Genomic DNA, 109413 nt, shown 5'->3' with positions numbered 1-109413 from the left:
GTAGTATTAGGGGATTATAAGAAGTAAAAATCTACTTATCCTAAATAGCTTTTAGAAATTCAGGACTACCAGCTTTTTGTTCCTTAAATGTATAAAATAACTCCTCTGTGAGGTACTCCCAGTTATTTCTCAAGTCTTGGACTGAATTGGGTTACAGAATGGCACAGTTATGTAAATTATAGCTCACTGTTTATCTCTTCTCATATACCTTTACTTAGGTTTCAGTACGTGCCAAATAAGAAGAGAGAATTAGTCTAGTATTTCTTCTAATTCTTTGGTCCGTACTTATGTTTTCTATGTTATGCGAGTCTGTGTGAAGAGAGTCCACCAACAGGCTTTGTGTGAGCAACAAGTCTGTTTATTTCACTTGGGTGTAAGTGGGCAGAGTCCGAAAAGAGAGTCAGTGTAAATATTGACACACAGTCCTTTTGCAAGGGTGAGGGCTCGAGTTAAGGCAATGAGTTTGGCTTGCTGAGAGGTAGTGGAGTGGGGCAGAGCGGTAGCCTCAACGATAGATGTGGAAGATACTATAGCATAGCCTGCCTTTGCTGGTGTGTGGCAATTAGGCCTGGTGGAATTGCCATCAATAAACCAAGTGTGATCAGGGTGAGGAACAGGAAAGAAGGAAATATGGGGAAATGGGGTGAATGCCAGGTGGATCAGAGAGATACAGTCATGGGGGTCAGGTGTGGTATCCGGAATAATGTGGGAGGCTGGATAGAAGTCCGGGCCAGGAACATGGTAATTGTGGGAGACTCAACAAAGAGTGAGTACAGCTGAAGAAGTGGGGTGGTGGCGCAGAAAGTATATGCATCAGGTGTGAGGAAGAAAATAGATTTTGAAAGTTATGAGAACTGTAGAGAGTGAGTTGAGCATAGTTTGTGATTTTGAGGGCCTCTAAAAGTATTAGAGCAGTAGCAGCTGCCGCATGCAGACATGAGGGCCGGCCTAAAACAGAAAGGTCAAGTTGTTTGGACTAAAAGGCTACAGGGGGCAGTCCCGGTGCTTCTGTAAGAATTCTGACCACATACTCTAGAGAACATGACTCTCTAGATGAACTTGAACTTGAATACAGGGCTTCTCTTCTCCCATTTCTAGTCAGAGGGCTATCCTCCCAGGAGGGGCAAGATGTCAGTATTTCTCATCCTTCCCCCTACCTGTTTCTCAGGCTAAGCACCAGGCAAGTGTGACCAAGAGGTGGGGACTGTCTTCTACCCTGCTTCAACCCATGGGATAGAAGCTCTCTACATTGCGCACATAGCCACCAAGAATATTGAGGCCCCAATTACACTTGCCCAGGTTGTAAGGTGGTGGTTCCATGCTGGGAGAAGCAAGATAAGAAGACCCAATTACACTGTCCTTCCATTCCAGTGAATGCTCAACTCCTGGAATAGGTGTGTCATGTGGAGAGATTTGTGCCTTTTTTTTTTTTCTTGGGATGGAGTTTCGCTGTTGTTTTCAGGATGGAGTGCAACTCCCAGGTTCAAGTGATTCTCCTGTCTCAGCCTCCTGAGTAGCTGGGAGTACAGGCTTGCACCACTAAGTTTGTATTTGCCCGGCTAAATTTGTATTTTTAGTAGAGATGGGGTTTCTCCATGTTGGTCAGGCTGGTCTCGACCTCCCGACCTCAGGTGATCCACCCGACTTGGCCTCCCAAAGTGCTGGGATTACAGGCATGAGCCACCATGCCTGGCCTATGTGCCTTTTTAAAAATCATCCCAAACTCCACAGCCATGGCTTGGAGATTTTGCCTGAGGGGAGAAGCAGGCCATAACACACCTAGCTCCTACTTTCTTCCCAGGGGACATGACTTTTTTGCAAAAGTGTTTGGAGAAGCTTAAGCCTAAGGGGCTCTCCAACACAAGGGAGGTTGTCATGACAGGCAATCGAAAGGATATTGGTAGACTCACTGGAGATAGAAACTGTAGGCTGGCTAGTTTGACTGAGAGAACCAGGGAAAGAGATAGCTGGAAGGATCCTTCTGGAGTAAGAACAAATCTCACTGACCTTGAGAACTATCCCGTCAAAAGAGCCCAAGGCTGGTTGCGGTGGCTCATGCCTGTAATCCCAGCACTTTGGAAGGCCAAGGTGGGTGGATCACCTGAAGTCAGGAGTTCGAGACCAGCCTGGCCAACATGGCGAAACTATCTCTACTAAAAATACAAAAAGTAGCTGGGTGTGGTGGCATGGGACTGTAATCCCAGCTACTCAGGAGGCTGAGGCACAAGAATAGCTGGAACCCAGGAGGTGGAGGCTGCAGTGAGCTGAGACTGAAAAAAAAAAAAGAGCCCAAATGTAATGGGATTAGTCTTTGGAGCAATTCATTCCTTAGGGTGTTGTTGAAAACAATAGAGCAATCAGCCTGCAATTAGTGGAGCTTAACAGCTGGGTGGAGTTAGGGAAATAAATATTGAAGAGAGTCCTGCCAAAACCACTGTCATCAGAGGGTAACTGGGCATAGCCAAGGCTGAGATCCTGAGAAACAGCATCAGAGGTTTAACACTGCAGGTGGATGTGGGGGTGGGAATGGGGGTGGGGAGAGATTAAACTTCACTAAAATTATCCAGCCAGTCACTAAACAAGTAAACAAGCAAATAAGAACAAAATGCACTAGAGTTGGGTGGGACTGGAAGGAGTTAGTACCCAAAGTTGCTACAATATATTTTCTAAAATATCCATTTTCCAACAAAAAATTTTGAGACATGCAAAAAAAAAGAGAGAAGTATAATCCATTCACCAGAAAAAAAAAAAAAGCAAGTAACAGAAATGACCAGCTGTCAGTTTCTTTTTTGTTTATTGAGATGGGGGGTCTCACTATGTTGCCCAGGCTGGTCTTGAACTCCTGAGCTCCAGTGATCCTCCCTCAGCCTCCCAAAGTGCTTGGATTACAGGTGTGAGCCATTGTGCCTGGCCAAGCTGTCAGTTTTAACAAAGCCTTCAAAGGAAACATTAAGAAAACTATGATTAAAGAAGTAGTTCCACCAGCCTGGGCAACATGGCAAGACCTTGTCTCTACAAATAAATAAATGAAAATTTTAAAAAAATTAGTAGGCCAGGTGTGGTGGCTCACGCCTGTAATCCAAGCACTTTGGGAGGCCGAGGTAGGTGGATCACCTGAGGTCAAGAGTTGTTCATGACCAGCCTTGCCAACATGGTGAAACCCCATCTCAACTAAAAATACAAAAAAATTAGCTGGGCATGTTGGCAGTTGCCTGTAATCCTAGCTACTTTGGGAGGCTGAGGCAGGAGAATCACTTGAATCTGGGAGGCGGAGGTTGCAGTGAGCCAAGATTGCACCACTGCATTCCAGCCTGGGTGACAGAGCGAGACTCTGTCTCAAAAAAAAAAAAAAAAAAAAAAAAAAAAAAAAAAAAAATTAAGTGTGGTGGCATGTGCCTGTAGTCTCAGCTACTCTGGAGGCTGAGGTAGGGGGAGTGCTTGAGCCTGGGAGGTGGAAGCTGCAGTGAGCCATGATCACACTACTGGACTCCAGCTTGGGTGACAGAGCAAGACCCTGTCATTAAAAAAAAAAAAAAGAAAGAAAGAAAGAAAGAAAAGAGAAAGAAAAAAATAAAATGAATAGTTTCAGGTTGCTGAACACATGCAGGTGCTGAGAGGGTGGTGCACCTGAAGAGAGCATAGGGGCTCCCTGCTCCTTCCTCCATACCTTGCCTTATGCATGTCTTCCACCTGGCTGTTCTTAAACTGTATCCTTTTATAATAATAAAAAAAGAAGTAGTAAAGGAAGATATGAGAAAAATGTTGCATTAAATAGAGAATAACAGTAAAGAGATAGAAACTCTAAAGAGACAAATGGAAATTCTGGAGTTGAAAAGTATAACAACAAATTAAATATTAATTCACTAGGGGTTGGGGGTAGGGAGGAGGGGATTCAACAGTATCTTCAAACTGGCAGAATAAAAAAAGTAGTGAATTTGAAGATAGATTAATAGGGTTTATGTAACATGAAGAACAAAAAGAAAATAGAATGAAGAAAAATTTACAGAGTCTTAGAGAAATTTGGGACACCACTAAATTCATCAATACAGAAGTAACGGAAGCATGAAGGAGAGGGGAAAAGGAATGGAGCAGAAAAAAAAATTGAAGATACAATGGCTGAAGTCTTGCCAAATTTATTGAATGTTAACTGACACATATAGAGTGCTCAATGAACTCTAAGTAGGATAAACACAAGTAGACCCACAAACAGAAACATCATAGGAAAAATGCGGAGACTCAGCAACAAAGAATAGCCAAAGAAAACAATGAGTCACTTACAAGGGAACCCCAATAACATTAACAGTTGACTTTTCAGCTGAAACAGTGGCAGCCAGAAGGCAGTGGAATAACAAACATATTCAAAGTGCTCTAAAAAAAAAGAAGCAAAACTAAACCTGACAACCAAGAATCCTATATCCACCAAAGCTTCTTTAAAAAATGATGGTGAAATAAAGATTTCCCAGATTAACAAAAACTAAGACAATTCTTTGCTAGTAGACATGCCTTAAAAAAAGTAAAGGACGTTCTTCAGACTAAAAGAAATGAATCTCAGAAGGTAATCTGAATCTACACAAAGAGCAGTAGTGACTTATTTGGCTCTGGCTGCTGTAACAAAATACAGTAGACTGTGTGGCTTAAACAACATTCATTCATGTCTCACAGTTGTGGAATCTGGGAAGTCCAAGGCCAAGGTGCCAGAAGATTGAGTTCCTGGTGAGAGCCTTCTTCCTGGCTTGCAGATGGCCACTTTCTTGCTGTGTTATCACATGGTGGAGAGAGTGAGTGAGCTCTGGTCATTTTCTCTTCTTTTTTTTTTTTTTTTTTTTTTGAGAAAGACTCTCGCTCTGTTGGCCAGTCTGGAGTGCAGTGGCACAATCTCAGCTAACTGCAACCTCTGCTTCCCAGGCTCAAGCGATTCTCCTGCCTCAGGCTCCTGAGTAGCTGGGATTACAAGCATGTGCCACCATGCCCAGCTAATTTTTGTATTTTTAGTAGAGACGGGGTTTCACCATGTTGGCCAGGCTGATCTCGAACTCCTGACCTCAGGTGATCCGCCCACCTCGGCCTCCCAAAGTGCTGGGATTACAGTGTGAGCCACTGTGCCCCAGCCCTCTTTCTCTTCTTATAAGGACACTAATCCCATCATGGGGGCTCCACCCTCATGACTCCATCTAAACCTACTCACTTCCCAATACAATCACATTGGGAGTTTAGGTTTCAATCTTTTAATCTGAGGGGACAAAAACATTTGGTCCCTAACAACCAGTAAGTGTAATTATGTAATTATTCAAGATAGTATAAATGCATATTTCTTCTGCTTTATTTTTTTAACTGATTTAAACAGCAATGGTATAAAATAATATGTATACACTGTATTTTGGGACCTATAACATAAACAAATATATTTGCCTGGATGGGCGCTGTGGCTTACGCATGTAACCCCAGCACTTTGGGAGGCTGAGGCAGGTGGATCACCTGAGGTCAGGAGTTCATGACTAGCCTAGGCCAACATGGGGAAACCCTGTCTCTACTAAAAATACAAAAATTAGCAGGGTGTGATGGCACATGCCTGTAATCCAAGCTACTCAGGAGGCTGAGGCATGAGAATCGCTTGAACCTGGGAAGCAGAGGTTGCAGTGAGCCAAGATCACACCACTGCACTCCAGCCTGGGGGACAGAGTGAGACTGTGTCTCAAAAAAAAACATTAACAATTTAAAAAAACAAGAAATATATTTGCTAATAACAGCCCAAAGGAGATGGGTGGTAGCATAGCTGTATTGGACTAAGGAAATGACTCCAGATGGTAACTCAAATCCACAGGAACAAATGAAGAGAGCCAGAAATGATAAGTGAGAAGGTTGATATAACAAAAGCTATGAATATATACTTGCTATCTTTCCTTCTTTCAGCTTCTTTAAAAGACATAAAATTATATAATGATTATAACAATGTACAGTTGTATTTGTAACATTTAAAAATGTAATATGTGTAACAGTAATAACACAAAAATGGGGGGCAAGAAATAGAGCTATATCGGAGTAACAGGTCTATATCTCACTGAAATTAAATTAGTTGAAATCTGAAGTTGATAAATTAAGTTGCATATGGTAAGCCTGAGAGCAACCACTAAAGAAATAATTCAAAAAATGTATTAAATAACTATTAAATAAATTAAAGTGCTACTTTGAAAATATTCACTTAGGCCGGGCGCAGTCGCTCACACCTGTAATCCCAGCACTTTGGAAGGCCAAGGCAGGTGGGTCACCTGAGGTCAGGAGTTCGAGATCAGCCTGGGCAACATGGTGAAACCCCGACTCTACTAAAAATACAAAATTAGACGGGCGTGGTGGCACATGCTTGTAATCCCAGCTGCTAGGGAGGCTGCGGCAGGAGAATCGCTTGAACCTGGAGGCGGAGGATGCAGTGAGCAGAGATCGCGCCTTTGCACTCCAGCCTGGACAACAAGAGTAAATCTCCATCTCACCAAAAAAAAAAAAAAAAAAAATTCACTTAATTCAAAAGAAAGCAGTAAATGTAAATTGAGGAACAAAAAGGACATGAGGCATATGGAAAACACAGTAAAATGGCAAATATAAATCCAACTATATTCATATTAATTCAGCGTTATTTATTTTTAATATTATCAATAATAATAAAAACTCGGGCCGGGCGCGGTGGCTCATGCCTGTAATCCCAGAACCTTGGGAGGCCAAGGTGGGCGGATCACGAGGTCAGGAGATCAAGACCATCCTGGCTAACACAGTGAAACTCCGTCTCCACTAAAAAAATACAAAAAATTAGCCGGGCCTGGTGGCGGGCGCCTGTAGTCCCAGCTACTCAGGAGGCTGAGGCAGGAGAATGGCGTGAACCCAGGAGGCAGAGATTGCAGTGAGCCGAGATCGCGCCACTGCACTCCAGCCTGGGAGACAGAGTGAGACTCTGTCTCAAAAAAAAAAATAATAATAATAATAACAAAAACTCACTCAAGGAAAAAAAAAAGACAATCTGAATAGACTTACTACAAGTAAAAAATTGAATAAGTAACCCAAAACCTAACTGCAAAGAAAAGCCCAGGCTACGGATTGCTTCACTGGTCAATTCTACCAAACATTTAAAGAAGAATTTATACCAATTCTTTTCAAACCCTTTCAAAAAATAGGAAGGATATTTCCCAATTCATTCTATGAAGCCAGTATTAACGTGATAGCAAAGCTGAACAATGATATCACAAGAAAAGTACAGAGCAATATCCCTTTTGAATATGGATGTAAAAGTCCTCAGCAAAATACTATCAAATCATATCCCGCAGCATATAAAAAGAATCACAAGCATACCTCATTTTCTTGTGTTTTGCAGACACTGTTTTTTACAAATCGAAGATCTGTGGCAGCCCTGTGTTGAGTAAGTCATTGGTGCCATTTTTCTAACACCATGCACTCGCTTTATGTCTCTGTGTCACTTTTTGGAAATTTTAACAATTTTTCAAGCTTTTTCATTATTATTATATGTGTTGTAGTGATCTGTGATCAGTGATCTTTGATGTTACTATTGGAATTGTTTTGTGGCACCATGAGCTGCACCCATAGAAGACAGCAAACTTAATGGATAAATGTGGTGTGTGTTCTGACTACTCCACTGACTGGCCATTCCCCTATTCCTATCCCTCTCCTTGGACTTCCCTATTCCCTGAGACACAACAATATTGAAATTAGTCCAATTAATAACCCTACGATGGCTTCTAAGTGTTCAAGAGAAAGGAAGTACACACGTCTCCCACTTTAAATCTGTATTAGTCGGTTCTTGCATTGCTACAAAGGAATACCTGAGACTGGGTAATTTATAAAGAAAAGAGGTTAAATGGGCTAATGGTTGTGCAGGCTGTAGAAGCATGGCACCACCATTGCTTGGCTTCTGGGGAGGCCTCAGGAAGCTTTTACTCATGGTGGAAGGCAAAGTGGGAGCAGGCACATCATAAGGCAAAAGCAGGAGCAAGAGAGAGTCGGGGTGGGGGGAAGTGCTACACGCTTAAAGGACCACATCTCGTGTGAACTCATAGCGAAAGCTCACATATCACCAAGGGGATGGCCCAAGCCATTCATGAGGGATCTGCCCGCATGATCCACACACCTCCCACCAGGTCCCACCTCCTAGGCTGGGGATTACATTTCAACATGAGATTTGGACAGGAAGATACATTCAAACTATATCAAAATTGAAAGCTAGAAATGGTTAAGCCTAGTGAAGAAATGTTGAAAGCCAAGATAGGCCAAAAGAAAGCCTCTTGCACCAAACAGCCAGGTTTTGAATGCAAAGGAAAAGTTCTTGAAGGAAATTAAAAGTGCTACTCCAGGGAATACATGAATGATATTAATAAGTGAAACAGTCATATTGCTGACATGGGGAAAGTTTTAGTGATCCATATAGAAGGTCAAACCAGCCACAAAATTCCCTTAAGACAAAGCCTAATCCAGGGAAGCTGAGAGGTGAGGAAGCTGCAGAAGAATAGTCTGAAGCTAGCAGAGGTTGCCTCATGAGGCTTAGGAAGCTGAGTCTATAATACATAGAATTGGTGAGAGCAGCCATCTCTATCTTCTTCCTGATCTTAGGAGGAAGTGATCCAATCTTTCTTCACCATTAGTTATAATATTAGCTGTGGGGTTTTTGTTTTGTTTTGTTTGTTTTTCAATTTTTTGCTGTGGGTTTTTCATGGATGAGCTTTATCAGGTTGAGGAAGTTTCCTTTGATTCCTAGTTTTTATCACGAAGGAGTGTTAGATTTTGTTACACGCTTTTTTAGTGTCTACTGAGATCATCATGTGGCTTTTGTGTTTTATTCTTTTGATATAGAGTGTTACATTAATTGATTCTTGGATATTAATCTAACCCTGCATTCCTAGGTCAAATCACATTTAGTCAGGATGTGACTTATACTTGCACCTTATACATCCTGACTAAATGTGATTTAACCCAGGAATGCAGGGAGGGAGATACTGCACGTTCAGTTCCAGACCACTGGAAGTGCTCTGAATTAAGCTTTGGCTTAAGGGAATTTTGTGGCTGGCTTGATCTTCTGTGTAGACCACTAAAACTTTCCCCCTATCAGCAATATGGCTGTGTCATTTATCATTCATGTATTCCCTGGAGTAGTACTTTTAATTTCCTTCACTGGAAAAATTGCAATAAAGCAAGTATTGCAATAAAGTGAATCACACAATTTTTTTTTGGTTTCCGAATGCATATAAAAGTTACATTTACGGCTGGGTGCGATGGCTCACGCCTGTAATCCCAGCACTTTGGGAGGCCGAGGTGGGTGGATCACGAGGTCAGGGGTTCGAGACCAGCCTGACCAACATGGTGAAACCTCATCTCTACTAAAAATACAAAAATTAGCCAGGCTTGGTGGCACACACCTGTAATCCCAACTACTCAGGAGGCTGAGGCAGGAGAATCGCTTGAACCTGGAAGGCGGAGGTTGCAGTGAGCCAAGATCGCGACACTGCACTCCAGCCTGGGTGAGAGAGCAAGACTCCATCTCAAAAAAAAAAAAAAATTACATTTATGCTATACTGTAGTATACTAAGTGCTCAATAGCATTCTGTCTAAAAAATGTATATACTTAAATCTTAAAATATTGTTTTTGTTTGTTTGTTCTGAGATGAGGTCTTGCTCTGTCACTCAGGCTGGAGTGCAATGGCCCGATCTCGGCTCACTGCAACCTCTGCCTCCTGGGTTCACGCCATTCTCCTGTCTCAGCCTCCCGAGTAGCTGGGACTACAGGCGCATGCTGCCATGCCCGGCTAATTTTTTGTATTTTTAGTAGAGACGGGGTTTCACCGTGTTAGCCAGGATGGTCTCGATCTCCTGACCTCGTGATCCGCCCAGCTCAGCCTCCCAAAGTGCTGGGATTACAGGCCTGAGCCACCGTGCCCGGCAATATTGTTTTTTAGAAAAGCCGCAGTATGCTATGTTTGCACCTGTGAATAGCCACTGCACTCCAGCCAGTGCAACATAGCAATAATTTGTATCTAGGAAAATAAAACAAAAAGGCCGGGCATGGTGGCTCACGCCTGTAATCCCAACACTTTGGGAGGCCGAGGCAGGCGGATCAGCTGAGGTCAGGAGTTCAAGACCAGCCTGGCCAACGTGGTGAAACCCCGTCTCTACTAAAAATACAAAAGTTAGCCGGGCATGGTGGCAGGCGCCTGTAGACCCAGCTCAGGAGGCTGAGGCAGGAGTATTGCTTGAACCTGGGAGGCGGAGGTTGCTGTGAGCCGAGATCACGCCACCGCACTCCAGCCTAGGTGACAGAGCAAGACTCCGTCTCAAAATAAATAAATACATAAACAAATAAGTAAAACAAATAACCTAACATTTAAAAAAAATGTATTACTGGCTGGGCACAGTGGCTCATGCCTGTAATCCCAGCACTTTGGGAGGCCGAGGTGGGTGGATTGCCTCAGCTCAAGAGTTCAAGACCAGTCTGGTCAACATGGTGAAATTCAGTCTCTACTAAAAATACAAAAAAATTAGCTGGGCATGGCGGTGTGCGCCTGTAGTCCCAGCTATATTACTAAATAGCTTTTTTGGTGAGGATATGCCAAGAACCTCAAGTTTGAACCGCTTCTTATCCAAGGCTGCCATCTCAGTTATCTTTGATATGCTACGAAGCACCTGGCATAAGTTAAACAGAATTTATATGTGCCACGCGATATGAAGACGGCATACTAAGCATTTGTCACGTTAAAAATAGCTGTGCTGGCCGGGCGCGGTGGCTCACGCCTGTTATCCCAGCACTTTGGGAGGCCGAGGCGGGTGGATCACGAGGTCAGGAGATAGAGACCATCCTGGCTAACACGATGAAATCCCTTCTCTACTAAAAATACAAAAAAAATTAGCCGGGCGTGGTGGCAGGCGCCTGTAGTCCCAGCTACGCAGGAGGCTGAGGCAGGAGAATGGCGTGAACCCGGCAGGCGAAGCTTGCGGTGAGCCGAGATCGCGCCACTGCACTCCAGCCTGGGCGGCAGAGCGAGACTCCGTCTCAAAAAAAAAAAAAAAAAAAAAAAAAAAAATAGCTGTGCTTGGCCGGGCCGCGGTGGCTCACGCCCGTAATCCCAGCACTTTGGGAGGCCGAGTCCGTCGGATCACGAAGTCAGGAGATCGAGACCATCCTGGCTAACACAGTGAAACCCTGTCTCTACTAAAAACACAAAAAATTAGCCGGGTGTCCTGGCACGCACCTGTAGTCCCAGCTACTCGGGAGGCTGAGGCAGGAGAATCGCTTGAACCCGGGAGGTGGAGGTTGCCACTGCACTCCAGCTTGGGCAACAGAGCGAGACTCCCTCTCAAAAAACAAACAAAAACAAATAAAATAAAATAAAATAAATAAAAGTTTTGCTATGTTGCTCAGGCTGGTCTCTAACTAATGGGCTCAAGCAATCATCCCGCATCAGCATCTATAGTAGCTGGGACTACAAGCCTGCACTACGACACCTGGCTGGCCCTTTTTGAATATCCTATTTAGTGGCATTAAGTACATTCACCTTAGGCAACCATCCATCTCTAGAATTTTTCCATCATGCCAATATGAAATTCTGTACATATTAAATGATAACTTCCCATTCCCTCCTCCCCCACAGAACCTGGTAACCACCTTCCTTCCTTCCTTCCTTCCTTCCTTCCTTCCTTCCTTCCTTCCTTCCTTCCTTCCTCCCTCCCTCCCTCCCTCCCTCCCTCCCTCCCTCCCTTCCTCCCTTCCTTCCTCCCTTCCTCCCTTCCCTTCCTCCCTTCCTTCCTTTTTTGTGTGTGACAGAGTTTTGCTCTTGTTGCCCAGGCTGGAGTGCAATGGCGAGATCTCGGCTCACCACAACCTCCACCTCCTGGGTTCAAGCCATTCTCCTGCCTCAGCCTCCCGAGTAGATGGGATTACAGGCATGAGCCACCACACCTGGCTAATTTTGCATTTTTAGTGGAGACGGGATTTCTCCATGTTGGTCAGGCTGGTCTCGAACTCCCGACCTCAGGTGACCCACCTGCCTCGACCTCCCAAAGTGCTAGGATTACAGGCGTAAGACCCTGTGCCCAGCTATTCTTTCTTTCTTTCTTTATGAAGGTGACTATTTTAGGATCTCACATAAGAGGAATCCACACAATATTTATTCTTTTGTGTCTGGGTTGTTCCATTTAGTATGAGGTTTTCAACGTTCCTCCATGTTGTAGCATGTATCAGAATATCACTCCTTTTTGTGAGTAAATAATATTCCATTGTATGTGTATACCACATTTTGTTTATCCATTCATCAGGTGATGAACATTTGGGTTGTTTCCACATTTTTGCTATTGTGAATAATGCTGCTATGAACACTGGTGTACAAATATCTGTTCACGTTCTTGGTGTCAATTCTTTTGAGTATATTCTGAGAAGTGGAATTGCTGAATCATATGGTAATTCTATGTTTAATTTTTTGAGGAACTGCCAGGCTGTCTTCTACAGTGGCTGTACCACTTTACATATGGTAGTTTTTATGCAGCCAAATTATGTGAATAAATTATTTGCTGTAGGAAATTGGCACTTGTATACTCTAAACCAATACAGAAAGTACATCTCTCTCACTAAAATTGTTTGATGCATCAAAGAGTTGTCTGCTAAACACTTCTAATTACCATGGTGATTAATTACCAGTATCCAGAATCTTAGATATATGTGTGTTGGAGGCGTGGGTCAGAAAAGAGGAGGTTAGGTGGAATCAGCAAGCAGCAAAAATATTTCCAAATCCTGCCAGGCGTGGTGGCTCACACCTGTAATCCCAGCACTTTGGGAGGTTTAGGTGGGTGGATCACTTGAGCTCAGGAGTCTGAGACTGGCCTGGGGAACATGATGAAACCCCATCTCTACAAAAAATAAAAAATTAGCCAGGCATGCTGGCGTGCACCTATAGTCCCAGCTACTTGGGATGCAGAGGTTGCAGTGAGCCACTGGGCAACAGAGTGAGACTCTGTCTCAAAAATAAATAAATTAATTAATTAAACATCCTGCAACTCTATTTCAGTTTGGTTCCTCTGACATTGAAGATCAAAGAGGATGAATAATAAAGATATAGTGAGGAGGAGAGAAAGGTAGAGGAATGTGGTAAGGTTAGGCAGTGGAACTGGACTGGTCTGCTGATTCTTATGTAGTTAGTGTGAAATGAATGTCAGCAAGGCAGTTTTCCTTCTTCCTCCACTTCATCTCAGATTATCTCAGAGTCTGTTTCCTTGCTAAAGGTTGTATAATCTATAAATTATACAACTGACTTAAGACCTTTAAACAAATTGAACTTGCAGGTGAAATACAAATTTACAACGAACTTAAACATTTATCAGAGACAGTAAGAGAGCAGAGATTGAAACACTTTATTATTTTATTCTTCTTTCATTAGACTAGTCGCCTCCTGAAGCCATGGGAAATCACAGTGCTTTGGTATCTGGAGAGAGGCGAATGCAAAGGCATATCTGCAATTTTTATTTCTGGTGGGCCTTTTTGGAAGACAACTTTACGATCTTCCCCATGGCAAAGCCTTTCACTGTGATTCAAAAACAGAGAGTCTTCTAAAGGGCCAGTATGGATCCCACACACTTCTGCTTGCTAAGAGAAAAGAAAATCTTCTGTGTATCACATCAAACATCATTTTCTTGTTAGATTAAGAAGGAAGTTTCATCAGGAGCCATGGCTCATGCCTGTAATCCCAGCAATTTGGGAGGCCAAGACAGGAAGATTGCTTGAGCTCAGGAATTTGAGACCAGCCTGGGCAACAGAGCAAGACCCCATCTATACAAAAAATAAAAAATTAGGTGGGTGTCGTGGCACGCGTCTGTGAGGCTGAGGCAAGAGAATCCCTTGATCCTGGGAAATCAAGGCTGCAGTGAGCTATGATCACACCCCTGCACTTCAGCCTGGGCAACAGAGTGAGACCCCATCCCCTCTCCAAAAATGATGGAAGTTTCCCAATAGTTTTTCTAACTATCCTTGTTGAGAAGGAAGCTCTGCTGAACAGAGGAACATCCCTTTTCTAAAAGCAATGCTTTGTGGGTCAGTGTGATCTGACTACCAGAAAGAGTCATGCAGACTATAAATGTGATATATTTGGAGGCAGATTGTTGAACTTTAGCTTCACTACTTAACGTGACCTTTTCAAGTCATTTACTCCCAGAAGACTCAGCTTTTTCAAATATAAAATGGGAATATTAAAGGATTCTTTGAGTAGCAGATAAAATATATGTGAATGAAAAAGCTTTGCCAACTACAAAGTATCAAAAAGGTTTAAAGTATGATGATGCTGTTATGACTGTTGAATAAATAAATAACAACTGTTTGAAGTTATTAACTTAAATACACATCTACTTTTGATTCTTCAGTATTGCCAAATAGCATTCTGGTCAGTTCTTGGGATGCAGCCCCAACTCTGGTATGCTGTGTTTCATATATATATATATATATATATATATTTCACAGACGGGGCCTCAGTCTGTCACCCAGGCTGGAGTGCAGTGGTGCAATCATAGCTCACTGCAGCCTGGAACTCCTAGGCTCAAGCAATCCTCCTGCCTCAGCCTCCCAAGTAGCTGGGACTACAGCACACACCACAATGCCTGGATAATTTTTTTTTTTAATAGACAGGATCTCGCTATGTTGCTCTGGCTGGTCTTAAACTCCTGGCCTCAAACTATCCCCCTGTCTCAGCCTCCCAACGTGCTAAGATTAGAGGCATAAGCCACTGCACCTAGTCTGTGTGCTATATTTTTTAATGTTGTTAGATGCAGTTTTTAACTCCTAATGGAAAAATGGTGAGGATAAATAAAAGGAAGGAAAGCATAAGTTAGCATTTACTAGCATTTACTCAGTGTGGGCACATTCACTTTACTTAATTCACTTATTTAAGTTTCATTGGTAGGAACACTGTCAACTAAATTGCAAAAGTAAAATAGCTCTGAAAAATGATGCTGAATTATACTCTAAAAGTAAGGTCAAGAATAAGTGTTTTGATGCAATCAAAACAAAGTTTTTCTTTACTGATTTCAACTTATAAAGTTTACAACCTATAATTCTCATAAATGAAAAAGTCAGTACTGTCACCATGCTGAAGCTACTTAGGGCATTGAAAATGACCTTGATATGCCACTAAATTACATGAAATGCAGACTAATATTAAGACTGTAGTAAGTCTGAGTAAACATTTATTTATTTGTTTGAGATGGAGTCTTGCTCTGTTGCCCAGGCTGGAGTGCAGTGGCGTGATCTGGCTTGCTGCAGTGTGTCTCCCGGATTCAAGCGATTCTCCTGCCTCAGCCTCCCAAGTAGCTGGGATTACAGGCATGTGCCATCATGCCCGGCTAATTTTTGTATTTTTAGTAGAGATGGGGTTTCACCATGTTGGCCAGGCTGGTCTTGAACTCCTGAACTCAGGTTATCTGCCCGCCTCCGCCTCCCAAAGTGCTAGGATCACAGGCATGAGCCACCACGCCAGCCAGAAAATGTTTTAAAACAAGCCTGTTGGAATCCCTGCTTTCAATTATTTTGAGCATATACTTAGAAGTGGAATTGCTGAATCATATGGTAATTCTATGTTTAATTTTTTGAAGAATGGTCTCACTATCTTCTACAGTGGCTGCGGCATTTTACCTATAGTAGTTTTCCTGCTGTTATAAAACTACTGACTGGAGCCGGGTACAGTGGTTCATGCCTGTAATCCTAGCACTTTGGGAGGCTGAGGCAGGAGAATCGCTTGGGCCCAGGAGACCAGCCTGGACCACATAGTAGAGATCCCATCTCTACAAAAAATACCAAAACTCTCCGGGCATGGTGGCATGTGCCTGTAGTCCCAGCTGCTCAGGAGGCTGAGGTGGGAGGATCACCTGAGCCCAAGAGGTTGCTGCAGCTGCAGTGAGCCATGATTGCATCATTGCACTCCTGTCTGGGTGACAGAGTGAGATCCTGTCTCTAAATAAATAAATAAAGTAGGCCCGGTGTGGTGGCTAACTCCTGTAATCCTAGAATTTTGGAAGGCCGAGGCAGTAGGATTGCTTGAGCTCAGGAGTTCAAGACCAAACTGGAAGACATAGTGAGACCCCATCTCTACTAAAAATCAAAAAGCTAGCAAGGTGTGGTGATGTGCACCTGTAATCCCAGCTACTTGGGAGACTGAGGCAGGAGGATCAATTGAGCTCAGCAGATGAGGCTGCAGTGAGCTGTGATCACGCCACTGCACTCCAGCCTGGATGACAGAGCGAGACCCTGTCTCCAAAAAGAAAAAAAGGAATAAATAAATAAAACTGCTGACTGAACAGGAGCATTGAATGGGTAAATCATGTGTAAACTAGCCAAAATATTCCCATGCCTCTCTATCTGAATATGCAGTATAATCTAAAAAATATATGCTTTGTAGTGTACCTTTAATATTAATGGCATCTTCTGATGATGAGTTTAACAACTGCAAGATAGCATGATGTAGAGTTTCTGAAATTCTTCGGTATATAATTAGGTTATTTAAACAGATATTACTATTTAACATTTGTTTGCAAGTTTGTGACAGTACATCAAAATAGTTTTTGTATAGTTACACACGTCTATCACAGACATACTAAATTATATATATATATATATATATATATGTAAAATTTATTTATTTATTTAGAGACAGAGTCTAGCTCTGTTGCCCAGGCTAGATTGCAGTGGCGCAATCTTGGCTTACTGCAACCTCTGCCTCTCGGGTTCAAGAGATTCTCATGCCTCAGCCTCCCGAGTAGCTGGGATTACAACTGCCCGCCACCATGCCCAGCTAATTTTCATATTTTTAGTAGAGATGGGGTTCCGCCAGTTGGCTAGGCTGGTCTCGAACTCCTGACCTCAAGTGATCCACCCGCCTCGGTCTCCCAAAGTGCTAGGATTATTGGCACAAGTCACCGCATCCGGCTTAATGTTTTTGTTTTTGTTTTTTTTCCTTATGTGTGCTTATGGGGAAATACCTTCAGATTCACATTCCTGAATATCATGTTTTCTTTCCAAGGCATGACATAACGTCTTGGGATCATCCCTTGCTTTAATGAAAATCGTGGCAAATGAATCTCTTCATACCTGATGATTAGGAAAGCAAGAAGACATCTTGTGAGCCAAATACAATCATTTTAGCATCATTCCAGGCACTGGAGGCAGTTGTGCATTCATGTTTGGTCCCCTGCTGTTGCAGGACAGACGGCTGTGCCATTGAAACTCAGCTAAAAGATAACCATTTAAGTACCCATGTATCAGCAAGATCAAGTCAGGGCCAGGTATCTGTAATTCTAACTGCATGCTGTCCTTTACAATTTGCCCACAATGTCCATTTTAATCTGACTTTTTTTTTTTTTTTTTTTTTTTTTTTTAATGAGATGGAGTGCATTATCATGCCCAGCTGGGGTTTTGCCATGTTGGTCAGGCTGGTCTCGAATTCCTGACCTCAAGTGAACCACCCACCTTGGCCTCTCAAACTGTTGACATTACAGCCGTGAGCCACTGCACCCTGCCCATTTTAACTTGACTTTAAGGGAAAAGGCAAGGCACCTAGATTTGCCTCAGGCCTACCGACTGCCTAAAGGAAATGTCTGGCCAGCCACAAAAAACAGAAACTATATTGGCTTCTGAATTTATGTATGCTCTACACTCAGGTCAGATTTGCTTTCCCTGCACACATATTTCCCTCTGGAACATAAAGCTTTCTGTATAGATGCCAAAGGGGAACACAAAGTTATTGACCGTATCTTTGTGGCTCCCAGGTTGCAAAACAAGCAAACAAAAAACCCCAGAATCCCATAAATCCTTACTTATTAGCAGATTTATAGAGACTCTCATCAGAGCAGTTGTTAGTGAGTTTAGGCAAAGTAGGACAAGTATCTTTCCCTGAAGCCATTCCTGACAGCAATGGATGGAATACTCATCTAAAACTTCACTAACTCACTAGTCTAATTATGATGACAACGCTGCTCTGATGTAACAATGTTTTGCTAACTTCATAGTAACTCTCGGCAGTTACAGTAGCAGTTAAGAGTGTCCAGCTCACAGGTGTGGTGGTGGGTGCCTGTAATCCCAGCTACTCAGGAGGCCAAGGCAGGAGAATCACTTGAACCCAGGAGGCAAAGGTTGCAGTGAGCCGAGACTGCGCCACTGCACTCCAACCTGGGTGACAGAGTGAGACTCTAAATCAAAAAAAAAAAGTGTCCAGCTCAGAGCTATTTTCAGGGCTTTAAAAAAAATCCCCCTTCTGGCCTGGCACAGTGGCTCATGCCTGTAATCCTAGCACTTTGGGAGGATGTGGCAGGAGGATCACTTGAGCCCAGGAATTTGAGACCAGCCTGGGCAACATAGTAAATTCCGGTCTCTACAAAAAATAAAAAAATTTGGCCAAGTGTAGTGGCTCATGCCTGTAATCCCAGCGCTTTGGGAGTCCGAGGCAGGTGGATCACTTGAGGTCAGGAGTTCAAGACCAGCCTGGCCAACATGGTAAAACACCTTCTCTACTAAAAACACAAAAATTAGCCAGGCATGGTGGTGTGCGCCTGTAATCCCAGCTACTTGGGAGGCTGAGGCAGGAGAATTGCTTGAATCCGGGGGCAGAGGTTGCGGCAAACAGAGATGATGCCACTCCACTCCAGCCTGGGTGACAGAGCAAGATTCCATCTCAATAAATAAATAAATAAATAAATAAATAAATAAATAAATAAGCAAGCTGGGCGTGGTCACATGTACTTGTGGTCCCAGCTATTTGAAAGGCTGAGGCAGGAGGATCACTTGAACCCAGGAGATCGAAGCTGCAGTGAGCTGTGATTGCACCACGGCTCTCCAGTCAGGGCAACAAAGCAATACCTTGTCTCCAAAAAACAAGACAAAACAAAACAAAATAAAACAAATTCCTTTTTGAGTAGAACATCATTCTTATAATGAGCAATTAAAAATGAAGATGTTTGTGACACAAATTTGACACATACTAGAAAATACGTTGAACTGAACAATTATTCAGTAATTAAAAAATAATCACTTCAAATTAACATTCTGTATTGGTCCGTGGCTGATTTTCCTCTTTATATATTGCGTATGCCACCTACAGTCAACCGATTTTCAACAAAGGTGCCAAGAACACACACGAGGGAAAAGACAGTCTCTTCAATAAACAGTGCTGGGGAAATTGAACATCCCCATGAAGAAGAATGAGACTAGACCCCTACCTCTCACCATACACAAAAATCAACTCAGAATGGATTAGGATTAAATGTAACTTGAAACTACAAAACTACTAGAAAACATACAGAAATACTCTACAACATTGGGCTGGGCAAGGTTTTTTTTTTTTTTGAGACGGAGGTTCTCACTCTGTCACTCAAGGTTGAGTGCAGTGGCACAATCACGGCTCACTGCAGCCTCAACCTCAATCAATCGTGGGCCCAGGTGATCTTCCCACCCCAGCCTCCCAATAGCTGGGACCACAGGTGTGCACTACCATGCCTGCCTAATTTTAAAAATTTTCTTTTTTTTTGAGACAGAGTCTCACTCTGTCACCAGGCTGGAGTGCAGCGGTGCGATCTCAGCTCACTGCATCTTCCGACTCCCTGGTTCAAGCGATTCTCCTGCCTCAGCCTCCCGAGTAGCTGGGATTACAGGCATGTGCCACAACGCCCAGCTAATTTTTGTATTTTTAGTAGAGACAGCATTTCACCATGTGGGCCAGGATGGTTTTGATCTCCTGACCTCATGATCTGACCGCCTTGGCCTCCCAAAGTGCTGGAATTACAGGCGTGAGCCACCGCGCCCAGCCTAATTTTTAAATTTTTTATAGAGATGGGGTTTTGCCATGTTGCCCAGGCTAGTCTTGAACTCCTATGCTTATGTGATTCACCCACTCAAGCCTCCCAAAGTGCTGGGATTACAGGTGTGAGCCACTTTGCCTGGCCCAAGGATTTTTAAAATAAGACCTCAGCAAAACAGGCCAACAAAAGCAAAAATAAACACATGGGATTACATCAAACTGACAGGCTTTTGCACAGCAAAGGAAACAAGAGTGAAGAGACAACCTACAGAATGGGACAAAACATCTGCAAAATATATATCTGACAAGGGGTTAAAAACCAGACTACATAAAGAACAGTGAAAAATGACCAATCTGATTTAAAACTGGGTAAAATGACTGGGTGTGGTGGCTCATGCCTATAATACCAGCACTTTGGGAGGCTGAGGCAGGAGGATTGCTTGAGCCCAGGAGTTCGAGACCAGTGTGGTGCTAAGCATGATGGATCCTCAGGCAGGAAGATCGCTTGAGCCTGGAAGGTCGAGGCTGCAGTGAACCATGACTGTGCCACTGCACTCCCAGCCCAGGCAACACAGCGAGACACTGTCTTAAAAGGTGAAAGATCTTAGTAGACATTTCTCAAAAGAACACATGCAAAGGTCAAGTAATGAAAAAATGCTCAACATCACTATATACTGCACAACTGATATGTGTCCCATTTATGTTTCACCATCTATTACATGCAGCTCAAGAGTGTAAATCCAATTTGTTTAAACTCAAACCAATCCAGCCTATTTTATCCCCTAAGATTTGTCATATTGCAGAATATTTTAGGTTATGAAAACTGATTTTAATAAAGAAAGGTTACTAGTGAGGATAAATGCTTAAACTACTATAACAGAGAGGTGGATGGTTATTAGTGTAAGTCCTACCCACTGGCAAGTAGAAAAAATATTATTAGGCTAAGCAGGAAGAATTACTGCAAGATATGCTGGTTTGATGAGAGCATAAACTAAAAGAATACATACCTAAGAACAGTTTGCACATCTTGATTTGGATAGCCAGAAAGGTTCAGAGTCATCTTAGATAATTTTTTATTATATTTTTGGAGATGGAGTCTAGCTCTGTGCCCAGTCTGGAGTGCAGTTGCATGATCTTCGTTCACTGCAACCTCCGTCTCCCGGGTTCAAGCAATTCTCCTGCCTCAGGCTCTCAAGTAGCTGGGACCACAGGCACACACTGCCATGCCCAGCTGATTTTTTGTATTTTAGTATAGACGGGGTTTCACCGTGTTGCCCAGGCTGGTCTCGAACTCCTGAGCTCAGGCAATCCGCCTGCCTCGGCCTCCCAGTGTTAGAATTACAGGTATGAGCCACCATGCCGGGCCGATAAATTTTTAAAGAACCTTAAAAACTGCCCTTTCCTCAGCTGCTGCCAAGGTGCTTGGTCATTCCAAGGAAGCTAAGGCCACATTGGGGTGAGAGCCTCACTTCATCCGGCGATTAGCACCTCATCCAGCAGCGCCAGCCCCACACACACCCGTGCCATGGCCTCCCTCTCCGAGCTCGCCTACATCTACTCGGCCCTCATTCTGCATAATGATAAAATCAATGCCCTCATTAAAGCAGCTGGTGTAAATGTTGAACCTTTCTGGCCTGGCGTGTTTGCAAAGGCCCTAGCCAATGTCAGCATCGGGAACCCCATCTGCAATGTAAGGGCTGGTGGACTTGCAGCAGCTGGAGATCCTACCCCCTCCACTGCTGCTGCTTCAGTTGAGAAGAAAGTGGAAGCAAAGAAAGAAGAATCCGAGGAATCTGATGAGGACATGGGCTTTGGTCTTTTTGACTAAACCTCTTTTACAGCATATTCAATAAAAACCTAAACTTTGAAAAAAAGAAATAACCTTAAAAATTGAAGCACTGCTTTCTGTATGGCAGTAGGATGCAACACAAGCCAGAAATCTGAGTGGTTTCCAAATGTTAAAGAAACAACTATTGGCTGGGCGTGGTAGCTCATGCCTGTAATCCCAACACTTTGGGAGGCTGAGGCAGGTGGATCACCTGAGGTCAGGAGTTTGAGACCAGCCTGGCCAACATGGTGAAACCCTGTCTCTACTAAAAATACAAAAAAATTAGCTGGGTGTGGTGGCGTGTGCTTGTAATCCCAGCCACTTGGGAGGCTGAAGCAGGAGAATCGCTTGAACTCGGGAGGCGGAGGTTGCAGTGAGCTGAGATGGTGCCATTGCATTCCAGCCTAGGCAACAAAAGTGAAAACTCCGTCTTAAAAAAAAAGAAAAAGAAAAAAAAAAACAACTATTGCTAAAAAACCAGGAAGGTGTGGGGAAGAAACAATCTTGATGAAGATAAAGTAGCTTCAGGCATCAACGCCCTTTAAAAGGCATAACTTTTGCTAGAAAAATTGGCAATATTTACATTAATATGTGGCATTTAAGTATTCAGAATAATTATCTTTCTTAATGTACTATTTCTAAAATCACCTCCCATAAATTGTCTTAGGGTCAATATCCAATTACCTTTTAAAAATATTTTTCTTGGCTATAGCATTTTTATGAAAAAACATTCAAGATTTAAAAATATAATCACTTGAAGCTCATTAAGGACTGCCAAAAATCTAATTTTATTTTTGCATCCTTTATAAATAAAAAGCAACCGATAACCACTTTCCTCTTAGATCCAACTTCAATGACCACATTCTCAGAACTACCAAAAGACTTCAAGTACACTGTCTGTAAGGAACAGTTTATAATTGCTGAATTTTACATTTTTGCTTAATATACAACATTTCTGCTTAATATATCAAGCATATTTTTGCTTAATATATTTTTGTAAACTATAGTTAACTCTTGGAATGTCTAAACTACCTTATTTTCTTCATTAATAAAAATGAGTAATTTAAAACTTCATGCACATGTAACATTTTACTATTATTATTTTTGAGACAAAGTCTTGCTCTGTCACCCAGGCTGGAGTGCAGTGGCACGATCTCGACTCACTGCAACCTCTGCCTCCTGGGTTCAAGTGATTCTCCTGCCTCGGCCTCCCAAATAGCTGAGATTACAGGCATGCACCACAATGCCCGGCTAATTTTTTGTATTTTTTTTTTTTTTTTTGAGAGGGAGTCTCGCTCTGTCGCCAGGCTGGAGTGCAGTGGCGTGATCTCGGCTCACTGCAACCTCCACCTCCTGGGTTCAAGTGATTCTCCTGCCTCAGCCTCCCTAGTAGTTGGGACTACAGGCATGCGCCACCACGCCCAGCTAATTTTTGTATTTTTAATAGAGACAGGGTTTCACCATGTTGGCCAGGATGGTCTCGATCTCTTGACCTTGTGATCCACCCGCCTCCACCTCCCAAAGTGCTGGGATTACAGGTGTGAGCCACCGCGCCCGGCTAATTTTTTGTATTTTTTGTATTTTTAGTTGAGATGGGGTTTCACCATGTAGACCAGGTTGGTTTTGAACTCCTGACCTCAAATGATCTACCTGTCTCAGCCTCCCAGAGTGCTGGGATTACACACATGAGCCACTGCGCCGGCATATGTAACATTTTAAATACCTGACTTCCTTAACATAAGGTAAGACAGTCTTAGGCAGGCTGCCACTGGGAATGTTTTTTTCTTTTTCTTTTTTAAATTAGAGACAGGGTCTCACTACATTGCCTAGATTGGTCTCAAACTCCTGGGCTCAAGCAATCTTCCTCTCTTGGCCTCCCAAAGTGTTGGGATTGCAGGTGTGCGCCACTAGGCCCAGCTTGAAAAATTTTTTAATGCATGTGGTAATCCACAGGAGATCACATTTAGTATATGACCAAGTTAATTAAGAAGTCAAAAAACACGTTAAATTTAAGCAGAATAAGGCTGGGTTCGGTGGCTCATGCCTGTGATCCCAGCACTTTGGGAGGCAGAGGTGGGCAGATCATTAGGCCAGGAGTTCGAGACCAGCCTGGACAACATGGCGAAAGTCTTTACTAAAAATACAAAAATCAGCTGGGCGTGGTGGTACACACCTGTGATCCCAGCTACTCAGGAGGCTTAGGCACATGATCGCTTGAACCTGGGAGATGGAAGCTGCAGTAAGCTGAGATCCTGCCACTGTACTCCAGCCTGGGTGACAGATCAAGACTCTAACTAAAAAACCCCCCAAAAAACAAATAGTTACTTGGAAAACTTCCGACATTTATTTACTTCTGGACAAACAAATGAGTGGGAAGAATCATCAGTATACACCTCTTAATTGTATTTTTTTTTTTTTTTGAGACAGAGTCTTGCTCTGTCGCCCAGGCTGGAGTACAGTGGTACGATCTCAGCTCACTGCAACCTTTGCCTCCCGGGTTCAGGTGATTCTCCTGCCTCAGCCTCCCGAGTAGCCGGGATTATAGGCATGGAGAACCACACCTGGCTAGTTTTTGTATTTTTAGTAGAGATGAAGTTTCACCATGTTGGCCTGGCTGGTCTCAAACTTCTGACCTCAAGTGATCTGCCCGCCTTGGTCTCCTAAAGTGTTGGGATTACAGGCGTGAGCCACCGTGCCTGGCCAATGTTAGTTTTTATCCTTAAAATTGCCTGAGTTCTTAGAACACAGAAAAAACAAATTTGAATGCATTTCTAACAGCTTAATAATTTATATGTCCCATTATGATTTTAGCGGAATGTTTTAAAGCAAAGCATAATTCACTGCAAAGATAAACCTGAAAAAGCAAACAAACTTACAAATGGTATGTTATGACCTAGACAAAACTGATTATCAACTAGTAATACTCATAATTAGCACATGCAACAGATTGAGAAATTAAATCCTGTGCTATATACTCTTAAGTATTTTGTCAGATATATCTTTAAATGTTCTATCAATTGCATTCCTTTCCACACATATTTTAAACAAGAAAACAATTGTCTTTCCTCCAGATTCTCATGTTTATCAGTGCAAAACGTTGCAATCTCAGTAAAAATGGTTTATTACAATGTTATTTTAGAAAGGCTTAGTCCTCAAACTGTTGAAAATGTACTTAAAAGATGTCCAAATCATGAGAATGATCAACTTCAATGGCTTCCTCTGCCTCCAACTTGGCTTCTGCATGTCCTTCCTGTGACTCATCAAGAGAGGCCAAGGCCTCATTCGTGTCACTTGCAAAAGTTTCTCGTGATGTATCATCATCTTCTTGAAAATTTAGACTTTTAATAGCTTGTTTCATCTTTTTCCCCAACACTTGTGTTCTCCTCTTCCTAGCAGCTTTTTTATTTTCATATTCCTTTTGGTTTTCAATGTAGAAAATGTCCTGTAATAAAGGAACAAAGTTAGTAAACAAGAACTACCACGTTATTAAAGGTTTATTCCATGACTGTCCCTTTAAAATCATTATCTCCATTTCTTACAAAAAATACAAGTATTATTAGGCTCATTATTAAGATGGAGTTCAAGATATTAAGTAAGTACTCATTGCAAGATTGAAACTGATTTAAACCCAGCCTAGTGTTAGGTTTAGGGCCCATGCTTATTCTACCTTAATGTATCATCTCTACAGTTAAAAATTTCCTAAATGAAGGCTGGGCATGGTGACTCATGCCTGTAATCCCAGCACTTTGGGAGGCGGAGGTGGGTGGTTCACTTGAGGTCAGGAGTTGCAGACCAGCCTGGCCAACATGGTGAAACCCTGTCTCTCCTAAAAATACAAAAAGTAGCCGGCTGTGGTGGCACACACCTGTAGTCTCAGCTACTAGGGAGGCTGAGGCAGGAGGATCATTTGAACCCAGGAGACAGAGGTTGCAGTGAGCCGAGACTGTGCCACTGCACTCCAGCCTGGGCAGCAGAGCGAGACTGTGTCTCAAAAAAAAAAAAAAAAAACCCAAAACCAAACCAAAACAAAAAGTCAAAAAGTTTTGGAGCATTTTGGATTTTCAGATTAGGGATTGTCAACCTGTACTAAAACAGAGACGGTTCAAAGGTTTAAAAAAGAAGCTAGTGTAGGCAGGACACACTTCTGGGACCCTATTATCTCCTGGGCAGGGATTCCAAAAAGCTCAAGCCAAGCCAGTCCCTGTTATATTCTTAAAGAATACAAATCCCAATCCCTTCTTGTTTATAAAAAGCACTATGGAAGATGGTGGGATGAAGGAGACTCTCTCCTAAAATTTATGCTAAATAGTTACAAGCAGCACACAGAATTAACAGAGGAAGGTGTAAAGATCTTTGAAATGAAGAGGTAAGGGGAAACTTCAGAATATGAGTGTTTTGATGAAGAGAAATAAGAAAAGTATTTGCTAAAGAGGAGGAACTGAGGAGGGAGAAGGAGGGTACATACGTGAGAAAAGACAAAGGTAAATTCAGAATATAATGAGGCTTGCTACCAGTTATCAAGTGAGTACTTTTACGTACCAGGCATTTTGCTAAGGACTTTACACACACATTAACTCATTTCGTCCTCACAAAAGCCTTATGAGGTAGTTAACTATCCTTGTTTTCAGATGTGGAAAATGAGGCACAAGATTACAGGGCTACCATGTGAAGGTATGAAGTCTGAACTCACATATGATTTCTCTAATATTCTCCTTTTTAAAAGTTTTTGATAGAGATGGGGCCTCGCTGTCACCCAAGCTGGAGTGCAGTGTATAATTATACCTCACTGCAGCCTCGAATTCCTGGACTAAAGCAATCCTCCCGCCTCAGCATCCCAAGTAGCTGCTGATTTCTCCTACATTCTTATTTTTTTTCTTCTTCTTTTTTTTTTGAGACAGAGTCTGGCTCTGTCACCCAGGCTGGAGTGTAGTCGTCTGATCTCGGCTCACTGCAATCTCCATTTCCAGGGTTCAAGCAATTCTCATGCCTTGGCCTCTAGAGTAGCTGGAACTACAGGCGTGAGCTACCACACCTAACTATATTTTGTATTTTTAGTGGAGATGGGGTTTCTCCATGTTGCCCAGGCTGGTCTCCAACTCCTGGCCTCAAGTGACCCACCTGCCTCGGCCTCCCAAAGTGCTGGGATTACAGGGGTAAGCCACCGCGCCCGGCCCAATGTTCTTAAAATCTATTATACTGCCTTCACAAAAGTGTGATGATTTGCAATTTTTTCCAAGAGTTCACTTACCTTTAATTCAAAGAATATGAAGAAGCCACAGTAGAAGCATTTTCATTTTATATGGAAGCATATCCAAGCATCTTGCTAAGAATTCTAAGTAGTATAATGCTTGGTAACACTGAGTAAATTTTACGAAACTGCCCTTTTCTCTCCAAATATGGCAAGCCTTATTAAAAAGAAACTTTGGCCAGGTGTGGTAGCGCATTCTTGTAATCCTAGCATTTCAGGAGGCCGAGGTGGTCAGATCACTTGAGGTCAGGAGTTCGAGACCAGCCTGGCCAATATGGTAAAACTCCATCTCTACTAAAAAAAAAAAAAAAAAAAAAAAAAAAAAATACAAAAATTAGGCTGGGTTTGCTGGCTCTCGCCTGTAATCCCAGCACTTTGAGAGGCTGAGGCGGGCGGATCACGAGGTCAGGAGATCGAGACCATCCTGGCCAACATGGTGAAACCCCATCTCTACTAAAATACAAAAAATTAGCTGGGCATGGTGGTGCGAGCCTATAATCCAAGCTACTTGGGAGGCTGAGGCAGGGGAATCACCTGAACCCGGGAGGCAGAGGTTGCAGTGAGCCGAGAGCGCGCCACTGCACTCCAGCCTGGCGATAGAGCAAGACTCCATCTCAAAAAACAAACAAACAAACAAAAACACAAAAATTAGCCAGGCGTGGTGGCGGGCACCTGTAATCCCAGCTACTTGGGAGGGTGAGGCAGGAGAATTGCTTGAACCCAGGATGAGCCAAGATCTCACCACTGCACTCCAGCCTGGGCAACAGAGCTAGGAGACTCCGTCTCAAAAATTAAAAAAATAAACAATAAACAAAATAAAAACAAACTTCATTCCCATGCGTTATGAATTTAATAGAACAAAGTGGGAAATGGTCCCCAAAATGTTGTTGCAACATGTTGTTAATATCTTTATCACAAATGCAGACAGGTAATTTGAGGGAAAATTTCCCCCCTCCCATCCATATCTATATATACTTAACTCTCCAAGTTAAGGATCTAACTCTAGTGTTTTAGCTGAGCTTTTTTTTTTCTTTGAACAAAGCAAATAAAGTTTTAACTATTGCTTTTTTCCTTCAGAAAACTTTGTATTTTTCAAAACAAAACTTAATTGTGAGGTCATGTACCCAAATGGAATTTTAAAACAGGAAAACAAACTTAGTCAAGTTCTGGCTTCTAAGTTCTACATATGGTGACTGTTAGCAATATAGCAATTAAAAGAATAATTATAACATCATCATTTAGGTGGCATCTGAAATAAATGATCTATAATAAAATTTTATTGGTCAGGCATGGTGGCTCACACCTGTAATCCCAGGACTTTGGGAGGCCCAGGCAGGAGGATTGCTTAAGGCCAGGAGTTTGAGACTAGACTGGGCAATATAAGACCCTGTCTCTACAAAATATTTTAAAAATAAGCTGAGAGTGATGGCATGTGCCCTACAGTCCCAGCTACTAAGGAGGCTGAGGCAAGAGGGTCACTTGAGCCCTGGAGTTTGAGGCTACAGTGAGCTACGATAGTGCCATTGGACTCCTGCCTGAGTGATAGCAGGAGACCTACCTCTTCAAAACAAAACAAAACTGCCAGGTACAGTGGCTCACACCTGTAATCCCAGCACTTTGAGAGGCCGAGGCATGAACATCATTTGAGCCCCAGAGTTCAAGACCAGTCTGAGCAACATAATGTGAGACCTGGGTGACAGAGTGAAACCGTCTCTTTTTAAAAAGAATTTTTTGGCCAGGCGCAGTGGCTCACTCCTGTAATTCCAGCACTTTGGGAGGCCGAGGAGGGTGGATCACCTGAAGTCAGGAGTTTGGGACAAGCCCAGACAACATGGTGAAACCCTGTCTCTACTAAAAATACAAAAATTAGCCGGGTGTGGTGGTATGCCTGTAATCCCAGCTACTCGAGAGGCTGAGGTGAGAGAACTGCTTGAAGCTGGGAGGCGGAGGATGCAGTGAGCCGAGATCGTCCACTGCACTCAGCCTAGGGGACAGAGTGAGACTCTGTCTCAAAAAAACAAACAAACAAAAGAATGTCCTTGTAAGTCAACATTTCCCTATTATTAGATATTCCAAGTGTTTCTATTTTTTGTTATTATAATGCAAAGTTTCTGGTAGTTTGACATAAAAACTTTCTAGTATTAAAATCCTTTCCCTAAATGAGCTGGAATAACTGAATTACAAAGACATAATACAGTGAAAATAACTCCAACATGGTTTTGGAGTCAGAGTGGTCTGTGTGATCTCAGGCATATAATTTTGATTATTCTCCATTTGTAACATTCACGGTGATACAATGTGGTGAAGATTAAGTTATATAATATTAATCTTTGGTCCAGTGGGAGGAAATCAATAAATGTTACAGTATTTCTTTTCTCCTGCCTGAGAATATTATTTGTCCAAGGTTTAGTTACTTAGAAGGTATCTTTTAAGTACATACTTTTTGTCAAGAATTACTTTGGGTGAGAGGAGAGAACATTAGAGTATAATCTTTGCTACCACTCAACAGTTGTGTTCCTAAGGAAACTTACATTGTTACAAATCATGTTACTGAAACAGTTGTTACAATGAAATGAAAAAAGTAGTTACTAGAGATTTTAGATTTACAGTAACATTTCCTATAGGAATGTCAATATAGCAGACTCTATTAAAATGACTGTTAAGAGAACAGCCAGAAAACTTAAGGAAAAAGAACACTGAGCAGATGCAAAATGCAATTACCTGGACCAGCTCAAGGTAAGTTGCTTTATCTGTCATCATTAGCATTACAGTCAGTATGGCTAAAAGACACATTCCTATTACCTTTATCACCATTGTTATCATAAGGAAAATGTGCGGCTACTCAAATACAACAGCTGTGATAGATGTGCACCACCTCTTTCCTATGCAAGAGTTTAGTTCTCAATCTTTAGTCTATGAATAAATGCTAAGTGCAAATCATGTTCTCGGATTAACAAATTAAAAGAAAACAAATTTTAAGTTTTGAAAAATCCATACTGTAGAAGAATGTCCGTAAAAGATATTCCCAGTAACACAAACATGATTTAAAATACTAAAGAGTCTACACCTTCTAGTTTATAATACTGGAGACAGAAGAATGAATGAAAGCCACAAGGAGACAATCACCAAAATATAATAAGGTAACCTAATATTCTGTAAGATAACCACCTGTAACTTTTTTTTTTTTTTTTTAAAGACAGAGTCTTGTTCTGTCACCCAGGCTGGAGTACAGTGGTGTGATCTCGGCTTACTGCGACGTCCACCTCCCAGGTTCAAGCGATTCTCCTACGTCAGCCTCCCGAGTAGCAGGGATTACAGGCGCCCGCCACCATGCCTGGTTAATTTTTGTATTGAGTAGGGTCGGGGTTTCACCATGCTGGCCAGGCTGCTCTTGAACTCCTGAACTCAACTGATCTGCCCACCTCGGCCTCCCAAAATGCTGGAATTACAGACAGGAGCCACCACGCCTGACCTAACCATCTTTAACTCTTCAAAAGGTCTAAATCATGAAGGAAAATGTGGGGTTAAAAAGAATAAAGGAGGGCCAGGCAAGGTGGCTAACACCTGTAATTCCAGCACTTTCGGAGGCCAAGGTGGGAGGACTGCTTGAGCCCAGGAGTTGGAGACCAGCCTGGCCAACATGGAGAAACTCCGTCTCTACAAAAAATACAAAAATTAGCTGGCCATAGTGGTGCATGTCTGTTGTCCCAGCTACTTGGGAGGCTGAGGGTCATCTAAGACCAGGGAGGTCAAGAATGCAGTGAGCTGTGATGATGCACTCCAGCTGGGGCAACAGAGTAAGACTTTGTCTCCGGCCGGGCGTGGTGGCTCATGCCTGAATCCCAGCACTTTGGGAGGCCAAGGCAGGCAGATCACGAGGTCAGGAGATCGAGACCATCCTGGTTAACATGGTGAAACCCCATCTCTACTAAAATACAAAAAATTAGCTGGGCGTGGTGGCGCAAGCCTGTAATCCCAGCTACTCAGGAGGCTGAGGCAGGGGACTTGCTTGAACCCGGGAGGCAGAGGTTGCCGAGATCATGACACTGCACTCCAGCCTGGCGACAGAGCAAGACTCCATCTCAAAAAAAAAAAAAACAGTTTTTAAAAAAAGACTTTGTTTCCAAAAATTAAAAAAAAAAATTTAATTAAAAATATATAATACAGGAGGAGATACAACAAATGGAATATGGAAACCTAGACTGTATTCTGCTTAGGGGGAAAGTATATAAAATATATTCTTGGGACAAATTAGGAAATTGGAATAAGGTCTAGATATTGAATACTATGAAATTGTTTTTATTTCTCTTAGGAGTGATAATGGGTCTTGTGGTTATGTAGGGTATTGTCATTACTGGGAGATACTTTTTTTTTGTATTTTTTTTTTGGTGGGGGATGGCACCAAGCTGAAGTGTTAACTGTACACTCACTCCAGACTCATTGCCTGCCCTTACGCTTGTTCAAATAATTAGAACTAAGCATCTGATGCTTGTTATTTATTTCCACATGGAACAGGAAAAGACTGTATAGGCCAGGCGTGGTGGCTCATGCCTATAATCCCAACACTCTGGGAGGCTGAGGTGGGTGGATCACTAGAGCCCAGAGTTCCAGACCAGCCTGGGCAACATCTCTACAAAAAATACAAAAATTAGCTGGGTGTAATGGCATATGCCTGTACTCCCAGTTACTCTGGAGGCTGAGGTGGGAGGACTACTTGAGCCCAGGAGGCAGAGGCTGCAGTGAACAGAAATTGCGCCACTGCACTCCAGCCTGGGCAATAGAGCCAGGTCCTTAGACCCTGTCTCAAGGGGAAAAAAGAAAGAAAGAAATAGAGAAACAAATAAAAAGTGTATAGGTAAAGAAAGAATGGTTCATGCCTGTAATTGCAGCACTTTGGGAGACTGGGGCAGGAGGATTGCTTGAGCCGAGACGTACAAGACCAGCCTGGGCAACACAGCAAGACCCCGTCTCTACAAAGAATAAAAGGCTGGCTGGGAGCACTGGCTCACGCCTGTAATCCCAGCACTTTGTGGGGGCCGAGACGGGCGGACTGCTTGAGGTCAGGAGTTTGAGACCAGTCTGGCCAATATGGTGAAACCCCGTCTCTACTAAAAATACAAAAATCAGCCAGGCATGGTGGCATGTGCCTGTAATCCCAGCTACTTGGGAGGCTGAGGCACGAGAATCACTTGAACCCGGGAGGCGGAGGTTGCAGTGAGCTGAGATCATGCCACTACACTCCAGCCTGGGTGACAGAGTGAGACTCCGCCTCAAAAATAAATAAATAAATAAAAGGCATAAATGTTACTTAAGATAATAACAAAATCAGTCCACTGAAGGCAGAACAGGTAATGCATATCCATAGAAAATGAAGGTAGAGGGTGAGTAGAAGTCAAATTATGATGGCGCTTAAGAGGTGAGGACATTATCATTACCTTAATTTGTTCCTCGCTGATACTAGGAGTGTTTTTCAAGAGATTCAGAAAAACTCCACCTGGTGTTCTTCTTCGACTACCATTCTACAAAAAGGAACAGAAAAGGTAAACTGCATATACTCTTCCCATAAATGGTCAAGGCATCTTTTAACAGAGACACAATTAAGGGGATAGAAGAAATACCAGATCTGAAGTCCAGTCCTGATTCTGACTCTTACAAAATAGGTAACATGAGTAAATTACCGAAATATGAGTTTCAGTTTCTTCATCTATAAAATGAAGGCCAAAAATATTTGGTCTTTTTTAATTCTGAAATTCCGTGATTTAAAAAATCTATATGGTAACAAAGAGAAATAGGCCACTCAGCTCAAATGACCTAACAAATGACTGGATTTTCTGTTTTAATCTGCCACCTGGCTAAGTCAGTGAATATTCTTTTTTTTTTTTTTTTTTGAGATGGAGTTTCACTCTTTCGCTCAGGCTGGAGTGAAATGGCGCGATCTCGGCTCACTGCAGCCTCTGCCCTCCGGGGTTCAAGCGTTTCTCCTGCCTCAGCCTCCTGAGTAGCTGGGATTATAGGCACTCCCCACCACGCCTGGCGAATTTTTGTATTTTTAGTAGAAACGGGGTTTCGCCATGTTGGCCAGCCTGGTCTCAAACTCCTGACCTCAGGCGATCTGCCCGCCTCAGCCTCACAAAGTGCTAGGATTACAGGTGTGAGCCACCGCACCCACCATGAATATTCTATTAGATGTTAAAACACATCATAAACTCTAAATAATTAAAACAGTATGGTTCCAAAATAAAACTAGAATGATCAGTGAAGCAAAATAGAAAACCTAGAAAAAAAAGCCAAATATATATGGGTATTTAGTCTATGATACAGATACTATCTTAAATTGGAGAAGATAAATGTATTATTCAAGAATTGGCATTTGAGGCTGGGCGCAGTTGCTCACGCCTGTAATCCCAGCACTTTGGACGCCGAGGCGGGTGGATCACCTGAGGTCAGGAATTCAAGACTAGCCTGGTCAACAACATGGTGAAACCCTGTCTCTATCAAAAACACAAAAATTAGCTGGGCATGGTAGCACATATCTGTAATCCCAGCTACTTGGGAGGCTAAGGCAGGAGAATCACTTGAACCCAGGAGGTGGAGGTTGCAGTGAACCGAGACTGTGCCATTGCACTCTAGCCTGGACGACAAGAGCAAACCTCCATTTCATTTTTTTTTTTTTGAGACAAAGTCTCATGCAAACCTCTATTTCAAAAAAAAAAAAAAAAAAGTTGGTGGTTGAGCTACTGGGTAGCCACCATGGAAAATATTATGTTGGATTCACACCTCATGTCTTATACCAAGATATATTCCAAAGGGATCAAATATTTAAATGTATATATATAATAAATCAGATATATATACACACATACAGTGGCTTCTCAATAGTCATGGTAGTTACGTTTTATAAAGTTGCTGCAAACATTGAATTAGCAAATATTGAAACATTCCTTCTGAAAAATACAGGGTTAGGTTCCTGAAAGCCTCTGATAGACAACACTTTTGTCAACAGATCAGTATATAACCTTGTATGTATCTTGGTTTAAAGACACCTTATTGAAAACATATTGTTGATTCATTAACATTGAATTAGTGGCCAACAGCCTATAACTCATGCCTAAACGATGCTTATCTAACCATATTTTCTCTCTAACGCATGTCACAGTCTTCTTGCACTTAGAAACACTAGTTGGCACTACAGCACTACCCTTGGAGGGGCCATTTTAAACAGCAAAATCCCCAGAGGGGCGCAAAAAAAAAAAAAAAAAAGCACAGAATGTGAAAAAGATGGCACTAAAATAGACCTTGAAAAGAACACCTGTTTATAGTATGGAAGCTGAAACAAAGCAATGTTGCCCTGTTTGACCTCAGCTAAGCATGTGCATGTCGGACAACTCAAATTTTTTTAGACACTGCACATCTGTGAATGACTGTGAAACCACCACTAGTATTGATTTGAGGTTATGAATAACTTTTACCAGGTAGGCAAATTTGAAAATATAAAATCTACAAATAATGAGGATCGACTGAGCATGTATGTCATATACACATAGTCATATAAATTATGATATAACTATTCACTGGAATGCTAGCAACTGCAAAAAAGAATGAGGGGGCTCTCTACATACTTGATAAGGTTTCTAAGAGAAATTAAGTTAAAAAAAAAAAGCAAGGTATAGAATAGTATGCATAGTATATGACCATTTGTGTAAAAACAAGTGTGTTAGGGCCGGGTACGGTGGCTCACGCCTGTAATCCCAGCACTTTGGGAGGCCAAAGTGGGCAGATCATGAGGTCAGGAGTTTGAGACCAGCCTAACATGGTGAAACCTTGTTTCTATTAAAAATATAAAAATTAGCTGGGCGTGGTGGTGTGTGCCTGTAATCCCAGCTACTTCGGAGGCTGAGGCAGGAGAATCGCTTGAACCCGGGAGGCAGAGGTTGCAGTAAGCCGAGATCGCACCACTGCACTCTAGCCTGGGTGACAGAGCGAGACTCCATCTCAAAAAAAATAATGGGTGTTGGAGAGGAGTCTGGGTGGCTCAAGGATAGGTGTGGTCCGGGTAGCCTCTCACTACACACTCTTTTACTGATTTTTTATTGTGATAATAAAGACATGACAAAAAAATTTTGTCATCTTCACAATTTTTAAGTGTACAGTTCAGTAGTAAAGTATATTTACACGGTTATAAAACAGATCTCCAAAACTGTTTCATCTTGCAAATCTGAAACTCTGTACACATAAATTTCCCTTAGCCTCCTCCCTTTAGCCCTTGATACTCTTTCTTGTTTTACCATGTGAACTGGTTGCCTATTCAAATAACTGAATTTTTAAAAATAAGGAAATAGGTACATATACACACTTGTGGCCGGGTGCGGTGACTCACGGGTTGGGTGTTGGGTATTATACCCAACACTTTGGGAGGCCGAGACGGGTGGATCACTTGAGGTCAGGAGTTTGAGACCAGCCTGGCCAACATGGTGAAACCCTGTTTCTAATAAAAATACAAAATTAGCTGGACATGGTGGGATATGCCTGTAATCCCAGTTACTCAGAAGGCTGAGGGCAGGAGAATTGTTTGAATCTGGGAGGCAGAGGTTGCAGTGAGCTGAGATGGCAACACTGTACTCCACCCTGGGTGACAGAGCAAGACTGTCTCAAATATATGTTAATTGCAGAAAAAGTAGCAAAAACATGCGGTTAAAAGAAAAAATAGGCGGGGTACAATGGCTCACACCTGTAATCCTAGAGGCAGATGGATTGCTTGAGTGCCCAGGAGTTTGAGACCAGCCTGGGCAACATGGTGAAACCCTGTCTCTACAAAAAATACAAAAATTAGCTGGGCATTGTGGCTTAAGCCTATAGTCCCAGCTACTTGGGAGACTGAAGTGGAAGGACTGCTTGAGCCAGGGAGGTCGAGGCTGCAGTGACCTGCGATTGTGCCACTGTACTCCAGCCTGGATGACAGAGTGAGACCCTGTATCAAAAAGGAAAAAAAAAAAGAAAGAAAGAAAAAGAAAAGAAAAAAACCACCCATGATCCTACTAACCATAGGTAATCACTGTAACATTTTGACACATATAATCTTTTTACTTTTTTCTGACACAGTCTCGCTCTTCACCCAGGCTGAAGTGAGGTGGTGTGATCATGCCTCACTGCAGCTCGACCTTCTGGGCTCAAGGGATCCTCCCACCTCCTTAGCCTCCCAAGTAGCTGGGACTACAAGCATGTGCCACAACATACAGCTAATTTTTGTATTTTTTTGGTAGAGATAAGGTTTCACCATGTCACCCAGGCTGGTCTCAGGATTACACACGTGTGAGCCACCACACCTGGACATCTTTTTACTTTTTTATATGCCACATATATTTGTAACTCCAACCCCAAATGGGATTCTGTCATATAAATTGGCTTGTTTATTTATTTTTGAGACAGAGTCATGTTCTTGTTGCCCAGGATGGAGTGCAGTGGCACAATCTCTGCTCACTGCAACCTCCACCTCCCAGGTTCAAGCAATTCTCCTGCCTCAGCCTCCCGAGCACCTGTGATTACAGGCACATGCCACCACACCCGGCTAATTTTTGTATTTTTAGCAGAGACGGGGTTTCACCATGTTGGACAGGCTGGTCTCGAACGCCTGACCTCAGGTGATATGCCCGTCTCAGCCTCCCAAAATGCTGGGATTACAGGCATGAGGCACTGCGCCTGGCCAATTGGTTTCTAATCTGTCTTTTCATTAAACAATCCATTATACATACCCTTCCATGTTCATGTTAAATAGACTTTTGAGACTTTGAAGCCAATGTGAATTTTTGGATATTGCTCTTCAAACTGGCTAAAAACCTTGGAGTCATCTTTGACTCTTCCTTTTCTTACATCCTCCATCTAATCCACTAGGAAATTCTGTTGGCCGTATCTTCCACATATACCCAGAATCTGACCACTTTTCCTTCACCCCACTGCTACCATGCTGGTCAGACCCATTGGAAAGGCTTTTCCTGCATCTAATCTTATTCCCCAGTTCAGTCTATTCTCAAAACAGCAGCGGAAAGGAAATGCATTTCTTTTTCTTTTTTGAGACCGAGTTTCGCTCTTGTTGCCCAGGCTGGAGTCCAATGGCGCAATCCCGGCTCATGGCAACCTCCACCTCCCGGGTTCAAACGATTCTCCTGCCTCAGCCTCCTGAGTAGCTGGGATTACAGGCATACACCACCATACCTGGCTAATTTTTGTGTATTTTTAATAGAGATGGGGTTTCTCCACATTAGTCAGGCTGGTCTCAACTCCTGACCTCAGGTGATCCGCCCACCTCGGTCTCCCAAAGTGGTGGGATTACAGGTGTGAGCCACCACGCCCGGCCTAGGAAATGCATTTCTTATCTGTTCAAAACCCTCTATGGGCCATTTCATTTAAAGTAAAAGGAAAATTCCTTAAGATGGCAAACAAGTTCCCACTAGACCTGGCCCAATTATCTCTCTGACCTTATATCCTACTCACTCTCTCATGCACTCTGCTCCTGCCACATTGGCCCCTTGTTGAGACAGGAACTAGGTAGAGATTAGGGTGGAGAGAGCAGTCTTGCCAAGTACAGGGTAAGAGCCTATCTTTAAAATTTTGTCCATTATGGATTTTTTGCATTAATTTTGATTTTTGAACTGGTACATTCAAATATTATTTATTTTGATTATTGAGTTTTTAAGGCACTGTCAAATTTTGAACCTAAAGCAAGTAAACTGCTCACTTCATGCTAGTTCTGGCCTTGCTGGGCACCCTTCACTTCTACAATAGCTGTTACTTCTGCTTGGTCTATTCTTCCTGCAGTATTCATTGCTTCACCTCAAGTCTTTGTTCAAATTGCACCTTCTTAATAACATCTACCCAGACCACTCTAGTTTAACTGCAACGTCCTCCTCTCTGCTACTATTCCCTATAGCTCCATCTGATTTCTTTCTTTTCCCATAGGATGTATCACTTTTTTTTTTTTTTCGAGACAGGGTCTCGCTCTGTCACCCAAGCTGGAGCGCAGTGGCACGATTACAGTTCACTGCAGCCTTGACCTCCCAGGTTCAAGTGATCCTCCCACCTCAGCCTCCTAGGTAGTTGGGACTAAACACATGTGCCACCAAGCCTGGCTAATATATGTATACATATTTTTTGTAGAACAGGATTTCACCATGTTGCCCAGGCTGGTCTCGAACTCCTGTACTCAAGCAATCTACCCTCCTTGGCCCCCCAAAGTGCTGGGATTACAGGTGCATCTGGTCAATGTATCACTTTTTAACATACTTGAAGTTATATTTATTGTTTATAGACTGTCTTCCTTTCCCCCAACCACAACATAAGCTCCCTCCTCTAGAACAGTGCCTGGCACGTAGAAAGCACTGAATTCAAGGAAATAATGTATCCAAAGAAAGTAAATTTGGAGGCCGGGCGTGGTGCCTCACGCCTGTAATCCCAGCACTTTGGGAGGCCGAGGCCGGCAGATCACCTGAGGTCAGGAGTTTGAGACCAGCCTGCTCAACATGGAGAAACCCTGTCTCTATTAAAAATACAAAATTAGCCGGGGTGGTGGCGCATGCCTGTAATCCCAGCTACTTGGGAGGCTGAGGCAGGAGAATCGCTTGAACCCGGGAGGCAGAGGTTGTGGTGAGCCAAGATTGCGCCATTGGACTCCAGCCTGGGCAACAAGAGCAAAACTACATCTCAAAACAAACAAACAAACAAACAAACGAAAAGAAAAAAAACAAAAAAAAAAAGAAAGTAAATTTGGGGGCTGGACATAGTGGCTCACACCTGTAATCCCAGTACTTTGGGAGACCGAGGTGGGCAGATTCCTTGAGCTCACAAGTTCAAAACCAGCCTGGGCAACATGGTAAAACTCCATCTCTACTAAAAACACAAAAAATTAGCCAAGCGCGGTGGCACGCACCTGCAATCCCAGCTACTCAGAAGGCTGAGGTGGGGGATGGCTTGAGCCTGGGAGGTGGAGGATACAGTGAGCTGAGATCGCGCCACTGTACTCCAGCCTGGGCAAGAGAGCCAGACTGTGTCTCAAAAAATAAAATAAAATAAGAAAGTAAATTTGAACTTGCATCTTCCCAATATTCAGTAAATCTGCATTAGCTCACTGGAATATAAAGTTTTATCACTACAGTACTAAAATATTGATGAAATCTGTAACTCTGTGTTCAACTGAATGAAAATTGAAGTACTTTAACAATGACACAAATAGGGATGGCAGTGCATTCATGATTATTATAATTTCTTTTGTTGCTAACTTCTGTTTTGACTTCTGTAATTTATGTTCACAGGCTGTTTCCTTAGCCAATGCTATTAATCCTAACTGGGTTTTTTTTCTCCCCATGTCCAAAGCACAATATTGATCTACTCCCTTGTGATGTTATTACAGTATTCAGACTTATCAGTAACAAAAAACAAGGAAGTCATTCAAACCTTCATCCTCACCCTGTGGTGAAAGCTGAATTCAATGAGATATGCCAAACCCTTCTATAACCGCCAGTGCTCGTGATCTGGCCTAGCCAGAGGAGCTCTTTCTGTCATTCTGAAACAGTAAAGAGCTTCTCAAACTTTTCTCCCATTATTGCTCTACCACCCCAGGAACTTTTTAGACTTCCCCCAACTTTCATTCTTATACCCAGGAAATTTTAATACACACAAAAATACTGTATACCTATTTGTACTTTATTGTGTATCTATCTGTGCTTACATAACAAAAGTGTTGACCGGGCACAGTGGCTCAAGCCTGTAATCCCAGCACTTTGGGAGGCCGAGGCAGGCGGATTGCCTGAGCTCAGGAGTTCTCAACCAGCCTAGGCAACATGGTGAAAGCCTGCCTCTACTAAAATACAAAAACTAGCTGGGCGTGGTGGCAGGCTATAGTCCCAGCATACTTGGGAGGCTGAGGCAGGGGAATTGCTTGAACTCGGGAGATGGAGGTTTCAGTGAGCTGAGATCGTGCCACTGCACTCCAGCCTGGGCGACAGAGTGAGATTCCGTCTCAAAAAACAAACAAACAAAAAAAAGGGTGTTTTGTTTTTTTTTTTTGCCCTCTTTTTCAAGAATGCATGAATTAAGTGAACCAAAATGAACACTTCTGTTTACCATTGCTAAAGTGCTGGGCACTGTGGTCAGTATTTCATGTGCACCATCTCCTCTAATCCTTAAAATGTAGGACTAATCTCCATTTTACAGCTGAGGAGACTGAGGCTCCAAGAAGTCAAACAACTTAGCCGAATTTCAATTAGTATGTTGAAAATCTAGAAGTAAAAAAGGGTACCCAAACTCTAAAACCCATATTCTCAAGATCTGAGCTCCTAGGCTCCCCTAGACTTTGTCGTCTTAAAACTTCAACCCTTTGGCCGGGTGCAGTGGCTCACGCCTGTAATCCCAGCACTTTGGGAGGCCGAGCTGGGTGGATTGCCTAAGGTCAGGAGTTTGAGACCAGCCTGGGCAACATGGTGAAACCCCGTCTCTACTAAAAATACAAACGTTAGCCGGGTGTGGTGGTGCATGCCTGTGATCTCAGCTACTTGGGGGGCTGAGGCAGGAGAATTGCTTGAACTCGGGAGGCGGAGGTTGCAGTGAGCCGAGATTGCGCCACTGCACTCCAGTCTGGGCGACAGAGCGAGACTCCTTCTCAAAAAAAAAAAAAAAAAAAAAAATTCAACCCCTACCTTTAACAAATCATGTAAGAAATGTTTTGGTGACTATACGGCAACAGGCTATAATTTATGTTTGTTTGTTTGTTTTTTTGTCAGGGAAGTACTAACTGCAAAAACAACTGTACTAATTTTTTTTTCTTTTTATTCTTTTTTTTTTTGAGACGGAGTTTCGCTCCTGTTGCCCAGGATGGAGTGCAAGGGTGCGATCTCAGCTCACTGAAACCTCTGGTCTCTCAGGTTCAAGTGATTCTCCTGCCTCAGCCTCCTGAGTAGCTGCGATTACAGGTATGTGCCACCACGCTTGGCTAATTTTGTATTTTTAGTAGAGACAGGGTTTCTCCATGTTGGTCAGGCTGGTCTCGAACTCCCGATCTCAGGTGATCGGCCCGCCTCAGCCTCCCAAAGTGCTAGGAATACAGGCTTGAGCCACCGTGCCTGGCAACTAATTTTTTTTTAACAGTCTTCATTGTTGATAATAGTTTAAAAACTTCAAACATACTGTAAGAATGCATGATAAATCACAGATCCAACAAGGGCAAAGTTAAATTTGTAATCAAAAACAAAAACACAGGATAAACAATACAAAAACAAAAACAGTTAAGCAGTCTTACCATTATAAAGAGACCACCATTTTGTTCAACTTCAGCGGTTTCCATCAGAAGTTCAATTGCCTTTTTGTTACCAATAATCCTCACTACTCGGGCTATCAGGTCTTTCTTTGGTTCCTGTAACCTGATGAGAAACAAGTAAAATTATCCTCTTTGTTTGTTGTACAAAGTTGAAGAAATCTACCTTAGTCACCAGCTAGAATAAAAATCTGATTCTAGTAACTTTTGGTTTTCTAAATCTTCAATATTTAATCTTGGAATCACTGACATGTAAATATTCCTAATCTTGGGTCACAGAAGGAGATGGTAACCTCAAGTTTCCATCTAAACTCTCATAATTGGCTTATTTGTCTTATTGGATTATAGCAGATTTCAAAATGCACATGCAGCACGATGAATGCAGGTCTGAATGCAAAAGATGATAAAGGCAGTCCACTATTGTCAAAATAAATAACAGACATATATACTTTCAATTATTACGCCTAAAAGCTAAGGCTCACATAATTCCAGAGATGTCTGGAGCTTTAAAATGGGATAGGACCTTTCCCTCATAGACTCCCTGCCTCAGAACAAAAAATAGAAACAGCTAATATTTACTGATGGCTTATTATGATTATAATAAGCACAATCCTAAGAACCTTACATGCACTATGCCAGCTGATTCTCTCAAGAATGTACAAGATAGGTACTATCGTTTTCATTTTGTCACTGAGAGGTTAGAAACATAGGTAGCCTAAGTAATTCTTCCAGTGTCAAAGCTCACACTCTCAACAGATCAAGAATTCAGCTGGGTGTGGTGGCTCACACCTATAATCCCAGCATTTTGGGAGGCCGAGGTGGGTGGATCACCTGAGGTTGGGAGTTCGAGACCAGTCTGACTAACGTGGAGAAACCCCGTCTTTACAAAAAATACAAAATTAGCTGGGTGTGGTGGCACATGCCTATAATCCCAGCTACTTGGGAGGCTGAGGCAGGAGAATTGCTTGAACCCTGAGGCTGAGGCAGAGGTTGCAGTGAGCCAAGATGGCACCACTGCACTCCAGCCTGGGCAACGAGAGTGAAACTCCGTCTCAAAAAAAAAAAAAAAAAAAAAAAAAAAGAATTCAGACCTGGCACCCTTTGTTTCTTCTCAACAGGAGGCAGTGCATTTTTGTGGAAAGAGAAATAGACTAGGAACACAAGGATCAGGGTTTAACTCCAGGTCTAATATTAATCTGTGAAATGAAGGTTTTGGTTTACAACATCTCTAAGTTTCTTTCCAGCACTCAAATTCCAAACTTCCCCAGTATTTTAAAAATCAAGTACTGGTGTTCAGATAGGCTTGCCTGGAAAGTAAATACTTGTTTTCCTACCACCTGCATTACTCTTGAACCGTATCTGTTTTCAAATTTATGACACTGTTCATTAGTAATTTAGAGCTAATGAAAATGTTAATTCAAAATCTGAACTTGGTAAAAATACATGAATTGTAAATTTACCATACACCAAGCAATTCTACTTCTGGGTATTTACCTGAAAGAAATGAAAATATGGCCAGGTGAGGTGGCTCATGCCTGTAATCCCAACACTTTGGGAGGTCGAAGGGGGTGGATCATCTGAGGTTAGAAGTTTGAGACCAGCCTGGTCAACAAGGTGAAACCCTGTCTCTACTAAAAATACAAAAAAAAAATTATCTGGGCGTGGTGGCGCACGCCTCTAATCCCGGCTACTAGGGAGGCTGAGGCAGGAGATTTGATTGAACCCAGGAGGCGGAGGTTGCAGTGAGCTGAGATCATGCCACTGCACTCCATCCTGGGCAACAGAGTGAGACTCTGTCTAAAACAAAACAAAAGAAAACAAAGATATGAAAATATGTGTTTAAAGATCTGGATGTGAAGGTTCATAACAGCATTATTCATGATAGCCAAAAAGTAGAATATTCAATATGAATATATGCATATATACACACACTATAAAAATGTATTGATTCCTGCTACACCATGGATCAATCTCAAAAACACAACATTGGCTGGGCACAGTGGCTTACGCCTCTAATCCCACCACTTTGGGAGGCTGAGGTGGTCTGGAGTTCGAGACCAGCCTGGCCAACATGGCGAAACCCTGTCTCTACTAAAAAATATAAAAATTAGCTGGGCGTTGTAGCACATGGCTGTAATTCCAGCTACTCACGAGGCTGAGGCATGAGAATTGCTTGAACCCAGGAGGCGGAGGTTGCAGTGAGCTGAGATCGTGACACTGCACTCCAGCCTGGGCAACAGAGTGACACTCTGTCTCAAACAAACAAACAAACAATCAAAAAAACAAACCACACACACAAAAAAACAAAAACAAAAACAAACAAAAACATAACATTAGCTGACAGAAGCAAGGCACGAGATTACATACTACATGACACCATTTATATGAAATATCCAAAAAAGGCAAATTTATAGACAGAAAGTAGATTAGCAGTTATCTGGGAATGAGAACAGGGATTAACTATAAACTGGCATGTGGACATAAGGGATCTTACTGGGTGACAGAAATGTTTCAGAGGTGATGGTTATACAACTTGATATGTTTCCTAAAAAAATTAACACTAGAAATGGGTGAATATTATCTGTAAAATATACCTCAAAGTTAAGAAAAAAGTCACAAATTCTTGAAAACACTAAACAAACAAAAACAACCCATGATTTAAAAATATATGCTTTATTTAAAAAGCTCTATGGCACTAAATGCAACAAGTTGTTTAACAGTTCATAAAAGTCTACAAAATTATTCTATCAGGCTTGTCCAAATTTAAGAAAACACAGTGGGTGCGCAGCTCACGCCTATAATCCCAGCATTTGGGAGGCCAAGGCAGGCAAATCACTTGAGGCCAGGAGATCGAGATCAGTCCGGCCAACATAATGAAACCCTATCTCTACTAAAAATACAAAAAAAAAAAAATTATTTGGGTGTGGTGGCGAATGCCTATAGTCCCAGCTACTCAGGTGGCTCTCTCACGTTCAAGCAATTCTCATGAGGGGACGTTGCAGTGAGCCAGGATACCACCACTGCACTCCAGCCTGGGTGACAGAGCAAGACTGTCTCATAAACAAAAAACCAACAGAAAAATACATTACGAATGTATTCATATAACCAAATTATCCCAGTTCCTTAAAGAAAAATTTTCAAAGACTCAGGTACAGTGGCTCACACCTATAATCCCAGCAATCTGGGAAGTTGAGGCAGGAGGATTGCTTAAGCCCAGGAGTTCAGCTTCAATGAGCTCTGATTGTGCTACTGCACTCCAGCTGAGTGACCAGAGCAAGACCATCTCTTAAAAAAAAAAAAAAATCTGTGGACAGCGCAGTGGTTGATGCATATAATCCCAGCACTTTGGGAGGCCAATGTGGGAGGACTGCTTGTTCCCAGGAGTTTGACACCAGCCTGGGCAACACAGTGAAACTCCTAATTTTTTTTTTTTTCTGAGATGGAGTCTAGTTCTGTCACCCAGGCTGGAGTGCAGTGGCACAATCTCGGCTCACTGCAACCTCCGCCTCCCGGGTTCAAGTGATTCTCCTGCCTCAGCCTCCCGAGTAGCTGGGATTACAGGCGCCCACTACCACGCCCAGCTAATTTTTGTATTTTTAGTAGAGATGGGGTTTCACTGTGTCGGCCAGGCTGGTCTTGAACTCCTGACCTCATGATCCACTCACCTCAGCCTCCCAAAGTGCTGGGATTACAAGCATGAGCCACTCTGTCTGGCCATAATTTTTTTTTTTTAATTGGCCAGGCATAATGGCCTGAGCCTGTAGTCCCAGTTACTCAGGAAGCTGAGGTGGAAGGATCCTTTCAGCCCAAGAGTTCTAGGTTCCAGTGAGGTGTGATTGCAGCACTGCACTCCAGCCTGGGCAAGAGTGAGATCCTTTCTCAAATAAATAAATAAATAAATAGATTAGGCCAGCCCATGGCTCACGCCTGTAATCTCAGCACTTTGAGAGGCAAAGGCGGGTGGATCCCTTGAGCTCTGGAGTTCGAGAGTAGCTTGGACAACATGGCAAGACCCTGTCTCTATTAAAAATACAAAGAATAGCTGGGCGTGGGGGTGCATACCTGTGGTCCCAGCTATTCAGGAGGCTGAGGTAAGAGAATCCCTTGAGCGAGGAGGCGGAGGTTGCAGTGAGTAACTGCACTCCAGCCTGGGTGACAGAGCAAGACCCTGTCTCCAAAAAAAAAAAAAAAAAAAGGAACATATCATTAAAGTATTTGGCATTCATTTTATTTCCTGTAAATAGAAGCCATCTGGTCAAGTACTTATTTGTAATTCAAATGCTCACCTGAATGAAATTTCATCAGCCACTTTCTCTTGAGAATCTTCCGCTGTGATCTCGTATCGACCTTTATAGTTCATTTCTGGTCTGTTCCCTAGCCTGTCTTTGACAGGTCGTTTCCTTTTGAGATGACCTTGCCCATTTTCCTCTTCCTTTGATCCCATTTTTTTGCCACCATGCATATATTCATCTAGTTCCTTGTCTAGATCTTTTGTATGCTCTTGAGATTCCTTCCTAAGTTTCTTGGCAAGCAAATAATTGTAGGTCTCGGATTGTCTGCTTCTGTCAATAGTGCCCTCCATTCCCAAGATACCAAGTTCAGTGGCCACTGCATCTTGATTCTGTTCCTGCAGCACAGCACCCCATATGTTGTTAATCTTCTTTCCTCCAGCAACAGGTGGTTTCTGACTGCTCTGGCCAAACTGAAAAGGCTCTGGTTTGGGAGGAGGGTTAAAACATTTCTGTCGTTTGCGTTTCCAAAGACAGCTATCATCATCTGAATCAGAAAAACTTTCTTCACTTGAATCCACACTTTCAACAGCTCGATAATGTGATACTGGTGCACATGCAGTTGCCGTGTTCTGGAAGGCCCTCATAGCACTGTCGCCACCTAGCACTTTCTGCAAGTGAAAAGAAACACAATCAATTTCACAAAACACATAAACTCCACCTACCTAATTTTTAAAAATTTAGAGATTCAACTTTGCCATTCCAAAATGGAACTGATCTTCAAAGACAAATCTGAGACCAATCAAGTTCCTACTTTTCTAAGTTCCACATGGAATTTGCCAATTTAAAAGCCACAAATTCTTATCTTTACAACTAATGCAGCACTTTGTTCTAAGATCTCCTTCTACTATATTACCAAAGCTCTTGTCACCTTTAAAAGATTTCAAACTTTTCAGTTACTGTCAGAATGTTTTAAAATGACATACATAATAATTGTTACTTTTTTTTTTTGAGACAAAGTTTTGTTCTGTGGCCGAGGCTGGAGTGCAGTGGAGCTATCATGGCTCACCACCTCTCAGGCTCAAGCGATCCTCCTACCTCAGCCTCCTGAGGGACTGGGACTACAGGCAACCTTCACCATACCCAGCTATTTTTTTTTTTTTTTTGCATTTTTTGGTAGAGACGGGGTCTTGCCAAGTTGCCCAGGCTGGGCATGTATTTTTTTTTTTTTTCTTGAGATGGGAGTCTTGCTCTGTCACCCAGGCTGGAGTGCAGTGGCGCGATCTCGGCTCACTGCAAGCTCCGCCTCCCGGGTTCACACCATTCTCCTGCCTCAGCCTCCGGAGTAGCTGGGACTACAGGCGCCCGCCACCACGCCCAGCTAATTTTTTTGTATTTTTAGTAGAGAGGGGGTTTCACCGCGTTAGCCAGGATGGTCTCGATCTCCTGACCTCGTGATCCACCCGCCTCGGCCTCCCAAAGTGCTGGGATTACAGGCGTGAGCCACCGCGCCCAGCCTGGGCAAGATATTTTTAAAACCCCAGAGTCCACGGCATTAAGTTTATTTACCAAGTCATGGGTCAATTTATGTAAAAACAACCTGAGATTGAAAAACAAAATATCTTGGTACTAATTTCCTAAACATTTATATGCAAAAGCAAGTATTTGTCTTTGTTAAACTCCTACTACGCTAGAAATGGAAGTTGGGACTATCTATCTTCCTATCTTCAAATAATAATCAGAGATAACACTTACCAGGCATTACTGCACACTGTATGCTCCACAGAATCCTTGCAATAACCCTATCAGTGGTACATCATGCCAATTCCACAGAGGTAGACAAAAAGCAGTGAGGCTAAATAAACCTGCTGTAGGTCACACATCGGTGGCCCCAGGATCTGAACACAGGCAGCCTGGCACCAACGCCCTCTCAAAGAGGTTGCTACCTACCAAGGCAGTCAAGACAAATTCCCGTTTAGAAAGCAGGGAAGCTGGGCCGGGCGCGGTGGCTCGCGCCTGTAGTCCCAGCACTTTGGGAGGCCGAGGCGGGTGGATCACTTGAGGTCGGAAGTTCAAGACCAGCCTGGCCAACATGGAGAACCCCCGTCTCTACTAAAAATACAAAAATTAGGCCGGGCGAGGTGGCTCACGCCTGTAATCCCAACACTTTGGGAGGCCGAGGCGGGCGGATCACCTGAGGTTGGGAGTTCGAGACCAGCCTGACCAACATGGAGAAATCTCGTCTCAACTAAAAATACAAAATTAGCTGGATGTGGCCGGGCGCCGTGGTTCACACCTGTAATCTCAGCACTTTTGGAGGCCGAGGCAGGCCGATCACTTGAGGTCAGGAGTTCGAGACCAGCCTGGGCAACATGGTGAAACCCCGCGTCTACCAAAAATACAAAAATTAACCGGGCGTGGCAGCGGGCGCATGTAATCCCAGCTACTCGGGAGGCTGAGGCAGGAGAATCGCTTGAACCCGGGAGGCGGAGGTTGCAGTGAGCCGAGATCGCGCCACTGCACTCCAGCCTGGGCAACAGCGTGAGACCACCTCAAAACAACAAACAAAATCAGAGAGGCTAATGCAAAAGCCTAGTGCCATGGTACCGCATGACAAAGCTAGGTTCGGTGGAAACATGGAAAACCAGATCTTTGAGTGAGCGATAAACTTCATTCCTGGGCCTCAGTCTCCCTTCGGCTCAGGGAGAAAATGAGCATCACAGGCTGTTTCAGGCTGATGTCCCTAGATGCTACATATTTGGCAAAATCTGCCCCTTTATGGTTACCTAGCGGCGATGGAGTGGGGAAGCCCCAAGTTTAGAAAAGAAAGAGCGGTAGGCGGAGGTGAGACGTCTAAGAGGCCGCCGCAAGCCGGCCTCCAGGAGGCGCCAGGGCTCGCGCGCCCCGCCTCGCAGGGAGCAGCCAGTTCGGGGTTCGCACGGCCAGCCGCTGCCGCTGCCGCCGTCGCCCCTCGCCCCTCGGCCCCCGCAGCCCGGGCTCCGTGAGCCCGCCTGGGGGACGTCTGCTCGCCCCTTCTGCGGCCACTGACCCGACAGCCTGGGCTCCTCGCTCTGGCCCGGGCTCCTAGCTCCCACCCCTCACCCTCACCGCTGCCTGCGCGCTCCCCGGGGCCCAGGCTCCGCGCGCCCAGCCACGATCACCCACCCTCCTTTCACACTCACTGGCAATTGCAGCGGCCTGTCGCTGGGTGCGACCGTCATGTCGGAATCCGAGTCGGAAAGCTGCCCATCTTCCATATCGCCGACCTCCAACGCCATCTTCCCGCGGTGCGCTGCGCTGCACAGCGGCGGGTCAGGAGAGCACTTCCGGCGGGGCAGCCGGAAGGCCCGGCGGCTCGGCTGCTCGGGCGCCCCCGCGCGGAGGCCAGCCTGTCCCAGCGGCCTGAGGCGTCCCATTGCATTCCAACTACCCCGGGAAAATGAATCCCTTGTTCCCCCAACACTTTTCTTCCAAACTTTATTTTCGTGCAAACATAAATATGTCACGTATCGCGGTCGTCTGGGATTCCTCCCTTGGCCGTACATCCTTCCCCTGTATGCTCTGGACAAGCCTCCCCGCTTCTGTTCTTGCTCCTCCACAATCCACTCTACATATTGCTTCCAGGGAAGCCTTTCAAGCTGTATAGTCCGCCCTCTGTATCCACTCCCCATCCACGGATGCCGAACCTGCGGATGGGAAGGACCCACCGTGCACCCCCACATAATGTAAGGGGCTTGAGCATGGCGGATGTTGGTATCTGTGGGGGTCCTGAAAACAATGACCCGCGGATACCTAGGGAGGATTGTACCTTAGCTCGAATCTTCCAAGTGCATCCCTCCCCAAAACAAGGACTGAGTTCTCAGCATGGTGTTTGAAATGTTTGTTTTCCGGTGTCGTAAAGAAATAGCAACATAAATTTAACTTACTGAATAAGGCCATTTTTACTTTCTGCAGAAAGGGTACACTCGCCAGCAGTTTTGCCAGGAGAGTACACTGAACAAAAGGAGACAGGGTCATTTATAACCTGACGTGTTTACCTTACTGCTGTGGCTGGTTTTTATTGGCTGGACCGGACCTCACATTTTGTATTTGTCCCGATTGGCTAGCAACTTAGAACTTTTTAAAAGAGGCAAAGGTAGAGGAGAACAAAGGAAGGAGGAAGTAACTTGTGGAATGCTGAGAAAGATGAAAACACTTTTAAATAAGGAAGAGGAACAGGCTATGACCTAATGCTTGCTTGGACTAGTAAAAGCATGCCAGGGCAAATATTTAGGCTAAATTGTGGGAGCTAAGAACATAAAGTACATTTTTTTTTATTATGGCTAGCAGATATTTAAGAATGTTAGCACAGATCTTTGAATAAATTTTGCTTTTAAGAGAAGTTACTATTTATTCCTAATTAGACGGGGAGGAAAGTTTTTGAAGAGGAACCTCTGTTTTACTTTGCCACATGGCAAACAAGGTCATGTGGACTGGGCATCTGGTCACTGGTCCTAGTGTGTCCCCCTGCCTAACCGCTGGCGCGCTGAACCTGTTGTTCCTCAGGCCAGGCCTCTGCATTTGCTGTTCACTCGGCCTGAGAGGCCCTTCCCTCAACCCACCCCATTCTTTAAGGGTTATCTTGGAACCCGCCTTTGCGAAAATTATAACAGTGAGAAAATTATGGCAGTGGGAGAGATCTGATCTAGCCAACCCCTATCTTGCTTTTAGCCTTCAAGCTGCCCTTAATTATTCCTGTGCTTGGGCCTGTCAATGTAACTTTGGGAGACATTTAGTTTATAGTTTAAATGATAATAACCCTTCCCCAAAAGCCAACCGCCTTTGTAAAGCTAGTAAGAGACCACCAGGGTAGACGGATAAAGGAGGCTGAATTCTGCTAAGGTGTAGACATAAACCGTTGCCAGTCATTATCCCAGAGGTCACAAGGTATGCAACTTTTCCATTACTCTTCCAGATAATATCACTATTGTAGACCCTAAGATTGGCGTTTTGAGATATCTTTTCAGATATTTTGCATGTCTGACTACCAATGGTTCCACCTGAACCTCTAACCGCTTCTGGGTTCCCACACAGAAGTTGTCGAGCTGCTTGAGGACAATTTCCCATACCCCTATGACTGCATCCCCAACCAATAAGCAGCAAGAACCCATTGCTTAGCCACTCCATCCCTTCCCCAAACTATCTTTGAAAAACACTAGTCCCTGAATTCTCCAAGAGATTGATTTGAGTAATAACTCTGTCTCCCACGTGGCATGGGTGGCCTCCTGTCTATTAAATTCTTTCTTCTTTTTGAGACAAGAGTTTTGCTCTGTCTCCTAGGCTACAGTGCAGTGGCAAAATCTCGGCTCACTGCAGCCTCTGCCTCCTGGGTTCAAGCGAGTCTCATCCCTCAGCCTCCCGAGTAGCTGGGATTACAGGCATGCACCACCAGGCTCGGCTAATTTTTGTATTTTTAGTAGAGACGGGGTTTGACCATGTTGGCCAGGCTGGTCTTGAACTCCTGACCACCCTGACTCCTGATCTACCCTCCTTGGCCTCCCAAAGTGCTGGAACTACAGGCGTGAGCCACAGCACCTGGCTCCTCTGCCACTTTTAATACAGAACTGTTTTAAGGTGTCCTGAGTTTAGCCACTGCATTTTCATTTCTACAGGGCTTTGCAGTTTTCAAAGTGCTTTCATATATGATTCATTTAATTCTGTCTCTTCCTGCTCAACCTCATTACAATTCATCATTTCTGATTTTTCCTGAACTCCTGTTAAGCAGGGCTAACAGGAGTTTTGAAAAAAGGATGTAGAAGAAGGATGCAATCCCTGTTTTCAATGTGAGCAGTTGCTGGTGCCTATATTCCCAGAATTGGCTTATTTATTTTTTGAGACAGGGTCTTGCTCTGTCCCCCAGGCTGGAGTGCAATGGTATGATCTTGGCGCTCTGCAACCTCCATCTCCTGGGTTTAAGCGATTCTCCAGGCTCAGCCTCCCAAGTAGCTGGGACTATAGACGTGTACCACCACATCCAGCTAATTTTTGTATTTTTAGTAGAGATGGGGTTTCACCACGTTGGCCAGGCTGGTCTCGAACTTCTGATCACTCAAGTGATCCTTCCATCTTGGCCTCCCAAAGTTCTGGGATTACAGCTATGAGCCACTGTGCCCAGCCAGCCAGAATTGGTTCAGAAGGATGGGCACACTTCTCTTCTTGACTTGAAGAGAGGGCAGCCAACACTCCTTGATGACACTATGTGTTGCTCCTAATCCTTTGTGCCTCTATGTATTTTAATTTCGTTGAAGTGAATGGAAGAGAAGAGAAGGAAGAATGTGGTTTTGGGATATGTGGACAAATAATCTTGTTGGCTGATAGAAAGTGATGAGAATCAGTTAAAATGTCTGAGAATTAGCCGGGCGCGGTGGCTCATGCCTGTAATCCCAGCACTTTGGGAGGCCAAGGCGGGCGGATCACGAGGTCAGGAGATCGAGACCATCCTGGCCAACGTGGTGAAACCCTGTCTCTACTAAAAATTGAAAAATTAGCCAGGTGTGGTGGTGAGTGCCTGTAGTCCCAGCTACTCAGGAGGCTGAGGCAGGAGAATCACTTGAACCCGGGAGGCGGAGGTTGTGGTGAGCCAAGATTGCACCACTGCACTCCAGCCTGGGGACAGAGTGAGACTCCGTCTCTAAATAAATAAATAAATAAATAAATAAAGTCTGAGAATTAAAATTAGAAAAATTAGCACCATGGTCCTCCGTGTAGATGGAAGACAGCAGCAGGGTTGTTGATAGAGATTACCAATGTCAGATAGGGCATTGCAACTCCTTCGACGGTGTTATTCATTGGTTCATTTGTTCATATACTCATGTAAGTGAGCGTAAACTTGGAACAATGCTAGGAACTGTGGAGCAATGCAAAGATGAGTCAGAGATGGTCCTTGCCCTAACAGGAAAAAACTGTAGCATTTACAAAAGGAAGCATCATTCATGTATGCCTAGTACTAACTGCAGTTTCTGGTAGCTGCTTGATACATGCAGAGTGTTTGTTCAAATCATTTGTACTATAAGGGTGGAAGAGATAAAGCTTATGTTTGAATGCAGAGATGAAAGGGGCCAGGAGTGGTGGCTCAAGCCTGTAATCCCAGCTCTTTGGGAGGCGCAAGGCAGATCCCTTGAGCCGAGGAGGTGCGGACCAGCCTGGGCAACATGGGGGAACCCTGTCTCTACAAAAAATCCTCAAAAATTAGCTGGGTGTGATGGCATGCCTGTAGTCCCAGCTACTTGGGAGGTTGAGGTAGGAGGATCACTAGAGCCTCGGAGGTCGAGGCTTCAGTAAGCCATGATCCTGCCACTGCACTCTAGCGTGGGCAAGCATATTTTAAACTCATGTTCAAATAATGATGATTGAGATATTAGTATTTCCGTTTTACAGGGTAGGCCCAGTTGTTGTGAAATGAGATGGGGCATGCATGAATGGAAAGGATATTGTAGGAAGACAGAAATGGAGAATGAAAGAAATTGATCAAAACTGTCTTTATTCTTTAAGAGTAAGAGCTGGGCGTGGTGGCTCACACCTGTAATCCCAGCACTTTGGGAGGCTGAGGTGGGCGGATCACGAGGTCAGGAATTCGAGACCAGTCTGGCCAACATAGTGAAACCCCTTCTCTACTCAAAATACAAAAAATTGGCCAAGCGTGGTGGTGGGCGCCTGTAATCCCAGCTACGCAGGAGGCTGAGGCAAGGAGAATCGCGTGAACCCGGGAGGCGGAGGTTGCAGTGAGCCGAGATTGCGCCACTGGACTCCAGCCCTGGCAACAGTGCGAGACTACGTCTCAAAAAAAAAAAAAAAATGTAAGAATAGGCCGGACACAGTGGCTCACGCCTGTAATCCCAGCACTTTGGGAGGCAGAGGCGGGCAGATCACGAGGTCAGGAGTTCGAGAGCAGCCTGGCCAACAGGGAGAAACCCCGTCTCTACTAAAAATACAAAAATTAGCTGGTGTGGTGGTGTGCACCTGTAATCCCAGCTACTGGGGAGGCTGAGGCAGGAGAATCACTTGAACCTGGGAGGTTGAAGTTGCAGTGAGTGGAGATCGTGCCATTGCACTCCAGCCTGGGCGATAGGGCGAGACTCCATCTTAAAAAAAAAAAAGTAAGAGGCCGGGCGCAGTGGCTCATGTCTCTAATCCCAGCACTTTCGGAGGCTGAGGCGGGCAGATCATCTCAGGTCAGGAGTTCCAGACCAGCCTGACTAACATGGTGAAACCCCGTTTGTCCTAAAAATACAAAAAATTAGCCGGGTGTGGTGGTGCACACCTGTAATCCCAGCTACTCAGGAGGCTGAGGCAAGAGAATCCGCTTGAACCCGGTAGGCGGAGGTTGCAGTGAGCCGAGATCGCGCCGTTGCACTCTAGCTTGGGCAAGAAGAGCGAAACTCCGTTTCCAAAAAAAAAAAAAAAAAAAAAAAGTAAGAATATACCCAGGCAGGATATTTATAGAGGAAATGCAGCAATCTAATATTTATCATTAATTAGAAAACTTTAATTTGTAATCTACCAAAACAGTGAAAACAACCAACCCTTCCCCCGCCCCCCAATACAAACCCTCCGTTGCCTACTCCAGGGACAAGAGGCGTCACCATCGCTGAGGAGCTGGTTAGGAATGTCGGCTCTCCGACCCTAGCCCAGACTTACTGAATCAGAATGTGCATTTACCACGACGACCAGGTCATTACACGCATTTTACAGTTTCAGAACCCCTGCTATAGCCTACTGTACTTCAGCGCCAATATTTTGCTGAAAAGAATTCCCAGCTGGAACTGTGGCTCCCGGAGTCTTTCACCAGATGGCAGCAGCCCACTCCTCCCTGTAGCACTCCCATTGTTCCAGGCAGGATTCAGCCGCAGGCTCCTCCGGAAGACCAGGGGCAGACGGGGCGGTGGCGGGGTCGTGCCCAGTGGGAGGGGTCGGGTCTGCCCAATGGGTTCTCCCGGGCGGGGGGCGGGGCTCTATTTCAGCAGCTCTCAGGGCCTTGGGCTCATCCCGAGTCCCGGGCTCAGTATGTGGCGCCTTCCTCGCGCGCTGTGTGTGCACGCTGCAAAGACCAGCAAGCTCTCTGGACCTTGGAGCAGGCCTGCCGCCTTCATGTCCACTCTCCTCATCAATCAGCCCCAGTATGCGTGGCTGAAAGAGCTGGGGCTCCGCGAGGAAAACGAGGGCGTGTATAATGGAAGCTGGGGAGGCCGGGGAGAGGTACGCGGGCGCTCAAGAAATCTCTGCAGCCGCCGGGGCTCGCTCGAGGAGGCCGGGCGGGCACTGACCTACCGACTCCCCGCTGGCGCTGGATGCGGTAGTAGCATGGGAGATTTTGAAGCTCCACAGTAAAAGTTTTCTCGTGTAGGGTGCCTTTAAAACAAAAACTTAGATTTTAGGTCCTTGTGTGCTATGCAGAATCGACGTCATTTTGGAGCTGTAGGGGCTAAACTTCCCGCGCATATTTAAAACATTATGGTCTACCGGGCGCGGTGGCTCACCCCTGTAATCCCAGCACTTTGGGAGGCCTAGGCGGGCGGATCACCTGAGGTAGCGAGTTCAAGACCAGCCTGACCGACATGGAGAAACCTTGTCTCTACTAAAAAAAATACAAAATAGCCGGGCGTGGTGGCGCATGCCTGTAATCCCAGCTACTAGGGAGGCTGAGGCAGGAGAATCGCTTGAACCCGGGAGGTGGAGGTCGTAGTGAGCCGAGATCGTGCCATTGCACTCCAGCCTGAGCAACAAGAGCGAAATTCCGTCTCAAAAAAAAAAAAAAAAAAAAAAATTAAAACCTTATGGTCTTGGGATCTATGGTCTTGTGAGAAATGTGGCACACTGAGCGGTGCAACTGATCTTAATTTAGAGCTTAACTCTGGCTCTTCAGCTGTGACGTGCACCGCAGGTAACGTTCTTCAGTGTAGTTTTAAGTTATCTTCCTTCCTGAATTCTTTGGGAGTTTGCAAGCTTGGACGTGCCGAAATCTTGCCATGTTGTACGTTGGGCTGTGAACTCCTTTGAGGACTGGATTTTCAGCATTTCTCCATTGCCCAGGGCTTAACACCGCGCCTGATACCCATTACTGCTCAAAACAATGTTTTATAGAATACAATGGAAAGGTAAGGTTATTATCGCCCAGATTTTTTTTTAAAAGAAAGTTTTTTATAGGAGGATGTTATGTAACAGTTAACAAACTTTGTTGGACGTTGTATATTATATAATGAACCTGCCTTGGTAGAGGGAACACGTCTTTTGGTAATCAGTGGCTGTAGGAGATACAGATAATTTTAATTGCTCCTCAGACCTCGGTGTTTCATCCTGATTTCCGTGTGGTATCTGATCATTAGGCTCTTGGAGGCCTTTTTAGCTGTGCCTTGATTTTCCCTTTCATTGTTGACCTGAGACCTCTCCAGTTGGTGTGGACACGGGACTTTCCAACAGTTTTCCTGCCTTGGCCATTTCATCTCTGAGCAGAGGGTGGGCAGAGTAAGGAAGAGAAGAAATAACTAAAACTAGTCAGTTTGGTCTGTTATTAATGGAAAAAGAGACAAAATAACTGCTTATGTTAAGGCTTTTGTTTATATGCCTAATATTGAGATGTCAGAGGCGAGTTTTGCAGAAAGGTAGTTTCTAATGTTTAAGTCAGAAATGAAAGACAACCTCTGTAGAGTGGTTTATATGTAACAGAAGTTAACCTAAGCTTTTTGAGTTTGGGTATTATATCATTTTTTCCTCTCTTGTTTTTCTTCCCCGTTTGGTCTATTCCCTTACTTCAAAAGGGATTACGTTTTCTATACATGATCATCATCCTTTTGTTTTAAGGTTATTACGACCTATTGCCCTGCTAACAACGAGCCAATAGCAAGAGTCCGACAGGTAAGAGTGTGTGTGTGTGTGTGTGTGTGTGTGTGTGTGTGTTTAATTCAAATTATACACAAGGAGTTTGTGCAGGCTTTCTTTAGAGGCAGAAGCCAGTTAGGCAGGTCAAGAATAATATAAAATCACAAATGAAGAGAATAATGTGTTTATTTTTCATTTGTCATTTAGGACTGTCTGGGGGAGACTGTCCTCTCTTGGGTGGGGGCGTGAAAAGGAAAGAACCATAGAAAAGGTGAAGCGTAGAAAGATTAGGCAGGGGGCCATTTAAGGCAGTGCTTCTGAAGTACCTGAGGATTTTGTTAGAATGAAGCTTCTGATTTCCGAAGTCTGGGTTGGAGCTCAAGGTTCTGCATTTCTAATATGCCTTACATGTTCCCAGATGAAGCTGACAGATTTTGCTTTGAAAAGCAAGGTTTTAAAGCATAGTTGGATACCAACCTGTTTTACCGGGTTCTAGCTAGTTTTTGGAAGTATAGACTGTGGGAATCATTCTCAGCCATAAATGTTAGGGAACCCTAGAGATTTCCCAACTCTTTTCTGAAAATATTTTTGTGTTCTAGAAGATCATCATCATTTCTCTTTATTTCCCCCTTTCTGTCCCCCTAATTCTTAATTTAGGCCAGTGTGGCAGACTATGAAGAAACTGTAAAGAAAGCAAGAGAAGCATGGAAAATCTGGGCAGATGTAAGTATGGCCTTTGTTTCTAGAATTCAGAAAAGATCACTTTGCCTATTGTAACCAATGAGATACATAAACATCTGATAAGCAGGTCAGTGCCGCCTTGTTAAAATGTGAGCTCCTTGGGGGCTGTGATACTGTACTAGGGCTCCTGCTGTTTTGGAAACACCTCTGCCATATTTCTAGGGTAGTGCCTTTTTTGTACTTGCCATTCATTGAATGGATAAATTTAAATGAATTAAAACTTTGTGCTGGTATAGTATAAACTTGAGCTGTGAACACTATTCTTCACTGAAATTACTTGAATTTATAATTAAATAGAAAATGAATAGAAGATCTATGCCAGAAATATTTGTTTGCTCCTCCTCTATCCCCCTGCCAGATTTGTCTGGGAGTATCTCAGCAATAGGTCAGCATTCCTGGTTTAAAGAACAACAGCAGATCGCACCTGGTGGCTCATGCTTGTGATCCCACCACTTCAGGAGGCTGAGGCGGGTGGATCATCTGAGGTCAGGAGTTCGAGACCAGCCTGGCCAACATGGTGAAACCCTGTCTCTAGTAAAAATACAAAAATTAGCCGAATGTGGTGGCGCGTGTAATCCAGCCTACTCAGGAGGCTGAGGCAGGAGAATTGCTTGAGCTTGGGAGGCGGAGGCTGCAGTGAGCCAAGATAGCATCACTGCACTCCATCCAGCCTGGGCGACAGAGTGAGACTCCATCTCAAAAAAAAAAAAAAAAAAAAGAGCAGTGGCAGCATCCCTTTCTCAGGGCCAGAGGCTCATGTTCCTTGACTGTCTAATCAGGCTGTGAGGCAGAGTCAGCCTCCTTGGTCTCTGAGTCTCCACCATTGGTTAAATGAGCAAATGTGGGAACTGTGACTGGTGCTGGGCTGGCCACACTGACTTGTCACTAGGTGGGAGCTAGGCTCCTGAGAAGGGGAGAGTAAAGGCGAACTAGGATAGCCTGATTTCCCAACCTTTCCACTACCCCCATCCTCAGTGTGCTTTGTCTTGTAAAAAGAAAAGACTGGGGGTGCCTGTCTCCTGGGAGGGTTAAATGAGTTAATCATTTAAAGTGCTTACTGGAGAGCCTGGCACAGGAAAAGCCTCAATACATTTGAGTTAAACCCTGTGCTGTTGGGTGTGGGACTGCTGAGGGACTACTGAGCTGCAGTATTTTCTCTGAGTGAGTGATTGCAAGGGGGGTTGGGTGGGGTTGGGGTGGATTGCAGAGTAGCAGCCTGTCCAACAGAGCCCTGGGTTGGATGAAGCTTTTTTTTTTTATCAGCCAAGATACGTCTTTGTGTAAAGCATGAAGCACATCTTTCCTCTACTTTAATTATGGATAGAAGTATGGCCTAGGGTTCCATTATACACAATCAAAAGTATCCTTGGGCAGAAAAATACCACTTCCACAAGTAAACAGTGTGCTAGGTAAAGTTCACCCTACCTGGATAGAGAATACTGTCCAAAACAGTGTCCTTCATTGTTTTAAAAACTTACTTGTATTTATTTCTGATCATAAAAGTAATAAATATTCTTTTTTTTTAGAAAAGATTGATGCTGTAAATAAGATAAACAAATTTAGTCCCCTTACCCCAACCTCTGCAATGCAAAATGTTCATTAGGTTTAGGTTTTGGTGCATTTCCTTCCAGTCTTTCATGTATTTATTTCATAGTTGTGATTATTGTACATCCATATATACATGGTGTGTATAAAATTTTGTGACCTGTGATGCTTGCATTCCATACCATCCTAAAGTTATTGCTTTTTTTTTTTTTTTTTAAGACAGGGTCTGGCTCTGTCACCCAGGCTGGAGTGCAGTGGCCCAATCTTGGCTCACTGTAACCTCTGCCTTCTGGGCCTGGGATCCTCCCATCTCAGCCTCCCAAGTGGCTGGGATTACACGTACACACCACCATGCCTGGCTAATTTTTTTGTATTTTTTGTAGAGGTGGGGTTTCACCATATTGCCCAGGGCGGTCTCGAACTCCTAAGTTCAAACGATCTGCCCTCTTTGGCCTCCCAAAGTGCTGGGATTACAGGCGTGAACCACCAGGCCCAGCTGCATAATTTTTTTTAAATTGTTGTTTTCCTATACATACATACTTTTTTCTTTTGAGACGGAGTCTCACTCTGTCACTCTGCAGTGGTGTGATCTCAGCTCACTGCAACCTCTGCCTTTCGGGTTCAAGTGATTCTCCTGCCTCAGTCTCCCAAGTAGCTGAAACTACAGGTGTGCGCCACCAGGCCTGGCTAATTTTTTTAAAAAATATATTCTCCAATTTAAAACTTTTAATTAAAAAGTAAACTTTAACATCAAAAATGCAAACTTGGAGAAGACAGAAAAGATCACACACAAGGCTGTCACTTCACACTTGGAAGGTTGCACAGCGGCCAGGCAGAGGGGCTCCTCACTTCCCAGACAGGGCAGCGGCCGGGCAGAGGCGCTCCTCACTTCCCAGACAGGGCGGTGGCCGGGCAGAGGCGCTCTTCACTTCCCAGACAGGGTGGCGGCCGGGCAGAGGCGCTCTTCACTTTCCAGACGGGGTGGCAGCTGGGCAGAGGTGCTCCTCACTTCCCAGACAGTGGCAGCTGGGCAGAGGCGCTCTTCACTTTCCAGACGGGGCGGCAGCTGGGCAGAGGCACTCCTCACTTCCCAGACAGTGGGCAGCTGGGCAGAGGCGCTCCTCACTTTCCAGATGGGGCAGCAGCTGGGCAGAGGCACTCCTCGCTTCCCAGACATTGGGCAGCTGGGCAGAGGTGCTCCTCACTTCCCAGACAGTGGGCAGCTGGGCAGAGGCGCTTCTTACTTCCCAGATGGGGCGGCAGCTGGGCAGAGGTCCTCCTCACTTCCCAGATGGTGGGCAGCCGAGCAGAGGCGCTCCTCACTTCCCAGTCAGTTGGGTGGCTGGGCAGAGGCACTCCTCACTTCCCAGATGGTGGGGCGGCCGGGCAGTGGCGCTCCTCACATCCCAGATGGGGCGGTGGCTGGGCAGGGCGCTCCTCACTTCCCAGACGGAGTGGCAGGCCTGGCTAATTTTTGTATTGTTAGTAGAGACAGGGTTTCACCATACTGGCCAGGTTGGTCTCGAACTCCTGAACTCGTGATCCACCCACCTTGGCCTCCCAAAGTGTTTGGATTACAGGCGTTAGCCACTTCACCTGGCCTTCCTATACATATATACTTAAAAAAAACAAAAACAAAAAAATAGACCAGGCACGATGGCTCACGCCTGTAATCCCAGCACTTTGGGAGGCCAAGTGGGCGGATCACCTGAGGTTGGGAGTTCGAGACCAGCCTGACCAACATGGAGAAACCCCGTTTCTACTAAAAATACAAAATTAGCCAGGCATGGTGGTGCGCGCCTGTAACCCCAGCTACTTGGGAGGCTGAGGCAGGAGAATCACTTGAACCTGGGAGGCCGACCTTGCAGTGAGCGGAGATTGAGCCATTGCACCCCAGCCTGGGCAACAAGAGCAAAACTCTGTCTCAAAGGAAAAAAGAAATTAATAGACTTTTATTTTTTACAGCAGTTTTAAATTTACAGAAAAACGAGTAGAAAGTACAGAATTCCCATTACTCCCTCATTCCTCTTCCCAAGTTTCCTTTTCTTCTTTTTTTTTTTTAAGACAGAGTCGCCCAGGCTAGTGTACAGTGGCATGCTCACAGCTCACGGCTCACTGCAGCTTTGACCTCCTGGGCTCAAGCAATCCTCCCACCTCAGCCTCCTTGGTAACTAGGACTACAGGCATGTTCCTCCACACCTGGCTAATTTTTGTATTTTTTGTAGAGATGAGGTTTTGCTCTGTTGCCTAGGCTGGTCTCAGACTCCTGGGCTCACGCAATTTACCCACCTCAACCTCCCAAAGTGCTGGGATTACAGGCATGAGCCACCATGCCTGTAATAGGCCATTTCCCCTGTTATTAACATTTTGCATTAGTATGTCATATTTTGTTACAACTGATGAGCCAATGTTCATGTGTTATTATAAACTAAAGTACACAATTTACATGAGGGTTCACTCTTTGCATATCCTGTTTTGAATGCTAGTGCAACTTAACATGTTGTCTTTTGACTAGAAACGTCTATTGTATGTGTCTATTTATCTAGGGTAAATACAAACATTTGAAAAAAAAAGAATTTATGTGAATTCAGGGTCTTGTCTTTTCCTGAACTGGTTTTTATTCTGAGACTGAGTCTTGCTCTTGCCTAGGCTGGAGTGCACTGGCATGATCTTGGCTCACTGCAACCTCTGCCTCCTAGACTCAAGTGATTCTCCTGCCTCATCTTCCTGAGTAGCCGGGACTACAGGCATGAGCCACCATGCCCGGCTAATGTTTTTTTTTTGTATTTTTTAGTAGAGAACAGGGTTTCACCATGTTGGCCAGGTTGGTCTTGAACTCCTGACCTCAAGTGATCTGCCCACCTCTGCCTCCCAAAGTACAGGCATGAGCCACCACACCTGGAATGAACTGGTTTTTAAATCTATCTTTGCCCTAGGGAGTGCCAGCTGACATTATGATCTTTCTTAAATATTGGGCTGTACTTTTTTTGTTGCTATTTTCACATTCAGGATCTCATTTGGCAGTCAACTCTTACCCACCATGCCAGCCTCTGCACCTAACATCCTTTCTCATACTTCTGGTGCTTTTTAGACCTCCCAACAAATAGAATGGGGGTGCTACGTGGGAACAGGTTGCTTTCCTGGGTAATAGTAGAGTCAGCTGGGGATCCTACTTGTTTGATTTTGAGTTAAGCAATTGAGTTCAAGGTTTAGGGAAGAGGCAGAGTTTTTCCTAATTGTGCTCTGGGGCTCCTCCCTGGGGCAGGGACTTAGAGAGGCTCGGTAAGAACAGACCAAAGCTTGACCCCCTTCTCGTCACAGAAGCTTTCCCATCTCGATCCTCCCTCACGTGAGGCTTCTCTGCTTGGCCCTCATCCATTTGGCTGACCTTGACTGTGTTAGGACAAACCACTGTTTCATGTAGTTCATTTGAGTTAATTCTAGAATTTTTCTTTTTCTTTTTTTTTTTGAGACAGAGTTTTGCTCTTGTTGCCCAGGCTGGAGTGCAATGGTGCCATCTCGGCTCACTGCAAGCCCTGCCTCCCCGGTTCAAGCGATTCTCCTACCTCAGCCTACCAAGTAGCTGGGATTACAGGTGCCCGCCACCAATTTTTTAAATATTTTTAGCAGAGATGGGGTTTCACCACGTTGGCCAGGCTGGTTTTGAATTCCTGACCGCAAGCCATCCACCCGCCTTGGCCTCCCAAAGTGCTAGGATTACAGGCATGAGCCACTGTGACTGGCCAATTCTAGAATTTTTCAAAGGGAACATTTTTCTTTAAGGAAAATGGAAACAAAGTGAAACATATGGAAAGGTAGTTTATAGAAATTGATTTCTTTCTAAGGAATAGACTTGCTGCTTTCTTCCATGAGCCAGTTTCAGCACAGAATGTAGCCCATTTCTGCCGTCTGCATCCCCATGTGTCCTCATTTTCCCTCCCATCTCTGGTGAGAAAGAGTAGGAGTCTCTCTGTTCTTGAAGACAGGGAACTGTTTTTTTTTTTCTTTCTTTTTTCTTTTTTTTGAGACAGTCTTACTCTGTCACCCAGGCTGGAGTGCAGTGGTGCGATCTCGGCACACTGCAACCTCTGCCTCCTGGGTTCAAGTGATTCTCCTGCCTCAATCTCCTGAGTAGCTGGGATTACAGGTACCAAGCGTGGCTAATTTTTGTATTTTTAGTAGAGACAGGGTCTCACCATGTTGGCCAAGCTGGTCTTGAACTCCTGATCTCAAATGATCCACCTGCCTCGGCCTCCCAAAGTGCTGGGAATACAGGCGTGGAACCACAGCCCCCGGCCATAATTTTCCAAAACCACTTTCTCTTGCTTTTCAGCCTTTGCATATGCTCTGTACCCCTCTAACCCCATGCTTTTCCTCCACTTTGCCTACCTCTTCACAACACCTGGCATGCTTTAGGTCTTAGCCCTAAACTTCTAAACTTGTAAAAAGCCTACTTCAGGTTGCTCCAGTTGTGAAATCTAGCTCCCCTTTCATGGCATTTGCCACATTAGATTGTAATTGCCTGTTTCTTGCCTTTATCACCCCCATGGACTGTCAGCTCTATAGAGGGCAAGAATTGTAACTGCCTCATTTGCAGTAGAATATCCAGGGATTAGCACAGTATCTGGCACATAGAACATATGCAATAATTATTTGTTGAAAGACTGACTGAATAAAATGTGTCCAGAATGGGAGGTAAAAGGCCATGTATACTGGCCATTCTGAGTTGAAATTAACCAACTTAACTAAGCTTATAAATGTGCTGACTAAATTCAATTGAAACATCATTAAACCCACACCATGTGCTAGGAAATGTATAGGTTATGTGCTGATTGATATAATGCTACAGGTTTTTGTTTCCTGTTTCCAAAAGTGTGCATATGTTGTGAAAATGACAGACATTGCAAACATATAAATTGTGGATGAAAATCTGTTATAATTTCATTCCCCACAAAAAACCATTGTGAACAGCTTGGTATATGTTGCTCCAAATTTAAGCAAAAGTTTACTTACCATAAGTGTTTTCTTGTTTTGTATTATTCTATTATAGCTTTTCAATGTTTTCCCATAAAAATCGACCTTATTTTATCACTGTTCCGTAATTAACCAATCATGTGCTGATGGACAGTTGGTTTCTTTTTTTCTTTACTAGAAACAGCACTGCAATGAATATCATTGTACCTATACTTTTGCATACTTATGTATATAAGCTCAGTTTCTGTAAGCAGAGCTGCTTAGTTAAAGGGTAGGAATGTCATGCCTGTAATCCCAGCACTTTGGGAGGCCGAGGCAGGCGGATTACCTGGGATCAGGAGTTCGAGACCAGCCTGACCAACATGGTGAAACCCCATCTCTGCTAAAAATACAGAAAATTAGCCGGGCGTGGTGGCAGGCGCCTGTAATGCCAGCTACTTGGGAGGCTGAGGCAGGAGAATCACTTGAACCCAGGAGGCAGAGGTTGCACTGAGCCGAGATCGCGCCACTGCACTCAAGCCTGGGCGTGACAGAGCGAGACCCCGTCTCAAAAAATAAATAGATAAAACAAAGGGTAGGAATGTTTTAAATGTTAATAGATTGCAAAGTGACCATCCAGAGAAGCTGTACTAAGAGACAGTGATACACTTGGGGAGAAGAGAGAGCAAGGAAGAACCTTGAGCTCACAGCCAAGCTCTGTGAGGCAAGTGTGAGCAGTGCTGTGATTAGGAGCAGTGGGAGTTAGGGGGAGGGTGTGATTGGCTTCTGCCTGGGGGAAGGTTTCATGGAGGGGAATGTTCCTTTTACCTGTACTTTATTATTTTTTTTGAGACAGAATTTCACTCTTGTCATCCAGGCCGGAGTGCAATGGCGGGATCTCAGCTCCCTGCAACCTCCCCCTCCGGGGTTCAAGTGATTCTCCTGCTTCAGCCTCCCAAGTAGCTGGGATTACAGGCACCTGCCACCATGCCCGGCTAATTTTTGTATTTTTAGTAAAGATGGGGTTTCACCATGTTGGCCAGGCTCGTCTTGAACTCCTGACCCCAAGTGATCCACCTGCCTCAGCTTCTCAAGTGCTGGGATTATAGACGTGAGCCACCGCGCCCAGCCTTAGCTGTACTTTGAAGGAGAGGCAGAATTGGGAAGAACTTGATGGGAGAGAGGGAGTGATGGTCACAGTTGGAGAAATTGTGTCTCATTCATAAATCACATCTCAAACTTTATGTGACATAAGCTGTGCTCTTTACCCCCAAAACCTGATGTTTCCCTTCAAGTCTTCTTCATCCCAGTAATTATACTTCATCTACCTACCTATTTAAGCCAGAGAGCGGGAAGTTATCCTGAGTTCTTTAATTCTCTTCATTTCCTGCATCTGTGTGTCCTGTCAATTCTACTCCCAAAACAGACCGTGAATCCACTTGCTGTTTCCCTTGTTACCACTGCAATCTTTTTTTTTTTTTTTTTTTTGAGATGGAGTGTCACTTTGTTGCCCAGGCTGGAGTGCAATGGCGTGATCTCAGCTCACTGCAACCTCTGCCTCCTGGGTTCAAGCGATTCTCCTGCCTCAGCCTCCTGACTAGCTGGGATTACAGGCGCACACCACCATGCCCAGCTAATTTTTGTATTTTTAGTAGAGACGGGGTTTCACCATGTTGCCCAGGCTGGTCTCGAACTCCTGACCTTGTGATCTGCCCGCCTCAGCCTCCCAAAGTGTTGGGATTACAGGTGTGAGCCACCACGCCCAGCCTCCTGCCATCCTTTTAGGTAAAGTAACTTACCCATTTCCCCTCCAATCTTGCTGTTTTTCTCTGTCTCAGCTTCCTTTTTATTTCCTTTGTCTTTAAAACCCTGATGGCAATTTGTAATTATTTGTTGGCAATTTGTAATTATTTGTTGCCTTTTCTTCTCCTCTGTGCCTTCCAGTAGATATTTGCTCCATGAATGCCTTGCTTCTTATTTTGGCTCCAGTGCCTGGCCATATCACAGTTTTGATGTGATCAAAAGTCTTCTTTGATATGATTGTAATTTGTTCTTTTACAGCACACATCCAATACTGTGTTATAAACATGAATTTATGCTTTGAATCAGACACAAAAATTGCATTCTTTTCTTAGATTCCTGCTCCAAAACGAGGAGAAATAGTAAGACAGATTGGCGATGCCTTGCGGGAGAAGATCCAAGTACTAGGAAGCTTGGTAAAGTATTTTTGTAGTATATACACAATTCTTTGAGTGGACAATAAGGCTGTCATGCTTTTCTATATATAAAATTGTGAGGTTTTTTTTTTTTGAGATGGAGTCTTGCTGTCACCCAGGCTGGAGTGCAGTGGTAAAATCTTGGCTCACTGCAGCCTCTGCCTCCCATGTTCCAGCAATTCCCCTGCCTGAGCCTCCCGAGTAGCTGGGATTACAGGCTTGTGCCACCACGGCTGGCTAATTTTTTGTATTTTTAAAGTAGACATGGGGTTTCATCATGTTGGCCAGGCTGGTCTTGAACTCCTAACCTCAGGTGATCCTGCCTGCCTCGGCCTCTCAAAGTGCTGGGATTATAGGCATGGGCCACCACACTTGGCTAGAAGAGTTTTTAAGAAAAGTAATTTATATTATATTATATTTTATTATTTATTTATTTATTTATTTATTTTTGAGATGGAGTCTTGCTCTTATTGCCCAGGCTGGAGTGCAATGGCAGGATCTTGGCTCACTGCAACCTCCCCCTCCTGGGTTCAAGCGATTCTCCTGCCTCAGCCTCCCGAGTAGCTGGGATTACAGGTGTGCACCACCATGCCCGGCTGATTTTTGTATTTTTAGTAGAGACAAAGTTTCACCATGTTGGCCAGGCTGGTCTTGAACTCCTGACCTCAGGTGATCCGCCCGCCTTGGCCTCCCAAAGTGCTGGGATTATAGGCATGAGCCACTGTGCCCGGTTGTACTTTATATATTTTAAAAATTCTTTCCTTAGAGGAAAGATTAACAAGGTAGACAGGAAAAAGTGAAGGCAATTGTTGTGTTTTAAAATTCTTTGGAAAATGAAACAGACTTTCTTCAGTTTATTACATTTACAAAACATGTTTTGCTTCCCCCTTTCTTTAATTTAATGTTTATAATGTGAATTCTGTTGGAAAAATTCTGCTTGTCGTTTTATATTTCTAGGTGTCTTTGGAGATGGGGAAAATCTTAGTGGAAGGTGTGGGTGAAGTTCAGGAGTATGTGGATATCTGTGACTATGCTGTTGGTTTATCAAGGATGATTGGAGGACCTATCTTGCCTTCTGAAAGTAAGCAATGAAATTAGTTAAGCTGAGTTTTGTACTCTGATATACAGAGCTCCAAAAAAAATAAAATACTCTGGCTATTGACTGTGCAAAAGAGAAATTTCAAGTGGCATAAATATGTGAAAATATCCTCAATCTTTCAAAGAAATGCAAATTAAAACAGATGAAAATGTTAGATCAAGAACCTTTTTGTTTTAAAGATAAAACTTAATGTTGGCAAGTCCACGGGTAAGACACTTTTAACTCATCTGTAAAACGATTTGGAAATATACCCAAAGAGCTCTAACTTTAAAGAGCCCAGTTTTAAGAATCTAAGTAAATAATCTGAAATAAGACAGAAGTTATGTTTAAAGAAGTTCATTGTGGCATCAATAAAAAACATTAGAAATGACCTAAATGTCGAATCATAAGGGGAAAAAATCTAAGCCAATTTTGGTAGACTATTAGCATGTACTAAAAATAATGTTTGTGAAGGTTGTCTTCCCCTAACCCACACTTTTACGGGAGGATTTTATTTACTTATTTTTAAATTATACTAATGTTAATTTTTTTTGAAGAAACGATAGATTCATATCAGAAAATAAGAAAGCAATAAAAGGTTGAAGGATTAAAAGTTTCCCTCCTACCCCCATGACTAAGCCATAGTACCCCATGGAAGTAGTGAATGCTTTCAATTTCTTGTGTGTCTTTTTTATATTTTGTAGGATCTTGCTGTGTTGTTCAGGCTGGTCTCAAACTTCTCTCCTCAAGTGATCCTCCCCTTCAGCCTCCCGAGTAGCTGGGATTATAGGCATGAGCCACCTTCCTAGGCCCTTGTGTATCTTTTTAGAGCACGTACAGCCAAATATGTAGCAAACTATACATTTTTTTTTTTTTGAGATGGAGTCTCGCTCTGTTGCCCAGGCTGGAGTGCAGTGGCGCGATCTTGGCTCACTGCAACCTCCACCTCCCGGGTTCAAGCGATTCTTCTGCCTCAGACTCCTGAGTAGCTGGGATTACAGGTGTGCACCATCACACCCGGCTAATTTTTGTATTTTTGGTAGAGATGGGGTTTCACCATCCTGGCCAGGCTGCTCTTGAACTCCTCACCTCATGATCCACCCACCTTGGCCTCCCAGAGTGCTGGGATTACAGGCGTGAGCCACTGTGCCCGGCCGCAAACTGTACGTTCTGTTTTATACTTTTATATTCAATAATATATCTTGGAAATTGTTTTTTTGTTTTCTTTTTTTGAGACAGGATTTTACTGTCTTGCCCAGGCCAGAATGTAGTGGCATGATCACAGTTCACTGCAGCCTCAACATCCCCGGGATCAGGTGATCCTCCTACCTCAGCTAGGACTGTAGGTGCATGCCACCATACCTGGCTATTTTTTTTTTTTTGTAGAGGTGGGGTTTTGCAGTGTTGCCCAGCTGGTCTCGAACTCCGGGGCTCAGGTGATCTGCCTGTCTCAACCTCCCAAAGTGTTAGGATTGCAGGCGTGAGCCACTGTGTCAGGCTGGAAATTGTTTTCGTATTATTCTATTAAGGGGCTTCCTTCATCTGTGTTTGCAGCTATCTATTTTGTTATAAAGAGACTATAATTTATTTAGTCAGCTTCCAAATGATGTATATGTAGGGCTGTTTTCAGTGTTTTGCTATTACAAGCTGTTCTGTAAGAACCAATCTTATACTCTGAGGTTTTAACAATGAAGATACTAAGATGACAGCAAGAGTAAGAAAAAAAAAAAAGCTGGACAAGATGGCTCACACCTGTAATCCCAGCACTTCAGGAGGCCAAGGTGGGCAGATCACCTGAGGTCGGGAGTTAGAGACCATCCTGGCCAACATGGAGAAACCCCATTTCCACTAAAAATACAAAATTAGTGAGGCATGGTGGCGCATGCCTGTAATCCCAGCTACTCGGGAGGCTGAGGCAGGAGAATCGCTTGAACCCGGGAGGCGGAGGTGGCGGTGAGCCGAGATCGTGCCATTGCACTGCAGCCTGGACAACAAGAGCGAAACTCCATCTCAAAAAAAAAAAAAAATGAGGTTAAGAGTGTAAGCAATTTGTGATGTTTGCAATGTGGATAGAGCAAAACAGGTGACTGTATGTCTGCATTGGCAATGGTGGGATAGAAGTGTATGCTAAAGTGGTAGCAGTGGTTATCTCTGTGGCAGAATTACTAGTAGTGGATTTTCTTCTATTTTTCTGCATTTTCTAAATTTCCATGATGGTTATTAGGTTACATTTATAATAAGGAAATAATATTTTTTAAAAAATCATATTTTTCTCTTTTTCTTGGAATATTGAGTAAATTCCCTACTTGTAGAAAGAGTTGGGGGAGTCTTTTTAAGTCTAATTAAGGACACTTAATGTCCTTAATTAGATATCTAGCAATGATTCCCATTATCCAATATTAATTTTATGTCATTGAACACTTTCAAGAGTTTTTTTCTAGCTAAGAAAAGTTAATAGGCCCACCGTGGTGGCTCACGCCTGTAATCCCAGCACTTTGGGAGGCAGAGGTGGGCGGATCACTTAAGGTCGGGAGTTTAAGACCAGCCTGACCAACATGGAAAAACCCCATCTCTAATAAAAATACGGATTAGCTGGGCATGGTGGCACATTCCTGTAATCCCAGCTACTCGGGAGGCTGAGGCAGGAGAATCACTTGAACCTGGGAAGCGGAGGTTGCAGTGAGCCGAGATCACGCCATTGTTCTCCAACCTGGGCAACAGAAGAAAACTCTGTCTCAACAACAACAGCAATAACAACAATACAGTCAATAAACCTCCAATTTGGGGATATGTACATGTGCAAGCAGGTAACTATTTGATTTATACCTACTATGATGCCTGCCTCACAATTAACAATTAAAATTTTTCTCAATTGCTTGCACATTTTCGTTTGTTTATTTGAGATAGGATCTGTCACCCAGGCTGGAGTGCAGTGGTGTGATTATAGCCCCTTGCAGCTTGGACCTCCTGGACTCAAGCAATCTTTCCACCTCAGCCTCCTGAGTAGCTGGGATTACAGGCACATGCCACCAAGCCCAGCTAATTTAAAAATTTTTCTTGTAGAGACGAGGTTGCACTATGTGGCCTAGGCTGGTCTAGAACTCCTTGGCTCAAATAATCCTCCTGCCTTGGCCACTCAAAGTGTTGGGATTGTAGGCATGAGCCACCACACCTAGCTTACACTTCTATTTTTTTTTTTAAAGCAGTTTACTCATTTATGTAGAGACTTTGGGGTAACTTTGGCTTTATTAATTCAATAAATGCTTATGGAGCATCTATCAGGTGCCGGGTAGTCTACTAGGTGATACTCGAGCTATAAGGCATAGTCCCTGTCCTCAAGGGATTTATAAGCTTATAAATTATACCTTAGAGTGGGAGATAAATAAACAGGTAATTATATCCAGCATAATCCAGCATGGTAAGTAATATGAGGGAGTAAACGGTAGGATGGTGGGCACATAGCTGGGATCCCCTAACCCAGCCTCATGAGTGCAGTCCAGGAAGGCCTCCAAGAGAAGGTTAGCCAAGGTAAGGTCCCAAATGGGACAAAGAGGAGAAGGAGTGGAGTGCTGGAAGTTGTTTTAAAGAAGGAAGAAGCCTGTGTGAAGGCTGAGAGGGTCTGGCTTATTTGGGAGGATTGCATTGCTTCAGCACAGCTGGAGGGTGCAGTGGTAGGGCAGATAGAGTGGAAAGAGAACCTCGGGAAGAGATTTTGTCTGACAAGGAGATTGGACTTTATTCTGAGAATAGCTACAGTAGGTATCCAAAATCCACAGGGTTATAAGCAAGGGGGTGACATCAGGGCAGAGATGGGAGGGCTGGAGAGGAGGAGGCAGGCCCTGCCAGGAAGAGGCAGGCCCTGCCAGGAAGAGGCTGTGCCAGCACTTCATCTCTAGGGATTAAGGTGCCCAGATTAAGGAGGGCCCAGGAGTGAGGTGCTGTGTCTGGTATGGTCCCTCATCCTAGCTAGCAGTGTGAGTGTGGCTAGAAAGACTGATGGCTGGGACAGCCACCTTTCCAGTTGGTCTGTGGTTTTAACTGGGATTTGTGAACCATCGTATTCGTGTGGTATGGTTCTATACTGTCCAGCTGCCTTTAATTAAAATAAACACCTTGTAGGATTATGGGTGACTTTAAAGTTTGTAAGTTTGTATTTAAAATACAATATTTTTGTTTGTTTTTTCTTTTCTTTTCTTTCTTTTTTTTTTTTTTTTTGATACAGGGTCTTACTCTGTTGTCCAGGCTGGAGTGCAGTGGTGCAATCCCAGGTCACTTCAGCCTCAATACCCTGGGCTCAAGCAGTTCTCCTCAGCCTCCCAAGTAGCTGGGACTACAGGCATATAACCAATCACACCTAACTAATTTTTAATTTTTTTTGTAGAGTCAGGGGTCTTGCCATGTTGATCCAAGTCTCAAACTGAGCTCAAGTGATTCTCCCGTCCCAGCATCCCAAAGTGCTGGACATTGTAGGCATGAGCCACTGCTCCTAGCTGATTTGTATTTTTAGTTTCTTATAGTGAATGTAAAGATTTGCGTAATTCATTTTATTTATTTATTTATTTTTTGAGGCGGAGTCTCCCTCTGTTGCCCAGGCTGGAGTGTAATGGCAGGATCTCGGCTCACTGCAACCTCTGCCTCCCGGGGTCAAGTGATTCTCCTGCCTCAGTCTCCTGAGTAGCTGGGATTACAGGCACCCGCCACCACGCCCGGCTAATTTTTGTTTTTTCAGTAGAGACAGGGTTTCACCATGTTGGCCAGGCTGATCTTGAACTCCCGACCTCAAGTCGGGAGTCCACCTGCCTTGGCCTCCCAAAGTGCTGGGATTACAGGAGTGAGCCACCACGCCCGGCCTGCATAATTCATTTATTCAACATATATATAATTATTAGAACTCCCCCTTCCCATCTTCCACCAATAAATGAGCCACCTTGTCTTGAATTCAGAGAAGTTGGCCCAGGGATTCGTCAGGTAACATAAAGAATATGTGAGGCCAGGCGTGGTGGCTCACTCCTGTAATCCCAGCACTTTGGGAGGCCAAGGTGGATGGATCACTTGAGGTCAGGAGTTTGAGACCAGCCTGGGCAACGTGGTGAAACTCCTTCTCTACTAAAAATAAAAAATTAGCTGGGCATGGTGGTGCGTGCCTGTAATCCCAGCTACTCAGGAGGGTGGGGCTCGAGGATTGCTTGAACTCGGGAGGTGCAGTTGCAGTGAGCTGAGATTGCGCCACTCCACTCCAGCCTGGGTGACAGAGTGAGACTGACTCAAAACCAAACAAAACAACATGGGCCTAAGCCCCTGTGCCCTGGTCATGTTCTGCCCTTTGTGATCATACCACCTAGGGCACCCATCAACTCTAGAAAGTGTCCTTGTCTCCCAGGTGCACTGATACTGCTCTGATCTATGCAGAGTTCCTATGAAGATCAGAGGCATAATGAATATCATTATGATTTACAAGGTAGTGTGGTAATAACCACTTTTGTTGTACATTAGTTAATGTACTGATATCCCATGGCTGTGTAGCAATTTCCCACTATAAGGCATCTGGAATCTTCTCCAGTCTGCTGTACGTTTGTTCTTATTAACTTGATGGGCATTAAATTAACATGCTTCTGCATGTTCCATCCTTTTTCTGTCCTCAGGATCTGGCCATGCACTGATTGAGCAGTGGAATCCCGTAGGCCTGGTTGGAATCATCACGGCATTCAATTTCCCTGTGGCAGTGTATGGTTGGAACAACGCCATCGCCATGATCTGTGGAAATGTCTGCCTCTGGTAAGACCTGCTCACTTTCCTATTTAGTAGTGAGTGATAAAAATAGCCATTTCTAGATACTACTACCTCAGCCTCTTCAGTAACTGGGATTATAAGTGTGCATCACCACACCTGGCTTCTTCAATAAAACTTTATTTTATTTTATTTTTTTGAGATGGAGTTTCACTCTTGTTGCCCTGGCTGGAGTGTAATGGTGCGAACTCAGCTCACTGCAACCTCCGCCTCCCAGGTTCAAGCAATTCTCCTGCCTCAGCCTCCCAAGTGGCTGGGATTACAGGCATGCGCAACCATGCCCGGCTCATTTTTTGTATTTTTAGTAGAGATGGGGTTTCACGATGTTGGCCAGGCTGGTTTTGAACTCCTGACCTCAGGTGATCCACCTGCCTTGGCCTCCCAAAATGTTGGCATTACAGGTATTAGCCATTGCACCTGGCCAATAAAACTTTGGTAGTGAACTCCCAAGTAATTCTGAGGCAGTTGGTCAGTGTTTCCATTTAGGTCTTAAATTTTTCAACTCTGCAAAATATCTGATAGTAAAAATGTTATATTTTAGATGGCAAACAGTTACTTGTTTTTTACTTTTGTGTTCAGTGGAAGAAATTAAATAAGGAAAATCAGGACAATTGTCTTTAGCTCATTTTGCTTGCATCTGTTCCACTAGTTATTAATTTGTTTTAAATGTGTGGTACTCAGTTGAATGTATTCAAAAACTAACTGTAAAATAGGACATATTTGGGAGGACTAATAACTGTATTTCTTACTTTAACAAGAGAAAAAACTCTGCTTGTCCACAATTCTTTTTTTTTTTTTTTTTTTGTGACAGAGTCTTGCTCTGTCGCCCAGGCTGGAGTGCAGGGGCGCGGTCTCGGCTCTCTGCAAGCTCCGCCTCCCAGGTTCACGCCATTCTCCTGCCTCAGCCTCCCGAGTAGCTGGGACTACAGGCGTCTGCCACCACGCCCGGCTAATTTTTTTTGTATTTTTAGTAGAGAAGGGGTTTCACTGTGTTAGCCAGGATGGTCTCAATCTCATGACCTCGTGATCCGCCCGTCTCGGCCCCCCAGAGTGCTGGGATTACAGGCGTGAGCCACCGCGCCCTGCCTGTCCACAATTCTTTAGCCTGCAGGGCATTGATATTTTCTGACCGACATGGTTTGGTGGGAACTAGCCCCGAGCTCTTTCAGGGTTCTGCCCCATGTTGTGAAAGGAACTCATGTTTTCCAACATTCTAATCTAAAAAGGTTCATTGTGTAGTTTTCCTCAGCTCTCTGAGTTTTCCAAGGAAGTTTACTTAATGCAGCACGTTGGTAGATTTCTGCTTCACTCAGTTCCTATAACTGGCTGAGGTTAATGTAGTGATTCCTGCGATCAGTGCAGCAAGCTGATTCAGAATTGCTTGGTGCCATTTTTATGTTCATGAAAGTTTTGTTGTTCCTTAGGTCTCAAAGACACCCAGCTGAAGGACAGATTTCTGTTTCAGTTACTAGACTCACTTGTTAGTTGTCTAATTGGACAGAGCTTTTTCTCACACTTTTGCTTCTGTTTGATAATAAAAGGTATTTATGGTTTCCGTCAAATAAGTTTTTCTTTTTCTTTTTTTGTTTTAACCTTCTTAAGGAAAGGAGCTCCAACCACTTCCCTCATTAGTGTGGCTGTCACAAAGTAAGTACATGTGGCTTTCTTTTTCCTGGGTATGGAATAATATTGAAAGGGTTATTGATAGGCCCTGACTTTTTAATCTGATGTCAGAGTCACATAGCATGGAATTTGGATAACCTCTTTCTCCTTTGCTTGTAATATTATTTTTATATACAGAGTGCTTTCAGTGCCATGTCATTTAATTTAACTCTTTGGAAACATGCCAGATATTGACATATTGATTGAACTCTTGCAGACATTATTTTGTCACTTGGAAAATAAAAGCATCTTCAGTGGAAAGGAAAATTTTGCAATTTAGGATCTATATTTTCTCACTATTCAACAAGTTAGTGGTTTTGAGAATAGATTTCTATCTAGCTAATACTTTTGTTGCTTTTGCTTAATAGAGTGTTAACAAAACTGATTATTACACTAATCTGCTGATTCATCTAACACTAAAATGTATCGCATCTTTTGGTTAAAAAATTATTAATGCTTTACTTATATTTGAGAATTTGGCAGCTCTGGTTAAGTCATAAAAGCAATGTGACTGATTTGTCATTCTGGAATTTGGAGGATGTATAGAGTTAGGGTGCCTTCCCATGTAGGATTAGGATGTACCTTTGATGTTCCATTGGTTGCATCTGCATTCTGATTTCAGAATTATTAGTAGAGAAATTGGGGTGGAGACTGTGGGCAAGAGGGTTCTTCATATTAGAATATTATTATTATTATTATTATTATTTTTTGAGATGGAGTCTTGCTCTGTCACTCAGGCTGGAGTCCAGTGGTGCGATCTCGGCTCACTGCAAGCTCCACCTCCCGGGTTCACGCCATTCTCCTGCCTCAGCCTCCCGAGTAGCTGGGAGTACAGGTGCACACCACCACACCCAGCTAATTTTTTGTGTTTTTAGTAGAGATGGGGTTTCACCGTGTTAGCCAGGATGGTCTTGATCTCCTGACCTCATGATCCACCTGCCTCAGCTTCCCAAAGTGCTGGGATTACAGGCATGAGCCACCACGCCCGGCTATTATTATTATTTTTGAGATGGAGTCTTGCTCTGTCGCCAGGCTGGAGTGCAGTGGTGCAATCTTGGCTCACGGCAACCTCCGACTCCCTGGTTCAAGTGATTCTCCTGCCTCAGCCTCCCGAGTAACTGGGATTACAGGCTTGTGCCACCACGCCTGGCTAATTTTTTGTATTTTTAGTAGAGATGGGGTTTCACCATGTTGGCCAGGATGGTCTCGATGTCTTGACCTTGTGATCCGCCTGCCTTGGCCTCCCAAAGTGCTGGGATGGGCATGAGCCACTGTGCCCAGCCTAGAAGATTATTTAGAATAGTGGTTTAGGAATTGGAAAGTGGTGGGCTGGAAAAGAGCAAGGGTAATATGTTTTCTTTTTTTTTTTTTTTTTTTTTTTGAGACAGTCTTTGTTGCCCAGGCTGGATTGCAGTGGGGCCATCTCAGCTTACTGTAGTTTCTGCTTCCTGGGTTCAAGAGATTCTCATGTCTCAGCCTCCCGAGTAGCTGGGATTATAGGTGTGGGCCACCACGCCGGGCTAATTTTTTTTTTTTTAAAGACAGAGTCTTGCTCTGTCGCCCAGGCTGGAGGGCAGTGGCACAATCTCGGCTCACTCCAACCTCTGCCTCCCAGGTTCAAGCGATTGTCCTGCCTCAACCTCCCAAGTAGCTGGGATTACAGGTGCATGCCACCATGCTTGGCTAATTTTTTCTTTTTTTTTTTTTTGAGACTGAGTCTTGCTCTGTCACCAGGCTAGAGTGCAGTGGTGCGATCTCGGCTCACTGAAACCTCTGCCTCCCGGGTTCAAGCGATTCTCCTGCTTCAGCCTCCCGAGTGGCTGGGACTACAGGTGTGCGCCACCACGCCCGGCTAATTTTTTGTATTTTAGTAGAGATGGGGTTTCACCATGTTGGCCAGGATGGTCTCGATCTCCTGACCTCGTGATCTGCCCGCCTCAGCCTCCCAAAGTGCTGGGATTACAGGTGTGAGCCACCGTGCCCAGCTAGCTAATTTTTATATTTTTAGTAGACATGGGGTTTCACCATGTTGTCCAGGCTGGTCTTGAATTCCTGGCCTCAAGTCATCTGCCTGCCTCGGCCTCCCAAAGTGCTAGGATTACAGGCATGAGCCACTGCCCCTGGCCTAAAAATAAACCTAAAAAACAAACAAACAAAACAAAACAAAACCCAGCAGAATAATTAATGTGGAAGTAGTGAACTGACTTAATTGTTACGAAGTAGCTGGTTAAAATATTGTTCATTTTGATACTGGTTTTGCTTTAAGCTTTTTTTTTTTTTTTTTTTTTGCTTTAAATGGTTGAAGAATTTGAAATGTTCATGTAAGAGTTTATATGCTGGTTGATGGTCTTCAAAGCACTGAAAATGTTATTTGCTTTTGTAATAGAAGATAAGTAAAATGATGCTAAATTTTGCTGGAATTAACTAAGGGTGATGCAGTGCTACAAAGAGGTCTTCGTAAATTCAACTAAATTTTCAGATTCCTAAGATGACCCCAGGCCACATATGGTTCTTCTGTGTATTCAGAAGGATATAGGACAGCAGCATAGCTTGTCAGGAGGATGGCATCAGGTATTCCTCTTTAATCAGTGTTCTTGTCACAATCATACAGGTACAAGAAAGTGAGAGCCCCATTGGAGAGGTGTGGGGTTACCTTGGCTTAAAGCCTAATGCCCCACAGAAACCAAAATCTCTTGTAACAATTGTAGCTTTCAGGGGCCACAGGGACATGCAGTTACAAGTGTCACTGCACTCAGGAAAGGCCAAAAAGCATGGCATTCCCATTAATAGCTCATAGATACTCAGTTCAGATGGAAGTGACCAGGCAGGGATCATTTTTACCATAAGCCGGGTTGTCTAAGAAACATTGATGACACTCTGACACTTATCAGGTGACATGGAGAACAGTGCTAGAGTTCAACTTAAAGTTAGATTCTCATGCCTTAGGGGCAGGGGTTTGTTAACCTTTACCCATAGGCACAAAACAAAAGCCTTGCCCTTAAAGAGAGTACAGTCTACTTGTGCAGACAATATAGACACCCGGAGTCCCTGGGAAGAATTGTACATCCTGAAACCTGGTCTTGGACATGAGAGCTGGAGTTCATGATCCTTGATTGGATCCTGGATTGGAAGGAAGAAAGAAAACAGCTATAAAGGGTATTTTAGGGGAACTTAGGTGTGATAATGATACCTTTTCTATGAAAGTGAGCATGGGATTTGAGAGTTTTTGAAATTTAAACAAATTGGAAAGTAGCCAGTAAGTTGAGATGATTGATGAAAATAACCTTTGCTCTTTGGTCCTCTGGAAACTCAAAATGAATGGAATCCTTTTTCAGAGAAACCAGAATTATTTTAGCCATTTTTTTATGACTCAAAATCAGATTTAAGTAGTACTTAAATGTATTTCTCATTCTAACAAGAGAAAAAACTCTGCTTGTCTGCAATTCTTTAGCCTGCAGGGCACTGATATTTTCTGACCGACATGGTTTGGTGGGAACTAGCCTCAAGCTCTTTCAGGGTTCTGCAGGGTGGCCCCAGCTCCTTCTTTTGTGTCTGTGGCATTTACTTTAGGTTTTGGGGATCCCTTCCCCTTCCCCAATTTGTGCTTTACAACTTCTCTAACTCTGCTTTGCAGAGATGTGTTTAAATCTCTTATTTGCTGGTGGTGACTACCTCTAATTTCCTTCATCGTTCTAGGTCTTATTCCTTTTTAATCATCATTTTAATAGATTTGTGTAAGACCAAAAAAAAAATAAATAAATAAATAAAAGGCCCAGTGATCAGTCTGCTGTCTTGAACCAGATGTGTCCTCATAGTTTGGGAGAAAATACTTGAAAACAATGACAGTTTGAGCTACCTAAACAATGCTTCGTGTCTTCTATTTATGTTCTATGTTTTTTTCTTCTTCTCAAGATTCTTTTTTTTTTTTTTGAGATACAGTCTCCCTGTCTTCCAGGCTGGAGTGAGTGGCATGATCTCAGCTCACTGCAACCTCTGTCTTCCAGGTTCAAGCGATTCTCCTGCCTCAGCCTCCTGAGTAGGTGGGATTACAGGCTCCCACCGTCACTCTCGGCTAATTTTTATATTTTTAGTAGAGATGGGGTTTCACCATGTTGGCCAGGCTGGTGTTGAACTCCTCACCTCAAGTGATCCACCTGCTTCGGCCTCCCAAAGTGCTGGGATTGCAGGCATGAGCCACCACACCTGGCCTCAAGATTCTTTTAGGGCTAAAAAAAAAAAAAAAAAAAAAAAAAATCTGCTAATAGTTTTTTGAAAACGGCATTTTCAATATGTGAGGAGAAATCCAGGTCTGAATGTTTGAGGACAGAAGGACAGAGTCTGGTATAAGAGGGTTCTTAATGTTAGAAGTCCATTTAGGAACAATGACTTAGAAATTGAAAAGTGGGCTGAAAAAGCAAGAGAGTAGTATATTTGAGGGATGGGAGAGAAAGTTGAAAAAAGGAGAGTCAAGTGGTTGGAATTTATTCCTTGTTTTTAAAAAAATGCCTTAAATTATTGCCTCAGTAATTGCTTTTTCCTTTCTAGGATAATAGCCAAGGTTCTGGAGGACAACAAGCTGCCTGGTGCAATTTGTTCCTTGACTTGTGGTGGAGCAGATATTGGGTAGGTTACTAGGCTGAGAGCATCCTCTGTTGAAGGACCCCAGGTTGACCAACTAGAATCATCGTTACTAGAATAATGAACTCACTTATAACTAAGGAGTTGAGAATGGTTTTTGAAATCATTATTATTATGGACTTTGTTGGGTTCTTATTTTATTAATGCCTAACTCCTATTGGAGGATGAATAAGAATTGTCTTTTTAATTGCCCAGAGGTACTATTTGTTAAGGTGTTTATATCCTGAAATAACAAACTGCTGTAATGGGGGGCAGCCTGTGACTTCCTGACACTTGGTTTATCAAGGTGTTTACTTACAAAGAAAGCTATGAAATTGTAGTCTGGGGTCTCACTGCCTGCCAAGAACCTAGCCTATTGTCTGAGTTTCTCAGCTGACTGAAAAAGGGAACCCTGGGAACACAGCCTCTTTTTAGTAAAATTGTTTTTTTCTTTTTTAATTGCCATATAATTCACAATTCGTGTACCATAAAATCATGAAATGCTCTCTTTTAAAGTGTACAATATAGTGGTTTTTAAAATATTCAGAGTATTGTATATCTATCACCACTATCTTATTCCAGAACATTTTGATCAGCCAAGAAATTAATCCCATACCCACTGGCAGTCTCTTCCCATTCCCCCTGCCCTCATGCCCTGACAGCCACTAAAGAATTTTCTGTCTCTATGGATTTGCCTATTTGAGACATTTTGTATAAATGTAATCATATAACATGTGGCCTTTTGTGTCTTGCTGCTTTTACTTGGCATGATATTAAGATGACATGGACTATACTTGTGCTGAACTGGGATGAAAGCTGAGGTTCTTACCAGCTTAGACTTTGATTAGGTGAGTTTTTCAGGAGTCAAGTCTTACAACCCATACTGGTGTGGCTAAAGTGTTAGTTTCCTTGCCTTCCAACACTTTTAAATACTATTGTACTTACTGGGCAATCTCAAAAAGGAGCAATAAGTTACTCTGTTTTTCATTACTCTGTTTTTCATATTAATGAGAAAATTTTAGAAATACAACTCCCACATGTATAATGCAGAGTGAAATATTATCTAAGTGTCATTTAAAACATGAGTTGGCCTTTGACTGTATTCTTGCATTCTAGGTATTTAGTCCTTGTGCTGGCCTTGCAATAGCTCAGATAATTATGGTAGTATATACAGGAGCATGTTAAGCAGCAGCCACTTTGAGTATTAGTGCTCATGCTTGCTGAGTTGAACCTTGGAAGACTGACCTAGGCAATTGAGCCAAGCCGTCCAGCCCTACGTTAGACTGATGCTGTGGCTGCCCTGCTTGGTTCACACTGGACCCTTTGTAGCACTGAATTAGGAAGAAAGAGGTTCAAATCAGTAGTGTCTGATTTGCATTCCTTAGAAGCAACTGGAAATCCTAGCATAGCCTTTATAAGTAGGCTTCCATGAGGAATACTTTAGGATAGCGGTCCCCAACCTTTCTGGCACCAGGGACTGGGACTGGTTTAGTGGAAGACAATTTTTCCATGGACCACGGCAGGGGGATGGTTTTAGGCTGAAATTGTTCCACTCAGATCATAAGGCATTAGTTAGATTCTCATAAGGAGCATGCAATCTAGATCCCTTGCATGCACAGCTCACAATAGAGTTCACACTCCTCTGAAGATCTAATGCTGCTGCTGATCTGACAGGAGGTGGCACTCAGGCAGTAATGCTCGCCAGGTTGCCTGCTGCCTACCTCCTGCTGTGCAGCCTGGCTCCTAATAGGCCACAGACTGGTACTGGTCAGCATCCTGGGGCTTGGGGACCCCTGCTTTAGGATATTTCCCTACAGGCTTTTAAGTTTGAATTCTTTTATTTTTTATTTATTTTATTTTTATCTTTTTGAGACAGGGTCTCACTCTGTCACCTAGGCTGGAGTGCAGTGGCTTGACCTCAGCTCACTGCAACCTCCGCCTCCCAGTTTCAAGTGATCCTCCTACCTCAGCCTCCCAAGTAGCGCATGCCTCCACACCTGGCTAATTTTAGTATTTTTTATAGAGATGGGGTTTCATCGTGTTGCCTAGGCTGGTCCTGCCCAAGTTTTAATCCTTAAAGGAATTACACAGCAGTTAAAAGTTTGTAAAACTGGAATGCTCAGCAAGGAAATGCTAAGATCATATTGTCCAGTCACTCACTCAGTATAGGAAAGACTTTCTTCCCTAACAACTTCCTCTAGGTGATTTCTATTCAAATGCTCACAGCAGGTTAGCCTCTTCTGCCTAATGGTTCTACCTGTGAAAAACTTTTTTCCTTCTCATGAAGACCTTCCCTTGCTCCCCTGGGACAGACTTTCTTGTAGCTTCAAGGGACTGCTTTTTCAAGGGCACTTCAGTGCTGGGTACCATTAGATGTTGTAATTGCTGGGTTTCTCTGCTTGGGTGGCCGACCGTGTCTGTTCCCTTGCAGCACAGCAATGGCCAAAGATGAACGAGTGAACCTGCTGTCCTTCACTGGGAGCACTCAGGTGGGAAAACAGGTGGGCCTGATGGTGCAGGAGAGGTTTGGTAAGTGTTGGCTTTCTAATGAGGATTTTAATTCTCTCAAATATGGAGGTGAAATCTAAAAGTTGAGTTTTTGTTTTCCCCTCAACCTTTTCCATGGAGGCAGTGGTCATGTTTATTTGAATGTCTAAGTAAAAGAAAAGGGTACAGTTATTAGCAGTAGAATATTAGGGAAGTCCTAAATTTAAATACCAAAATTTATGAAAATCCCAGCACTTTGGGAGGCCAAGGCAGGTGGATCACAAGGTCAGGAGATCCAGACCATCCTGGCTAACACGGTGAAACCCCATCTCTACTAAAAATACAAAAAATTAGCGGGGCGTGGTGGCGGGCTCCTGTAGTCCCAGCTACTCGGGAGGCTGAGGCAAGAGAATGGTCTGAACCCGGGAGGTGGAGCTTGCAGTGAGCCGAGATGGCGCCATTGCACTCCAGCCTGGGCGGCAGAGCGAGACTCCGTCACAAAAAAAAAAAAAAGAAAAAAAAAAATTCAAGCCAGGCACAGTGGCTTACGCCTGTAATCCCAGCACTTTGGGAGGCCGAGGTGGGTGGATCACGAGGTCAGGAGCTCAAGACCAGCCTGGGCAAGATGGTGAAACCCCGTCTCTGCTAAAAATACAAAAAGTAGCCGGGCGTGGTGGCATGTGCCTGTAATCCCAGCTACTGGGGAGGCTGAGGCAGGAGAATGGCGTGAACCCGGGAGGTGGAGCTTGCAGTGAGCCGAGATCGCGTCACTGCACTCCAGCCTGGGTGACAGAGTGAGACTCCGTCTAAAAAAAAAAAAAAGTTATGAAAGGAAGTCATTTTCTCTCTAAATGGGTATAATTGAATCACATAGAATATTTATGTTTGAAATGTTTGTTTTTGGGTGCTGTAAAGAAATAGTACTTGAACATAAATTTATTTAGTAAGGCCATTTTTACTTCCTGTAGAAAGGGTACAGTCGCCAGCAGTTTTGCCAAGACAGTACACTGAACAAAGGAGACAGGGTCATTTATAACCTGATGCGTCCACCCTACTGCTGTGTCCAGTTTCCATTGGCTGGAATGGGACCTCACATTTTGTATTTCTCCCAATTGGCTAGCAACTTAGAACTTTTTAAAAGAGGCAAAAGTAGAGGAGAACAAAGGAAGGAGAAAGTAACTTGTGGAATGCTGAGAAAGGTAAAAACACTTAAATAAGGAAGAGGAACAGGCTATGACCTAATGTGTGCTTGGACCAGTATAAGCATGCCAGGGCAAATATTTAGGAGCACAAGTCTTTGAATAAATTTTGCTTTTAAGAGAAGTTATTATTTATTTTTAATTAGATGGGGAGGAAAGTCTTTGAAGAGGAAGCTCTACTTTACTTTTTACACTTATCAAATTGTACTAGTCCTATTTGGCAAATTAAAGAAGAAAAATGTCATCATTTCTCATTAGTATAGTGGTGAGAAAAATGTCATCATTTAAACAGGAGCACTGAGTACAGAACTTACAGTGAGTGTGGAATAGAAGGCTTAAATCTGCTCTTCTCTCATGTATATGGATCATGGATATGGATCCATATGTATCCATATGCATATGGATCATGGATATGGATCCTGGATACATGATTGAAAAGGGTTGTATAGACATAGCTTTGTATACTGTACTGTGCTTTATGGATGATTTCCAAGGTTTTTGAGGATAATATTGGCTATCAATTTTTGGCTGTCAGGATGAATTTTAGACTTTAACCCCAGCATAAGATAACATTTGACTAATCTGTCAACTGTTTAACTATGTAGGCATTGCTTTTAAAAAGGAATTTATTAAAAAACAGCTAATGAAAAAGGTCAGCAAGGTTGCAGGACTCAAGATTGAGATACAAAAATCAATTATATTTCTATGCATTAACAATGAACAATCCAAAAATGAAATCCAGAAAACAATTCAATTTGTAGTAGCGTCAAAAAGAATAAAATACTTAGGAATACATTTAACAAAAGAAGTGTAAGTCTGTTGCACGGAGCACTACAAATCATCATCAAAATAAATTAAAGATGACCTAAATAAATGAGTAGATATCCCCTTTTCATTTTTTGGAAGATTTAATATTGTTAAGGTTTCAATATGGTCCACATGATTACAGATTCAATGCAATTCCTGTAAAAATCCCAGTTTTCTGTTTTGTGACAACTGACAAGTTAATTCTAAAATTCACATGACAATGCAAAGGACCCTAAAAGGCCAAAACAATCTTGAAAAAGAAGATAATTGAAGGACTCTCACTTCTCAGTCAAAAAATTTACGGCAAAACTATGATAATCAAGACTATGTGGCACCAGCATAAGGATAGACATAAAAATCAATGGAATAGAATTGGAAGTCCAGAGATAAACCCTTGTATTTATGGTCAGTTGTGTCAAGGGTGACAAGACATTTCAATGGGGAAAGGATGGTCTTTTTAACAAATGGTACTGACACAAGTAGCTATCTATACACATGAGTGTGAAGTCAGGCCCCTACTACATCTCCTATGCAAAGACAAACTCCAAATGTATCAAAGACCTATAAAACTCTTAGAAGAAAACATAGGAATAAGTTTTCATGACCTTGGATTAGGCGATGGTTTCTTAGAAATGACAACTAAAGCACAAGCAACAACAATTAAAAGACAAATTAGTTTTTATCAAAATTAAAGCATTTTGTGCTTCAAAGGACATCAGGAAAAAGTGAAAAGAACAACCTACCGAATGGCAGAAAATGTTTGTAAGTCATTTGATAAGGAACTTGTATGTAGAATATATAAAGAACTCTTAAAATGTAAGAATATAAAAGACAACCCAATTAAAAATGGGCATTGGATTTGAATAGCCGTCTTTTTTTTTTTTTTTTTTTTTTTTTTTTGAGATGGAATCTCACGCTCTGTTGCCCAGGCTGGAGTGCAGTGGGGAGATCCTGGCTCACTGCAACCTCTGCCTCCCAGGTTCAAGTGATTCTTCTGCCTCAGCCTCCCAAGTAGCTGGGATTACAGGCATGCGCCACCATGTCCGACTAATTTTTGTATTTTTAGTAGAGACAGGGTTTCACCATCTTGGCCAGGCTGGTCTCAAACTCCAGACCTTGTGATCCGCCCGCCTTGGCCTCCCGAAGTGCTGGGATTACAGGCATAAGCCACCGCACCAGGCCTAGAATAGACATCTTAAATGGCCGATTAGCACATGAAAAGATTCTCAACATCATTAGTCCCACGAGCAGATTTCATCTTCTCACCTTTCTCCCCTTTTCCTTACTCAAGGCGGTAGTTTGTTGTTCTTGGCTAAGTAGTAATAGTAGTAGTAGTAGAATTATAATTTTTAAAATGTATCTGCCTGTCTTAATTATAGGTGCTTTTCTTGGAGGAGTTGGTGGTTAGGAGTATAGTCAGAGAGCGCCTGATAGAGAACTGGAAGGATGTAGAAAGTATAGATCCCTCCTCTTCTGCCAAACATCACTTGCAGCCAGGCAGGAGAAGCTAATGTCAGGCGTAAAAGCTTCCGTTTCCTTCCTTCTCTTCTTAACACCTAGCATAGCGCTATGCTATAGCCAGCAAGCTGTCATTAATTCAATGATTGCAGCAGAGACTAGAGTTGGTGTAGCATTTGGTGGCTTTTGGTAGTAACAGCCATGTCTTCATAATTAATATTCACTTGATGCTTACCTGTTTCAGAGCAATGGAAATGAGAAGATACTCTGCTGTTGTCACATATGCTCCTGATATCACAAATGAATAAAAGTTATTCACATGGAAGCTGATTTTAAAGTGCACTTAAGGAAATCGATGATCAAAAGATCAGTAATAAATGTATGTCTAAGGCTGGGCACAGTGGCTCACGTCTGTAATCCTAGCACTTTGGGAGGCTGAGGTGGGTGAATTGCCTGAGCTCAAGAGTTCAAGACCAGCCTGGGCTACATGGTGAAACTCCCATCCCTACTAAAATACAAAAAAATTAGCTAGGTGTGGCGGCATGCCCAGCTACTTGGGAGGCTGAGGCAAGAGAATTGCTTGAACCCAGAGGCAGAGGTTGCAGTGAGCTGAGATTGCACTGCTGCATTCCAGCCTGGCAACAGAGTGAGACTCTGTCTCAAAAATAAATAAACATATGTCTAAAATTGAGGCAAACACATCTCTCAGATCTTTATGCTGGGAGGAGTAAGGTAAGAATGGCATTTATAGGCCAGGTGTAGTGGCTCATATCTGTAATCCCAGGACTTTGGGAGGTCAAGGTGGGTGGATCGCTGGAAGCTAGGAATGAGACCAGAGCCTGGGCAACATTGTGAAAACCTGTCTCTTAAAACAAAACAAAACAAGCCAGGTGTTGTGACACGTGCTTGTTGTATGAGCTACTTGGGAGGCTGAGGATGGAGGTTGGCTTGAACCCAGAAATTGAGGCTGCAGTGAGCTATGATAGCACCACTATATTCCAGCCTGGGTGACTCTTGAAAAAAGAAAGAAAGAAAAAAAAATGGTGGGCCGGTTGCGATGGCTCAAGCCTGTAATCCCAGCACTTTGGGAGGCTGAGGCGGGCGGATCACCCGAGGTCAGGAGTTCAAGACCAGCCTGGCCAATATGGCAAAACCCCGTCTCTACTAAAAATACAAAAAAGAGCTGGGCGTGATGGTGCATGCCTGTAGTCCCAGCTACTTGGGAAGCTGAGACAGGAGAATCACTTGAACCCAGGAGGCGGAGATTTGCAGTGAGCCGAGATCACGCCACTGCACTCCAGCCTGGGCAACAGAGCAAGACTCTGACTGAAAAAAAAGAATGGCATTCATGGCCTGCTATATAACTTTTCTAGAATATAGGTTGGCAATGTCTGTCAAGAGTCCTAACCTAAGTAAATAATCAACAAATATATTCAACACTGGAGAAACAGCTAAATAAAATTTGGTATGTCATCATGATGGAATGCTATGGAGTGGTTTTTCTTTTCTTGACTTTTAATAACTTAGGGGAAAGGTGTAAGACATCAGAAAATAAAGTAAAATGAAATAATATAATCTCAACTAGATATAAATGCACAGAGGAAAGATTGGAAGACACTATCAAATTGTAAGTAGAGATTTTTGTGGTGGCCTTATGGGCCATAGGTTTCTTTCTTTCTTTTTAATTGTGGGGGAAAGTCCACACAACATAAAATTTACTTAAAAATGGTTAAGATGGTACACAGTTGAGTAGTGTCAAGTACATTCACATGATCATACAGCCTATCTTTAGAACTTTTTCGTCTTGTAAAACTGAAACTCCATACCCTATAAACACTAATCCCTCCTTCCCACTACACCCAGCCTTGGTAGCCACCCTTCTACTTCTTTCTGTTTCATTGATTTGGACTACTTTCATTTGAGTGGGGTTATAAGTATTTGTCCTTTAGTGACTACCTTATTTCACTTAACATAATGTCTACAAGGTACAACCATGGAGTCTCGCTCTGTTGCCAGACTGGAGTGCAGTGGTGCAATCTCAGTTCACTGTAACCTCTGCCTCTTGGGTTCAAGCAATTCTCCTGCCTCAGCCTCCTGAGTAGCTGGGATTACAGGCATCCGCCACCACGCCCAGCTAATTTTTGTGTTTTTAGTAGAGACAGGGTTTCACCATGTTGGCCAGGATGGTCTTGATCTCTTGACCTTTTGATCTGCCCACCTCGGCCTCCTAAAGTGCTGGGATTACAGGCATGAGCCACCACGCCCGGCCCAACGTACAACTATCGTGTAGCATGTAGTAGGATTTTCTTTTTAAGGCTCTATAATAAGCCAGGTGTGGTGGCTCATGCCTGTAATCCTAGCACTTTGGGAGGCCAAGGCGGGAGGATCTCTTGAGCTCAGGAGTCCGAGACCGGCCTGGGCAACATGCCAAGACCCTGTCTTTGCCAAAAAAAAAAAAGTACAAAAATGAGCTGGGCATGGTGGTGCATGCCTGTTGTCCCAGCTACTTGGGAGGCTGAGATGGGGGAATTGCTTGAGCCCAGGAGGTTGAGGCTGCAGTAAGCCATGATCATGCTAGTACACCCCAGCCTGGGCAACAGAGTCAGACCCTGTCTCAAAAAAAAAAAAAATTAATAAAAATAAAAAAAGGCTGCATGATATTTCACTGTATTGTTATACCACATTTACTAATTCATCAGATGATGCACATTTGGGTTGCTGCCACCTTTTGGCTATTGTGAATTATGCTACTATGAATATTGGTGTACAAATATCTATAGAGTCCCTGCCTTACTATGTTTGGTTATATACTCAGAAGTGGAATTGCTCGGTCATGTGGTAATTCTCTTATTTATTTATTTACTTACTTGAGACAGTCTCATTCTGTTGGCCAGGCTGGAGTGCAGTGGTGTGATCATGGCTCACTGTTGTCTCAAATTCCTGGGCTTCACGAGTAGCTGGGACCACAGGCAGACACTATCATGCCCAGCTAGTTTGTTTTAATTTTTGTAGAGACAGGGTCTTGCCATGTTGCCCAGGCTCTGTTATTTAATTTTTTGGGGCAATTGCCATACTGTTTTCTACAGTGGCTATCCCATTTTACTTTATTTTTCTTGAGTAATGTCAGATAAGACTGGGCACGCTCAGGGTGGTTTGGTTTGGCTGTAGACTTTCCTGTTAATTTCAAACCAAAATTATATGACCAACATAAGGAATTCCTGTAAACCCTTTAATCAGAGTCACTAATTGCTTACATTTTGCCCCATTTGATTTCTCATTTTCTCTCTCTCCAGCAACATCTGTGCGCGCGTGCACGCACACGTACACACACACACACACACACACACACACACTCTGTGGGTGCATATTATTGTTGAACTGTTTGGAGTAAGTCAAAGATGTGTCCCCTTTATTACTAAATATTTTGGTGTGTTTCCTAAGAATGTGGACATTTTCTTGTATAACCACAGTAGTTACTAAAATCAGGACATTTGATATTGATACAATAGTAATGCTACTTTATAAATTAGAAAATAAGTTGAAAAATAATTGGGATAGGGTGTAATCAGGATAGGCTATATGATTGGGATAGGCTATATAAAAAATAATTGGACAGGCTATATAATTTAATAATTGGGATTAGGCTGTGTAGCAGTGTGCAGTAAATATGGAAGTAGGCATTAATTTTTATATATAATTTTTTTCTTTTAAGGGAGAAGTCTGTTGGAACTTGGAGGAAACAATGCCATTATTGGTAAGGCTGCCTCTTTGTTTTTGTTTGTTTTCTGTTCAGTTTCCACAGTCGCCATCCTGAATATATGGAACTTGTTTGGGATCTCATTTCGTCCATGTTGCATATGCCTGAGACCTAGTTCCTGTGTTTAGGAATTTTACTTGGGAGACAGGACACAAGCTTGTTTTGAAGGCAGAGGTAACTAGGAAGGAAAGGTATTCATGTTTAGAACATGTTACCTGGGATGATCTAGAACCTGTGAATGAGACTTCCATTGCCATTGTAGTATGGCATTATTTCTTGTTTTTTCTTCTTCTGTTTGCTGAAAACTGGCCACATTTCTCTAGAATAACTTAAGTAACTCTTATGTGACTTGATCATTTCTTTAGATTTCAAAAACATTATTTTGTCTTTAGTGGAATATTGAGTGTTTTTATATTGGGAAGGAACATGTCCTTAAGGCATTAAAAAAATCACTTACCTATAGGCTTAGAGATTACTTATGCTCTTTTTTAACTGTTTGAGTTTGTCACAAAAATGCTTAGATATTTGTAGTTGACACACATAAGAAGTATGTGTAAGATATAAGAAGTATATGGTGAAGTGTTTGTTCTGGATGAACTTTTTTTTTTGAGACGGGAGTCTTACTCTGTCACCCAGGCTGGAGTGCAGTGGTGCGATCTCAGCTCACTGCAACCTCCACCTCCCAGGTTCAAGCTGTTCTCCTGCCTCAGCCTCCCGAGTAGCTGGAATTACAGGCGCATGCCACCATGCCCAGCTACTTTTTGTATTTTTAGTACAGATGGGGTTTCACCATGTTGGCAGGCTGGTCTTGAACTCCTGACTTCAGGTGATCCGCCTGCCTTGGCCTCCCAAAGTGCTGGGATTACAGGCATGAGCCATCACGCCTGGCCTCTGGATGGACTTTTAAAGAGAGACTTCAGTAAAAAATATAGTTCGCATTTAGTGAGCACTAGTGTCTGCCGGGTACTGTGTTCAGCTGTTTTATATGCATTATTTCATTTAATCCCTACAACAGTCCCCACTGGGAGGCTGAGGTGGGAGGATTGCTTGAGCCCAGGAGGTCAAGGCTGTAGTGCCACTACACTCCAGCCTGGGTGACAGAGTGAGACTCCGTCTCAGAAAAAAAGAACAAACAAAAAACCCCCCGAGAAATAAAAGATGAAGAGGCCAGAGGAGTGAGAGCCTCAATTTACCCTTGTATATCTGGGTAAAGATCATAGAGCTCATAATCTTCCTTGGAAGAAGAGTGTGCCTTTCCCCCTCGTCTATATATGTCTTCGTAACGTGCATATGGTTACTTTACAACAATAGTTTTGATGTTCTTTTACTGCACTTTATAAAAACGTTTGCCGGGCACAGTGGCTCACGCCTGTAATCCCAGCACTTTGGGAGGCCAAGGTGGGTGCATCACTTGAGGTCAGGAGTTTGAAAGTGGCCTGACCAACATGGTGACACCCCATTGCTACTAAAAAGACAAAAATTAGCCAAGCGTGGTGGCACATGCTTGTAATCCCAACTGCTCGGGAGGCTGAGGCAGAATCTCTTGAACCCGGGAGGCAAAGGTTGCAGTGAGCCGAGATCGTGCCATTGCACTCCATCCTGGGTGACAAGAACAAAACTCTGTCTCAAAAAAAAAAAAAAAAAACCAAAACCAAAAACAAAAAACAACATTGTTTTATACCAGCTAACAAATACCTTGTCTACCTGTTTTGGTTCGCTGATGGAAGTGTTTGTGCTTTCCTAAGCCTTTGAAGATGCAGACCTCAGCTTAGTTGTTCCATCAGCTCTCTTCGCTGCTGTGGGAACAGCTGGCCAGAGGTGTACCACTGCGAGGCGACTGGTGAGTATATCTGCATAGGCCCGATTGTCTTGCTCTTAAAACACTACTTTTTAATGAGTTCTGCTGTTAGAGAGGTGTCAGCAATACTGCTAGAACAACATGCTCTCTAGATGTGGCTGGCAAATATGTGGTCCAGTTCTCTTTCTGTGCTCATGGCAGATGTTGTTAATCATTCAGGGACTTTGCCTTTTTCCCACCCCAAGATAATAGGGGTTCCACTACCAATTGACTGGAGTTGGACTAGGAGATGAGACTGATATTCAGTCCTACTCCTAGAACAATATGGACGAAGTCCAGTGTCATTTAGAGAACAAAACAAGATAAAAATAAAAAGAATTATTAAACTATAGCTAAAAATAGAGTCTTGCACTTTTATAAAAACATTTTAAGTAGTAAAACATTTTAAACATTTTAGACTGGGCATGGTGGCTCAAGCATAGAATTCTAACACTTTGGGAGGCTGAGGCAGGAGTATTCCTTGAGCCCAGTAGTTCGAGACCAGCCTGGGCAACAAAGTGATTCCCTGTCTTTATAAAAAGTTAAAAAAAATTAGCAAGGCATGATGGCTCATGCTTGTAGTCCCAGCTACTTGGGAGGCTGAGGCAGGAGGATTGATTGAGCCCAGGAAAGGGCTCAATGAGGCTGCAATGAGCCATGATTGCACCACTGTACTCTAGCCTGGGCGACAGGGCAAGACCCTGTCTCAACCAATCAATCAATAAACACTTTTATTTTTAGCCTCAAGTCTAGAATTAGATTTGACTTGAAATGACATGATTCATTGAAAAGCAAATGGCTATGTATATGTGTGACCTCTCTATATACATATATAGCCTGCATACATATATATATCGAGAGGACAGATTAATATTAAGTGTATATAAGGAGATGTGGTTTAGCTTCAATATGGGATTTGGGAAGTTGAATCTCTACACTTAGATTGAGCTGGTCTTGAGTTTAGTATGTGTTACAACTTTGATTTTCATGACTTTATGGTACTAAAAGACTATACTATAACTGAGCAAGTTTTTTTTGTTTTGTTTTTGTGTTTTTTTTTTTTTTTTTTTTTTTTTGAGTTGGAGTCTCGCTCTGTTGCCCAGGTTGGAGTGTAGTGGCGCGATCTTGCTCACTGCAACCTCCACCTCCTGGATTCAAGCGATTCTCCTGCCTCACCCTCCTGAGTAGCTGGGACTACAGGCACGTGCCACCCTGCCTGGCTAATTTTTGTATTTTTAGTAGAGATGACATTTCACCATGTTGGCCAGGCTGGTCTTGAACTCCTGACCTCAGCTGATCCACCTACCTCGGCCTTGCAAAGTGCTGGGATTACAGGTGGAAGCCATCATGCCCAGCCCTGAGGAAGTTTTAGTTAGGTACAAAATTTGGCTGCATTTGCCATTTAAAAAAAATTATTTTTAAGCTCTGTTGGACTTGAGCCTTTTTTATTATTGTTGAGTTTTCCTTTTGTAATGAAAAAAGCCTTCAGTTGAATTATTAAGGAATTGGCTTTGGGTTTTTGCTCTCATTCATATTGAGTGTGAACAAATTCTTTATAAGACTGACATAATCTAAATTAATTAGAATAAGCTAAAAGATATATGAAAATTATCTTTACCTTACACTTTTCTTTTTTCTTTCTTTCTTTTTTTTTTTTGAGATGGAGTCTCTCTCTGTTGGCCAGGCTGGAGTGCAATGGTGTGATCTCAGCTCACCGTAACCTCCACCTCCAGGTTCAAGTGATTCTCCCACCTCAGCCTCCTGAGTAGCTGGCACTACAGGCACCCATCACCGTGCCTGGCTAATTTTTGTATTTTTATTAGAGATGGGATTTTGCCATGTTGGCCAGGCTGGTCTCAAACTCCTGACCTCAGGTGATCTGCCTGCCTTGGCCTCCCAAAGTGCTGAAATTACAGGTGTGAGCCACCGCACCCGGCCTCTCACACTTTTCATATTTGTTTTTTCAGGTGTTTTGCATAAATGAAAATAAATCTTTATTTTTACACAGCTGACATTCTCAAATAATCTGATACTACATTTGTAACTTTAAAGTTTATTAAATTTGTTCACCATAAACATTAAATTGCGTTAAAGATTACGTTAAAGCTAAGAAAAAACCATGCACTCCAAATGATTATACCCTTCATTACATGGTAAAATATGAAATGACATAAAAGCCAAATATTTCTCTATTCAGCCAATTTTTATTTTTTTCATGTGTTTTGGAGCAAATATTCATAGACGTCTTTTATATTAGTTTTAAATATTAATAGGTAATATTAGTCATTGTCCAAATAGATTTCCTTAGAGTTAGCAGTAATATTTTTAAAAATTCCATTACTATGGACTGCTTCATGACTAGTTCTCATAATGTCAATTCATTCATCACATGTGGAGACTAACCCAGAGCATAGATGGTTTGGCAAGTTCAGCTCTGCCACTTGGAGCATAGCATGGACCTGACAACTACCCAGAGAATGCAAGGGTTGTCCTCACCTAATTAAGGCCTCCTCTGGAGACCTGTGTGGCCTGGGGTTAAGTGTTTGTAGTTACCCAGCAGAGGTCAGTTATGACTATGCTCTGTGTTCACTGGGACTTAGGGTTACAGTATGGGACACATGTACTTGAGGCCTTCTTTAATGTATTTGTGAAGCTTAGACAAATACATCCTTGGAAACTTGATGAAGATGTGGCTTATGGACCGGGTGTGGTGGCTCACACCTGTAATCCCAGCACTTTGGGAGACTGAGGTGGGTGGATCACCTGAGGTCAGGAGTTCAAGACCAGCCTAGGCAACATGGCAAAAGCCTGTCTCTACTAAAAATACAAAAAATTAGCCAGGTGTGGTGGTGGGTGCCTGTAATTCCAGCTGCTCGGGAGGCTGAGGTATAAGAATCGCTTGAACCCGGGAAGTGGAGGTTGCAGTGAGCTGAGATCATGCCACTGCACTCCAGCCTGGGTGACAGAGTGAGACTCTGTCTCAAAAAAAAAAAAAAAAAAAAAGACATGGCTTATGATTTTATTCTATTATCTACCTAAAAGGAAAATTTTGACTTCATATAGTTAATATTAAAATGATAAATTATATAATTAAAAAAATAAACATGCTTTGATTTTCTTATATTTTTAGAGATTACAGTATTTCAGTAACTATCAAGGAAATTATTCATTGTTTAAAAATGTGTGCATTTATCATACTATGCCCTTGAATATCTTTTTTCGTTTAGTTTATACATGAAAGCATCCATGATGAGGTTGTAAACAGACTTAAAAAGGCCTATGCACAGATCCGAGTTGGGAACCCATGGGACCGTGAGTATCTCCTTCTGCTTTCAAAGCGATCCCTTTTTGAGAGCTGTTGTTAACAAGTGTTTCTGATCTGAGTTTTGGAGTTTCTTTCCCTTTCCTGAGAGGCGTGAAGGCACATGAAGCAGGTTATTAGGCTTTGGTGTATCGTGTCTGCTCCTAGGTTTCGACCCTGGCTGCTTGATGTGTGCTAGTGGGTGAGACTGGGAGAGGTTGTTTAGATGGAATGAGATTTAGTGTGCTTCTCTCTCATTACTATTACCCTTGTCCAAGCCGACACCATCCCTCTTGTGCAAGGCTGCAAGAATCCCCTAACTGACCTTTCTGCATCCATTGCTACAGAATGATTTTTAAAATGCAATCAGATAATTCACTCTCCTGCTTAAAATACCCCTCAGTAACTTCTCATTGCTTTTAGATTTTTTTTCCTTTCTTTTTTTTTTTTTTTTTTTTTGAGACACAGTTTCACTCTGTTGCTCAGGCTGGAGTGCAGTGGCTTGATCTCAGCTCACTGCAGCCTCCGCCTCCTGGGTTCAAGCAGTTCTCCTGCCTCAGCCTCTCGAATAGCTGGGATTACAGGTGCATTCCACCACGCTTGACTGATTTTCATATTTTTAGTAGAGACAGGGTTTTGCCACGTTGGCCAGGCTGGTCTCGAACACCTGACCTCAAGCAGTCTGCCTGCCTGGGCCTCCCAAAGTGCTAAGATTACAGGTGTGAGCCATTGCGCCAGGCCTGCTTTTAGATTAAAACCGAGAGTCCTCTTGATTTCTTCTTTTTTGCAGGCTCCCGATCCTTCCTGGTCTGCTCTCTGCCTCCTGCCCCGCTTGCCTTCTCACCAGCCTTTCTGTGTCTATTTTCCCTCTTGCTCCCAGAGCTCCACCTTCTCCAACATCCTTTCAGTGTTCCAGGCATGCCAGGCTCTATCCTACTGTGCTGTCTGCTGGAAACATTCTTCACCCAGAGTGGGGATGGCTCTGCTAACATGCCTCCTCCTCATAGAGGCCTACCTACATCTTCCTTCTTCTTTGTTGCTGGGTCACTGTCAGTGCTCTAGTCCCCAGCAGCCGTAACATAGGACAGCATCATTCTCTTCCCCCTTGAATTATACACCAACTACTGAGACTGTGATGTTTCCTTAGAGAATGGTCACACTGTAATGAGTAAACTGACCCTATATTTTGAGTGCAGTGCTTTGAGTAATTGATAGCCATTCCTTTAAACTAGAGATTGGCAAACAGACTTGGCTCTGCCTGTTTCTGTAAAAAAAAGTTTCTCGGCACATACCCACTCATTTGCATGTCATTTATGGCTGCTTTTGCACTACAATTACGGAGTTGAGTATTGGGATGGAGATCACGTATGTCCTCCAAAGCATAAAATATTTACCATCTGGTTCTTTATGGAAAAAGGATGCTGACTTATGTTCTCAATTGAGAGCATATAGGAAGGGATTGGTCTGTTCATTGAGAAAGCTGTTCTAATAATAAAACGATGCCATAAAGGGCAAAATGATGAGCCAGCCTTCCTTTTCTCTCTCCAGCTAATGTTCTCTATGGGCCACTCCACACCAAGCAGGCAGTGAGCATGTTTCTTGGAGCAGTGGAAGAAGCAAAGAAAGAAGGTGGCACAGTGGTCTATGGGGGCAAGGTAAGGGATGCTCTGAGATCAATTGTGACAGCTTTTTAACCTTCTTTTCCCTGAGACACAAGCAGGGCTCTGGGCATATTGGAAAAGCCACCCCATTTGACATCCTTCTTCTCCTGTCTTTATTTATATATATTATTATAAAACAAGGAAACACATGTTTTTGTTTGTTTGTCTGTTTTTGAGACAGAGTCTTACTCTGTGCCCAGGATGGAGTGCAGTGGCGCAATCTTGGCTCACGGCAACCTCCGCCTCCCAGGTTCAAGTGATTCTCCTGCTTCAGCCTCCCGAGTAGCTGGGATTACAGGTGCATGTCACCACACCCAGCTAATTTTTATATTTTTTGGTAGAGATGGGGTTTCCCATGTTAGCCAGGCTGGTCTCTAACTCCTGGCCTCAAGTGATCCACCCACCCTGGCCTCCTAAGGTGTTGGGATTACAGGCATGAACCACCACACTTGGCTCTGTTTGTTTTTGTGACAGGGTCTTGCTCTGCCACCTAGGCTGGAGTGCAGTGGTGCACGATCTCAGCTCACTGCACCCTCTTCCTCCTGGACTAAAGCAATCCTCCCACCTCAGGCTCCTGCGTCTTGCTCTGTTGCCCAGGCTGGAGTGCAGTGGCGTGATCTCAGCTCACTGCAACCTCGCCTCCCAGGTTCAAGCGATTCTCCTGTCTCAGCCTCCCGAGTAGCTGGGATTACAGGCACCCATTACCATGCCCAGCTAATTTTTGTATTTTTAGTAGAGAAGGGGTTTCACCATGTTGGCCAGGCTGGTCTGGAACTTCTGACTTCGTGATCCACTGTCCTTGGCCTCCCAAAGTGCTGGGATTACAGGCGTGAGCCACCGTGCCCAGCCAGAAATACACGTTTTAAAGAATGACAACAATGCTTGCTTTGGCAGCACATATACTAAAATTGGAAAGATACAGAGAAGATTAGCATGGCTTATGCACAATGATGATATGCAAATTCATATCCGTATTTTAAAAAGTATTCCATATTTTAAAAAAAGACAGCAGAAAATGCATGGGACATTTCTGGAAGGACATAGAAGAAACGGAGTCATGGTTGCTTTTGAATTGGGTCCTTAATATTTGTATGGAAAGGAAAATTCCTTTTCAAGTACAGTAGGAGACTTTGTATTCAGAGCAATTATAATCTATTTATTGGTTATTTTAAAAAGTCAGTTAAGGCAAGGAATAAAAAAATACATATCATAAGCATTAAAAAAGAAATTAACACATATTGCCAGGTGCAGTGGCTCACACCTGCAATCTCAGCACTTTGGGAGGCTGTGGTGGGAGGATTGCTTGAGGCCAGGAATTCAAGACCCACCTGGACAACATAGTGAGACCCTGTCTCAAAAAAAAATTAGCTGAGTATGGTGGCATGCACATGTAGTGCTAGCTACTTGGGAGGCTGAGGTGGGAGGATTGCTTGAGCCCACAAGTTCGAGGCTGCAATGAGTCATGATGATGTCACTGCACTGCAGCTTGGACAACAAAGCAAGACCAAATCAAAAACAAAAAACCAAATAATAAAAAAAAAAAATCAAAAACAAAAAACCCCCCACATATAAAGATTTGTTTGTGGCCGGGCATGTTGACTCACACCTGTAATCCCAGCACTCTGGGAGGCTGAGGCAGGTGGATCACTTGAGGTCAGAAGTTCAAGACCAGCCTGGCCAAAATGGTGAAACCTGGTCTCTACTAAAAATACAAAAAAAATTTAGCTGGGCATGGTGGTGCATGCCTGTAGTCCCAGTTACTTGGGAGGCTGAGGTGGGAGGATGGCTTGAACCCGGGAGACGGAGGTTGCAGTGAGCTGAGATCAAGCCATTGCACTACAGGCTGAGTGAAAATAACCGCTTGCAGCAGTGTTTGTTCAACATAACTTGGTTGTGTCACATGGCATGGCTCTCTATCCCTGCCTGACTCCTTATTTCCATTTTTCTCTGACCAACTAAGTTAGAACCAATATCAGGAAGAGAGAATTTTCTTTCATGATTGGAAGTTATTTTGGAGAAATAATTCACCTATAAATGATGCTAATTTTTTTCTTTATAAATGTAGGCAAAGATTGCATCCTCTGACCCCAAGTCCTAGAAAACAAAATGCTTTCATTCTTTTTATTTCATTTCTCTGCATTAGGTTATGGATCGCCCTGGAAATTATGTAGAACCGACAATTGTGACAGGTCTTGGCCACGATGCGTCCATTGCACACACAGAGACTTTTGCTCCGATTCTCTATGTCTTTAAATTCAAGGTAAAAATGCATTCTGTTCGCTAGCCTGATGTTGAAATAAATGATAAGAGGAAAATGATGGTGGATTAAATTTCACTGGATGAACCTTTAAGAGGGTTTTAGAAAGTAATCTGAATAGTAGATATATGAAGGTTCAGGATAAAATATGAGATAAACACTTTAAAACTCTATAGCATGCCAAGCTAGCTGCCAGGGAAACCAGATTGGGTAGTGGACCAGTGTTGGAGTTTATGAAGTGTGTGGTCCTCATTTCCTGTGTCATCTTAATCCTGGGCTGTGTAGGCCATAGAGTCACCTTCTCCTGAACCGTGGTACTGGATAGTTTGATAGCCTGAGTGCTGTGAACATGTCAGCAGACAAAATGAGAACATGTGGGGGTAATACAAAGACCTATAGTTGGCCAGGCACGGTGGCTCACACCTGTAATCCCAGCACTTTGGGAGGGTGAGGCAGGCAGATCACCTGAGGTCAGGAGTTCGAGACCAGCCTGGCCAACATGGTGAAACCCCGTCTCTACTAAAAAACAAAAAAATTAGCCAGGCGTGGTGTTGGGCGCCTGTAATCTGTAATACCAGCTACCTGAGAGGCTGAGGCAGGAGAATCACTTGAACCCAGGAGGCTGAGGTTGCAGTGAGCCGAGATCGCACCATTGCACTCCAGCCTGGGCAACAGAGTGAGACTCCATCTCAAAAAAAAAAAAGACCTATAGTTATAAACTCCAGCAGAGGACAGGCTGCGGAGTTTTGTTTTGTTTTCCCTGATCTCATATCTTGATCTCAAACTGTAAAGGTTTTAATAGGTGAAGAAGCTGGGCACAATGGCTCATGCTTGTAATCTCAGTGCTTTGGGAGGATCACTTGAGGCCAGGTGCTCAAGACCAGCCTGACCAACACAGTGAGACCTTGTCTGTACAAAAAAATTAAAAAATTAGCCAGGTGTTGTATGTACCTATAGTCCTAGCTACTCGGGAGGCTGAGGTGGGAAGAGATCCTGTCTCTAAAACAAACAAATAAATAAAACCCAAAAAACCCACACAGGTGGATAAATTAGAAGATCTCATTCCCTAGCTTGAGACGGGCCCTAGCCTCGCCAGTAAATATTTAGGATTAATTTTGAGACTGCAGAGATTGAATCAATATTTGAATGTACCATTATTAACAGTAAAATAATAGTGAGAATTGCATCTTGTTGCAATTACATCATTGCTTCTTTATTTCTTGCTTTAAATTGCCTATCATTGTTTCACGTATGGGGACTAGAGAATATAATTTTGTGTTTTGTAATGTGTTTGTGTACATTATGAGGCTGTGTGAGCTCTTGAGCAAATTAGTCTCTGTAGGCCTCAGTTGCCCAATCTGTAAATTGGGAGGTAGTAGGAAACCTGTGTTATAGGATGAGGATTAAATAACTAAATGCATGTTAAGTGCTTAGATTGGTGTGTTACACACGTAAGAGCTCAATAGATATTAGCTATTATATGTAGTAGCTTGAATGAAAGGAAGAATGTGTTAATATTTGTTTCTGATAATTAGGGGAAAAATCCCAAAATTTTTTACTTATTATCAATGATCTGAATTATAAGAGAAACAGAGTGAGTAAACTTGACTCTTTGGTTTCCTTTTGTACACTGAAATTATACTGGTACACTTCAGGAAATGAGTTTAATGTCAGTGAACTTTGACTTGAACACTATAACATCTTACAGCTTCCAATGTCTCTCCTTTTAGAATGAAGAAGAGGTCTTTGCATGGAATAATGAAGTAAAACAGGGACTTTCAAGTAGCATCTTTACCAAAGATCTGGGCAGAATCTTTCGCTGGCTTGGGTACAACTTTGTCTATTTTGAAAATTTATATAAGTCTGATTTATGTGGTGAGTGGACTTAAAAAAACTGCTGTAGTCTAAAATCAGTTTTTCAGTATTGAAAGCCTTTGAGCTTTGGTTTAGATTTTTTATTTATTTTTGTTTGTTTTTAATTTCCTGTTCATTGCTCTCACCATGCCTCCCTTTTTACACAGACCTAAAGGATCAGACTGTGGCATTGTAAATGTCAACATTCCAACAAGTGGGGCTGAGATTGGAGGTGCCTTTGGTACGTAGAGAATCATTTCTCCTTTTCCATGTTGGGCAGCAAAGAAAAACCAGTAGTAGCTTTTAGAAAAGGCTGACCAAGAGACTGAAACACTCCTTATATTCTGAAATAACCTTATGTGATCTAACATATCTGAAAAAGCTTACATTCTGTATTCAAAGTTATCGCATAGAGTCCTGCGTCATCTCCTCAGAGGCAGCATCAGGTTAGAGCAGAGGCCCTTAACTTGAAATGTGTGAACCCCTGAAATGGTGGCATTTGTTTTCTGGGGAGAAGTTTCCAGACCCAAAAAAGATTAAGAATCCCTGCTTCAAAGCCAGAAAATTTTATATGAAATATTCTGGTTTTTATTTGCAAAGTAGGCATATAAATGTTAAACATACTCTTTTTCACTAGATGGAATACAAAGTTGTTTCTTTTCACTGGGCCCTGCTCCTGTTTCCTCTTAATAAGCCATACATTATTAATGCTGAAACTTGGTAGTAGTTTTTCCTTAAAAACTCTCCCTAACCATTGTATATTAAGTATTATTTATTAAAAATGATCCAAAGTAAAATAAAACAGATTGCTTGTTTTTTTTAAATATAGAAGCAAAACAAACATGCATTAATACTTGTAAAAGTTTATATCATTAGTAGCATTCTTTTACATTTTTAGAGCAGATACTACAATTACTATTTGATGCACGGACTTTGCTGTTTTCAGTTCACCCCTTGCCCCTGCACTCCACTGTGCAGTTGCCTGAATGCATGAGTGTCTATCTTCTCCTTTTGTACTAATTTAATCCCTGTTTCCAACCCATGCCTGCTCTCTCTGATTGACTATTCCTTTTTTTTTTTTTTTTTTTTTTTTTTTGAGCTGGGGGCTTGCTATGTTGCCCAGGCTGGAGTGCAGTGGCGCGATCACAGCTCACTGCAGCCACCACCTCCCAGGCTCAAGCATTCCTCTCGCCTCAGCCTCATGAATAGCTGAGATTACAGGCATGTGCCTCCACACCAGCTAATTAAATTTTTTTTTTTTTTTTTTTTTTTTTTAGAAACAGGCCCTCACTATGTTGCCCAGGCTGGTCTTAAATTCCTGGGCTCAAGCCATCCACCTGCCTTGGCTTCCCAGAGTGTTGGGATTACAGGCATGAGCCACTGCACCCAGTCAATTGACTATTCTTCATTTAAGCTTTTATAATTAATTTTTAAAGTTTTGGTGCCCAGGCACAGTAGCTTACACCTGAAATCCTGGCACTTTGGGAGGCAGAGGTGGGCCGATCGCTTGAGCTCAGGAGTTCAAGACCAGCCTGGGCAACATGGCAAAAACTCATCTCTACAAAAATTACAAAAATTAGCTAGGCATGATGGTGTGTGCCTGTAGTCCCAGCTACTTGGGAGGCTGAGGTGGGAGGATCTCTTGAGTCTGGGAGGCAGAGGTTGCAGTGAGCCAAGATTGTGCCAGTGCACTCAAGTCTGGGGACAGAGTGAGACCCTGTCTTCCCCCGCAAAAAAAAAAAAAAAGTTTTGGGCTGGGCATGGTGGCTCATGCCTGTAATTGCTTAAGCCCAGGAGTTTGAGATGAACCTGGGCAACATGGTAGGACCCTGTCTCTACAAAAATTAAAAAAAACTAGCCAGTTGTGGTGTCACACACTTGTATTCCCAGCTACTCGTGAGTCTGAGGTGCAAGGCTCGCTTAAGCCAAGAGTTTGAGGCTGTAGTAAGCCATGATCCCACCACTGCACTTCAGCCTGGGTGACAGAGTGAGTGTGACCCTGTCTCTAAATAAATAAAAGTTTTAAAAAAGTCTTATAATGGAAAAAGTAGTTTTGCTCATACTTTTCTTCTCCTCCTCCTTTCCCAGAGGCTACATTGAGATTCTTTTTTTTTTTTTGAGACGGAATCTTGCTCTGTTGCCTATGCTGGAGTGCAGTGGTGCAATATTGGCTCGCTGCAACATCCACCTCCCCAGTTCAAGCAATTCTCCCGCCTCAACCTCGTGAGTAGCTGGGATTACAGGTGCACGCCACCATGCCTGGCTAATTTTTGTATTTTTTTAGTAGAGATGGGGTTTCACCATGTTGGCCAGGCTGGTCTTGAACTCCTGACCTTGTGATCCACCTGCCTCGGCCTCCCAAAGTGCTGGGAATACAGGTGTGAGCCACTGTACCTGGCCGAGATTCTTTTTACTAAAAGAAAAAAGCAAATTTACCTTTGAATTGATGTCAGTTTTTCTAACTAGTGTGCTTTCACTGCTGTCTCCTTGAAAGCTTTAGACATTATGTATTGACCCTCTATTATGATAGAGGTTTCTGTCCAGGAGCAGGACACATGGGAGTCAACTAGTAGGAGAAAGTAGAAGAAGCTGTTCTTTTCATTTTCTTCTTGGATGCACCCAGTACCCTTGCATACTGAAGAAGCAGTAGAAAACAGAGGCAGGGAGGGCCCTGCAGGCCTGGCTAGCAAGCGGAGGGCAGTGGGGTACCAGCTCTCAGAATAGTGAGCATGGTCCTTGAAAGTGGATTAGTTCATTCCCCCAGCATGTGCGTAGCTGGATAGGGAGTCTCTTGGGAGATTTTGACTAGGACTTGTTTCTTCTGCTTTTATTCGCTCTCTCCCTACTCCCTCCCTGCCCACCTTGGGTAGAAATAGCTTTTATTCAAGTGCAATAAAAGAGTTTGTTGGGGAAGACCCATGAGGTGTTATCTTGTAGAATGAGCACTGGGTGAGGAACCAAGAGACACCATCCCAGTCCCATTTACTGCTGTCACTAGCTCCGGAACCTCAGGCAGGTGCTCAGCCTTGGTTCCTTAGAGCCTCTGCGACTCTGTTCCTGCCAGGAGTTTCAGAGGCGCTGTTAGCTGTGGTTTGTTTTATTTCAAATGTGTGCAGGCTTTTTGCTGGCTTCCCATTCTTTGAAGTCAGTTATGTCTCTTTTTACTTTGCTTGTGCATTTGAGAGCTAGAAGGGCAAACATTCAGCTGTGATTTTTCTGGAACCCATTTAATGGAGATTCTTTCCCTCTCATGAGAAAGACCAGGTGAGTAGTTAATAGAGAAGCTTTTATTTCAAAATTGTTATATTTTCTTAATGTATTTCTATCAAATGGGAATATTTGTGTTTTCCCTGATAATTTAATACAAGTTATTGAGAGAGATAAAGAAGACAGTTACAGCTCCCATATTCTTGTGCCCTGCTCAAAAGAAAAACTATGAATAACATGTGTGGGCTGGGCACGGTGGGGTTACAGGCATGCACCACCACGCCCAGCTAATGGGATTTTTTTTTTTTTTTACCGTTTCTTTCTGTTTCCATTTCTTCTTAATTCCTTATATTTTATTTTCCCTCTTAATTCCTTTTTTCTGTTTGTTTTGGTCTCTTGGTCTCTGTCTTTGATTTGTTTGCAGGGGAGATATTGTGGGCTAAATGTAAAGTAAATAATCAGGTTGTTCTGGTGTCCTTTTGGTATCTTCTTTTCATTGATACCAACTATGAGCCCACATGGAAACTGCTCAGAAGATATGATATTATTTTTTATTTCTCTAGGAGGAGAAAAGCACACTGGTGGTGGCAGGGAGTCTGGCAGTGATGCCTGGAAACAGTACATGAGAAGGTCTACTTGGTAAGAAAAGGCTTTGGGAAGATAGGTTTGGGCTTAAAACCCTTGGGAATGGGCTTTTACACTTTCCTACTGTCTGTGCTGTCTTTGTGCAGTGTCATTTGATTTGATTTTTCCAGCATTCCACAGCTGTCTCCTCTAAGTATCTATTTGGTGCTATTTTTCTAGCCTTCTTGTCTAGCTTCAGCTAGTGCCCAGCACCCAACAATGAAATGGTCTCGTGCGTGGTTTCTGTATTTTTAGTAGAGTTGGGGTTTCTCCATGTTGGTCAGGCTGGTCTCGAACTCCCGACCTCAGGTGATCCACCCGCCTTGGCCTCCCAAAGTGCTGAGATTACAGGCGTGAGCCACAGCACCCGGCTAATTTTTGTATTTTTAGTAGAGATTGGGTTTCACCGTGTTGGCCAGGCTGTTGTTGAACTCCTGACCTCAGGTGATCTGCCTGCCTCGGCCTCTCAAAGTCCTGGGATTACAGGCATGAGCCACCATGCTGGGCTGTTTCTTGCACTTTTGAGGGCACACTTTTTTTTTTTTTTGAGATGGAGTCTTGCTCTGTCACCCAGGCTGGAGTGCAGTGGCCTGATCTCAGCTCACTGCAGCCTCAGCCTCCGCCTCCCAGATTCCAGCGATTCTCCTGCCTCAGCCTCCCAAGTAGCTGTCATCACAGGCCTGCACCACCATGCCAGGCTAATTTTTGCATTTTTAGTAGAGACCGGGTTTCACCATGTTGGCCAGGCTGGTCTTGAACTCCTGACCTCAGGTGATCCACGCCTGCAGTGGCTCATGCCTGTAATCCAAGCAGTTCAGGAGGCTGAGGCAGGTGGATCATTTGAGGTCAGGAGTTCAAGACCAGCCTGGCCAACATGGTGAAACCCCGTCTCTACTAAAAATACAAAAATTAGCCAGGCGTGGTGGTGCACAGCTAATCAGGAGGCTGAGGCAGGAGAATCGCTTGAGCCTGGGAGGCGGAGGTTGCAGTGAGCTGAGATTGTGCCATTGCACTCCAGTCTGGGTGACAGAGTGAGACCCTGTCTCAAAACAAAACAAACAAACAAACAAAAACCACCACCAACAAAAAAAACCATGTATGGTATGTCTTTCCAGATTTTTATGTTTCTGTCTTTTTTCTTTTAAATAAAACGGGATCCATACTAACATTGTCTTTTATCTTAAAGGTTTGTCTTAAAAAGTTGTAACTTGGAGATCTTGCCTTGTTAATATATACAGATCTGCTACATTTTAAAAGTGGGCATGAAAATCTTCTGTTATGTATGTACTGTCATTAATTCTGTTATTTTTTCCCACTAGTACTATCAACTACAGTAAAGACCTTCCTCTGGCCCAAGGAATCAAGTTTCAGTAAAGGTGTTTTAGATGAACATCCCTTAATTTGAGGTGTTCCAGCAGCTGTTTTTGGAGAAGACAAAGAAAATTAAAGTTTTCCCTGAATAAATGCATTATTATGACTGTGACAGTGACTAATCCCCCTATGACCCCAAAGCCCTGATTAAATCAAGAGATTCCTTTTTTAAAAATCAAAATAAAATTGTTACAACATAGCCATAGTTACTAAAAGATGAGTTAGGTGGATTTTTATTATGTCAACTAGTTGTACATGGCTTTTTAAAAGTTAATGATTATTTTGTAATTAGAAAAAAATAGTACGTACCAGGGTAGGAATTTGGGAAAATACAGAACCGAGGAGAAAACAGAAGTCTTTGCAGTAGATACAGGGTGTCTCCTGACCAAGTGAAGGATTCAGGGGCGGGGGGTGAATATTGCTTGACATTACCCACCTATGGCATGTGTTGGATGTCGTGTGATTGAAAGGGGGATGCATTCCCCTGTATGCTTGGACCACAGTTCAGTATTCATGTGGAATAACTTGCAGTGCTTAAAATGACAACAGGCATTCATCACAGTTATGGCTCTTGCTTATGAAGGCTGTGTCAACTTGGAAGAGATTTCTGGGGTAGACAGATTTTGTTCCTGTGCTGGAGTCTGCCACCTGCTGGAGGACTCTGAGGCCAAAATTGCCCGTGCAGAGTTGTATAGAAAATGCGTCTGGAGGCTGGGCAAGGTGGCTTACGCCTATAATCCCAGCACTTTGAGAGGCCGAGGCGGGTGGATCAGTAGAGGCTAGGAGTTTGAGACCAGCCTGGCCGATATCGTGAAACCCCGTCTTTACCAAAAAATACAAAAATTAGCCCAGTGTGGTGGCAGGCACCTGTAATCCCAGCTATTAGGGAGGCTGAGGCAGGAGAATTGTGTGAACCCAGGAGGCAGAGGTTGCAGTGAGCCTAGATTGTGCCACTGCCTGGGCAACAGTGAGATCCTGTCTACAAAAAAAAAAAAAAAAAAAAGTGCATCTGGATTTTTTTATACAACCTTAGACCACCTTCTTTAGCTTTAGGCGTCTGCGGTTGCCCTTGGATCTGTTCTCAATCCTCAGTGTGTGTGGCAGCATGTGGTCATAGAGAGCTGGGCAAAGTTCACTTTCTCTTTGCTGACAGTCTCACCTTTTCTCACTGGGAAGCTGCACAGGAGCCTTTGGGCTGGTTCAGCCCAGAGGCCCCTGTTCTCCTGCCTTCCTGGCATTCTCTGCTCCCCTTCTGCATGGCACCCCTCTACTCCTGCCAGGTTAGAATGGAGCAGAGGCCTTTGAACAAGATGACATTTGTAGACAACCTGATCCATCAGGATGTGGAGAGATCTGGACAAATGGCAAATAATTTGGGGTTGAATTATGGCCCAGAGAAGTAAGCAAATGAAAAACTAAACAATTATAAATGTATCTGGGAAGCAAAGGTATTCATAATATGTCCCATGGCCAGCTGCGAGCAGTATTTAACTAGACATGCTGTTGTCAATATTGAACATGAATCAAGCCAAATACTGATATAGCTATTGAGAGAAGGTTGGCAGGAAGAAATCATGGGTGAGGGTATGTGGGAGTGATAATCTTAGCTATAGATTTTAGGTAAAACTGATTCTGAAAGCTTTCTTTGAAACAAATTTATAATTTTTCTTCTACATGTTTCTAGCACAAGGACTCAATTTTTTTTGGTTATAATGTTCATTAAAACATATGCCTTCAATTTGTTCCTCTTTGTTCTTTTTTGCTGATTTAGCAGATATAAATCACTTGTTAGTATTTTTAACTATCCAAGTTAAAATGTACATTTGTAAGTGTTATTACTGGTCTTATATTTGAAGGTGCAAGGGGTCTTGTGCTGCTCATTACTGGTTATCTTGAGCATTTCATAACTGCTGCCTCCTCCTAAATCCTGTGTTCCAACCGCTACTGCTGGCAATGCCCAGCCTCCATTGTGGATGCGGGGAATTGTGTTCAGCATGCTTGCTTCTGCCACGGCACTAAAGCCTAACTTGCTTAGGATCTTGCTGTACTTGGAGAGAGCATCCATTCGCTGAGCCTAGCAGCCAGGCTCTTGTGACTCCCTGGGAAGTGGGTGAAGACCTGGCTCCTGGCTGCAGCAGTGAGGAGGCAGGCCCTCCAGGTGAAGACTTCTCACAATGGAGGGAAGGCAGTTTTCTCAAAGGAAATTGAGTGCTATTATGTACTCTGCTTCCTACTTTCTCTTTCAGGGTGGGAATCTGTTAAGCCTCCTCTCTCTCTTGCTCTGCAACCACAGAACACTTCTTTTTTTTTGGTGTCTCAGTTTTGCCCACACTGGAGTGCAGTGGTGCAATAGTGGCTCACTGCAGCCTCCAACTCCTGGGCTCAATCTATCCTTCCACCTCATGCTCCCCAGTAGCTGGGACTACAGGTGCATGCCACTGTGCCCAGCTGATTATTATTTTTTTTTGTAAAGATTGGGTCATACTACATTGCTCATGCTCGTCTTGAACTTGTGGCCTCAAGCGATCCTCCTGCCTCAGCCTCTTGAGTTGTTGGGATTACAGGAGTGTGCCACCATGCCCAGCTCTGTGGAAAATTCTCTGTGGCATTCTGTCTCCTGAAAATGCTGAAGGGACCAAGAGGGCTCTGTGTCCTTCCTCTTCTCTTCCCTGGCACTTTCAGACCATTTTCTTGTTGCCTTCATTCTAACAAAGGTTGCAGATTGGAAAGCTGATTTGGAATGCTTTTTAAGTGTTTTCAGTTTCAATATTTTTATGAAATTCCTATGGTCTCCAACAAACTTTTTTTTTTTTTTTTTTTTCTACACCTGGAGCTTATCCTGCAGAAGCTTCCTGCCAATGATTGTTTTGGAGGAAATTAAAAGAAAACCAAACGAAACCTCTCCTATCCAAGGGGAAGAACTTTATCCCCATATTGATTGAATATAGGATTCTAGATTTAAAATGTTGTAGGCAGTTAGAGTTTGCTCTTTTTTTTTTTCTATTGGAAAGGTCCACAAATGTTTTATTGACATTTTTGTCTTTAATCCATTTGGATTTGGGGTACATGTTACGATTTGTCTACGTTAATTTCCCTTTTAAAAATAAAAATAATTCCTCAACTCCAATTAGACAATTGGGTTGTCCTTTTCACACTGATACCTCTTTTATAGTACACTGCATTCTTACATATAACAGGATCTGTTTTTAGCTGTGTATCCTGATTCAGTAATTGGTATATGTGTGTGTGTATATAGATAAATAGAATGCCATTTCCCTGTGCAGACGGAAGGGCAAGCTTATTCCCTTTTCTGCGACTACATCTCCTGTCAGGTGTCGCCTCTGCTGTGGCTCTATAGGATTCTGTTAGATAGTGGTGGTCATTGCACAACTCTACAAATATACTAAATGCTACTCAATTGCTCATTTTAAAATGGTTAAAATGGTGAGTTTTATGTTGTATTTTACAATAAGAGAAAAAAACATACAAAGCAAATTAAGCAATAAAAAGGGCAGTTACTAACTCCAGGGAAAATAACATTTGATTCTGTGATCTTTTAAATTTCTTCTACTTAAATTGTTTTAGAGTTCTACATATATTAGCCATGTGACCTGCAAAAAGTAACCTAATCTCTTTGAACTTCATTTTCTTGTCTGTAACGTGGGTTGTATCAGTTCGGTTTCTTTGTGGCAAGCTGCGGAAACCAATTATGGCTTTAGCAAACATGGTCTGTTTTGGAAAGCCCAGATCCAATTTGCCTCTCCAGAACCACTCTCTGACATTCTCCTGCAGTGTGTCCTTAGGGACTGATCTCTACGGTCCACTTCATCTGGGCTTGCTTTATCCTCTGGCTTCTGATTGTGTTTGGCCAGTGGTAGAAAATCAGAGCAGAAAAAAAAATGTCAGAGTATTAATTTTCCCACTCCTTCCCTGCCAGTCTGTGGTAGTTACTGTCTTTTTTTTTTTTTTTTTTTTTAAGGAAAATGTACACAAAGCGTGTTTATTGGGATGATTTCTCATTCATCCTGATCACGGTTGCTGCTTCCTCCTAAGGAACATTCTTCTGTAAGCTTTGCTTGTCCTTCTGTAGGCTGATAGGACAGTGGAACAGCCAACACACACAACTTTGGGCATGACGAAAGAGCATGGTGACTTGATAGCATCCTGGTCATTTCACATCCATGAAGAAGGAATTGGTTCGTCACCAGGAGCTTCTCATGTTTTCTGGAGAGGCATGAAGGAGATCCTTCTCTAGAGACATCTCGCTGGAAAGCTTATTCCTTTTTCTGTGTCTACATCTCCTGTTAGATGGCCCCTCTGCTGTGGCTCTGTAGATTCTACTAACATGACTCCTTTTTTTTATTCTTTAGTCTGCAAGTGGAGATGGAATTCTGTTGCTATTTTCTGAGTTTGTCTCCTTACCTCTAGGGACCTAGCTAGGTAACAGGTAAAAATCAACTGTCTTGTGGAAACGCCACTGCTAGAATGAGTGAACTTCAACTGTTTTTAGGCTTTTTGTTTCTCAAAATTAAAACTGCAGGAAAGGACCAAGCAATTTGCCTAGCATGGATCATTTACCTTTAAGGTAATTTACCTGCCCCTTGGCAAGGGGAGAGCAAAGCACCTGGATTAATAGTCCTAATGCTGAAATCAAGGACAGATAATTCCCCTAAAAGAAATGAGAGTTGTTATCCTAGGTAAGAAACACAGATGCTGCTAAGCTTAAAT

At 43.3% G+C, this 109413-nt stretch overlaps 3 protein-coding genes and 2 pseudogenes across 5 annotated transcripts, besides 14 other annotated features; 3 read left to right on the top strand and 2 right to left on the bottom strand.

Annotated features, from left to right (window-relative positions):
* Positions 1 to 13368: 13368 nt before the first annotated feature.
* Positions 13369 to 17948, bottom strand: SPMIP10 (sperm microtubule inner protein 10). Its single transcript, NM_207408.3, has 3 exons — positions 17833 to 17948; positions 16999 to 17107; positions 13369 to 13621 (listed from the first exon to the last, which is right to left on the bottom strand). The coding sequence occupies exons 1-3, from the start codon at positions 17916 to 17918 to the stop codon at positions 13412 to 13414; spliced, it is 405 nt and encodes a 134-aa protein (NP_997291.1). The 5' UTR covers positions 17919 to 17948; the 3' UTR covers positions 13369 to 13411.
* On the top strand, positions 21204 to 21674 carry RPLP1P7 (ribosomal protein lateral stalk subunit P1 pseudogene 7; annotated as a pseudogene).
* PHAX (phosphorylated adaptor for RNA export) lies at positions 22401 to 48706 on the bottom strand. The gene is made up of 5 exons (NM_032177.4): positions 48595 to 48706; positions 45470 to 46083; positions 41169 to 41289; positions 32320 to 32403; positions 22401 to 25078 (listed from the first exon to the last, which is right to left on the bottom strand). Exons 1-5 carry the CDS (start codon positions 48688 to 48690, stop codon positions 24809 to 24811), a joined length of 1185 nt encoding a protein of 394 aa, NP_115553.2. The 5' UTR covers positions 48691 to 48706; the 3' UTR covers positions 22401 to 24808.
* Positions 24650 to 24850: a silencer, noted in NCBI's record as "peak5456 fragment used in MPRA reporter construct". NCBI's record gives its function as "represses an SCP1 promoter by STARR-seq MPRAs in K562 erythroleukemia cells {active_cell/tissue: K562}" and the evidence as "EXISTENCE:reporter gene assay evidence [ECO:0000049][PMID:32103011]".
* Positions 30622 to 31154: an enhancer, noted in NCBI's record as "H3K27ac-H3K4me1 hESC enhancer chr5:125954191-125954723 (GRCh37/hg19 assembly coordinates)". NCBI's record gives its function as "activates a minimal SCP1, AML or CMV promoter by ChIP-STARR-seq in naive H9 embryonic stem cells {active_cell/tissue: H9 hESC(naive)}" and the evidence as "EXISTENCE:reporter gene assay evidence [ECO:0000049][PMID:30033119]".
* Positions 47078 to 47926: an enhancer, noted in NCBI's record as "H3K27ac-H3K4me1 hESC enhancer chr5:125937419-125938267 (GRCh37/hg19 assembly coordinates)". NCBI's record gives its function as "activates a minimal SCP1, AML or CMV promoter by ChIP-STARR-seq in naive H9 embryonic stem cells {active_cell/tissue: H9 hESC(naive)}" and the evidence as "EXISTENCE:reporter gene assay evidence [ECO:0000049][PMID:30033119]".
* Positions 47927 to 48774: an enhancer, noted in NCBI's record as "H3K27ac-H3K4me1 hESC enhancer chr5:125936571-125937418 (GRCh37/hg19 assembly coordinates)". NCBI's record gives its function as "activates a minimal SCP1, AML or CMV promoter by ChIP-STARR-seq in naive H9 embryonic stem cells {active_cell/tissue: H9 hESC(naive)}" and the evidence as "EXISTENCE:reporter gene assay evidence [ECO:0000049][PMID:30033119]".
* Positions 47927 to 49624: a biological region, named in NCBI's record as "hESC enhancers GRCh37_chr5:125935721-125936570 and GRCh37_chr5:125936571-125937418".
* Positions 48289 to 48538: a silencer, noted in NCBI's record as "silent region_16283". NCBI's record gives its function as "represses an Ori minimal core promoter by ATAC-STARR-seq in GM12878 lymphoblastoid cells {active_cell/tissue: GM12878}" and the evidence as "EXISTENCE:reporter gene assay evidence [ECO:0000049][PMID:35858748]".
* Positions 48659 to 48868: a silencer, noted in NCBI's record as "silent region_16282". NCBI's record gives its function as "represses an Ori minimal core promoter by ATAC-STARR-seq in GM12878 lymphoblastoid cells {active_cell/tissue: GM12878}" and the evidence as "EXISTENCE:reporter gene assay evidence [ECO:0000049][PMID:35858748]".
* Positions 48775 to 49624: an enhancer, noted in NCBI's record as "H3K27ac hESC enhancer chr5:125935721-125936570 (GRCh37/hg19 assembly coordinates)". NCBI's record gives its function as "activates a minimal SCP1, AML or CMV promoter by ChIP-STARR-seq in naive H9 embryonic stem cells {active_cell/tissue: H9 hESC(naive)}" and the evidence as "EXISTENCE:reporter gene assay evidence [ECO:0000049][PMID:30033119]".
* Positions 51967 to 52130: a silencer, noted in NCBI's record as "fragment chr5:125933215-125933378 (GRCh37/hg19 assembly coordinates)". NCBI's record gives its function as "represses an EF-1alpha promoter that drives an FKBP-Casp9 reporter gene in an ReSE screen in K562 erythroleukemia cells {active_cell/tissue: K562}" and the evidence as "EXISTENCE:reporter gene assay evidence [ECO:0000049][PMID:32094911]".
* Positions 54434 to 107812, top strand: ALDH7A1 (aldehyde dehydrogenase 7 family member A1). Of its 3 annotated transcripts, none has more exons than NM_001182.5 (18): positions 54434 to 54646; positions 56249 to 56302; positions 56924 to 56989; positions 65641 to 65721; positions 66679 to 66802; positions 72442 to 72574; positions 74189 to 74233; positions 78794 to 78871; positions 81297 to 81394; positions 88529 to 88570; positions 90319 to 90413; positions 93638 to 93722; positions 95260 to 95366; positions 97516 to 97632; positions 99360 to 99457; positions 99651 to 99724; positions 103254 to 103329; positions 104634 to 107812. In NM_001182.5, exons 1-18 carry the CDS (start codon positions 54455 to 54457, stop codon positions 104686 to 104688), a joined length of 1620 nt encoding a protein of 539 aa, NP_001173.2. In that variant the 5' UTR covers positions 54434 to 54454; the 3' UTR covers positions 104689 to 107812. The 3 variants fall into 2 exon arrangements, with proteins under 3 accessions (NP_001173.2, NP_001188306.1, NP_001189333.2); NM_001202404.2 differs by lacking the exons at positions 93638 to 93722; positions 95260 to 95366.
* Positions 80848 to 81593: an enhancer, noted in NCBI's record as "OCT4-NANOG-H3K27ac hESC enhancer chr5:125903752-125904497 (GRCh37/hg19 assembly coordinates)". NCBI's record gives its function as "activates a minimal SCP1, AML or CMV promoter by ChIP-STARR-seq in primed H9 embryonic stem cells {active_cell/tissue: H9 hESC(primed)}" and the evidence as "EXISTENCE:reporter gene assay evidence [ECO:0000049][PMID:30033119]".
* Positions 81730 to 81930: a silencer, noted in NCBI's record as "peak5455 fragment used in MPRA reporter construct". NCBI's record gives its function as "represses an SCP1 promoter by STARR-seq MPRAs in K562 erythroleukemia cells {active_cell/tissue: K562}" and the evidence as "EXISTENCE:reporter gene assay evidence [ECO:0000049][PMID:32103011]".
* Positions 96255 to 96351, top strand: LOC124901189 (uncharacterized; annotated as a pseudogene).
* Positions 98649 to 98750: a silencer, noted in NCBI's record as "fragment chr5:125886595-125886696 (GRCh37/hg19 assembly coordinates)". NCBI's record gives its function as "represses an EF-1alpha promoter that drives an FKBP-Casp9 reporter gene in an ReSE screen in phorbol 12-myristate 13-acetate-treated (for megakaryocytic differentiation) K562 erythroleukemia cells {active_cell/tissue: K562(+PMA)}" and the evidence as "EXISTENCE:reporter gene assay evidence [ECO:0000049][PMID:32094911]".
* Positions 105206 to 105255: an enhancer, noted in NCBI's record as "active region_23023". NCBI's record gives its function as "activates an Ori minimal core promoter by ATAC-STARR-seq in GM12878 lymphoblastoid cells {active_cell/tissue: GM12878}" and the evidence as "EXISTENCE:reporter gene assay evidence [ECO:0000049][PMID:35858748]".
* Positions 105622 to 105916: an enhancer, noted in NCBI's record as "tiled region #10286; HepG2 Activating DNase matched - State 5:Enh". NCBI's record gives its function as "activates a minimal TATA promoter and a strong SV40 promoter by Sharpr-MPRA in HepG2 cells {active_cell/tissue: HepG2}" and the evidence as "EXISTENCE:reporter gene assay evidence [ECO:0000049][PMID:27701403]".

The sequence above is a fragment of the Homo sapiens genome, chromosome 5, assembly GCF_000001405.40.
Source record: "Homo sapiens chromosome 5, GRCh38.p14 Primary Assembly".
Lineage (NCBI taxonomy): Eukaryota > Metazoa > Chordata > Mammalia > Primates > Hominidae > Homo > Homo sapiens.
Note: the sequence above shows the minus strand (reverse complement) of the source record. Positions and strands in the feature narration are given on the sequence as shown.

Excerpts from the sequence above, each read along its gene's own strand:
- PHAX (NM_032177.4), bottom strand. The coding sequence starts at position 48,690 with ATGGCGTTGGAGGTCGGCGATATGGAAGATGGGCAGCTTTCCGACTCG. Across the intron at positions 46,084-48,594 it reads ACAGGCCGCTGCAATTGCCA|AAAGTGCTAGGTGGCGACAG; the intron begins GTGAGTGTGAAA and ends TTTCACTTGCAG. Across the intron at positions 25,079-32,319 it reads TCAGCGAGGAACAAATTAAG|GACATTTTCTACATTGAAAA; the intron begins GTAATGATAATG and ends CCTTTATTACAG.
- SPMIP10 (NM_207408.3), bottom strand. The coding sequence starts at position 17,918 with ATGGCTTCAGGGAAAGATACTTGTCCTACTTTGCCTAAACTCACTAAC. Across the intron at positions 17,108-17,832 it reads CTCTATAAATCTGCTAATAA|GTATGAAGAGATTCATTTGC; the intron begins GTAAGGATTTAT and ends CCTAATCATCAG. Across the intron at positions 13,622-16,998 it reads TCAGGAATGTGAATCTGAAG|CAAGCAGAAGTGTGTGGGAT; the intron begins GTATTTCCCCAT and ends CTTTTCTCTTAG.
- ALDH7A1 (NM_001182.5), top strand. The coding sequence starts at position 54,455 with ATGTGGCGCCTTCCTCGCGCGCTGTGTGTGCACGCTGCAAAGACCAGC. Across the intron at positions 74,234-78,793 it reads ATTAGTGTGGCTGTCACAAA|GATAATAGCCAAGGTTCTGG; the intron begins GTAAGTACATGT and ends TTTCCTTTCTAG. Across the intron at positions 88,571-90,318 it reads AGGAAACAATGCCATTATTG|CCTTTGAAGATGCAGACCTC; the intron begins GTAAGGCTGCCT and ends TGCTTTCCTAAG.